Below are 144179 nucleotides of genomic sequence, written 5' to 3' on the forward strand. Positions count from 1 at the left end.
CATTCCTGATGTCTATGTGTGAATTCTACGTGCATGAGATTCCTGGACATATTCTGACCTTGTTATCACTTCTTTTCGAGGGAGAAGCAGCATCATGATCCAATTGATGAGTTTGGGAGCAAAATCTGTGCATACACAGCTCAGTACCCTTTTCAAGTGTTTTCTAATTTGAGAGCAAACTTCCCCCTAGTGAGACAAGAGGGACAAGTTCTATTCTGTTTTCTCATGTCATAAGTTCAACAGGCGCAGACCCCTAACGTGAACGCTTGGGTTGCTCCAAGGCTGCCTGTGAGTTAACGGGTACATAAGCCTAACTCAGGGGCTCTATAGTAGCAAACTCACCCGTTTGTCACTGTTCGGCAACGTTCTCCAACATGAGCTTGATAATAATAAAGGTGATATTTTGGCCTCTGTCTATTGACTTATCTCTTTTATATTTCAATTGGTTCAGAAGTTGGATGGGGGAGACAGATACTATTTATTGAATCTTTGAATTCCAGTAATTTGTTTCTTAATGATGTGTTTTTTAAAATAATATAAAATAGTTTAATTTTTGTTAAGTCAAAGTTATTGCTGCTTTCCTTTATTCCTTACATTGCTTTTATTCTTAGAAAATCTATCCCCATGCTAAGATCATTTAGATTTATCTATATTTTCATCCAGCTCTTATGTACTTTGGCTTTTTGTTATTTAAATCTATTTGAAATTACCTTATGAACATGATGTAAAGTGAAGATTTCTTTTCCAAATAATTAAGAAAACACCTTGGCACACCTTTTCTAAATAATCCTTATTATGCACAAAATTGTAATAACCTTCTCATTTACTACCGAATATATACATGTGGCTTCACCGACAGCACCGTCAGGATCCAGGACCTGCAGGACCAGGGAATGGTCAGGGCCCTGCTGGGTCACCCTAATGGAACCAAGACCATCGTTGTCAAAGACCAGAACATCCAGACCTGACAGTCTGGATTCCTGCCAACGGTGCTGAGACCCAAGGACAGCCGGGGAGCCCCAGGAATACCAATTTATGTCTCAGATAATGAGCCTGTGCCCCCGCCTCCAAGAGGACCGTGTACTGGTGGGCACAGCCAATAGCCAGCAGTAGCTGCAGCACATCTGTGGGAGCCCGAAGTACACGGTGGGGTGTAAGGATAGCACCATCCTCTGTCTCAACTTCTCTTCCCTCCGCCAGGGGTGGGTGAGTGTTGGGATGGACCACCTCGTTAGCATCTACTGCATGCCCATGGTGACCAAGGTGTCCCAGGCGCCCGAGACCTCCTCCATCGTGTGCTGACAGCTGCCTGATGGTTACTGGGGTCCAGGGGCTGTTCCTGATGTACCAGATCACGTACTGAGGGGCTTGCCCCTGTTGTCCCGACTCCGGGTCCTTTTCTTTGGTCTTTATTTTCCCCCAGGGATGGGGGGCAGGTGGTAGTGGTGACGTGTGGTGTGGGGATGCTGAGTTTCTTTGGCATTACAAGACTGGACCAGTGATCTTTGCCACATGCAGTAAAGCAACTGAGGGAAACAATAACCCCCCCCACCACATATAGATGTTACATATATATGCATATATACATGTATCTGTGTGTTTACATACATATTACATATACACACAATCATGTCTCTGGACTGTCAATTATATACCACTGATTCTTTTGCCAAAGTTCTATTTTTCAATTACGATAGCTTCATTTTTTTTTTTTTAATCGGGTAAGGGAGGTTCTACCTTGCACAATCCATCGTATGAATACATGTTATAATAAAATACCATTTTTGGCTATCAAGTTTTGCAAGCAAACGTTAATTAATTTTCTGCAATAAACTTTTATTATTTTGTAAGTGTGATCTCTACACATTGTTCATGCCTCTGAGTCAGGCACGGACTGGACTGTGGCTTGGGCTCCCAGCTGGCCTGCCGCACGACCGAGAATGGTCTCCACCAGTCACAAATTACATCTGTTTGTGCCTCTATTTGTTAGACAATCTGGCACCAGGAACAGCTGAGAGGAAAGATTTGAAAACAGCTTGCTTGACTGATGTGTCTAGAGTTATCTCTAAATCCAAATAAAATGTTAAGTGCCATCAAGAAATCATAAATCAGGCATGTCTCTCTTTGAGCCATGAGAAGATCTTGCTAAAGCTTTTATGACACCCATTTGTGAGAGACTGGCTTGCATTCAAAGACAGAATTTAGATCTGCTTGTTCTACACAATTAATTAGGTCACATTTTTAACCTGATTGAGCTGTGAGGTGTAGCACAAGGCCTAGCATTTAAGTCACGGTGATGAAAACTATTGGAACTAGGATTGTCAGCCAGGTAAGAGGAATATAGCACCTACTAAGAATGCAGAAGGTGGTTGGTACCAAAGAATATGTTGGGAGAGCAGCTATGATCCAGGAGATGTGTCTGTGGGTAGTGAGACATCGATCAGGATGGGCATGAACAATACAGGGTAGCTGAGCAAAAAACCAGTAGGACATCACCTTGGGGGAGATCCCAGTACTGCACTTCGTGGGTTATAACAAGAAGTTTTCAAGGGAACCCTCCTACACTGTTGTCCGGAATATAAATTGGTGCAGCCACTATGGAAAACAGTAAGGAGGTTCCTCAAAAAACTAAAAATAGAGTCATCATATGATCCAGCAATCCTACTCCTGGGCAAATATCCAGACAAAACTATAATTCGAAAAGATACATGTGCCCCTATGTTCATAGCAGCACTACTTACAATAGTTGAGACGTGGAAACAACCTGGATGTCCATCAACGGATGAATGGATAAAGAAGATGGAATATTCCTCAGCCATAGTATACAATGGAATACTACTCAGCCACAAAAAAGAACTGACATAGTGCCATTTGCAGTTACATGGATGGACCTAGAGATTATCATACTAAGTGAAGTAAGTCAGAAAGAGAAAGACAAATACCGTATGATATCACTTATATGTGGAATCTAAAATATGACACAAATGAACTTATCTACGAAACAAACAGAATCACAGATGTAAAGAACAGACTTGCAGTTGCCAAGGTGGGGGCAGGGAGGGGAGGGATAGATTGGGAGTTTGGGACTAGCAGAGGCAAAGTATTATATATAGAATGGATAAACAACAAGGTCCTACTGTATAGCACAGGGAATTATATTCAGTATGCTGTAATAAACCATAATACATAAGAATATGAAAAAGAATATAAATATATAACTGAATCACCTCACTGTACACCAGAAACTAACACAACATCATAAATCAACTATACTTCAATAAAAAAAAGAAAGTTCTCACATTTTTATATTTGTGAAAACCCTAAAGGCCACGTGAAGGTGCAAATGGACCTCTTCTTCAGGCAAAGCTTTTTTAAAAAAAAAAAAATTTCCTAACTGTTATATTAGATGCCATCAGTTAACACCAGCTCGGCCTAATTTAGGCAGAAAAGTCATTACTGGAAGAATATTGTGAAGCTCACAGAATCAATGGAAAGCCTAGTGAATCGAACTTGAAAAATGGGTAAAAACCAAGGAAAGTTAGGCAGGAGGCACTACATCAAGGCCATGCCCCAGGAACAGTTGGGCTCTGGTGACGTCTTGGCACCAGCACCTCTACCCTCTACCATGGCTGCCCTGCGCCATGTCAGTGAATGAATTCTCACGTGACTTTGGCTTTTGCTGACTCACTTAAGACTGGAAGTAGTGGTCAGGAACATCTGATTGGCTGATCCTGGTCATGTGCCCACCCAGGTTTGGAGGCAAGTGGGGGAGAATCTGGAAACTTGGGCTTCTTTATGTAAGCCTGGGCCTTGACTCCTTAGCAAGACTGTTGAGAGTGGACGGGGGAGGGAGTCTGGGTGTTGGGTAGCGAAACAAAACAAAACAAAAAAACCCCACAAACACACATATATCAGCAATGGATTTCTATACCTGAAATTTCAACATTTTGAATATTTGTTACTTATAAAAATCTGTTTCTGTTTTCTGCAATAATTTGTTTTTAAAAGTCTAATGCTTAAGGTCTGTTTTCTTCCCACTTTTTGTGAAAGGAATATTTTTTCTTTACTCTTTCTTTTGATAGGGTCCTGGTATATCTCCCCAGTAATAGGGTGCTTACAGCGCCCCCTGGATTTCCCTAAACGTCACTTGGGACTTCATAAGGAAGGCTGGTCTCCAGCTCCTTGATCCAGTAGCCCAAACTGAGTGCAGAGGGACCTAGGGCAGTGGGCAGCCTTGGCAGGTACGTCTCATTTCTGAAGTAAATCTCATCTGTCTCTCTCAAAACTTACATGCCAGATACCACATCTTTTCTGGCGCAGCGTAAGCCATGGAGACCTGATGTAAATATGCCACCTACAGAAGACTGTTCCCCACCTCCACCTACCCCCATTTTAGCACTCTGAACAGTTGGCGGCCTGGGCTTAGGCAAAAGTTTTCAAATATCACCTTTGCCAGCAGCCGGTGGCTTGACAAAGCCATCCAGGGCTCAGACCTCTCAGGTTAACTACTCTCAAATCTGCCTGGATTCCCCCAAAGCACTTATACCAGTGAATCTGGCGAGGAGCAGCTGCCTAAGACCCTCGAGGAGGACGGTCTTCTTATGATCTGATGGTTCATTTACAACTCAAGCCCTAGACCATATAAACGAATGTATATTTATGGCATTCAGAATTTCTTCTTAATTTTTGAAAGCCTCTAATTTCTAAGGCAAGAGTTTGCAAGTCAATCCTGATTAACCTCCTTTAAGCAGATCCCATGTGCCCTGTAATTAAAAGAAATTCTAGCATTTGGATGGTACCCTTCCCTGGTTTCCTATATGAATGTAGCCGTTTCTCCATTTCTTGGCTGATTTCACTAGCCACTGGGAAGAGAAATATTAAACACCTGTTGTCAAGTAGCTACCTTCCCACAGACGGCAACGAGATCTGTGTTTGTTCTTTTTATATTTTATTTCACCTCTTCCTTTGAGTTCCTGTCTCATTGCTTTCTCTTGGCATTCATAAAAAGGTATGAGGCAAAAATGAATTAGGCGAGAAAAGAAGTAGCACATTTCTCTCATACCCCACACATCGTGGACAGGTGGTTTCCCTTGAGCTCTATGTCTCTCCCTGCTCTCACGTTTACCGAGTTAACAACTGCTCAGCTCAAATGCTCTCCTCTCTGTGGCAGTCATCTCAGACCGGCCTCACCATTGTGGGACCCACATCAGCACCCACAGTGCCCCCCCACCACAGGGCTCTAAACATGCCTCTCTCACACCTATTGTACTCTCCCATCATTGTCCATGCACTCACAGCATCTCCCTAGCCAGACTGTGAACTCCCTGATAGAGTTACCTGTCACTGGATCCCCAAGGTCAAGTGGAGTTTGTGAAATGAATCAACAGTTTTGGGAAAGAGGTAGAAAAGACAAGACGAAAAGTTTTCTTAGAACCTCTAGATTGTTCCTAAATTGGTAGCATCTAAGATCTCTCACACTTTGTTCAACCAATTTGGGAGGACAAATGTGAAGAGCTAGATTATGGGGCTGATAACCATTTCTGTTTATTCTGCTAAAAGCATAGTGCGTGTGTTAGAGGCTAACATTGTAAATAATTACTAACAGCAAATAAAGTATATAAACATAGCTTTGGATAATAGTTTCTATATAATTCCCACTTCTTTACAATAAATGCCCTATTCTGCATTTATTATTAGAAAAACGAATTGTCCACTGTGGAAGAGCTACCCAGCAGCCTCAAAGCTCCTAAACAATATACAATCTCGTCATTTATGGCTCTCAGCTGCACACTGCCTGGAAGATGCTTTAGACGTGAGCCAACTTTTGACGTCTAACAAATGCCCAGTAAAAGACACTTCGAATTCCAGTTGGACTGAACTTGCCCTTGCTCCAGAGGGCACATAAATGAATAAATACATCGTGCACACACATATGCACGCACGCAATCCTCGGAGCAGCTGTGTTATATTATAAGTTGGAGGCCTTTTGTTAGTTCAGATGTTTCAGGTCTGTAAAAGCACTCTGGAGAAGAAATAAATATTATGAGTAAGTCTCGTTTCCAGGCTTATAGTGGAGAAACACTTACTAGCACGGTTTACTACAGCTTTATACTCAAACAATCTCGTAAAAGAATACCAGCATTACTCACTCAGCACATGACTGCTAAGACAAGATGGTGTTTGTTTTATTCCCTAAATATTCAAAACATGATTTCATTCAGACCATTTCCCAGATGGATTTTCTTTTCAGTAAAACTAATCAGGATAATCATGGATCATGGACCCGCTTTCTTCTTTTTTTTCTTAAAGCATTCATCTTTCTTTTACTTTACCAAATACTGAATATTAATAAAACGTCACAATGAGAGAGACAAGATATACACATTTGAATTGTCAAAGGAGAGGCAGGAAGCTGGGCAGGAACTCAACGTGGACTCTAGATCATTCCATTTGAGGTTTTGGGCTTTTGCTGTGAAGGCTCAGGGTCTGAGGCTGACAAATTAGGCAACAAGGGGAGAATGGACTGAAGACTGATATAAATGTGAATTTATTAATTTACAAGGAGAAAGGACTCTCATAATAACCAAAATACTATAAGTCTGCCTATCAGTGCACTCTCTTATCATCATTAAACTCTATGTGAAGCCAAATTATAACATGATTGTTTAGTGAACATAAAGTCAGAACAAAGGGACAGGGAGAAGTTGATTTTTAATGGCACTGAGAGCCTGATATGTCCATAGCCCTATGAGGTCTTGTTAAGGGGATTAGAAACACTTGGCCACGCTCTTCCCAAAGCCCGGTACATGCTTCCCCCATTCTTCACTAACTTTTACTAACTTTTACTAACTTTTACTAATCCATCTAATCTTAGCTTAATTATCACTTTCTTAGAGAGACCTTTTCTGGTCTTCTTATCTATGAAAGGGTCCCCACTGTACACTCCAGAGCACTCTGTAATTTTTCTTTATAGCACTTACCTCGATTTGCACTTATATACTTATTTGTGGCTTCAAGTCCTGTCTACCTGCAGACTATAAGTTCCAGGAGAGTGGGCATCATGTTTATTTTGAGTCCCACCAGGTTTTCAGTACCAACCACAGTGCCTGGCACCTCTGCAAGCATTCAGTACATATTTGTTAAATGAATGTTCATCCAGAAGCTGCCTGGAGTGGTGGCTAAGAGCACAGGTGCTGGATTCAGGCTCCCCAGATTGAAATTCTGGCTCTGCCTCTTAATGACTATGGGAGCCTGAGCAAATTACAGAATAAGATCCCTTATCTTACGATAAGGGAGGACACTGATAGTGCCTGCCTCATAGCATTCTAATGAGGATTAAATAAGATAATAGATGTAAAATACTTGAAACACTAACTGGCACAGTAAGCACTCAAAAAGAGTTAGCTCTTAATAGTTTCTTTCAGAGCATAATTCTAAGAAAAATCGAAAGCCTGATTGCTAAAACTCAATTTCCCTGGGAATTATTAGGATGCGTACCATCAATACTAATCTCTGAAGATATTTATGTCCCCATGGTTTAGCAGACCATCTTTTTGATTAAAAAATCCTTTATTATTAAATATGTGGATATATTGAAACAAGTCACACTCAAGCCCTCCCAGCCTGGAATTCTCTTTATCTTATGATGTTTTGTGTCTATGTACTAATCCACTGTGCACGGGCGACAGAGCTTAACTCTAATGGCAGCTGTATTATCCTCATTTCTGAGTTTTTGGGAGGGCCACCTCTGTAACAATGAATTACGGACAATATTCAAGGCGGATATTTTATAAAATTTAGTAAGGAAAGAAGAAGAACATAATAAATACACAAAATTCTGTAAGAACAGAGGTAATCATTATTGTATTCATTTGTTTTAAACGCTTTACTGACAAACACTATGGGGCATGCACCATATTTGTAATAAATTAGCATTGCAGTTTTTGCCCTCCTGCTGCCCCCCCCATGGGTTTCACTTGGGTGCTTATGGGTAAGCACCTGGACACGAGGAGAAAAGTTACATAACCTCAAGCTGTCAATCAACTTGTCAGTCAAATGACACAGGACACAGGGAGGGGCCACCACTCTTAAAAAAAAAAAAAAAAAAAAAAACCCAACCCTACCCCACTGCAGGGCTGCTTCTCGTTTCCAAACAGCCCGCTCTCATCCTTTCTCGGGACTGTACTTTTGCTCTGCTTAATAAAACTCTTGCTGCTTAAAAATGCTCTATGCCTCTCAACTGAATTCTTTCCCTCAAGAGTGCAAGAACTGAGGAAATGGCCGATCCACCAGTGACAGACAGATAAGAAATAGGTCCATATACATATAGTCAACTATAATTTTTGAGAAAGGAGACATGAAAACACAATGAGGGAAGGATAGTTTCTTCAATAAATGGTGTTGGGAAAACTGGATATTCCCATGCAAAAGAATGAAATTAGACATCTGTCTTACAACATACACAAAACTCAACCCGAAGTGGAGTAAAACTTAAATGAATGACCTGAAACGGTAAAACTCTCAGAGGAAAACATGGGAGAAAATCTCCTTGACATCCATCTTGACAATGATTTTTTAGATTTGACACCAAAAGTAAAGGCAATAAAAGCAAAAATAAATAAGTGGGACTACATCAAACTAAAAAGCTTCTGCACAGCAAAGGAAACCCACAACAAAATGAGAAGGCAACCTACTGAATGGGAGAAAATATTTGCAAATCATATATCTGATAAGGGGTTAATATCCAAAATATATCAAGAACTCATACAACTCAGTAAAAACAAACAAATGGGGCTTCCCTGGTGGCGCAGTGGTTAAGAATCTGCCTGCCAACGTAGGGGACATGGGTTCGAGCCCTGGTCTGGGAAGATCCCACATGCCGCGGAGCAACTAAGCCCGTGCACCACAACTACTGAGCCCGCGTGCCACAACTACTGAAGCCCATGCGCCTAGAGCCCATGCTCCGCAACAAGAGAAGCCACTGCAATGAGAAGCCCATGCACCCCAACAAAGAGTAGCCCCCACTCACCGCAACTAGAGAAAGCCCGCGCACGGCAACAAAGACCCAACGCAGCCAAAGATAAATAAAATAAATTAAAAACAACAACAATAACAAATTGAAAAATTGGAGGAGGAACTGAGTAGACACTTTTCCAAAGAAGACATACAAATGGCTAACAGGTACATAAAAATGTGCTCAACATCACTAGTCATCTGGGAAATGCAAATCAAAACCACAATGAGATACCATCTCACACCTATTAAAATGGCAATCAGCCAAAACCAAGCAATAGCAAGTTCTGACAAGGATGTGGAGAAAACAGAACCATTTTTCACTGTTGGTAAGAATATAAATTGGTGCAGCCACTGTGGAGGTTCCTCAAAAAATGCAAAATAGAACTACCTTATGATCCAGCAGTCCCACCTCTGGGTATTTATACAAAAGAAATGAAATCGTAATCTCAGAGAGATATCTGTGCTCCCATGTTCATCGCAGCATTACTCAAAATAGTCAACATAAGGAAACAATTCAAATATCCATCAACGGATGAATCGATAAAGAAAATGTGGTATACACATACAGTGGAACATTATTCAGCCTTAAAGAAGAAGGAATCCTTGCCAGCATTTGGTGCTGTCAGTGTCCAGGACTTTGGACATTTTAATAGGTGTGTAGTGGCATCTCACTGCTGTTTTAATTTGCATTTCTCTGAAAACATATGATGCAAAACAGATTTTTCATATGCTTAATTTGCCATCTGTGTATCCTCTTTGCTAGGTGTCTGTTAGGGTCTTTGGCCCACTTTTGGATTGGGTTGTTTTCTTATCATTGAGTTTTAGGAGCTCTTTGTGTATTTTGGGTAGCAGTCCTTCGTCAGATGTGTCCTTTGCAAATATTTTCTAACACTTTGTGGCTTGTCTTCTCATTATCTTGACATTGTCTTTTTTTTTAGGTAGTGAAGTTAGAGGAAGATTTCTTATTTATAGTATTCTCCGATTAATCTATTTTATACCATGCTAATTGTAAAATAATTTGCACTCATTTTTTGAAATATGTGAACATTAATGTTCATCATTTATACATTTCATTATACCTGGAATATAGAATTAGTAAACTAGAAAAGAGAACTGGTACAATGCCTGTTCATCCTATTTGGAGAATAAAGCTGGGGAAAGGAATTAACAATTATGAATGCTAGTTTATTATGAGCTAGATATTGCCCTTGTTCACAAAATACATCATCCCCTTTTAACTTCATCACTCTATGAGAAAGTTTTATTACCATTTTTTTAAGACTATTTTTTAGAGCAGTTTGTGGTTTACATCAAACTTGAGAAGAAGGGGGCCTCCCTGGTGGCGCAGTGGTTGAGAGTCCGCCTGCCGATACAGGGGAGGCAGGTTTGTGCCCCGGTCCGGGAAGATCCCACATGCCGCGGAGCAGCTGGGCCCGTGAGCCGTGGCCGCTGAGCCTGCGCGTCCGGAGCCTGTGCTCCGCAACGGGAGAGGCCATAACAGTGAGAGGCCCGCATACCGCAAAAAAAAAAAAAAAGAAAAAGAAAAATTGAGAAGAAGGTAAAGAGATTTTCCAAATACCTTCTGTCCCTACATGTGCATAACTTCCCCCATTATCAACATCACTCACCAGAATGATACATTCTTTAACAAGGATGAATCGATATTGACAAATCATAATCACCCAAAGTCTGCAGTTTACCTTAGGGTTCACTCTTGGTGCTGTGGACCAAGGATTTGCACAAATGTATAATGACATGTATCCATCATTATAATATAATACATAATAATTTCACTGCCCTAAAAAACATTGTCTTTTGCAGAGCAGGCTTTAATTTTAATAAATTCCAGCTTGTCAATTAAAAAAAAAAAAAAAGAAGAAGGAAATACAGCCATTTTTGACAACCTGGATGAACCTGGAGGACATTCCGGTAAGCAAAGTAAGTGAGACAGAGAAAGACAAACACTGTATTTGTGGGGGTGGAAAAAGTGGGGAGAGGTTGGTAAAACAGTATAAACTTTTAGTTATAAGATGAGTAAGCTCTGAGGATCTAATGACAGCATGATGACCATAGTTAACAATGTTGTATTGCATACTTAAAATGTACTAACAGAGTAAGTCTTACGCTTTCTCATCGGAAAAAAAAAAAGGTAACTGTGAAGTGATGGATATGTTAATTACCTTGGTAGTAGAAATCATTTCACAATGTATACACATATCAAATCATCACACTATACACTCTAAATATACTACAATTTGTCAATTATATCTCAATAAAACTGGAAAAAACCTACAATTTTTCTACTTGAATTATCAATTACAAAGAGGTGTGTTAAAATCTTCCACAATGGTTGAAATGGTTCTATAATAGTTGTGGATTTGCCAATTTCTCATAGTAATTCTATAATTTTTATTATAAATTAAATTATAATTATATTTCTATAATTTTATATAAATTATAATTCTATAATTTTTTGCTATATATATTCTTTATATATATTTTAGGTGCATGAAGCTACATATATGATAGTGGGTGAAGAATAGACATCAAGGAAACACAATGTACAAATATAAAGCATCTTTCCTGTTCCCCTCTCACATATGTGCTCATGGGAGTCCTTAGTAATCAATCATGGCACTCCATTCTGATCCTACAGTTGTTCCAGGATATGTTTAACATAGTGCTCCGTGCAATCATCTTCATCACCCTTCAAAGTAATTCCTTTTGCCTTCCCCTTCCTTACCATCTTATTGTCCTCAAGAATTTAATACACTAAAAAGATGAGATCTCAGGTAAATGGGATAAATAAGAGATTACTTTTTAATAAATGGAGATTATTATTTATTATTTAATCAATTATTAAATTTAATTTAATAAATGGAGATTTAATAAATGGATTAGTTAATAAAGAGATTATTTAATAATTGATACTTTAAAAAATAATGTCATATTTCTACTTTCCATGATGCTAAGGAAAATTCTGGATTAATTGAAAATTTTAATATAAAGATAATAAACTCTTAGTTGGTCTAGAAAAGAATGTAGGTTGTTATTATCTTTTCTTGGAATCCAGAGAGCTTTTATGAACATAAAAGCAGGGCCTGGGTAGTGGGCACAAAGAAAAAGTCTGATAGATTAAGTTTTATAAAAATTAAAAACATTTTTTTCAGTCATAAAAGGCAAACTGAATAAATGAGGAATAGATCGACAATACATATAATACTTTAAGTTCTTAATATATACAGATCTTATAAACTAAATAAGAAAAAGACAAACATCTTAGAGGAAAAATAGACTAAGAACAAGCTCACACAATTTACAATAGAAGAAGTATTAACAGCCAATACACATACTGCAAAAGGTTACATTTCACACATAAAACAACACAAGATACCTATTTTACCCATCAAATTATCATAGAGAGAAAGCCAAAGATTATATGATTTCACTTACATGTGGAATCTAAAAAACAAATGAACAAACATAACAAAACGGAAACAGAGTCATAGATACAGAGAACAAACAGATGGTTGCCAGAGGGGAGGGGAGTTGGGGGATGAGAAAAATAGGTGAGGGAGATTAAGAGGTACAAACTTCCAGTTACAAAATACATGAGTCATGGGTATGAAATGTACAGTGTGGGGGATACAGTCAACAATAATGTAATATCTTTGTACGGTGACAGATGCTAACTAGAATTAGCTTCATGATCATCTTACAATGTATAGAAATAGTGAATCACTTTGTTGTGCACCAGGAACTAATGTAGTGTTGTAGGTCAATTATTCTTCAAAAACAAACAAGCAAACAAAAAAAACTTATAGAAAAGAAGACCAGATTTGTGCTTACCAGAGGCAGGGGTGGGGGAGAGGGAATTGGATCAAGGTGGTCAAAAGGTACAAACTTCCAGTTATAACATAAATAAGTACTAGGGATGAAATGTACAGCATGATTAATATAATTAACACTGCTGTATGTTCTATACAAATATTGTTAAGACAGTAAATCTTAAGAGTTCTCATTATAAGGAAAAAAAATTGTTTTCCTTTCATTTTGTATGAGATGATGAATGTTCACTAAACTTATTGTGATAATCATTTCATAGTGTACATAAGTCAAATCATTATGCTGTACACCTTAAACTTACACAGTGCTGTATGTAAACTATATCTCAACAAAACTGGAAGAAAAAAATTATCATAGATAGTTCAAAAATGATATCATGATAGAGTGAAAATTGGTGACACTGGTAAAAATATCTGGAAGGAAATTTGGAAACATATATCAAGGGCTTCATAAATATTCACGTACTTAGACTCAGTAATTCCGTTCCTATATTTATCTAAAGGTCAGAGGATCACAAGAACAAGAATGGATGAGATGCTGATATTTTACTTCTACGGTTAGGAATTGGAAATAACTAAAATGCGTGAACGATTGCACAGATGGTATTAATAGTATATCTGTATGTTAGAATAAAATCCGTAATAATCAATGTTGGTAGAAATGTACACAAAACAATGTGCAGTGTTCTTCAAACTTTAACATATATTCTATGTGTAATATGAAAGAAGTTGAGAAATAAATGTACAAACATGGCAATAATGTTTGTTTGCTAAGTCTGGGCACTACTATTAAATGACTGACTACTGTTTTTATTGTTCTTAATGTTTTATGATTGTTTTCTTTTTCTTATTTATTTACTTATTTTTTACTATGAATGGCTAAAGACAGAAAAAGATTTTTAAAAAGAAGAAGTCAGCCAACAAAGAGTGCCTAAAAATCACATCAGACTATTGCAGTCTTTGAATATTTCCTAATCCAGAGAAGTACAACTAACAACGGTTTTATTAGACCACTGACAAAGAAACATCTCAAAAATATTACTTCACTCGCAAAGTTAGAAAATCACAGAAAATGTCTCCTTGAGTATGTACTGTAATAATTTCTAAAGCCCTATGTAAACCGCTACTCAAAATCTCCAGAACTTTCCCTAGTCTGCACAGTTCAGTCTGGCCCTTGCCCTGGGCTAACCAAAAGCAACCTATCCTCTGGCCCATAGGCCACACACATCCAGGCTTTGCAAAAGGGCCAGAGGTATGGCTGGTCTGCCCACCCTAATCCTGGTGATTACCAGGACATTACAAAATAAGACTTATCTGTGGGTTTATATTTTTATTAAATTAAATCTCCTGAGGGTGTCAGGGTTATGCAAAAACCGTATTTACTAATCCTTGCAACAGCTCAAAGAGACCACTGCAAAAATCAGACTGTGAATACACCAACCACGTCATACTGATTCAGTGTGCAGCGTAATCTTCTGAGCGTTATTTGGTGCTGCTAAGCTGCTGAGGGGCTAAATGAAGCCTTCTCTGTCCCTGAGATGGTATGTCTTTCAAAACTGGAAAATTCTTTCCAGGCCATTTGGACATTAGTACACACTTCCTGAGCCCTTATTAATCCAGCACGTCACTATAAGGGTACTGTGCTGTTTATAGAAAATGCTAGAAGATGTATCTAGCACCTTGTCCAATTTGTTTAAGATGACTGAATTCAACCATATAAAGAAGCACTGTCATAGTCTGTGTGTGCAACTAGCAACTATTGCTAGGCAAAGAGAAGGGAGTGCTGACTATATTCATTTTCTCATTGTTTAGTCACCTGGCAAAAATGAAAGCTAGCAATTTCGGCAAGCAAATGCCAAAGCTACTTTCAGTATGGTGTCAACAGTTCAAATATATTAGGCTTTCTTTTTTGGAAATCAGGATTTCATAAATCAAATTAAATCAAACTGAAATTTAATAAACACAGAGATCTAAGAATTCAGCATGTGAATTGCTGTCTGCGATTTTCTTCCGTGCTCATGTTAGCCCTTAACCGTGCATGTTTGAAATATTCCTGACAAGGTCACCACCAACCACCATGTGGCGAAATCAGATGGACACTTCCCACCCCTAAACTCCCTCACCCATCAGCAGCATTTGACAGAATTAACCACTCCCTCCTGCTAGGAGCTTCCTTCTTCCCACAAGAATGCACACACCTGATTTTCCAACTTGTCTGGCAATTGTTTCTCACTCTCTTCTGCCTTATTAACTTACTCTTTTCAGTACAGCCTCTAAAAGTTGGTATTCCTAAGAGCTCAGTCCTGGGGTCTCAAATCTGCTCCAGCTACACTTTTCCATGACGATCTCTGCTGTCTTATGATTAAACAACATCAACATGCTGAAAACTCCTGAATTTACATGGAAGCCCAAACTTTTCTTCTGAACTTCAGCCCTAAATCTAACCTGTTTAGCAGACATTTTTATTTGTGTGTCACACAGACTTCTCAAACTTCACATCGAAAACCAAAATCATGGTTAAGAACATTTTCCTTCTAAAGCTGTTTTTTTTCCCTTTCTAAAAAAAATCCTGTCTTCAGTATCTTAGTAAATGACACCCCATCCATCCAGGTATTCAATCTAAAACCCTGAACATCATTTTTATTCCTCCTTACATCACCAAGTCCTGTTATTCTAATATCCCAGTGAAGGAGCAGTCTTTTTATAACCTAATATCAGAGGTGACATACCATTGCTTCTGCTGTGTTTTATTCATTAGAAGTGAGTCATTAAATCCAGACCACACTCAAGGAAAGGGGATTACAAAAGGGCACTCCCTGTTTGGGGGCTATCTAAGAGGCTGTCAAAACACTCCCCCACTGTTCAGGCAGTGCTCCCAGCCCTGCCAAGAGCTTCTCTCCTTACATTGCCACATGGCCTAGTGGAAGCAGTTGTCGATGTTTCTTTTGGATTCCAGTGCCTGGCATGAGGCCTCGCAATGACCTGTTGAACTGAATTGAATTATACGTCTCTAAGGCATGGTCAGAATATGTAAACAGTGCTGATGGTTGGAACCAAATTGAGAAATAAAGCTTTTAAAATGGGATGTTTCCTTTGGAGGTGGTCTAGTTCAGTGTTCTCCAATCTTTTCCACAGTCCCCTGAAAATAGATCTAATGTTTTTGAGGAATATGTGGTAGGAATCTGGAACACACCAGTTATGATGATGAGGAAGAAGGAAGGAGACAGGTGGTGAGAAACAGGGATGACTCTGTCATCCTTGTAAGGGGCTTAAATGATGGTTTATGGTCTTCTCTGTGCCCCTCTGTCTCAGGAAACTCTGGATGAAGTTTAAGATTGAGGAAAGCAGAAGAGATGACAATACAGAGGGGCAGCTTACAGGGCACTCAGGTACTAGTTTTGTTATAAGAGGAACTGAAGGAGGACATTTGCTTACCACTACCCTCAGGTTCCCAAATGATAAAGGCCAGAGAACGCCCAAATCAAATTCACTCTTTTCCTGTACACAGGATATGCGCAGAATTCCTGCCTGCCATCTTTTTCCCTAATGATCTGGGTAAATACAGTAACATAGATTATCTTTCTTCTCTACCAAAAGCATAGACTTCAAGCATACAGCCCTATGACTCCAGTCCTGTTTTCTCTCCAGTGTTGAGTATGCCTTCAAACCATCATTTCCCCAAGCTGCAAAATGCAATCCTGCATGACCTAACACTCCAAAGGCTCCTCTGGAGGAAAGGAAAAAAATACAACCTATGAAAGCCAAGGAAATCCCTTTTTTTTTTTTTTTTTTTTTTTTTTGCGCTACGCGGGCCTCTCACTGTTGTGGCCTCTCCCGTTGCGGAGCACAGACTCCGGACGCGCAGGTCCAGCGGCCATGGCTCACGGGCCCAGCCGCTCCGCGGCACGTGGGATCCTCCCGGACCGGGGCACAAACCCGTGTCCCCTGCATCGGCAGGCAGACTCTCAACCACTGCGCCACCAGGGAAGCCCAAGGAAATCCCTTTTAATGCTTCACTCCCGTGTCAAAAGAATCCACCGCCAAGGCCTAAAATTCCTAGGGAGAAAGGAGGATATTGTTTCATTTATTCCTCTCTCATCATAAAATAGGTACCAGGGGTACAATACGTCAGGAACTCTGCTGGGCACAGGAATCACAAAGATAAAAGATAAAAAAACCAGCCTTCGATAAGCTCACATTCAAGAGCAGGTAAGAATCTATTGTACAGTGTGTTGTGGTATAGAGAGGGGGGAGCACAGGGTCGGAGCACTGATGAGAACAAAGAAGAGGGCATCCTACCTTGGTCGAGTCATCAAACGAGACTTCTTAGGGAGGTAAGAACCAGGTAGAATCTTGAAGGACAAGCCGTGACTGGCTAGAAAAAAAAAAAAAAAAAAAAGCAGAAGAGTTACATTTCAGCAGAAAGGAAGCCATGTTAAAAGGCAGAGAGGGGCTTCCCTGGTGGCGCAGTGGTTGAGAATCTGCCTGCTAATGCAAGGGACACGGGTTCGAGCCCTGGTCTGGGAGGATCCCACATGCCGCGGAGCAACTGGGCCCGTGAGCCACAACTACTGAGCCTGCACGTCTGGAGCCTGTGTTCCGCAACGAGAGGCCGCGATAGTGAGAGGTCTGCGTACCGAGATGAAGAGTGGCCCCCTCTCGCCACAACTAGAGAAAGCCCGCGCACAGAAACGAAGACCCAACACAGCAAAAAAATAATAAATAAAATAAATTAATAAAAAGAGGCTCTTCAAAAAAAAAAAGGCAGAGAGGCCAGAAAGAATGTGGTGATTTCAAGGCACTACAGTTACTCCTCAAAGAGTGTGAGGGAGGATGAGAGAAGAGGGGAACAGAGGTTTGCCATGCTAGGGAGTGTGGAGTTTACCCCCCAAAACAGTGGGAAGCCATAAAATATTCTGGGCAGGAGAACAAAGTGGCCACATTTGTATATCAGAAGGAACTCTGACATTGTTGGAGAGAAATGATTGGCAGACCCATTAGGGGGCTGCTGTAGTGAACAGACAATAAATTAAAGAGGGCTTAAAGTTAGGCAGTGAGAGCACTGAGAAAGGGACAAACTAGAAAGGACTTCAGAATGTAAATCTGATAAGATTCACATTCAATTTAAGGTTAAGGGGAAAAAAAGGGTGTCAGGGATGATTCACAGCTTAATGGCTTGAGAAGCTGAGTAGAAGATGGTGATATTGACTGAAACAAGAGATAAAGGAATTCCCACATTTCAGGGAAGATGATGAGTTTAGTATTGGACATACTGATGCTGTAGGGACTTAGGACCAATTTCCTCTGTTACTAGGATCTTGGATTCATTTAAATGAAGACAGATCTTTTGGTCGGTAGAAATTTAGACTCCAGGTCTTGAGAGCTTTGGGAAAAGGTTTTGTATCAGATTTAATCAGCTCTGAAATCATAACACCTTCCCAAGCTGTCTCCCACAACTCCCCAAAGTAACTTCCCACTACCAGGGATGGGGGCATACAGGGGACAAACAACAGAGACTGTCTTACTTAAAGATACAGACAGCTGTACAGGACTATCTCTTGGTCTGTTATTAACTTACTGTAAGGAAACTTTAACATTGAAAATCACGTTTTATAGGTAATTTAGAGCCACATCAACTTGAAAAAGTTATTAATTTACGTTCAACTCTTATTTATTAACACATTCCATATGCCAGTCACTAAAGTACTTGCCTTTATAGAACTCATCAATAAGAGGAAACATGTATTCTCCAACTTTCCCACTGGCACCTTCATTTATGAGTTTGGAACTAGATCTAGTTTCTGGAGATATGTGGGTTTCCAGAACTATTTTAGCTCAGATGAGAACAGTAGAAAGCCATTATGGAGATATGGTCTGTAAATGACATTTTCGTCTTAAAGAGCCCCTTGCAGTGATGAGGAGAAAAAGCAAAGTTTGAAGGTTTTCTGTCCTCTCTGATCTCACTGTTAATTCTAGTTGAATATTAAATGGTTTTAAGATTAAAAATATTATATCTCAACTGTCAAGTTTCAGTTGCTGTGGGGCAGCCAGGTAGGTGATCACCTATGCAGGTGTCTCCAAAAAAGAGATTTAATTCAAAGATACAGGTGTAGGAGTCATACATGTATAGAGGTTGTCTAATGCTGTAAAATGGCTAAAACCACTCTTAGAATATGTGTGCAAAAGAGGAATGCCAAGGACTTAATGTTGGGAAAAAAATTTTAATTCTACATGGGAAAGAAACGGTTTTATGAGGGTGACAACAAAAAATAACAAGAAAGAGCACTATGCAGAAAACCCACGTGAAAAAGAACTTCGAGTAAAAACAACTGGCCAATATTGTCATATGCTGAGGAAAATTCAAGTAAGATACATACTGAGATATCTATTAGCTTAGGAAGTCTTTTTTTTCCTTTTTGATATTTGCCTTTTGGCAATATGTTTTCCAAGGTAGATGTGAAAACTTTATGTAGTCAAATGTATTCATCCTTATAGGACTTGTAGGTTTTGTATCATATGACTTTTCCCACAAGAATATACACACACATTTTTTTCATGCGTTCTTCTACTACTTTTAATTGTTTTAGAATTTTACTTTGGTGTAATATATGAGGAACATACATAATTTTTTACTTTGGTATAATCTATGAGGTATATATATATAATTAATTTTTTAGATGGCTACCCAGTTGATAGAAGTTATCTTTTCCCACTGGTTTAAAATGTCATCTATCATTTATTCAATTTCCATTATCTATTTATAGCCTAGTACTACACTATTTTAATTATTATAGCTTTTACAATGTGTTTCAACATTTGCTAGGCAAATTACCCCTTGTTAGTCTATTTTTTCAACAACTTTCCTTGATCATTTTTGCTTATTTAGTTTCCACATACACATCCTAAAAATCAGTTCTCCTGGGCTTCCCTGGTGGCGCAGTGGTTGAGAGTCCGCCTGCCGATGCAGGGGACACGGGCTCGTGCCCCGTCCGGGAGAAACCCGCATGCCCCGGAGCGGCTGGGCCCGTGAGCCATGGCCGCTGGGCCTGCGCGTCCGGAGCCTGTGCTCCGCAGCGGGAGAGGCCACAGCAGTGAGAGGCCCGCGTACCGCAAAAAAAAAAAAAAAAAAAAAAAAATCAGTTCTCCTACTTCCAAAAATACTACCGGAATTTCATTGGGTTTACCTTAAATGTAGAGACCACACATTATCTTGGGGGGCAATAGTTCTGCTAAAACTGTGCCTTTTTCTTTTTTTTTTTTTTTTTTTTGCGGTGCGCAGGCCTCTCACTGCTGTGGCCTCTCCTGTTGTGGAGCACAGGCTCCGGACGCGCAGGCCCAGCGGCCATGGCTCACGGACCCAGCCGCTCCGCGGCATGTGGGATTTTCCCGGACCGGGGCACGAACCCGTGTCCCCTGCATCGGCAGGCGGACTCTCAACCACTGCGCGACCAGGGAAGCCCCTGTGCCTTGCTCTTTTTCATCTTCACAAATTGCCGTTAGGAGTAAATGAAACACTATTACAAATAGTTCTCCTTTAGCGTCTAGATCTCTAGCTCTAAGCAAGATTACCTGAACTAAGGATACATACATAGGACTGAAGTAAAGCTGAGGTCCTGGTGGAGGGGGAAATACACGCTTCTATACACTAAGACGAAAACAAACCCCCAAAACCTCTCCATCATTTGTAAACTTGCCTGACAAATTAGGTGTTAATGTCACCAAACCAGGTTCACTCACCGGAGGTGCAGCAAGCCAGACCCTGAGATGCCAAAGTTTGCAGCAGAGAAAGGGTTTATTCACGAGGCAGCCAAACGAGGAAATGGGTGAACGACTCTCAAATCCGCGTTGGCAAGGCTGAAGGGCTCGGGATATTTATGGGATAAAGCTGGGGCGTGGGGAAAGTGGGGAAAGGTGATTGGAGATAATAAACAGCTGAGGCACTCCTAGTTCTGCACAGGCGCAGCTAAGCTACCGGCTTCTTCACGGGCCGCACCTCCAGAAGAGTGGCGCCGGCACGTTCTGAGGGTGGAGCTCCTGGCCCTCTGACGTCAAAAGGTCACAGAGCGGACACCCGCGCATGCCCAGTTGGAGGGTCAGTGGTCCCAACCAGTCTTTTCAGGCTTAAGCGCAAACGAGACACAGCTGACTCCAAGTTTCCAGAAAAACAACTTGGGCAAACATCTCGTTGTTTAGGCTACGTGACCCTTGGAAGAAATGTGAGTTTTTGTAAAAAACCAAATTAAAGCAAGCTTGATCCAGTGAAGGCAGGTCACAGTTTAGTATTTATTAATGGCTAACTAACTGATAATTGCCCTTGGTTTCACTCATACACCAAGATAGGTAGATGCACAAGAAATTCATAGTCAATATTGATGACAGTAGGCTAAGTAGTTAAAATCCAATAATTAAGTCTCCTATTCACAATCCTGTGAGTGGCAAAAGCAATGGGTGAACACAAATGATAGTAATTCGGTGGAGAAACTCCAGGTTTCTAGGGCCAGTAATTCCTGATGCTACCATCTCCAGCTGTTACAGATAAGTCATTACCTCCTGCATCTCCATAGAAAACGGGACTACTTTGCAGGATGAGATTAAGTTTGAAGGCAGTAAGTACTGAGGTTTTGGTGTTTGTTTGTTCGTTGGTTTGGTTTGGTTTGGTTTGAATAGGCACCAGGAAGTAGAAGGGAAGCAGTGACTTGGAGGAAAGCCCTGCATGGACCGTCTGGTCTCCTAGAAGTTCAGGAATATTTAAGTTTTGCCTGCTGAGGAAGTTAGTTTTGGTCCCAGAGGGGAGGAGGCATGTACTTACCTGCCTCCCAAGTTTATTGGCTAAGTCCCACCAAAAACCTGACTGATCTCATCTGTAGTCATGTATACATCTTGGGTCACCTTCTAAGCCAGCCTGCTTACTATGACCGTTCACACCAATTCGTAAAGAACCCCAGATGACTCACCTCCATACGGCAGGACATGTCCAATGTGATCTTGGGACAGCATTTGCCATCCCCATCCTTCTTCCAGAGTCACTGTATAACCATGTTTGCTGTTTCCCTGATTTCTCAGTTTGTATTCATCAGAGAAGATAAAATCACCACTTACCTTGACTAGTTCAACCTCTACACTTGTTTGGCCATTAAAACAGCCACCTGTCATATGAAGCGTATACTGTATCCACATTGTAGATGCAGTGGTTTGGGGGCTGGGATGGGCGGGAATCATATTTAGAAGCCAGACAGACCTGTATTAGAATTCTGCCTCCATTTACTAGTTACAAAACTTTTGACACATTTTCAACCTTTCGAAGCTTTAATTTTCTTTTCTTCAAAATAGACATTTATTGTTGCAATCAACAACAAATGACTGGTTTATTTAGGAGAAAGGGAACTTGGGGGAAGGATATTGGGTAGCTTATGGAATCCTGGGGAACACTGAAGAGCCAGGCAGGAACCTAAGGCAGTCAGGTGGCAAGCATTTGGGCCACGATCTCAGCAGAGGAACAGCCTGGTCAGGATGACACAGCTCTGCAGCTGAACGCTGGGCACTGGCACTGCCATCGCTAGACACTGGATACTGCTAAGACACTGCCATGGCCGCATGCTGCCCTTGGCACCACTGCCACTGAACACTTGATGCCACCACCACTGGCGTGAATTCTAACCACCTCTTTCTTTGTGACACTTGCTCCAGATTCACAGTCCCAGCAAAGGCGTCTGATGGTCTGAGCTTAGGTCACTTACCATACATACCCAGCTAGCAGGTTCACAAGAGTAAGTATTCGCTTTTCTTAGCTTTTGTAGGGACAGCATAGACTTTCCTCCTACCAAAACTCGCACAAACATAGGAAGAATTTCAAATACTGAATTAAAACAAAACAAAACAAAACAACTTCACTATAGAGTATAATGCCTTCCTTGCAAAGATGTTTTTATGACTAGTTCTTGGTCATAAAAGGACATCTGTAGTTGTCATAATTTTTCAATATTTATAATAAAACTTTTATTAAAACATGAATACTATCATTGTATTGACTCTTAAACTATTTTTTTTAAAAAGACTTTATATTTTTAGAGAAGTTTTAGGTTTACAACAAAATTGAGAAGGAGGTACAGAGATTTCCCATACACCCCCTGCCCCACACATGCATACCTGTCTCATTATCAACATCACTCACCAGAATGATATGTTTTTTAGCAAGGATGCTTACATTGACACATCATAATGATCCAAAGTTCATAGTTTACCTTAGGGTTCAATCTTGGTGTCATACATTATATGGGTTTGGACAGATGTATAATGACATATATCCATCATGATTATATCATACAGAGTATTTTCATTGCCCTAAAATTCCTCTGTGCTCTGCCTACTTATCTTTTCCCTTCTTTCCCTGCCCCTCAAAACCACTGATCTTTTTACCATCTCTATAGCTGTGCCTTTTCTAGAATGTCACATAGTTGGATCATACAGTATGTAGCCTTTTCAGATTGACTTCTTTCTCTTAGTAATATGCATTTATGTTTCCTCCATGACTTTTCATGGCTTGACAGCTCACTTCTTTTTAGCACTGAATAATATTCCATCGTTTGGATGTACCACAGTTTATTTATCCACTCACCTACTGAAGAACAACTTGGTTGCTTCCAAGTTTTGACAATTATGAATAGAGCTGCTATAAACATCTGTGTGCAAATTTTTGTGTGGACATAAGTTTTCAACTCCTTTGGGTAAATACCAAGGAGTGCAATTGCTGGATCAGATGGTAATCTGTTATGAGTATGTTAAGTTTTGTAAGAAATCACAAACTGTCTTCTGAAATGGCTGTACCATTTAGCATTCCCATCAACAATGGATGTGACTTCCTGTTGCTCCACATCCTCCCGAGCATTTGGTGTTGTCAGTGCTCCAGATTTTGGCCATTCTCATAGGCGTGTAGTGGACAATTTTTTTAATTACTTGAAAATCCCACCGGCAGCAACTTTAAGGGGCTGAACAGCCTATGGCAGAAGATTGAGGCAAGGTTGACGAAACCTGAAGAGTAATGGCAGCTCCAAACATTCCTCTAGCAGGTGGCTGATGAAATTGGCATTCCCAGTAGGCAGGGTGGAGGACTTCTTCCCTCAGTGCTATTTAAGCCAGATGTAGGAACTTTAGAGTCTTTGAACTGTAACCATATTAGAATTTTGCATTGGATTTTCAGACTGATCTCTTGATGCTGCCAGAGGGGTTCGATGAACCAGGAAGGAGTGGTAAATTCAGGGATATGAACAGGTTAGAGGCCTCAGAGAATACTTTTGTTCCATAGTCTAGAAAAGCCAGAGAAGTAGACCCATAGTCTGGAAAAGCCCCTGTAACCCATTGTAGTAATGAAGATATATTTCAAAGGGGCAAATAGTGGTTGATATAGAAGCAGTGTAATCAATCTTTGGGAACAAGTAGAGAGGTGGGTGAAGTATGACATAATGGTTGAATGATTCAAAAAGAAATTGTTACAGTGAATGGGAATACTGGCATGCCTCTCTTATCTGTTATCTCATTTGTGCTCCAGGTAAAGCTGGAATTCCTAAAGAGGCCTCCCGGGGTGTCCTTCCATTTGTTCTCCAGACCAATTTCTCCCCTGCTCTGTGGCTGTGGAAACTGACTTTTTTTTTTTTGCGGGACGCAGGCCTCTCACCGTTGTGGCCTCTCCCGTTGAGGAGCACAGGCTCCGGACCCGCAGGCTCAGCGGCCATGGCTCACGGGCCCAGCCGCTCCGCGGCATGTGGGATCCTCCCGGACCAGGGCACGAACCCGCGTCCCCTGCATCGGCAGGCGGACTCTCAACCACTGCACCACCAGGGAAGCCCTGGAAACTGACTTCTTTGAATTCTACCAATGGGCTTTCTTGCCCTCTTGTTTCCTGTTGGGTTTGGCTAATGGTGAGAATCTGCAGAAATCAAAGGCACTCTCACGAGCTGGCGGAATCCCTCAACCAAAGGTCTTCGCTCCTATTAGGAAGCTCTCTCTCAACACAGTCATCTCTGCCTCTAGGTTCCAGTAAATGTTTTTCTGCCCTTTAAACCCTTAGGCCTAGAAATTGCAAAGGGCGACTGTTAGTGGTTTACAGTTTCCACTCTAATTCTTGTAGTTTCCCAATACCTTACACCTTTGTACATCTTCCTTTATTCTGTTTGATTCGGCCATCTATTTTGTTTGGGGATCCAAACAGCATCCTGAGATATATAAGGTATACATTTACCTGTTGGAAATTCCTGCTAGCATACAATACTCCATTTTCTATATTCACTCAATTTTTCCAGTTGGAAATCTGTCTTTATGAACAAATCCTTCTGATTCACCTTTACGTACTTGTCCTAAATCTATCCTTTTCTCTCCATCTACACTGTTACAACCTCATTGCCCCTCGTGTGAATGGCAACAGCTACAGAGCTGGTCTCCACTCTGAGAAATGAGCTTAACTACACATAAGCAAAATGGCCCCTGGTCATGGGCTGTGTTCCCAATATGAACTCCTAAACTGGTTTAAACCTACCCCCATCCCTGAATCCACCCTTTTCATTGCTTGCTCCCATTGTCCATTTCCTGCCTTCTTTGTCCTGCCAGTTTCATCACTGGTTTATTGACTGTCTCTAACACAATACATCCACTTTGCTTCCTATCATTACACTTCATTCTCTCTTCTGGAATGCTGCTTCCTTGGGTTAATATATCACTGACAAATACCCTTTCCTTCCCCCATCCCCCAAGTAAACCTAACAATTCAACATCTGTTAGGTGGAAAGCTGAGAATTGGTAGAGAAAAAAAATTACACCAGGGTATATGAGAATCAGTATGACTCTATACTGAACAATCTCAGCAGTGTGTTCTCTTCTTCTCCAGAGTAACTGTTTTAAATCTTCTCCGACCTCATCTTCTACTTGATAGAGATGATAGAAGTCATCAGATGAGGGCTCAGTAAACTCTTTGCCATTCCTGCCCAAAATTTCCCTACTTATCCCTTCCTCATCATCTTCTATTACAAGATTCTATCCACCTGGTTTCCTTGAGACCGTGAATTGTCTATTATCTCTTTTCTCTCCTGTGTCTTTAACCTCTTTCTTTCTACAGGATCCTTCACAGCACACCTTCAAAATAAATGAAAAATCAATTCTGTCTTCATCCAGCCTCTCCCTCCAGCTGCTTAACTTTCTCTATCCCTTCACAGTCACTCTTCTTGAGGGACTCATATTTCCCTACTGTCTCCATTTTCACACCTCTTATTCACTCTTCCATCTCTCTATACCACTCTGATTTCTCACCTCATTCTCCACTGTTCCCTGAGACTGCCCTTTATCAACGTCATTAATTACTTCTATGTTGCTAAATTCAATGGAAACCTTTCCGTTCCTTCTTACTCGACCTCTCAGTAGCATTCAGAACAGTCCTGGAAAGTAGGCTCTCCTTCTGGAAACGCTCTCTTCCCTTCCCTTCCCTTTTGTGACACTCTATCAGTTTTTTTCTATCTCACTAGCTGTTCCTTATCAATCTCCTTCTCTAGCTCTTTATCTTTTACTAAATTTTAAAGGGTGGGATGTTTCATGGCTCAGTTCTAGGGCTTCCTGTCCTACACTCTCCCCTTAGCATAGCTGATTCACTTTTATATCTTTATTTGTGATCTACATTCCCATGAGTTATTCCTGCTCTTAGAATGAAGTTCTTATTGAAATATACAAGATCCTGAATGACCTCCTCTACCTGCCTCTGTAGGTTTTACCCTTTCTGTACTCCAAACACACTGACCCTTTTTCTTCCCATCACATCACATCCTTCATGTTCTGGGTCATTTCCACATTCTTCTCCCACTACCTGTTATGGTCCACTCCCAGATGTCCCTAGTTTATTTGTCTGGCTTTTACTTATCCTGCAGGGTTTAAGCCTCACTAGCATCTTCTCAGAGAAGCATTTCTTGAGCCCTCAGACTAGGTCAGGCTCAGTTCTTATATAAATTCACAGTACAATGTATCTCTCCAGATTATAATTTAGTTAATTATTAATGTTATTGTATAATATTCACTCTATCACCAGACATTGTTTCTTTTTTTTTTTTTTTTTTTTTTTGCAGTACGTGGGCCTCTCACTGTTGTGGCCTCTCCCGTTGCGGAGCACAGGCTCCAGACACGCAGGCCCAGCAGCCATGGCTCACGGGCCCAGCCACTCCGCGGCATGTGGGATCCTCCCGGACCGGGGCACGAACCCATGTCCCCTGCATTGGCAGGCGGACTCTCAACCACTGCGCCACCAGGGAAGCCCCCAGACATTGTTTCTTGCTCCATTGATTCCTGCTGAATGTTCAGCAGACAGTAGGTAGTTAATATAATTCATTCATTCATTGAATAAACATTTTAAGAGTCCCTCCCAGTTTTAGAAGGTATATGTTCCCAGAATACTGATGCATCTCTAATTGCCATCCTAATATTTAATCAGACATTAAATCCATTTGTAAAATTAGAACTCCAGAATATCCCTTTGACTTCCCAGGAATTTTCTGGAGAGGGCAATCCATGTGGCATTTCTGAACCACTGTCTGCTGACCAGTGAAGCAGAGAACCAGGTCATTGCCCTCTGTGATAATTAGAAGGGGCTCCTTGCCAAGCCTCAGCAGATGTATGAGAGCAGGGTGCAGACCAACAGCACTAACTGGGGGATGTGCTGACTCCAGCAGGAATGGGGCCGGTCTCACCAGCAGCTGTATGGTTGAATTCTGGCATCAAGTTCGAGATATGGCTCAGCATGGTGCTACTTGCTCTCGTGGCCAGCTCTTGAGATGAAGAAGCAGAGATACCAGAGGTGGCAGGACAAGCTTACCTGGTGACTGAGTGCATCTTACTGAAGGGAAGACTGGCCATGAGCCCCATTTACTCTCCACATGCCCAAGAAAGAAGCCAAATAACTGGCTGGCACCCAGTCTCCACTCTCTGTGTCTGAATGAGCCTGCTTTATAAGGAATGGGTTTGGTTGTATTATAGGATGGAAGGCCATTTTCTATCCAGGTTCCAAGAAACTGCTGCAAGGACCATAATTGGCTGACAACCTCCAGCTGCTACACTTTGGGAGCTGCTGTAGTGTCCATGCCTAAGCCACACTCTCCAGGGGCTTCTCTTAGCCAACAATTGATTTCTTTTATTTATTTATTTCAATTGAAGTATAATTGATTTACAATGTTGTGTTAGTTTCAGATATACAGAAAAGTGATTCAGTTATACATACATACATGTATATATATATATTTCAGATTCTTTTTCCTTATAGGCTATTACAAAATATTGAGTATATTTCCCTGTGCTATACAGTAGGTCCTTGTTGTTTATCCATTGTATATATAATAGTTTGCATCTGTTAATCCCAAACTCCTATATTTATTCCTCCCCCACTTCCCCTTTGGTAACCATAAGTTTGTTTTCTGTGTCTGTTGGTCTATTTCTGTTTTGCATGTAAGTTCGTTTGTATCATTTTTTAAATGTGGTTTATTTATACAATAGAATATTACTCAGCCATCAAAAAGAATGAAATAATGCCATTTGCAGCAACATGGATGGACCTAGAGATTATCATACTAAGTGAAGCCAGACAAAGACAAATATCGTAGGATATCGCTTATATGTGGAATCTAAAAAAAAATGATACAAATGAACTTATATGCAAAACAGAAATAGAGTGATTCATTTTAAACCAGCCCTCAGCCACACATTCTGGCTTTCCCTCAACAGACTTTTGTCTCCCCTTAGCTTCGCACAGTACTGTTGTCACCTTCAGGCTCAGGTTGTGGTGGAATTTGAAGTAGGGGATAATTTCCTGGGGTCACTGGTCTAGAGGGTACAATTCCTGTTGGATTCAAAATGGGCACCATCGGTGCTTGTTCTATAGTTTAGGGGAAAGGGGAAGAGGATGGAGAGTGCTCACTCCCAAATCCTCCTCCTGGACATTTGAATAGAGGCCCCTTGAATCACTCACCTTGGACTTCCCTTTATTAACAGCTGGTGGTGATCCTGAGCTTAACTTTAGCTCATAAATCTATAGTCACCCAAATCTCTGGAACCCTGTGCTTTCCCTAGTGCTGCTTATGGAAACCACAGCCACTCTGTTCATCCTGCTGATTCCTAAATTTCACATAAAAAAAAAAGTGCTCATCCTGCTAATGTCAAAGTTTCCCACGAAGTACATAGCATTTGCAGGATATTCTCAGAGCAGAAACCACACCAAATTTATATTTCTTCTATTAAAATTACATCAGGATTATTTTGATTGCAATTTAAGGAATCAAATTCACATTAGCCAAGCAAAAAAAATAAAAAGGAATTTATTAATTTCAAAAACAAGGAAATCCGATGGATCGTTCTGGCTTTGCACACTATTTCTTGTTAATGAAGCATGAAGCCTCCAACAACCTTGGCTTTCCTGGTCCTCACAGGCGGTGATCTAAGAAAGAGGAGCTTATTTTGTATTAGGTCCAGTAAAATACCATGGAGACCTTGAGCCATAAACCAGCTTGAGCCCTAAGCCCATTCTGAAGCAATCACTATGGCTAGGTAGTAGAGCTATTCTACACAGAAAATATTTGCAAAATATACAATGGACCAATGATATAAATTATTTACAACCAGAATAGTTTTTAAAACTCCTATAAATTAATAAGAAAAAGAAAAATGACCTATGAGGAAAATAGACAAAAGCCACAGAAGAGGAAAATGAATAACAAACACATGAAAAATTCTCATTACCAACAGTAAGAGTGGAATACATGTAAATTAAAACAACGACATACCCTTTTTATTCTACTTAAATGTAAAAATTCAAAGGTAAGTGTCGATGAGAGTATGGGGAAATGGATTCTCTCATACATTGTTGGGGCATGGTTAAATATACCATCATACATCCACGATTTAGAAATCTGTGTAGCCAATAGAAATAATGAGGTAGTGCTGTACATTAACATGGAAAAGTCTCCAAGACACATTGTTCCAGTGGGAAAAGGCAATTCGCAGAGGAGAACATTTTGGAAGAATCTGCTGCAATTGACAGTCCATGGCTGCTGACTCTGTGGACTCATGAAGCCAAAGAATGAGGGAGACACCAACGCAAGCAGAAAAAAATCTTAAAACCAGGTGGTAAGTGCAATGATAGAGAAGCCCAGAGGAGGTAAACCTAATGCAACTTTGGGAAGATGTGGGAGTTTTGGTCCAGGATGGCTCCCAGGAGGAGATGATGATTAAGCTGAGATAGGTATTAACTGGGTGGAGAGGAGGGGAAAGCATTCCAAGATGGGAGAACAGTAGGAACAATTCATGGAGGCAGGAAGGCTGTATACAGGGAACCAGGTTGCTAAATACTAAACTAGAGGCATGGATTGTAGCAGATGGGGCTAAACAGGTAGGCAGAGTCCAGCGAGCCTTCCTACGTCATATTAGATTTGAATATTTTATTCTATGTGATGAAGAGCCACTGAAGACTTTTGAGTAGGGCAGGCGATCTGAAAAGAGATTAGAGGACAGTAGGACACAAGGCAGAAAGAACAGACAGGAGGTTACCACTGTCATTCCAAGAAGATGAATGTCTCTGAAAGGAAGGTTGGGATAGGGTGAGACTAGCTCAAAGGAGGGGAGGAAATCGAGGAATATCGAGTTGGTGCAATCTGTAGGAATTGTCAACGGGATGGATGTGGGAGGGGGAAGTGAGAAATGGGGAGGAGTCATGATTAGATATGCCCAGGGCTCTGGGGTGAGTGCGGGAGGGATGGTGAGCTGACTCAGAAGACCAGGAAAACTATACCTCGGGGAATCCAGTGATGGTTGCAAAAGGCATCTGGTATTGTCCTTCTACCACTGTCTTAAAAGGGATTCTAAAGGGATTTTCTTTCCCTTGTTCCTCCAGCCCTACACTTGCATTGCTGGCCTAAGTGGATACTCACCAGCTGGCTGTGTCCATCATTACAGCCAAGTCTGAGAATTCCTGATTATACTTAGAGTCAGTGGAGCTGCTGACACAAACAGTCATTAGCAGACAACCCTTTTGGAACAAACTATGCTTTAAAATGTAAACTGGGGGGGGGGGGCATTTTCCTTGTGTTGTCCAGAAAGAACCTTCTGCTGCCTGAGCCTGGATTAATCATGAGAGAGCTTGTCAACATTCCACTGGTACATATTCTTACTTTGGTTGCCTTCAGCGGGACTGAGAAACTTCCAAAAGGTTGGTTTGAGCAATCTTGTCTACTCTTGCCTTATTATCATAGTTCTGAGGTGCATGCGTGTGTTCCGATCATGACTGATTCATATTATGGCACACTTGGGTTTTACTTCGTGAAGTAGGGGTGGGAGAGGGAGGAAACTGTATAAATAAGCAATTGATTGATGGTCTCTATTCTACTGCTATCCCTCCTCTGCTTAAGTTCTGCAATAAAAAAATTCAGCCATTCAGTGCATGTGGAGCCCTCACTTATAGGGGAAACATTAGCAGGTAGACTGCAAGTTATCGAGGTCAGTTTGTTTATGTGTATGTCAAACTTCAGGGTGGTCTAAATGGATGATGAAAACCTTTTAACATCAGGTTTGCCGGGAATATAATCAACCGCACTCCCAGACATCCACAGTGTTTGCTTCTGAACAAAAATCATTCCATTTTCAGTTTCAGCTTTGCAAAACTCTTAATCAATATTTTAGTTCCTCCCACATTGGAATTAGAGAAAGACACACACAAGTGCCTATAAGATAAAAGCCTGAAGAACAATGGGTTCTCAATAACTTAGAGGCTGGAGCCATGATTTGGTTTGGCAAGAGACTGTGAAAGGTTTTTTTCAGAGCCTTTGGAATGTACCGGAAATAACACCACCTCAGGGGAAAGGAAAGCAACTTAAGAAACTGACAAACACCTGTTGCAGTAGCAAGAATGTCCACAGTTTCTGGCCAGCGTATTATGAAACTGAGACTAGGGTATTTCAAATCAGGAAGAAAGATAGGAAAATAGGTGACTTGTGAAGTGACTGGGGGCTTCATTGAAATCTTTTTACAAAGACACGAGAAAGCAGATTGAATGATATTACAGAGTTTTCAAATTAAATGTATTACAGTAGAGGAAAAAAGGTTCTGTGATTTATGACACACCCAAATGAATTATTTTCCCTTCATATTACTTTACCAAAGAACTGAACAGGTTTGTATTGTATAGATAAGTGAAGGTAATAAAATATATTGTATGTAGATGGGAAACATAGATTAGATTTTGTGGTTCATTAGAATTTCTGGAACCACAAGGTCAAAATTCACATGCTAACAAGATACAGCTTTCTTCACAGTCGGATTTCATAGACTTATGTTGTTTTGTTGCTTTCTTTTTCTATTTTACGTGAGTAGAACAGTATCTTCAAATGTATTTAAATATCTAATTGTCAACTAATACTTTAACGTAGCTCCAGATAAAAGAGAATCTAGATCTTTCCAAATATCTAATAATAGCCAGAAAGACTTAACATTGGCTTCAGATTATTTTAATACTTCCTGATCATACAACGGATGTCCGGAAAGGCAGCACCTGGATGTTTGGACTTATGGATTGTTATAAATTTATTTGTGCTATTCTAAACCATGAAGTGACATAAAAATGACATGGTTAAATGCTAAAATTTACTGGAATCCAGTCTTACAAGGAGCAGGACAATTGATTTTCTGGTTCAAATTAGAATCTCGTGCATGAAGAAAAACCAAACCCAACCTCCTAATTTATATTCTCGAAAGAGAAGATTTGTAGCTTCCAAACTTTACAGGTGAAGCACACTGTTTATTTTGAAAACTTCAAAAATGGTGGCATAAATGTAACAAAGCCAAAACCCTGACTTCTAAATAAAATAGCCAGATTGTTACCCCAACCTTGTTTATTTGTTCATAATTTATTTACTGCTTTAATTAGACTGTAAAATCAAAAAAAATATTTTTGCCTAGCCAACTCAAAGAGAGTATTTGAGTATTATTGAAAAATCTAAATTAATATGGGTTTAACATCAGCCTTAGCCAAAACACCAGGCCTGGAAGAGCAAACATTCATTAACTACACTTACCAGTTCTGAGAATAAGCATTATTATGAAAACACAATCCTTAAAAATTTTAAATGTTGAAGTACATGGAATATATCAGTACAAAAAAACACATTAATATGTGATTATTTTAATACTATTGAAAGTAATGAAATCGTTCTACACAAAATATCTCTAGTTGTTTTCTCTATTCTTGGCAGAAGGCAATAATGGGAAGAGGCTTTTTAGATGGTATACCTTTTTCCTAAGTCCTTTATCATGAATGAATCAAGGCGTCTGCAGCATAATATACCACAAAATAAACTGACACAATTAAAATACTGCAAGAGTATTCCATGGGTTCTTTTCTAACCATCGGCATAGGATTTCCTCAATAAAATTAATAACCAACTTTGTAGAATTAATAGTGTATTGTTATAGTTTTAATTTAATCGATATTCCTAATATTCAAAGACAAAGGGAAAAGTCACTATCTTTCTGAATCATTTCAACTAGTAATACTTTCAATCATGAGCTCAGTATCAAACCATAAGGAGGAAAATTTTATAAACTATCATGTATGAAAACAGTCAACATTTCATTGAACGTTCGCCTTAACCACATTCTTCAATAATATTTAATGTTTTATCAGGGAGTACTAAGTGTATAGTAGGATTTTCTGTAGGAGTATAGTAGTTCATGTAAGCAGCCCTGAATTTGTTAACATGCTATGCACAAAGGACTCCCGTCCGAATTCCAGTTTTAAAATTACCCCATAACTACCATACCTAGAAGTTGTTGAATCTCAAGTGATTTAACTTGAGGTATATTTTAGTAACTTCTTCTTCTAAATCATATGTCTACAGGCATAGAATTCACAAATTCGACATATGACTAAGTCAGATCAGGCACAGCTGTCATTGAAATCCAGGACACCAAGTCCTGGATGAATGTTTTATACTAACGTATATTGAAAGAGTAACTCATTCCACGTTTGCGGAAACACAGTTGCTTTAAATATTATTGACCATAAAGAACAGAAAAAGAGCAGAAATGGCAAGATTTCTACCATATTTTGAAAGGTGAAGTAGGCAACTTCTCAGTGAAATAGGACGTGAGATTATTGGGGGAAAGTGACAAGTAAGGGATGACTAGAGGACCTGAAGGAAATGGTCCCATTCGGGAAGATGAGAGAAGTGGATCCGATAATATAGAAGGACCATATGTCCATGCTGAGGACCCACTGGGACTGGAGACTGCACGCCCATCATGGTCCTGATCTGCACTGTTGTTTCACTTTATCCAACAATACTTTATGAACATATGAGCAGTGAAGACAGCTGGTTGGATTAGTTCAAGATTGGTACTTTCCAGGGTCAGTGAAGCTAAAGGACTAGAGAGTAAGGGAGCTGAGATTATCTGGCAACATACCATGTCGTCTAGGTCAGATAATGAAGAAAGTGAAACAAGGATATTGCAGGCTTGGAAGAGAATGTTACGATCGAGTTCCTTTTCTAGTCCCCAGTGCCTTTCTGTGTGTCTTTAGGGAAAGCATGTGGTCACTGTAAGCCTCGGTTTTCTCCTAAAATGAAGGACCTACCAGTGCTCAACTTACAATGTTATGTACTATGCTGAGGATTGTCAGTGATTGGTGGTGTGACAACTTCTGGGGAACAAGCACATTTTAGATGAGTCCCTATGAAATCATCCCTTAATCCCAAAGGAATGCCCCCCAGGAGAGGTCATTTCAGAAATTCTAACAGGCTGACCCAGAATTCCTACCTGCCTGTCCCCAGTGTCATTCCTGAAGGCAAGGACCAACAGTGTGTTCTGTGATAAAGAATTAATGATACGGTATTAATAAGTGAGATTACTATAATTATTGAGATGATCAACGAACCTTACAAGTTCCAAAGACATCATAATAAAAAATAACTTACGGGGCTTCCCTGGTGGCACAGTGGTTGAGAGTCCGCCTGCCGATGCAGGGGACGCGGGTTCGTGCCCCGGTCCGGGAGGATACCACATGCCGCGGAGTGGCTGGGCCCGTGAGCCATGGCCGCTGAGCCTGTGCGTCTGGAGCCTGTGCTCCGCAACGGGAGAGGCCACAGCAGGGAGAGGCCCATGTACCGCAAAAAAAAACCAAAACTTATGTTTGATTACATCACCAGCAGAATAAATGTGTCAGTTTCTAAGATATGCCAAATGATGAGCAATACTGAACATCCTCTTTCTTTGGGGGATTTGAAAAATTTCCGACACCAAAGTGTTTTGTCGTACCGAAAAAACAATACTGTATTCATGATGTTAGAAAAGCATGAATATGTTCCAAGTCTGAGCCCTAATTTTACTAGAACAGAAAGGAGCAAATACACCTGACTTCTTTGTTTATTCAGTCATTTAGTTATGTCAGTCAGCAGCTGGTCAATCAGAAGTTGGTATGTCAATGGCCATGTGCTAGAGCCCATAAAAGGGTAATATCATATCCTTCTCAGCAGCTAGTATTCAAGTTAAGTTACTCTTTGGGTACAGAAAAGCATTGTGTTTATTTTCATGTATTTGTTGTTCATGTGGTCCTTGGATTGAGGGAAGAAATAGTGTCCTAGTTTAAACAGGCCCTGGCTGAGATGAAAGCTGGATAGTAAAATGAAAGCAAACAGGAGACGGTCTGCTGAGTCAACAAATGTCATTAAATACAACTATGTGATTGTGCCAGTAAAAATCTGAAAGCAGATTTGTTTGGATAATTTTGGAATATGGGCAAAGTGGACTTAGACTATAATCTGCCTATAGGTATTGATATTGATAACGTCAATCATGTTTTTCCCCTTTCTGTAACTAGTACCACACTGAAGACATGGTATAGCTTAGAGTTAAAAGATAGGTACTTTAAATCAAACTTAACTTTGAAGTTCAGTTCTATCACTTCCTGCTTTTGTTTTGTTTAGACAAGTTGTTGAACAATTCGTCGCCTTCATTCCTCATCTGCCAATGGGAATTATAAAAGTATCTGCCTTCACGTTTGTTGTGATACATAAATGAGATCATGAATGAAAAGTATAATGCATGGCTGATAGCAGGTGTTTAATCAGTTTCAGATGCTAAAATGATTAAAAACAGAATCAAATCTCACATAAAACTGTCATGCCACTGAACATTAAGGGAAGCTGTTCTTAGTAAGAGCTCATGTATTTCTCCATGTCTAAGTTTATCAAGGCATTCTAAGATTTACTTCTTTGATCTTAACTGATCTCAACAGAGTTTGTGTTGCCTCGTTGGAAAGATAATATTATGTCTGTTAACTCTGTCACTTCTGCATCTCATGTTGAATGAGAAGAAACTAATGAATAAAGTTTGGAGTTTGGGGTAAAAATAATTCACAGCCATTAAGAATGATACTGAAAACACAAAATATACAAAAGTTTAAAAGAGAAAAACACCCACACTTCCAGGACTGTTAACATATTGATATATTTTCTTCCATTTTTTTCTACATATCCTAAAAAAAGATATCATAATAAGATTGTTTATGCAATTCTGCTCCCTGCCACTAAAGCGTGAGCATATTTTATATCATCAATATCTTCAAAATACCATTTGCAGTGGCTGTGTAAATAGTATCCTGTTTAGGTAACAGCTGCTAATATATGTTGAACATTTGCCCCTCTGAGGAAAACAAGGCCCTGATATGTTACATTTGTTGACTGCTGTAGTATAAATGCTCCAGTCACAGCCAATTTCCAGGTACCAACAAACACTGAGTTGGGAGGAGATGTATAGTGGCACACCTACAATTTCTATAGACATTAGATGTAAATAACCACAAGAACATAGATAATAGTAAAATATAGAAAAATAATTAGAAAGTGATAAATGTTGAGTACTATTACTTTGTTTTTAACACAATTTATCTAATCAAATTTATATAATTTAGTTTTTAATAATGGCTCTATTCCATTATCTTGTTAAATTTCTGAAAAATTAACACTTGACTCTTGCAAGCCAGTACAAGCCAGCTCCAGTAGACCACAGCTAGAAGACAAAGCTGTGTGCCTAACTCTTCTTCCACTTTCATACAATTAGTACAATTTAGTACAATTAATCTATTTTTGTGCAGTGAAATTCATCTATATGCCTTTCCATTTGGGGATTATTTCCTTGGGATAGACTCCTAGAAGTATTATTGGTAATTTGCAGGTAATACAGAAACCAGGAGAACAACTTAATAGTTCAGGTTTCTGTCTCTAAATTATAGAATCAAATAACACAGAGTGTTCCATATGGACCAAGGACAATGTTAAATGCATTATGTATATTCACTTACATAATCCTCATGACAAGCCTATGCGGTGGTTTTATTATCTCCGTCTACAGCTGAAGATGCCAAGGCAACTAGTTAAAGTTGAGTGGGAAGTAAGTGATGGAGCAGGGATTTGAATTCAAGTCCTGTGCTAGAACCTCTTACCGTCTAGTTCCTCAACAGGCTTTCTTTTTAAACAGTGAAAGCTTTCAATACTATCAGTTAATCTTTGGGCCCATCATTACCTGCATCCCATGACCTTACTATAATATTTTTTGTTTTTTAATCTCTCAATATCTATGTGATTATGCAATTGATTGCTTATTTCATTCATTAGTTGTTTAGAAAAATCTGCTTTCTTTCTTAAGAGACTGATTTTCTCAAACTTTGTTATCAATTACAAATTTGCTTCCACTGCATTGGAAAATTAACATTTCTGTGGCCTTCTGATTTATGTCCTATAATTCTTTATTACAAAGATAATATATATTAATTTTATATATTTTTAAATATTATATAGTATTTTCCTGTAATACTTTGCTGTAAAGTATGGCAAAACAAAAATACAAAATTACACATAATGCTCACAATAGGAGGTAAATGATTATAACATTTTGCTACTCATTCATTTTTCCACTCGTGTGTGTGTGTGTGTGTGTGTGTGTGTGTGTGTGTGTAATTTTCTTTAAAATTTAGTAGCCTATTACTTCATTGTAATATCTTCTGGTAATATTAATTTTAGTTTGGGCTTTGTTTGAGTCTATATTTTTAAATAATTAAGCTTCATGATTGTTGTATCTTCCTGATGGATTGTTCCTTTTATCATTAAGTAGTATTTCTCTTCATTCTTTAAAGGCTTACTTATCACCTTATATTCCATTTTTTCTTATATTAGTACTACTTTATTGCTTTATCACTTTGTTTTGAGTAGTGTTTACTTCGTATATATTTTCCATTCTCTTTATATCCAATGTTTCTGTTTTAATTTATTTAGGCATGTCTTTTGTGTTTTTTAATCCTGTATGATAGTGTCTGTCTTTCCATAGATCAGTTTATACCATGGGTGTTTATTGTGATTTCTGATATATTTGGCCATGTTTCTTCCACATTAATTTGTGTCTTCTGTTAACTATACCTTTCCTTGGCTTATTTATCCTCCTTTTCTGCTTCTTCATCTTTTTTTTTTAATTGATACAGTTCTAGTCTCTTTTTTCTTCTGCTAGTCTGGAAGTTTTGGTTTTTAATCTATTATTTTAGTAGTAAGCATTAATGAAATTTTAACAATATGTCTCTAACCATATATTTTCTCCCCATGTTTAGAGTTATTCAGTGTTTCTGTCATCTTCCTGCTTACAGTAAAGAACTTAGAATGTTTTAACAATCTGCTGAACTTCTTCCCTAAACTTTCATCTTATAACTGTTTGCCTAGAATTCTAGTTCCACTCTTTTTTTAAACACAAAAATTATTGAGTTTAAAAAATATATATTCCACAGTGTCTAAAATTCTGCTGAACTTCTTCCCTAAACTTTCATCTTATAACTGTTTGCCTAGAATTCTAGTTCCACTCTTTTTTTAAACACAAAAATTATTGAGTTTAAAAAATATATATTCCACAGTGTCTAAAATTGCAATTATATTTTACCACCATCTATGCTAACTACACTTTCTCATCACTGGCCCCTTTCTTTTGGGTACAAGTTATTTCTTATGGAGTTTATATACTTTTAGTAACTGTTTCAGAGAAGGTCTCAGTGGTAAATACTCTCAGTATTTGTCTGTTTATTTACTTTGTCTTCATTTTTAAAAAAAAATGATTATCTAAGCTGGCTATAGAATTCCAGGCTAACAGTTATTTTTTTCTCAGCCTTTTAAAAATACTGGTCCATTGCCTTTTGGTATCAATTGTTGCCAAATAATATCAGGTTAGCCTAACTGGCATTCTTCTTAAGGTGATTGATCTTTTATTTCTAGTAAGATTTAAGATTTTCTTTATCTTAAATTTTCTACAGTTTTAATCCAGTGTATCTAAGGATGAATTTATTTTTCTTTATCTGGCTTGATGCTTAGTGGAAACTTTCAACATGAATATTTCTGTTTTTTTTTCACTTTTGAAAAATGATCAGTGATTTATTCCTTTACACATTACTTATATGCCATTTCTTCTATTTTATTTTTTTTGGAACTTCTGTTAGAAGTTTATTAGTGCCTGTCTGTCTTTATGTCTCTTAACTATTCTTTAATACTTTTAATTTCTTTATTTCTTTGTACAGCATTCTGTATATATTAATGGTCATTTTAGTGCAAAGTTGGGAAAAGGGGGGCCTTGCTGCCTAGATATAAAATATAAAAGACGTCATTTCACCTAAAAATTCTGCCCTCTTCTTTCACCTACTCTCTCTCAACCTTTTAAAAAATGTATGCCTTTTATAAAGGCCTCAGTAATAGAGTTTGGTTCATTAGTCAGTGTGCTAGCCCTCCAGATAGAGAGAGGTCTGAGACATGGTCCCTGACCCAAAGCTTAAGGTTTTTCTAACTGAGTGTGGGACAAAGACATAAACAAATCATTCTAATAGCATCTGTGTGGCAAGTGCTATGAGTGACATATATAGGATGACCCAAGGTTAAAGAAAAGGGCATTTGATTCTATCTAGGAAGTCAGGGAGATTGGGAGGAGATGATGCTTAAACTGGACCTTAAGAAAAGAATAACACTTACGAAAGAGATACAGGCTAAGTGGACACTCCCAACCACCATTTCCCTTACTCTCAGCCAATGAGTTTGCCTCTGAGTTTACTGAAAAAATAAGTTTCATTTAGATACTGGATGCATTTTCTTTTTATTTTTTATTTTTGCAGTACGCGGGCCTCTCACTGTTTTGACCTCTCCCGTTGCGGAGCACAGGCTCCGGATGCGCAGGCTCAGCGGCCATGGCTCACGGGCCTAGCCGCTCCGTGGCATGTGGGATCTTCCCAGACCGGGGCACGAACCCGTGTCCCCTGCATCGGCAGGAGGACTCTCAACCACTGCGCCACCAGGGAAGCCCAGGATGCATTTTTTAATGGCCAATGTGCCAGTTTTTTCTTCTTGTTTTATGGGGCTGTCACCCCCTACCCTGCATCTAAAATATTGCTCACACTACTTACTTGGCTTTCCTAGGCACCTTGCATTTTAACTAAAATGACCATATAATTTACTGTCCAAACTCAGGTATTTTTGGAGTATGGGGGTACTATTAACAATTATGCCAGGATAGCAGGCATAACTGATTATTATAGCTGATCATTTTATGTATCTATCCTACCTTATCATCTAGATTGTGGACTCTTAACCAGGCAGAGATGTGCTTTACACATCTTTTTGCTTCTAGTCAACCCAGTGACTGCTCCATGAAAAATCGTAAATAAACCTTTGATAAATAATAATAACAAAGCAGTGATGATGATAATTATTTTAAATCAGATTATGCAATGGGGTAGATTTTCAGACTCACCCAAATACAGGTGCCGGCACTTTCTCACACCATCAAACCCTTGAGGTGACCAGGACCTCACCCCTTTGTTTTGGTGGGATTCACAGATTTGTAAATTGAAGTGGGGTGCATCCCTTTACCAACACATTCTCATCCTTCTTAACTTCTCTTTCCTCCCCAATTCTTCTAAGCCAGGTGACCCTCATTTAATGGAGCTGGGAAGAGAGAGGGACCATGTTTATGGCCTCTCTTCCTTTTGTCTTTCTTTTTGTAACACACATACACACAAACACACACCAAGCAAAAACAAACAAACAAACAAAACCCCCAGCTTTATTGAGATATAATTCACATACCAGTCTCTTTGGTTAAAGTATACAGTTCACAGAGCTGTGCATTCATCATCATAATCAATTTTAGAACGTTCTTATTACACCTATTTGAAATCCTGCATTCCTTAGCCATAGATTACTCCCTAATCCCTCCATCCTCTTCCCAATTCCTAGACAATCACTCATGTATTTTCTGTTTCTACAGATAATGACTATTCTGGATATTTTATATAAATGAAATTGTACAGTATGTCGTTCTTGTGACTGGCTTCTTTCACTTAGTTTATTGTTTCCAAGTTTCATCCATGTTGTAGCATGTATCAATACTTTGTTTCTTCTTATTGTCAAATAATATTTCGTTGAATGGATATACCACATTTTGTTTATCCATTAATCTGTTGGCAGACACTTGGGTTGCTCCACCTTTTGGCTACTATGAGTAATGTTGCTTTGAACGTGGGTGTACAAATATCTATCTGAGTCTCTGCTTTCAGTTCTTTTGGGCATATAGCCAGAAGTGGAATTGCTGGATCATATATTAATTCTATGCTTATTTGAGGAACCACCATCCTGTTTTCCACAGTGGCTGTGCCATTCTACATTCCCACCAACAATGCACAAAAGTTCTAATTTTTCCACATCCTTGCCAGTATTTGTTGTTATATTTCTTTTTTATTATAACCATTCTAGTGTGTGTAAACTAGTATCTCACTGAGGTTTTGATTTGCATTTCCTTAGTTAATGAGGTTGAGCATCTTTTTCCATGCTTGTTGTCCATCTGTATACATTCTTTGGAGACAGGTCAGTTCAGATCCTTTGCTCATTTGTTGTTTGGGTTGTCTTTTTATTATCGAGTCTTTTTCTAATCTACTCATAATGCAGATGTGAATTCTTTATAAATCTGATGAATCTTCATCTTCAAAGCCTCTCATTTACAGGAGCCCCCTTCTAAGACCTCCGGTGGTTTCTAGCAATGTGTTCATATAAACATATGTTTTAACAAAATTTGGGGAAAATTGTTTCTAAACAGGAATTGTTAAGATTGCTTTCTCTTTTCACTTTGACTTCCCTTCAGTGACACTTCCCTTCAAGTTTATTGGTGTTAGGGAGGCAACAGACATTTTGTATTAATAGTTTTATATATTTTTTCATAAAAAGAACACCTAAATTATATAACTTTGGACTTCACAAAACCTGAATCTGCCTCTACCCATATATAATAAATCTAAGTCCGACTCTCCTAAGAGCCTTCTCTTTTGATTCTCAAATGCCTACTTTAGAAGTAGCAACAAAATCCTCTGCACAAAATTTTTCCTTCCTTTTGGCAAATTTCTACCATGGGGAAATTTCATTCTCATTCAGGTATGTGGTGGCCTCTGACTACTTACAGAAGAGTTAGTAAACAGTACTGTAGAATGCTCTCGTTTGATTTCTCCTCTCCTTTCAGCCCCTGTCATCACCACTCCTCTTGAAACAGTGGATGCCTTAGTTGAAGAAGTGGCTACTTTCATGTGTGCAGTGGAATCCTATCCTCAGCCTGAAATTTCCTGGACCAGAAATAAAATTCTCATTAAGTAAGTATTCTGCCTTTTTCCAGCAAGAATGCCCAAGGTTGCCATGTGATTTATCTTTGTCATAAATGTAATCACAGCTCTGGCAGTACTAAAGTTCACCTTCTAGAATACATAAAATGCAAATTTCCTCATTTTATAAATGTAAGATCTGAACTTCAGTGAGGTTAAGAGAATTGCCCAACATAAAGTGATTTAACTGATATGGGGAAGTTAGGGTTATTTCATGGATCCCAGGTTAGGACCTAGAAGAAGTTTCACAGTAATTAGGAAACACCATGATATCCTAATTCTGGGGGTACATGTTCCAGGACACTCTGGGGAATTAATAGGGACCAGCCTCATTTCCTATACTTCTAATATCCCAATCAAGTGATGCATGTGGTCTAGGAATCTGACCTTTAGGTGACCATGACTTTTTCTTTTGAAAGTCAGAAAGGACTCTTGATGTATATAGTGAGGTACCCTCTCAAACAGATAAAATTTCTACTTGGCACATAAAGGTTAGGCTATCCTTTCCCCATTACAATAGCTATCTGATCAAAAATACTCTAAAAATCTGTAACAAATATAACCACTGGCTTTCTAGCAGGCCACATAGCTTGCATTAGGACTAGAGCATTTAAATGCTCCACAAACTAGAACTTTTACTCCACATCCATGAACTTGGATGGGGAAAAATTACATCTTTGTTTTCACTAAGCTCCAATTGAAATTTATCATTTCCTTCTATTATATATGTTGTAATGTGGGAAACTACCCTGGGCTGCAGAAGCCTTCAAGTATTCTACCAGGCAAGCTATCCCAGAAGTCCTGGAATAGGAAGGCTCACAGACCAAATTAAGATGCTTGAAATACAGTTTATTAAATCAATTTAAAATACATAGATAGAGAAAGGAATGGAAACTACCAGAGGGTTTCTATAGGTGTGCACTCTGTTCACGATGTTTCTGTTTGGCTGAAGGCTTCCCTAAGCCGTGTGGCTGACAGGGTCTTGGTGCTCTGGCCTGTTGTGCCGAGCTCAGGACATTGGACCACCAGAGACCCCCAGGCCCCATGTAATATCAATTGGCGAGAAGTCTCCCAGAGATCTCTGTCTCAATGCTAAGACCCAGCTCCACCCAATGGCCAGCAAGCTCCAGTCTGGATACCCCATGCCAAACAACTAGCAAGACAGGAACAAAAGCACACCCATTATCAGGGAGGCTGCCTAAAATCACGCTAAGTTAACAACACCCCAAAACACACCAACGGACGCAGCCCTGCCCACCAGAAAGACAAGATCGAGCCCCATCCACCAGAACACAGGCACAAGTCCTCTCCACCAGGAAGCCTACACAAGCCACTGAACCAACCTTACCAACTGGGGGCAGACACCAAAATCAACGGGAGCTATGAACCTGCAGCCTGTGAAAAGGAAACCCCAAACACAGTAAGTTAAGCAAAATGAGAAGACAGAGAAATATGCAGCAGATGAAGGAGCAAGGTAAAAACCCACCAGACCAAACAAATGAAGGGAAAACAGGCTGTCTACCTGAAAAAGAATTCAGAGTAGTGATAGTAAAGATGACCCCAAATCTTGGAAATAGAATGGAGAAAATACAAGAAACGTTTAACAAGGACCTAGAAGAACTAAAGAGCAAACAAACAGTGATGAACAACACAATAAATGAAATTTAAAATTCTCTAGAAGGAATCAATAGCAGAATAACTGAGGCAGAAGAACGGATAAGTGACCCAGAAGATAAAATAGTGGAAATAACTACTGCAGAGCAAAATAAAGAAAAAAAGAATAAAAAGAACTGAGGACAGTCTCAGAGACCTCTGGGACAACATTAAATGCACCAACACTCAAATGATAGGGTCCCAGAAGAAGAAGAGAAAAAGAAAGGGTCTGAGAAAATATTTTAAGAGATTATAGTTGAAAACTTCCCTAACATGGGAAAGGAAATAGTCCATCAAGTCCAGGAAGCACAGAGAGTCCCATACAGGATAAATCCAAGGAGAAACACACCAAGACATATTAATCAAACTATCAAAAATTAAATACAAAGAAAAAATATTAAAAGCAGCAAGGGAAAAGCAACAAATAACATAAAGGGAATACGCATAACGTTAACAGCTGACCTTTCAGCAGAAACTCTGCAAGCCAGAAGGGAGTGGCAGGACATATTTAAAGTGATGAAAGGGAAAAACCTACAACCAAGATTACTCTACCCAGCAAGGATCTCATTCAGATTCAACGGAGAAGTTAAAACCTTTACAGACAAGCAAAAGCTAAGAGAATTCAGCACCAGCAAACCAGCTTTACAACACATGCTAAAGGAACTTCTCTAGGCAGGAAACACCAGAGAAGGAAAAGGTGAAGGTGATATACTGCATATCACCAGTGTGTGGTTGTTTTCAAGGTGACAAAGTTGTCAGTCTAGAGGTGGCAGAATTATGAACTTGTCTTTCCATCTCTTCCTACCATAAATAATGCTCTTCTTTGTTCCATATTTTAAATTTATTCCATCTATCTTTAGTAGGTTGCAATTTTATTTACTACCTATATTCAACACAATTTATCAATTCTGCCTATATTTCATAAGTCAGTAGCTTACTTTTTATCTCTACTTACAAGTCATTTTACCAATATCTCATAAGTTATTAGCTTTACAATTTATATGCTTAATACTGTTTATGAGTTTTATCCATCTTATGTCTTTGTCTTCTATAGTAAAATTGACTATTCCTAAACAATACAGGAAAACCTCATTTAATATACATCATGAATAACAGTGGTAATAAAGTACCTGTGACACTATTACAGTAGAAGTTATAAATAGTTTTATATTACATTACAACATGATGTAATATATTATTGTTGCTTATATACTGAGATATTATTTATATTCTTCTCTACTTTGAAATTATAATAGTTGTTAGATAGCATTCAGTATTCAAAAGTCAATATTCAGGGCTTCCCAGGTGGCGCAGTGGTTGAGAGTCCGCTTGCCGATGCAGGGGACACGGGTTCGTGCCCCAGTCCGGGAAGATCCCACATGCCGCGGAGCGGCTGGGCCCGTGAGCTATGGCTGCTGAGCCTGCACGTCCGGAGCCTCTGCTCCGCAATGGGAGGGGCCACAGCAGTGAGAGGCCCGCGTACCGCAAAAAAAAAAAAAAAAAAGTCAATATTCAAAGACTACTCTCCCCATCATCGTCTTTTAATTTGTCCAAGAAGGAAGTTTGTTGCCTACATTGTCAAATAGCTTTGAAAAATATTGCCCTATAATCCTCTCATGTGTTTATCTCCCAATATTGTAAGTAGATGAAGAATTAGACAACCAATGAGTTTTTCTCAAATCATGCAAAGAAAATCAACATTATAAGTCTGGTTCAGGAAACCATAAATATTCTAACTTGGCTTATAATACTATGAATAAAATTACTTTTAATAAATTTAAATCTTCCCTTTATTGTATGGCAAAAAATATGTTACAAATAAATAAGAAATAAATGGAGCAACAGGTTCAGATAGTTGTTAGTCAAAGGATATGTGAAATAGGAAGAAATTATGTTTTGAAAATACAATTGAGTGCTTCTTAAGGAATAATGAATAACTTTACACAGGAGATACTTGACAAGCACTACCTCAGCCAGGTGATAAAGGTCAATATCAATAGTGAGAAATTATATTGATAGTAGTACCCTTATTATGATGTGATGAAATGGCACTCTACCTGTGGTCTTCCTCCCAAAAGCTATAAACCCAATTTAATCATGATAAAAGCATATGACAAATTCCAATAGAGGAGCATCCTACAAAATATTTGACCAGTACTCTTCAAAACTGTCAAGTCATCAAAAGCAAGGAAAGTCATAGAAAATGTCAAAGCTAGAAGGAGCCTAAGGAAATGAGACAAATAAATTAAATGTAGTATCCTGGAAGAGATTATGCAACAGAAAAAGACATTAGGTAAAAACAAAACAAATCTGAATAAACTATGACTTTAGTTAATAATGTATCGATGGTGACTCATTACTTGTAACAAATGTACCATACTTACCTAAGATGTGGGAAACTGGATGTAGGGGGTATATGTAAATTCTCTATACTACCTTTCCAATTTTTCTATAAATCTAAAACAGTTCTGAAAAATTTCTCTTTGACATAAATCATAGCAATATGTTTTTGAATCTGTCTCCTAAGGCAAAAGAAATAAAAGCAAACATAAACAAATAGGACCTAATTAAACTTGAAAGCTTTTGCACAGCAAGGGAAAACACCAATGAAACAAAAAGACAACCTACAGAATGGGAGAAAATATTTGCGAATTATGTGACCAGTAAGGGGTTAATATCCAAAATATATAAATAGCTCATACAACTCAGTATCAAAAAAAACCCAAACAACCCAATCAAAAAATGGGCAAAAGGCCTGAATAGACATCCTTCCAAAGAAGACATACAGATGGCCAACAGGCACATAAAAAGATGCTCAACATCACTAATTATTAGAGAAAAACAACAATAAGATATCACCCCACACCAGTCAGCTATCATAAGTCTACAAATAACAAATGTTGGAGAGGATGTGCAGAAAATGAAACCCTTGTACACTACTGGTGGGAATGTAAGTGGTGTGGCCTCTATGTAAAACAGTATGGAGGCTCCTCAAAAAGCTAAAAATAAAGTATTATATGATCCAGCAATTCCACTCTGGGCTATATATCCAGAAAAAATGACAACACTAATTTGAAAAGATATATGCACCCCAAATTCATAGCAGTACTATTTACAATAGCCAAGATATGGAAGCAACCCATGTGTCCATAACAGATGAATGGGTAAAGAAGATGTGGTATATATTTAGAATGGAATCTTAGCCATAAAAAAGAATGAAATTCGGCCATTTGCAGCAGCATGTATGGACTTAGAGAATATTATGCTTAGTGAAATAAGTCAGATGGGGAACAACAAATACTGTATGATACCACCTACATATGGAATCTAAAAATTAATACAAATGAATGTATATGCAAAACAGAAACAGATTCACATAGAAAACAAACTAGTGGTTACCAAAGGGGAGAGGGATGGGGGAGGGGCCAATTAGGCATATGGGATTAAGAGATACATACTACTATGTAGAAAATAGATGAGCAACAAGGATATATTGTATAGCACAGGGAATCATAGCCATTATCTTGTAATAACTTTTAATGGAGTATAATCTGTAAAAATACTGAATCACTATGCTATGTACACCTGAAACTAATATAATATTGTAAATCAAGTACACTTCAATAAAAAAGAAGAACAATTTATATTTTGAAAATTATAAATACTTGTGTCCCTCACAATCTAAAAGCAATTTATATACTTGAATTAAGCAGCAGTGATACAACAGATTATAAATCTTGGAAGTTTATATTTCACAGAGTGGCTGGATTCTTGGTCCACAAGCACATCTGTAAGATATTCCAATATTCATATTTTCCATGAAAACTTATACATAGCAAAAAACAAAGCAAAAATTACATGAGAGTGAATATCATGGCTATCCTCAGTTATTTAATGTGATTTAATGAACTACCCAGTGATTATATTATCCTTAGTCACATTAGACCAAAAATTACTACATCCCTTTTTTCCTCTTTAAGATCAGTGTGTGATGGGAGCCACCCATTGAATTAGAAAAATCAAAAATCCATTCCCTTTACAGTTTTTGTTTTCATGTCATGTTAGTTTTTCCCATTTCTACTGTAACAAATTACCGCACACTTCGTGGCTTGAAACAACACAAATTTATTATCTCCCAGTTTCGGAGTTCAGAAGTCTGAAATAGGGCTCTTTGGGCAAAAATCCAGGTGTTGACGGGGCTGTATGCTTTCTGGAGGCTCCAGAGGAAAGTCTGATTTCTTGCCTTCCCTAGCTTCTCGAAGCTGTCTGCGCTCCTTGGCCCCTTCCTGCATTTTCAGAGCCAGCAGCTGTGTCACTCCATACTCTGCCTCCACCGTCACAGCTCATCCTCTGATCCTCCTGCTTCCCTCTTCCATCTTTTAAGGACCCTAATGATTACATTGGGTCCCTCTGGATAATCCAGGATACTCTATTTTAAGATCCTTGACATCTGCAAAATCCCTTTTGCCATATAAGTTAACATATTCACAGGTTCTGGGGATTCAGACATGGATCTTTGCTAGGGGTGGGGTGCCTCATATACAGATTTAGCGTAAAGGATATTTGGTCATAAAACTCACTTTTAGGTTGACGCTTCCTCTCAAATTTCTTTTTTTTGGTCCTAATTCCCTTCTCAACATTCACGTTGCATGTCATTTAGTGAGATAATATATGTAAAACCTGTATTTTTACAGTTTGAACCTTTTTTGCTTCCTTATGTATCCCAAGGAACTAGAACTGTGCCTGGCACTTGTGAGGCACTCAACAAACATTTGATTCATGAATGAACAAATTGTTAAGTGGTAGTTACTTCTATAAATATTTAACTCTTTCTCTTTTTTTTCCATTTTTTAAAATTGAGGTATAGTTGATTTACAATGTATTAGTTTCAGGTGTACAGCAAAGAGATTCGGTTCATATATACATACACACACACACACACACACATACACACACATGCTCTTTTTCAGATTCTTTTCCCTTATAGGTTATTACAAGATATTGAATATATTTCCCTGTGCTATACAGCAGGTCCTTGCTGTTTATCTGTTTTATATACAGTAGTGTGTATCTGTTTATCCCTTTCTGCTAGTCGCACTTATATGTGTGTGTGTGTTTTCATTATCTAGCTGCTACTTCCCAGTAAATATGGGGTAGAACTCAGATCTTGGGTAATGATATACACTTTCCTAAATAAATTTTATGTTTGGTCTCATCAATAGACATCACCTTTTGAAGTTATTTTTGAAGGACTCAGCACTGCTTTGATTATTGGAGACTAGGAAAGATTAGAATATAATGTTAGCTTTCAATTCCCAAATAAGTTTATTCTATTACTCAGAACTCAATCGAATTTCTTCATACCTTTAGTCTACTTCCTCCATTGGTTAAGTCATCTGTTTGATCATTTAATCATAGCCAAAAAATCACAGATGGGGCCCTAACCTGCCATAATCCTCTGCGACCCACAGGCTCTTTGACACCCGGTACAGCATTCGGGAGAACGGTCAGCTCTTCACCATCCTGAGCGTGGAAGACAGCGATGACGGCATTTACTGCTGCATCGCCAACAATGGCGTGGGAGGAGCTGCCGAGAGCTGTGGAGCTCTGCAAGTGAAGATGAGTGAGTAGGAAAGAGAATCACCCATTGATTTCAAAGCTGACTTGGTACATTTTGAAGCAGGCAGTAAATAGAGCCTCCCGCATACCTGTATGTTCAGGCAGCCAGACAAGTTCAAGTTCAAATCACAACCTTGAGACAGTCCCACACCTCTTATTCCTGCCACCAACCACCCTCCTACAGGCAAGCCTCATTGTTCTCTACCGTCTCCCATTTTCATGCCTTTATATGTCTCTTTATTTGCGCCACCCTGACATCTTTCACCAGGAACTTCCCTTTAGAATCTTTACCCCATACCTTCAAAACAGTTTCATTACAACCAAACACCCTTTTAATCTAAAACCTCTTTGCAGACACTTCTTCTACCCTTTTGCCTTGTTTCAAACTTGATTTTCTTGAGCGACTTTTCAAACTTGAGTGACTTTTCTGCTTAAAGGGAGGCTATTTCTTCCCCACTTCATGTCAACAAGGCTAGCATGTACTGATGTTTCATTGTGGCTTTTAAGCCATTATATTTTGTATTCCTGTGCAAAACCTTTCCTCTCATGAGGGCTTTTGCCATTTTGACATTCTCTCTAACTCTATTCATCACGTCAGCTACCCACTTCTAGGTCCTCTCCCATATTTCTCAAAGATTTTTTTTTTTTTTTTTTTTTTTTTTTTTTGCGGTACGCGGGCCTCTCACTGCTGTGGCCTCTCCCGTTGTGGAGCACAGGCTCCGGACACGCAGGCTCAGCAGCCATGGCTCACGGGCCCAGCCGCTCTGCGGCATGTGGGATCCTCCCGGACCGGGGCACGAACCCGTGTCCCCTGCATCGGCAGGTGGACTCTCAACCACTGCCCCACCAGGGAAGCCCTCTCAAAGATTTTGATTCCAGATTTATTAAATTTCTATCCATTCCTACTCCTGCCATTATCCTAAGCGATTTCAACAGCCATGATTCAGAGCCACTGTCCACTTCATCCTATAGCTCCTTGACCTTCACAAGTCCAGTGATGTTTGCCTTAACTCTTTATCAGTCTACCCAATCTATGACCTTGTCACCCCCAGGAAATGGACTGTATTTCAAATCTTAAACCCAGTAGGTCACATCCTGAACATGGACATTTCTATTTCCAGCTCTGTCCGATGAGGAAAATTGTTTCCCACACTCATGATTTGCCTCCAAACAGAAGGCACAAACTTCATCTGTCTCTTTCTCAGCTAAGAACAGAGTCTAGCTCTCTCACACCCTTCCTCCTATTCCATACCGTCACCATCATGGTCATGTTTTCCTGCCCTTAACTCCATTGAGGGGGGTCTCTGTTCCATCGACCCCCAATGGGCACTTCATTCAATTCTCTCTTCACTTAGTTCTCTCTCCTACCTAGTGTGGCACACGCAGCCCTTACCAGCATCCTCAAATCTCATGACCCCCTGTGCTATAGCACCTGTTGCTTGCAAACTCTCAACCTTGTAATGAAGTAACCTTTATTTTCTCCTCTCTGACATCACAGTACTGATGGGAAAAATCACAGAAACATGCATATTGGCACCATACAAAGCACGGTAGAATCCAGTTCCACCCGGAACGTTTATTATGAGTTTTTGTTGTTGATTTTATCACTATTTCTTACATCTTTTATCTTTTGGTTTTATCGTTATTGTTTTGCTGGAGGAAGTGGTTTGCTGCTTCTTTTCAGTGTGAGCACGTGAGATGTCTTTTCTGAATGTTTGTGTGGCTGAAAGTCTTTATTTTGCACTCCAAATTTTTCTCCTCATATTTCCTACGTATCTATCTTGATATTCTACTTTCTAGGAGATTTATTTGGCTTTTCCTTCTGTATCATGAATTTGGTCTTCAGTATGACTATTCTGCTACTCTGACCTTATATTCTGTACTTTGATCTTAAAAACCCGTATTTTTAATTTCTAGGTATTATTTTTTCCCTGACTGCTCCTTTTCTTCATAGCCAACTGTATGTGTATGATGCAACATTCACTCATCTAAGGATACTATTAATGCATTTTTTAAAAGCATTTTCTTCTTTCACCTGCTTTATTTCTGTTTTCTTCAGGCTAAGTTTTGATTTTATTTTGATTCTCTTTCTTCATGTTCATGGTTGTTCTCACATGTCTGTTAATCTTTTATGTTTGATCACACCTATAAATGCTGTCTGATGTAGTGGGGCTAGTGGGACATCGTGGGAAAGCTGACCTGGGGGTTCTGAGGGTAAATAGGTTGGGATGTACCCACAAGCAGGCTTTCTTTCAGCATGTGGGGCAGTAAGAACACCAAGTAAGGAAGTTGGGATGTTCTCTTTTGCTGAAGAATGAAGGTGTGATTCCAAAGACAGAGTACATTTAAGTACTTCACTACTTTGTGGTACTACTTTTCCTTTGAATACTGCGCATATTTTTCTGGCACTAAATGTTCTTGATTTGGGTTCTATCCTAAATCCTCTTTTTTTCTTTTCTCCTCTTCTTTTCTCCACTCCCTCCTTAGGAAAGCTCACCCATTCAGGTGGGTATACACTGGTGTGGCCATCCCAACTGTTAAAATTTTGGAATGCTTCCACACTGCTTGCTAAAGAGCTGTTTCCTGAGACCCTCAAGGTCCCCACCCCCATCGCTACTCCAACTACCCTCAGACCTCCTTCGGGAGTTCCCTCCCCCAGATTCCTTATGGTCCAACAACTAAGGGTTCAGTCTTGGCATAGCAGGACACTTCCAGCATCCCACTTCAACAAGATGACCAGTTCTGATTAGTCAGTGCTCATGGCTCCACCTGAATCATGCTCCCTTAGGGTAGGGAATCCATGACTCCACGTCAATACTCAGTTCATTCCTAATTTTCTTTATATTCAATTGCCCGCAAAGGTTCTCCTGACCTCTCACCAACAGATGACAAAGACATCTATTTCATGGAGAAGACAGGAGTTATTTGCTTTAAGCAAAGGTTTTCTGCCTAAGACATTATCTCTGACTCAGGTTTGCCATAGGGATCAGTTCAGGGAGCCCAATGGAAGGAATGAATAATACTCTCTTTGATTATATCACAGTTGTATCAAACCCTAAGCTAAGCTTTTGCCAATAGCTGTATGACAACTCAACTCACAATTGAGGCGCCTAGTCATTATCTAAACGTAGGTATTCACTGTCATTGATGAGAATGAGCATTGTATGCTTTAGATCGCAGACAAAGTGACAACGCTGATATTTTCCTATAACATGTTTAAAGCCTGTCTTGTATCTTTGCCACACTGCAGGATCATACCACCTCTAAGTGGCAAAAATGGCTAGATTAAAAATCAATAGACTATGCAGTCTTTGCAAATATCACTTATAACCACCACCAAACCATGTCCCTCCAACACACACACACACACACACACACACACACACACACACACACACACACACAATTGAAGTAGAAGGGCAAAAATCCTTATTTCCTGCTCTTCTATGTCAAAGTAACAAATTGATTATGGCACATGACCTGAAAGAAATAAAATGCATCTATTTCTCAGTAGTGTCTCCTGCAAAGACAGTCTTTCTGTTTTGTATCTGTAACATAAGATTCCTTAGGAAATAAATGTAGTTTTCATTATTTTATGAATGTTTCAAATAGTAAAATAACTGGCATCCTGAACTTGTCAATACTTCTATGCAATAGATTTAATAATGTCTTCCTCTGAAAGCTCAATATTGGAGAATAAAAATTAACTGACATAAACTATTTCTTCTGAAAAAATTAATTTAGGAGTGTTTCACAGAACAGTATACACAAGTTGGCTTTGCAGAGTAGAGTTACTCTGAATTGTATTACAGAATTTCTCTGATTACAAGTATAGTAACATTTGATTTATTTTCTAGAGGATAAGTGTATCTAATTTTTAATCATCAAACTTAATAGTCAAATTAAGATGGAAACCAAAGGGAAAGTAGGTCATAACTCAGAATTATCCAAATAAAACTTATATCAAAACTTTACTTTCATATGTTTTCATGTCTGTTGCTATGAATTACATAATGTTGAATTGTTATCAGTTTATTTTAATCAACTTTTTATTAACTATTTTTAAAGTGCAGAATACTATGATAATTATAAACTCCTAATATGTTTTATGAACTGAGTTTTCAAATAAGATAAAACAGAGATAACCTAAATTTTCAAAAATGATTTCTGTTTGATAGCCACTAAAAACATGTCTTAGCATTTGGCGAATTCTGTATTATAATAAGCCTAAGAATATTTTTAATGTATATTTATAATTAAACATAAACTTAGAAACTCTAAGTTTAATAAAGCCATATTGCTTTTTAATTTTTAACCTTCATTTCCCTTTAGAACCTAAAATAACTCGTCCTCCCATAAACATAAAAATAATAGAAGGATTAAAGGCAGTTCTACCATGTACTACAATGGGCAATCCCAAACCATCAGTGTCGTGGATCAAGGGGGACAGTGCTCTCAGGGTAAGTGATTGTTATGTTAAAACATGTATATACAACACATTTTCAAATACAACAATCCTTTGCAAACTCAGTCGCACACTTATAAACTTAGTATAAACTTTTTTCCATGTACAACATTTAACCAAACTTTAATATTTCTGTCCCCATAAATGCAAATTGTAAGGCATTCCAGTTGGGGCTGAGTAAGGGAGAAAAGAGATAGGAACCAGTAGTGTTAAGGATGATAAAGGAGGCAAAGCAGAGCAAAGCTACAGTCTTTTTTGTTGGTTCGTATTTGAATCATTTATTTTTCAACATTGAATCTTTGAGACTCAAGAGATTTAAAAAATGGAACTAAGCTCCAAGCTTTAGACCTGACAAATAGTTTCTGGGAGGAGAGAGAGAAATAAGGTTTGGAAGAAAAGGAATGAGAACATTCTGGAGTGAAGTTAGAGCATCAAGACTCAAGACTGGTGAACAAACCACCTTGACAACAACCTCAATCACATACAGTAGTTAAACTTGAAATGCATTATTCACATGCTTATTTTGTACTGCTTTGTATCTTATACCTACATTTATTGATAAATTACTATACTGCATCACCATCGTCTCTTTCCATCCTTGTATAACCTACTAACTGTGAACTCAGTGAGGTCAAAGACATTATGTTTTTCATATTACTGTACTCAGAGTATTCCATGGGGAATACATAGGTGTTGATATATGTCAATTAATTGAAATAAAACATAATATCAATTAGCTTTGTTATATTTAAAATAAAACAAATAATTTTCATTTTTTATGGTAATCTATATAATTCTCTGGCTTTCCTTTTGTTATAAATATTTTCTACAGTAAAAGCAGGGGGTGGCTCTATATATACTACTGAATTTAGAGTCCCCAGAGAGAAGATAGATGTAACATTTTAACTATAAAGACCAATTTTTATATTATCTGCAGAATTTTCCAACTTTTCAAAGGACATATATTCCCCTAAGAATACCATATAGGCAGTAAGCATGGCTGTTAAAAGCAATGCTTTTAATCAAACAGACCTGGATGTGACTTTTTTAGATATCAAATAAACTCCTAAAATAAGGCTTGTTGATGTAGGACATCCAATAAGCCTTGGGGTCCTCATATAATGAAAGAAAATAAAAATAACTATATCTTATGGCATTGTTATTAAAATTAATTTTGGTAATCTTATACTATCTCATTTATTATTGTATGTTACCCATAATACATGCCAAATAAATGTTAAAATAATATTTTTGATAAGAATGATAGTGATGACTAGATGAAATATAGCAAATGTGTCCTTGACAGACCTATGGCCATTTTTAATTCATGTCCCTATCCCTGGCAGGAAAACTCCCGCACTGCGGTTCTTGAATCCGGGAGTTTAAGGATTCATAATGTGCAAAAGGAAGATGCAGGACATTATCGATGTGTGGCAAAAAACAGCCTCGGGACGGCATATTCCAAGTTGGCGAAGCTGGAAGTTGAGGGTAAGGAGCTGCGTTCCTTCCCATAACAGTGCTAGCGGAGGGCCTCACGCTCTACTGTGAAGGCTGTATTTCAGCTTGCAAAACAGAGAGGCAGTAGGTAGTTCATTTCCCTCATTTATTGCAGATATTAGACCGTTAGGTCAACACTCAAAAAATTGAAAAGAGAAAAAAAGAAGTTCCTTTGTATAACAGGTCATATTCCATCTATGGCCCATCAATTAATCAAAACCGACTAAAGTCACTATAATACTAAAACAATAGGATACCATTTTAGAACGTCTTCTTGGCTTGGACAATTCTCCCTTGTTTATAAATTTGAAGATATTCATTTTATCTTTTTTCAGCATAAAAGACGTGTCTTAAAAATGTATCAAAAAGAAAAGAAAAAAAGTAACTTCTTTCCAATTGTATTGTCACAAAGGGTTGAGAAAAATATAATACCGGCTCAAAATGTATAACCCCAAATTGTCCTACTTCTATGAGTTATATTGTCAAAATATTTTCCGATTTTTAAAGTGTTCCCTTAAAGTCAATTAATCCAACAACTGGTTGTGAAATATCTTCACTGAGAAATCAGAATCCAGATCGAGCTAGGGATTCTATCCACTTGGTCCTCAGCTCCTTCTTGACCTAAAATTATAACATATTTTGCTTAAAAATAGAAACTACCAGCATGCCTATATGAGGTGAGTAAACTGAGTGCAAAACTCTTCCCAGCTCCTCCTGTTACAGGCCTTAGAATTAACCTCTCTGGCTCTCAGTTTTCTTATCTGCAAAGTGGGGTTTGTTGTGAGGATTCAATGAGATAAGTTACTGGTAGTATTTAGCAGAGTATCTGACCCTTTGTAAAACTCAGTAAATGTTGACTATAAGAATTATCACTTCCGGGCCTCCCTGGTGGCGCAGTGGTTGAGAGTCCGCCTGCCGATGCAGGGGATACGGGTTCGTGCCCCGGTCTGGGAGGATCCCATATGCCGCGGAGCGGCTGGGCCCGTGAGCCATGGCTGCTGAGCCTGCGCGTCCGGAGCCTGTGCTCCGCAGCGGGAGAGGCCACAGCAGTGAGAGGCCCGCATACCACAAAAAAAAAAAAAAAAAAAAAAAAAAAGAATTATCACTTCCTTTTCTGCTTTTCTGTTATCTGATTGATAAAGTGATTATCACACACTGGCACATATTATAGTTCAGCTGGGGAAGACTTCACAGTTTCCCCATAGCTTACTTTGATGTCACCCTTCTCTTAGGCCAAAATCGACCCTTTCCTACATTTCTTCCTTCTCAATCATACAGTTTTCTATTAGCTCCTTTAAGACTATCTTTTATTTCCTAGCTAGACCTCCTTCTCACAGCTTTAATGATCTCATTTCAATTAACTGTTCATGGAAAGGAATGAGGTTGGAGGGAATAGTGGTTGTCAGATGTAAAAAGAATATATTTTTAGCACAGCTGCTAGAATTGAAAATCTTTTAAATGATCAATGCTATTTAAAGCTCAGAATGCAACAACCACCTGATGTAACTTATTGAGTGAAAATTAAATAAACATACAAACACACGCAGTCCCACTTTCAGACACAGTGAATGTCTGCCTAGATCCAGTGTTTCCTTGAACTCCAGTTCAAGGAATTCTGGCTTGAATTCTGGCTTGAATGTGGAGGGATACAGAACCAATGGCTTGAATTCTGGCTAGAATGTGGAGGGATACAGAACCAATGGCTTGAATTCTGGCTTGAATGTGGAGGGATACAGAACCAATGGCTTGAATGTGGAGGGATACAGAACCAATGTTATCCATTTGTGTACAATATCATAAATATTTCCCTCTTCAAGGTATAAAATATGAGCCCACTGAATTATAACATCAAATACTGATTGTTTAGGTTACTGTCTTCAAAGATATTGAAACCATTTGGTTTAGCTTTGGCCTAGAGAAAATTATCACAGATCTCATTAGTTGGAGTTCAATTACACAGTTTGGTCTTGCCTTGCCATTTAGTTTTGTATCATGCCTGTCAGTAAAACTGAACACTCTCCTTTCTTCCAAACACTGAAACCATCATGTTCATTGTGTTAGTAATTAATATATGCTAGAGATTTTATTAAACTTGCTAGTACTGAGAGCTCATAATATCACTTAAAGTTACTCTACCAGTAGGTAAGATGCTCATTTTAGCATGCATGTCTATTTCTACTCCATTCTAATCCTTATTAGTCAATATACACGAAAATATGTGACATACTTAGCACAGCTGCTGGTATATAATATGCATTTAGTAAATGGTATCAACTATAATTATTACTATTAGAAGATAAATTTTGCAGAAAATCTGCTTTGGCTATTGAAGCTCTGAAAAATTGGCTTCCACCTAAAGGAATAGTGGAGGCATGTCCACAAGATATAATGCAAACATGACCTATTTTAAAGGAAGGGCCAATTCAACCAACAACTCAGAGCAGGTGAAAAAGCAACTAAGAAGTCACTGGAAGAATCTCAATGTGCCTTCAAATGCCTGCTGTCTTGGCAATGGTGAGGGCTAAAGATGAAACTGGCCATGGTCAGTTAGGACAGATGAGCATTTGCTATGTATTATATCGGTAACTCTGCAAATTAGTTTGAGCAAATCAGAATGAGAGCCCTGTAAGTGCTATTTGATGTGGGGCTACATTGAGGGCAAATAGGTATGTCGGGGAAAGATATGGTTTGTCTGCCATTGTGAGCTTCTAATGAGGTGAAGCATGCCAGGTTATGGATTTAGTACAGTGTGTTTGCTAAATCTTAGCAGCCATAACAAACATGAAAGAAACACCCTTGGACACAGAAGTAAAGCTAGCTCCCTTTCTAGATTGCCATCTTCAGGCCGCCAGGTCTCTGGAATGGCAATGTAAAGATATTCTACCCTGATGCCCTGCCTTAAAAGATTCAAACAGTGGCATGCAAAATTACTGATGGAACCATCTAACTCAACCATGACCAAATATGGATGTTTTTTGAAAAGGATGAGCAATTCGGGATGGCTAACATTTTAAAATCCTAAATGCTTTACAAGTATTATTTTATTTTAATTTTCACTAACAGTCACTGAGGAAGGGCCTATAATTGTACCATTTTAGGAAACTGAGGAACACAGGGGATAACTAATTCACTCACGGCTGCACAGATAGAGGCACCTAAGAAATGGGGTAACACTAAATACTGTGTGTTCTATTAAAAAATGAGAGAATCATGTGTGACATTGTCAAGAGTAATGTCAGAATGGGGATGGGGAAGAAGCCAGAATTCTGTGAATGAAGGAGAACAGGAACTGAAAAAAAGAGAGACAGTGTATGTAGACAATTTTTTCTGATAAATTTGGCAGAGAAAAGGGATGAGTCAAAAAAGTTAGCAGTAGTTGGAGGCATCTTTGGCACATAGGAAGTGTGGTTTTGCATGATTTCTCTTTTTAAAAGATTGAAATGTTTAAGAGAAAAACATGGACAGTGTTAAAATATTAACGAGAAGGAACCCAGAGAGAAGGAAATTTGAATATACAGGAGAGAGGTGGAATGTTCAAGGGACTGTGGTGCTTGGGAAGGCAAAAGAGATGTATTCAGCAATAAACTTTATATAGGGGGTGACCGCATGTCCCAGTTTTCCCAGGACAGTTCTGGTTTACACCTGTTGTCCTGGAATAATTATTAATAGAGTCCTTCTTTTACTTTCAAAAATATCCCAGCTTCAGTGGTCAATTATATGATTACTTAGACAGGAAGAAGAAACTTCCTTCCTTGTAATAGGAAGAAGGAGAAAAGAGGTGTATGCCAGTATAAATGAGTTCATTAGTTGGGCAGATGGAATTTGAGAAAGCTCTGTCCTGATGGGCTCTATTTCCTCTAGGAAGTAGGAAGTAAGGTTATCTTCTGTAAAGGGGGGCAGAGGGATGAGGAGAGTGGAAAGGTTTTAAAATAGCTGTGGGGAATGGGGGACATGACTCACAGGGAAACTAGGCTTGCTGGGCAACATTCAGATTTTAGAAGAGAACAGGACTATGAATACAGAGAGGCATCAATTTGCTTCATTACAGGTTTTCCCGCAGGGTTGCTCAGCAGTACAGGTATAAGTTGGAATAAGTAGAAAGCCAAATCCAAAGGCAAGATATAAGCATTGGAGTTTTGCCAGGAAAGAAAAGAGGGCAAAGGATTTGTGAATATTGTAAGAGAATGCTTGAAATGATGACTAATGGAATCTTTATGTACTAAATACACAAACCTGAGATTAAACACTTAGAACTCCAGCAACACGGCCCACAAGATAATATGAAAATCTTCCTACTACAAACAGCCAGAAATGCCGGGTTAGTTGTATAACTCATAAGGAAAAAATGTAAATATTCAGAAGTCAGGAATGAATAGAAATTGGAAAAGCAGAGCAGTACGATCATGAGCTGGTTGGGCATTGTCCTCCACGTAATGAGACAAGTGCCCATTTCTATAATGTAGAAGATTGGTTTTAAGACTCTTAAAGGGAAAAAGTCAAGGTCTTGGGTCCCTGTGAAGTGGAAGTTAGTGCTGATACCCATGTATAAAGCTGAGAACCACTGAAGTGAAAAGATAGGCCAGAAAAATGCTACCCTTTGGCATAGAAAGACAACACAGAGGCTTGTCTTTCTCTTCATAAGAAGAAAAAACAAGTGTTCTTATGAATGAATAGCCAACACTCAGGACTGTATCTCAATTAGATTTGGTTTTGAATTCATGCTGCCCACACAGCCAGTCTGGGAATCCCCAGTTAGAGAAATTAACATAAAAATTAATCCCAGGTCTTCCAAAAAAGACATAGAGATGGCCAACAGGCACATGAAAAGATGCTCAATATTGCTAATTAATAGAGAAATGCAAATCAAAACCAAAATGAGGTATCACTTCATACTGGTCAGAATGTCTATTATCAGAAAGTCTACAAATAATAAATTAGAGAGGGTGTGAAGAAAAGGGAACCCTCCTACACTGTTGGTGGGAATGTAAATTGATACAGCCACTATGGAAGACAGTATGAAGGTTCCTTAAAAAACTAAAAATAGAGCTACCATATGATCCAGCAATCGCATTTCTGGGCATATATCCAGAAAAAATGAAAACTCTAATTCAAAAAGATGTGTGCACCCCAATCCAGCACTATTTACAATAGCCAAGGCATGGAAACAACCCAAGTGCCCATAAACAAATGACTGGCTTAAGAAGATGTGGTATATATAAAATGGAACATTACCCGGCTATAAAAAAAGTGAAATATTGTCATTTGCAGCAACATGCGTAGGCCTAGATGATATTATACTTAGTGAAGTAAATCATTCAGAGAAAGACAAATATGTGGAAAGACATATGTGGAATCTAAAAAATAATACAAATCAATCTACATACACAACAGAAACAGATTCACAGACACAGAAAGCAAACTTATGCTTACCAAAAAGGAGAGGGAGGGACAAATTAGGAATATGGGATTAACAGATACAAAAAAAATACATAAAATAGATAAGCAACAAGGATTCACTGTATAGCACAGGGAATTATATTCAATATCTTGTAATAACCTGTAATGAAATATAATCTGAAAAAAAACTGAATCACTTTGCTGTACACCTGAAACTAATACAATATTGTAAATAAACCATACTTTAAAAGAAAAAGTTTAAAAATTAGTCCCTGGTCAAAAATTTAACAACAAAAAAGCTGAAAAAAGAAACACCTTACACAGGTTACATAGGGTTTTCATAGGTAAAGCCACACTGAGGATGAGTTCACAATACAAAATTATCGCATCCACAGGAAACAACCCGCCTTGAGTGAGAATTAGCTGACACAATATACAAAGTGATTTAAACCCCAGGAAATTCGATTAACAACACAATATAATAGATATTCTAAAATAAATATGTTTAAACTAAAGACACAAAAGGAGGAACAACAAAAAAGTAAAATACATTAGGAAGAAGAGAGACAGTTCTGATAAAGAATTAAATATAATTTTAACAAATGAAAAATATAATGGTTAAAATTAAAATTCAGTGGTTGAATAATGGTATATTAGAGATAAAGAGATTATTCACACATTAGAAGTCGGCTCTTCAGAATTAAGAATTCAGTGCAGAGAGATGGGAAAGATGAAATTGAATTTAAGAAATAATTAAGGGGCTTCCCTGGTGGCGCAGTGGTTGAGAATCTGCCTGCCAATGCAGGGGACACGGGTTCGAGCCCTGGTCTGGGAAGATCCCACATGCCGCGGAGCAACTAGCCCCGTGAGCCACAAATACTGAGCCTGCGCGTCTGGAGCCTGTGCTCCGCAATGAGAGGCCGCGATAGTGAGAGGCCCGTGCACCGCGATGAGGAGTGGCCCCCACTTGCCGCAACTAGAGAAAGCCCTCACACAGAAACGAAGAGCCAACACAGCCATAAATAAATGAATAAATAAATAAATAAATACAATTAAAAAAAAAAAAAAAAAAGAAATAATTAAGGATAAAAAAAGAAATAACTAAGGATGTAAATTATAGAAAGAGAGAATAGAGAAATATAAGAGAAGCTATACTCAAAAGCATGATGCCTGAGAACTTGCCAAAACTGATGAAAACTTAAATCTTCAAATACAAGATGTACACCAAGTCCCAATAGTAAAAATAAAGAGCAGATATAGAAATACTTGCACACCCAGACACATTATAATGAACCAAACACATAATGAACCAAAGACAAAAAGGTGATGTTAATTATTAAAGAAAAGACAGATTACTTACAAAGAACATCAATTAGAATAACAACAATAGACAGGGTGTGGGAAACCAGCAATTGCAATTATTCTTATAATTTGGTGTAGCCTAGTGGATATGTTTTTCGTTTTTTGTTTTTAATAACCATCAAACTTTAAAATGTGAATCGATTTGTCTCAATAATTTAACTTCTAAAAATTTTTCTAAGGGAATTATTTACAGAAGTATATACTCAAGATTATCACAAAGTTGTTTATAATAGTAAATTTTTAAAAATAATTTAAATTTGCATCAATAGGAGACTGACATAATATGTGATGAAATTCCATGTGACCATTAAAAAGGATGAGATCAATCTATATGTATTAATTTCTAAGACTTTCCACCATATATGTGACTTGGGTCTGTTTCCTGTCTCTGAATCTCATTTTCCTCATCTCTAAAACAGGGGTAAAAATAGGACCTACCTTTTAGGTTTTTGCAATGATTACATGAATTAATACTGGCACACAGTAAGCATGATATATTTGCTGCTTTTATTAGTAGTAATTTAATTAATACTTACATAGTGCTTACCATGTGCAAGGCAATATCCTATTTCTTTAGAAGTATTAACCCATTAGAAATATTAATGTGTTCATAAGTGGAAAAGTAAGTTAAAGAACACTATGTTATATATTATACACTGGAGTATAAATGCCAAATTGTTAATAGTCATCATCTCTGCATATAGAATTACATGGGGGGGTTGGTAACCTTCCATCATATACTTTATATAGCTTTCTAATTTCTGAACTTTTATAAAGAGACCTTTATAATGAGGAAGAATTAATGCTTGTATTTATGCTTTGGAAAAAGTGACTTCTTCCAAATATTATACTATTTTAATCAAGTGACATCAACCTTTCTGTTCATTGGTTTTACATATTATTTTTGTAGCTCTGTTGCTCCATTCTGCTCTAGAACAAGCTCAGGGATGGGAAAAGTTTTGTCAAAGGCAATCGATCTCTGTGTTGATTAGATATTCACAACTCTTGCCTATTGGCTGAAGAATGTTCAGGGTGGGATCATGATAAACAGAACACAGAAGCTGCCATTTCCTTAGGGAGGGAATTAACCCGTAAAGACAGTGAGTTGAGGAAGTAAGGGAGCCACTTAGATGGAGTGGGAAGTGAAAAGGTTCAGAGAGTGGCAGCTACTGGTGAACTCTCCTCGTTTGACTCTTCTTTCTTGATTATGGGCAGAAACCTGGAATATATGATTCTGTAGTAGCTTGGAGGATCCAAACTAAAATTCCATATGGGTTCTGATTTCTCAATGAATATTTTCTACACTTGGTTAGGTGTTATTGACTCATAAAGTAAAATAACAGTAAGTTCACATAGAAAAGTGAAGCACTCCTGGGTGAGAACTATATAGCTATACTGATTTGCCATTGGCAGGGAAATCTCTGGTTTCCCAAATTCCATAGTCACCTGGAATGCAGAAAAGAGCTGTCAGTCTCACAAATATGGAGGCTCTCCCTCTGGAAATGTTAACCCCTCTCTCGGGTACCTCTGTGACAGTAGGCTTTAGGATAGGCCTCATGGCAGGATAAATGAGGGCCAGAGAAATCTGTATGTCATATTTCATAGAAAATTTCATTTTCTAAATGTTCATTTTTAAATATTTTACCATATTTGGAGTGAATCTCACAGTCATTGGTTTCTTACAACAAGCATTGGCTAATTTTTTGTTTCTTTATTATACATTTTAATATATCTGAAATTGAGATTTGTCTTACCCAGCTTAAAGGCAATCATACCTTGTTTGTGGCTTCTGCCCCCTAGCTAAGATGGTTCCTTAGCTGCCTCCAGATATGAGAATGAATATACAATTATAAAACAAAGATAAATCAATCATATTGGCTCAGAAAGATTTCCTTATATTTAACTAGAAATGTTCCTTCTGTTTGAGATCATTTCTTTTAATTAGTTCCTCACAGAGGTAAAAACATCATTTTCAGCAGCATAATTCTATGTAGCCTCCCCTCCCCCTGCCAGCCCTGAACAATGAGACTTGCTGCATTCGTTTTGTTTGGTTGAAAAGAAACAAGGTGACTTCTCAGGGACCTATGGAAGGAATTCTCTTCTAAGTCAAGGGACAGCGTTGTCTCTTTCTCCAATCTATTTCATGTTCTACCTTAGGCATGTGCGCATCCAAAGAATGATCCCTACTGTTTCTCCTATGTGTCTTTAACTGAAACAGTTTTCTCCTGAGTACTCAGTACTCCAGAGCACTCAGTGGCAGGGCGATACCACCATGGAGTGTCATGATCTGAGTGGTAGAGCTGAAGTTTTCAAGGAGAGGCTGCCATCAGGGGAGGCTTTGAATGACCTCTGAAGTACCAGATTCTTATTTTACTTTTCCAATTTTGACGAGAGGGATATTCTCCCTTAAAAAATGTTTCATAACCACTACACCACAGAAATTAAACACTTCTAATACGATAATGTAATTATTCTTTTTGTAGCCAGAAAGAACATTGTTCTGAGTTTTTTAATCATTGGAAAGGATCCATTAAAAAAAAAAACTACAAATAACTAATTTTCTTATATTTCTCTTATATTCTTACATATTTCCCTTATACTTCCCTTATATCCTTTGCCTTAATTATTAATGAAATGATTTATTTATTTGGAGCGAGGGCGGATCTTATACATTCTGTGAATATCACATTCAGACGAATCCTGCTTTGTGTATAGAAACTGGTTGAGTGTAGAATACTTGAGACCCAAATTAAAATAGATGGATGTTGGAATGGATTGGGCTCCCTGCTAATTGCATTTTCTATTGTTGCCTTGTTTCTTCTTGGAGCTTTAAGCCATTAAGGAAAAGATTAGGCAGAAGAGAGGCTAGAACCAAGGGTTTTCAGTCAGTGATCACCAGTGGGAAGAGGTGGCTTGGCATCAGTATAAAGCTGCAAGTGAGAGCCCTAGAAGCAGACCAAGAAGAGAACAGGACCCTTCTACATAGAGGGTTACAGTAGGCTCCTCTAATGTTTAAACAACTCCTTATTTGCAGGGGGCCTCAAAAATAGACCCATGTCTCCACACTTGGGAGAGGCATTTTGGGGAGTGAGGAGGAGGGAAGATGAGCCATTTGGCAAACTTAATTGGCTCCAGAGCAAGAGTTTCCCAGCACTGAACAGGGCACTTTATTGCTGTCAGTCCCTTTCTCTGCAACCTGAAAAGCTTCACCATGTATCCTTAGGGATGACCTGGTCTATTGGAGGCTTTTGTTGTTGTTGTTGAAGATTTTTGGCAAACATACACAGTATATAAGTAGAACTCTAAAAGCCCAAAACAAATACACACATAGGATGTCCCAGAGGCAAATGGCAAGAGATCTAACTCTAAGAGATCAGAACTGTTTTCAAAAATGTTAGACTTCTGGCTGTCTTCTTTCCTAGAGATCAGACTTCCTTACTGCATCTAGAAATGTTTACATACATTTGATTTGCTTTTTCCTTTGTTTATGCTGCAGCTCTTAATATGACAAATGCCACAGAGAGAGGTATTTAAACCCCCAACGTGTGCTGTGCTCTCAGTGATTGCAGTCTTAATAAAATTTGCAGTGGCCCTGTTCCCGGCATCAATTCTACCTGCCTGATGCCACTAACAGCTTTGATTTGCTGTCATGAGTACACTGTGTATTTAAAAACCAAAGAAAAGAAACAGGCATAAATCTTCGATAACTCGGGGGGCTATCATGGGGAAAATTAAATCTGCATGATTAATAGGGTGCATGCTCTAAAAGAAGGGTTTGACCCATTGATTTCAACTTTAGGGGAGATTATGCTGCATTCTCATCTAGAAAGTTCTGTAGTGCTTTTGAGAAACAATGGTAAAGTGGTCCTTTAGTTGAAGAGTTGTCAGTAAAGTTCTCTAAGGACAAAAAATAGTTATATAATGATTATGCACTGAACATATAATACTTCAAGGATCTCTAGTTAGGCCCTCTTGAATCGCTTTTAAGAAAAGAAAATGTGCTTCAAAGATTTGTCTTCAATTATTTAAGATAATCAAATTGATACAATGTTGACATTATATCATTTGAAATGAAAAGTTATTGGGACCTAAAATATGCATCCTCTAGTTGGAGTAAGCTTTTATTTTCATTGTTTAGGTATTAAAATGAGATGTACAAGTTCAAACGTACATTCACCAAAAAAATGAAAAATTCTTTCTCTTTAATGCATTAATTCATCCAACAAAGTTTCCTTGAGCAATACACCAGGTGCTGTATGAGACCATACATACAAGACCATGTCGTCACTGGGCTTAATTTCAAAATGTAGCTATTTTGAATCATGCAAAGGTATCACAGAAAGCTGTCAGGACTCTATGGCAATATGGAATTCAAATAATACATTCACCTGTTTCCTTCAGAGATCCAATATGTGACTTTCAATTTTTAATTAGTATATTTATTTCCACCAATGATAAACTATACAAGGCATGATTTTTGGAAGGAACTTAACGTACTGGCTAATAACATGGGCTCCAGATTTTTGAGAAAACTGCCTGGGCTCCAGAGACTAGAGTCAACTGCTTAAGTTCAAACCATGGCTCCACCACTTACTACTTATGTTAACTTCAGGTGGGTTACTTCGTTTCTTAGTGCCTCAGTTTCCCTACCTGTAAAATAAGGTGAATAATACTTCCTATCTCATAAGTTGAAAAAGGATAAACCTCAATACCATGTTTAAAGCTCTTAGAAGAGTGCTTGGAACAGAGGAATCACTCAAATAATAGTTATCAATATTAGTTCTAGAACTGAAGTAACTTCAGTACAATGAAAGCAACGACTTAAGCAACTGGAAAGACGTTTACAGCTCTTTACTCCATGTGTCGTCTTTATCCTTGAGGTAGAAGCAATAAAGTTCAATGCAAAAACTAAATTTTTATTTAGAATAGAGTTGATGTTTTATTAACTTTGGTTCTATCAGAAGAGTAACCATCGGCTTTAAAATCTGAAATGAGCCCTAGAAGTTATAGCTCAATCCCTTAGTCTTCAGATAAGGAAACTTGAGACCAGAAAAATGATTACTTTGCCTAAGTTATCCAAGAGCTTGGATGTCTTAACCCCTAGACCAGGACATCTTTCATTACCCAATTCTTGAGTCTTTTCTTCTTCTATGTTTATGTTACATAGATCAGTACTCTGCCACTTACTAATTACGTGAGATTGGATAATTTACTTAACCTCTGCAAGTCTATTTCCCCTTTGTGAAATGGGGGCAGTATGACTTGGAACATAGAGTTCTTAAAAGGGGCTGAGATAGCATATATACAGTGTCTACATGGTAGCTCTTCGATAAATACTGGCTGTTGTTGGTATTGTTGTCTGTTTTTTACATTGTTATGAAGCTGGATGACTTCTATCCAGAGAATATTGCTGGTTCGACTTCTCAAATTTCATAAATAGAATGTCAACATTACCAACTGCTTTTCTTGCTTCCAAAGAACATAAATCGACCCTCAATCAGCAATGCTTTGTCCCTACATTCTTGGTACTTGTTAGAGATTATAACTTTGGTTTGGCCCCATTGCGACAAGTGATATAAGGATGCTTATCTAAGGAGCTGTATGAAGATGTGCCTTTACTGGCAAACTAGAAATGGGCTGTTTAGAATCAAACTGTCCCCCACAAAAAAGTATAAAAACAGGAAAGTCGAGGCAACCTTAGTGCATACCCCAAGCTTACATCATATTTTATTCACTACAGAAATAGCTGTTTGCCAAAAATCTTGTTGAAAATATTGATCATTCCATCACTCACCGCTCTGCAAAACATCTTAAATGAGAAATTGCTTTAAAAATTTAGTGCCTGGGAAGAAAACAATGGTCTCTCTTGAGACCATTTTGCACTCCTTCCTGTAGCGAGAACTATGTACTTTATTTTCTTTTATTTTTTGCTCTAGCTTGCATGTATCTCAGAATTCAGTTTGAAGCTTAGTCATAGTATCCATTACACTAAACCAACAAGAGGTCTCCTTTTCTTAAAACTAATGTGTTGTTATTTCATTTAATTTACTGTCACATCATTGATTAGACTCACTTCAAAATTCTCTATGAAAGGAGATGGAAATAACAAAGCTGATGGACTAATGGAACTCTTCCTCCAAGGTAGTGGTTTCCAAGCATCAGTGCACATCAGATCTTATTTAAAGGCATAGCTCTAGTTTGCATTCCCCAGGGACTCAGATCTGATGCGTCTCTGTTAAGGCCTTTTAACAATTTCCCAAATGATCCTTACATAGGTAGTCTATGAACTACACTTTGCGAAACATTGATTTAAGGATTTCTACCTGGAATGTCTTTATTCCAGATGAAGCTTAAAAATTTAAGAAGAAACTTAGCTTATTCACCATTAGTATTAGGATAGCTTCAAATTTATTCATTTGTTGAGTGCCTACTATATTCCATGTAGTGAGATAAATCCAAGGTTACAGAGATAAATAAGACATGGTTCATTTCTTGAAAAGTTTTCATATTTAGTGAGGAAGGTGAACATGCAAGCAAGTAATTAGAGTAATTAAAGTTCAATGTATTTGCAATGATAGAAGTTTGGGCAGGATACATACACAGGACAGGGGAGACAGTGAAAGGTCAGGGAAAGCTTCAGAGAGGTGAGGTCCCACAGGGCTTTCTTTGGTGGATGAATGGCAGCTCATGGTACAGATCATATCTTAGTGAGGGAGGGGAAAAGGCAGACTTATCATGCTAGCCAGGCACACTGACCCCTAACCAGGGAGTCAAAGATGGACTAAAGAGCTTGGGATAGTATCTATTGGAGGCGCTATGAAGACCAGAAGGAGCTGCAATTTGACTCACAAGTTATTTGAGTTTATAGTCTATGCTATCTTTCTTGGACATCATTTAAAAATGAGTGCATATCTACCATCTCATCAGCATGGGACCCTACAGTTTGGAGGCCTATGTATGGTCCTATTGGAACATACAGAATCCCATCTCAAAGGCTACTGAAATGTTCCCAAGCCAAGCCACTTTAGACAACCGGGATATTACAGTGTCACTTAAGATTAAGATTGTGACTCCTGTTTCTTTTCCCAGCTAAAATTTCTGGTCAGCTAAAAAATAAATAAGTAATTTGAAAATGCTGGTTCTTACTAAACTTCAGCTTCTTTGACTACTGTCAGAGCTCAGGTATCTTCCTTTTCATGCAATTAGGTCAAAATGTCATTTAAAAGTAAACGAAGATTTTGATAAATATACTGTAGTTATATACAGTGTTAACATTGGAGGAAACCGAGTGAAGAGTACCTGGGAACTTTCGTATGCTTCCTTTACATCTTCTGTAAATCTAAAATTAGTCCCAAATAAAAACCTTTTGAAAGGGCAAACTAATAACGACTTCCGTCCTCATCATCAAGCTGTTTAGCATCTCCTCCCATTAAAACCAGAAGATAATTTTTTTAAGAATGAAAGAAGTGAATCAGAACCGAAATTCAACTTTTGACTTACAGTTAAACTTGTAATGTACTTTCAGAACCATTTTTAACAAAAATATTCCTAATAGTTGCTCTAGCTACGAGGACTGAAATCAAAACAAGTTAACTTTGTGTGGCTGTTGTCTGATTTCCTTGGTAAACATGTCTTACTCACAGTCATTATTCACCATCCATATTTACAAGCTAGGAAAATGTTATTATCTCAAAGGCCACAGAAATGTTCCCAATCCAAGCCACTTTAGAGAATTGAAATGTCACAGAGGCAGGCCAGCCTGACTTGGAGGAGAGAGTCACAGTGTGTGAGGGTACCATGTATGTTTTTCTAAAGGAACTTGCGCTCCCATCCCTTCAGAGATGGAGCCACAGTGGATAAACCTCTTTATGCATTGCTCTGCTTCAAAGGGGACAGAAATGTAAACAGTGGCAGCACACCAGGATCGGGTTTCTTTGCTTTAGCCACCAAGAAGTCAGGAAAGGAAAACCAGGTATTTACTTAGGTTTATCATTACTATTGTCAGGTTTTCTTTTAATGATTGGAAAACAAAAGAAGAATCTGTTCAGAAACAAAGTACCACAGAGCCTCCCTGTGATTTCTTTTCAACCACCCCTGAGCCATTTTTTTAAAGTATAAAATTAATAATTAAAATGACCTTTTTTGTTCTTTGTGATGGTTGTCTACTAACAGGCATCTCTGACTCAATAATTCTTAAAATACAATGCTATATGAGACAAATGTAGCCTATTTAAGAATGGATTCAAATAATCTAATATTGATTAGCATCTATGTTTTAATAATAGGGCCTGAAGAATGGATTTCTCCTTCTAGAGTGATTCTTCTCCGATAATTGAGGAATGGATTTAAGCACAGGCTTTTAACACCTACAAAGAGGCTATTCAACATGATCAATATCTGGGATGCAGCCAGCTAAGGCAGACTGAAATTTAAAGACAAGATAAAATAAAATAACCTTCTACCTCTGAAGTCAGTTGGAAGAACAGCTTTCATCAGTCAGGAAGATACCATAGAGATAGAAATAGCAAGCAAGCAAGCAAGAAAGAGCTAGAAGACATGGCTTCAAAATTAGCCCTCAGTACCTTCTAGCTGTGTCTTAGTTGCTGTATTAACTTGTTTGTACAAATCATTTCACTTAATCTTCTTCATAATTCTGAGTTGGGAGTCAATACCTACATTTTCTGCATGAAGAAGCTGAAGTTCAAAGAAGTTGAGCAATATCACAGATCAAACAGCTAATAAGCAGTAGAGTGAGGACTCAAACCCAGATCCACTTGCCTGGTTTGTTTTAAGGGTATTATATATAACTGTAAGGAAACAATTCTAGTAATATGATTTTGATTTCCCAATTTCTGAGTATGTCCTTAGAAAAAGCCCTAGAATGGTATTCTTAGAGTACCAGAGATTTCCTTAAGATATTGCCTAAGAAGAAAATTATAAATGATGCCACCCTACAAAGAGCAAAGAATGTGCTATTTCAGCCTCCATTGAGACTTCAACTCTAGATAGCCAAATTCCTATTATCTTCTTGGCTTTCCTCACTCTTAACAGTCAAAAGAATGGAACCGTCTCACAGGTCTGCCTGTTCTCTCTTCTGGTTTCATTTCTTTCTTTCTACAAGATCTACATGACCAGTATTATTTAACTAAATATATTCCTTTTATTTCCACCAGAGAACCTTGATGGCGTTCCCTCCTTCTATATAACAATACATTTCCCCCCCAAACTTCTTCTTCCAACAACTAATACGGTGAACTGAGTAGGAAAAAGTTAATTGACCTTGGAATCAAATCATATTTACTCACTCTCACACACACACACATATTCAAAATTGGGGAGATAGACCTTAATAAAAGCAAATATAGAAATGAGTATTGGGTATTCAGGACTTTCAGTGGAACCAATGACCTGTTTTATTATATGAATGCAAATAAAAACTTATGCAAATTTAGATTCATAGAGGTAGAGTATTTAGAAAGAGTCTCGCTCTTCTTTGAATTTGTGAGACTCTAGGTGTATGTTAGTTTTAGTTCCTGGTACCACAAGATAAGAGGATAAATTACGAAAAGAGGGAAAGATAAGAGGTGGTTCAAAAGTGAGCAGTCAGGATGGTAAACTGGGGCTAGCAAGCTTGGAAAAATGAAAATATTTGATGGATTTTTTTTTTTTCATTTTTGTCCAGTGGATAGAAGTAGGAACTAGGTCTTGGCAGGGGGTTGATTATAAGGAGACTGATTTTAGTTTGATTTAGAATATATATGCATATATTTTTAAAACATAGTTGTTTAAAATGGGTTGATATGATAATGCTGAGTTCCTCATAAACCAAAGTATTCAAGAAAATGATGGATATCCTCTTTAACTTGGATGTTGATTTTATCTCAGATTATTCCAATATGAGAAGTCTCAGATTCTCTGTTCTAAATGTCCTACTGAACAATCCCAAGAAAGCAGAGGTGGAAAATGAATCACTATCCAACTCTTTTTTAAAGAATTTCCTTTCTCTACAAGAGACTGTGCTGGACTTTAGGGGGAAAAAAGACGGCAAAAGCAAAGTATGCTATGCTGCTCCCTCCTCCACGCCCTACTCCCCACCCCCCAAAGAAGATTACAAATCACATTGGAAGACAAGACTGATGCAGTACACATAAGGCAATTAAATGAAAAATTAACAATTAAGTGAGAATAAAGACCATGAAACAGAATATGTAAAAATTGATAAGAGGTAAAGCAATCAGTTTAGGAGACAAGAGGGATCGTGGTAGGCTAGGCAAGCAGGATACACGGAAAAACTAGGACTACAGTTTGACCTTGAAATAACAATCTCATACACTGAATGCTTGTACTCAACCTTAAATAGTTTGCAGGTATTCTTGCATATTTGTCTCTAATGTAAAGTAACCTCAATTGTGTGCGCATGTGTGTGAATGTGAATATTAATACCTAAGCATATGTAAATATGTATCTATAAAGATGTATATTTGCATTTGTGTGTAGAAAAAAACTTTTGAGAGTCTATATACGAAAGTATAATTTCTGGTGGAACTTCCAGACCTCTTCCTAGGAAAACGGCAAATCTTAGACATTCTTTCATCTTCCGAGTTGGTTCTACATATCTGGAGTGGATGAAATGGGTGCATTAGTTCAAGACTGCTTCCAATTCCAAACAAATCAAGTAAAATGAACAATAATAACAATAGTAACAACAAGGTGAAAGATGGCAAAGGAAAATCAGCATTGCCCTCAGAGTCTACTTTAAAATACAGCCCAGTAAAAGATCACGGTGTAAAATTAAAAGGAGACTGAGGATTTACCTGTACTTGCTCTAGAATCCTAGCGAGAGTAGTGTAAGAGATGAGTAAATAAAGTTCTCAAAACTTACTAAGGCCCTTCAACTTTAGTGGAACAAAATTTTGGAGATATAGCAGCCAGATAATAAAGACACTTAATATTCCCAGAGAAGTCTCTTGCCCATCTCAGGCACTCATAAATAGTTATTTGGCTGGTGAAAAAAAAAAGGGGGGGGTTTCTAAGCTTAGAAATAAGCACAATTGTGCTGACGAACTAGAAAGATATGTGCAGCCCAAAGGCATTCAAATATAATTTTTCAGGTCCAATCTGGTCCAACTATGGACCTTTATTTATTTCTTCTGATTAAGGTCTGTGTGGCAAACAGGGAATCTCTGCAGTTTTCAAGTGTCCAGATGACCAGTTTTTAGCTTGGAAAAAAACTCATTTTTAGCCAACATGACCTTGATACTTAAAAGAATAAAATAAGAATGTGCCACGGACTTGATTGGTGGAGGTAGGGAAAGTTCAGAGTAAAATCTAACTGGGAAATTATAAGTTCACTTAAATTTAAGAGTATTGGGTATTAATTACCAAAATGAGGGCTTCTCACTGTGATGTTAGGTTAGAACAGAAGATTTGGTGTCTGAAAGTTGGAGTGGCATTTCTGGTCTGCATCTGCAGCACATCTGTGAGTCTCAGATTCCTTGTCTGGAACATGGGCTGAATAATATCAGTCATGTACAATCACAGAGATATGGTGAGGGTTAAGTGAGATAATGTACAATGTGTGTGAAAGTCTCCATAATCTGTAAAGAATTATACCAATGTATTCTTATCATTAAAAGTAGTTAACAATAGCATTGCCATTTTATACTAAAAACAAATATTGTACTTGGCTTATCATTAATTCAAAGAAAGGTCTATTCTAACTATACTCCAATAAAATTAAAATATTTTTTAAAAAACAAAGAAAGGTCTAAATTGACATGAAAAATAAATCTTCATGATAGAAAAGTAGAGCCTCATGTGGGCTCTACATCTGATATGGTTGTATTAAACATTTTGGAACAATTAATTTGGTGGCTGTCTCTTTTCTAGGATTTTTAAAATTCTAAAAATTCTCAATTCCGTATACCCAATTTAGATATTTTTATATTTTTCTTTGTAGCTTGCTTTACTGGTTTTTTCCTGAAAGAGAATGACTTGCTCCTCTCTGCTCTCTGCGCAGCCTCTGGGAATTGATACAGAGGAGAGAGTCTCTGTTGGTTGTAGGCTCTGTTCTGCAGACACCCCCTAATCCTCTGTTTACCACAACATGGGTCTATTACCATAGAAATGATAGCTGAGATCCCAGATTCAACATCACTGACTTCACAGCAGGGCCTCGTAAGTGGAGAAGCCACGCTGACAAGGAGAAGCACAATCACTACTACTATTATCAGAAGAGTAGACAGTCTGTGGCCTTGAAAGAAAGGGTAATTGTCAACATCGCAATAAAAATGCATGAATGAGCTGTGTTGTTGGGATATGCTGTAGTTCATTTTCTGTGTAATACTGCCTAAAAGTAATGATTTGAAATTTTATGTCATCTAATAGTTTGCTTTTAAAAGGTCAGCAGTTTCACTTGGTTGCATTTGTCTCTCATTGAGACAAGAAACAAGCAGATTCTTTACAGAATTCATCTTTACAGCGCTGTTTCAGTGCTCAAAGATTTCCCTTTTCATGATGCGTTGTTTTTGTTTGTGTTTGTTTGTTTGTCTTGTTTCTATTAATAGAAGAGAGTGAACCTGAGCAAGATACTAAAGGTATTTTTTTTGCTTTCTGCACTGCTTCTTTTTAAATGTATGGTTCGATTCAACTGTTTATTTCTCTGACCTTGTAAACAACTCTGAGTGCCATGATTTTGTAAGGAAATAACAAACGATGTAGGGGGAATATTAATTCAGCATTTAACAGTGTTATTAGATGGGCTGCCTTATTACATAGTATAGTTATTGAGAATTTACTTTTATTAAGAAAAGTTTGAATCAACAGAAATGTTTAAACTTTGTACCCCAAACTCTGAAAATGCAAACAAAATGAAATGACGTAAATCAGCATGAGAATATAAATCTCACACAGATTGGAATAGAAAGATCCTCTGACCAAAAGTCTTGGGGGGACAGGAGGTGAGGGTGTTACAATGTTCGGAGACTTGTAAAAATGTCAAGGTGCCAGCTTAGGTTTTTACTGTCATTACTTGAAGTGGACAAGTATTATGCAACTGCTCCAAACCAAACCAAATCAATCAAACTGTTCTAATCTAACTTTTGTACATTTTGGATGAAATTCACAAGTTCTCATATAATACAGTTTGGGTCTAGGAATAAACCCTAGGGTGGTATTCTTTGAAATACCACCTCCTTATCTTAGTATTTCAAATAAGGTATCCGAGATGTTTTCCTATTTCTAAATATCAGGCTGCTTATAACTAAATTTAGATAAAATGATTTCACCTGCTCCTGTGTGGTTTTGGGGGGTTTTGTTTGTTTGTTTTTTAGTTTTTGTTTTGCTTGTTTTCAATTCACTCCTGTCAGTGCTGGTTTGAATCAAGTAGCCTCAAAGACCTCTTTAAAAGAAGCTAGAAAATTAGAAAGAAGGAAAAGAACGAAAGAAAAAATTCATGCAAACTTATTGTGTCCTTTGAAATAATTGCTCAAAAATAGAATTTATAAGGGACTTGAGTATTCTTCTGATCCTACTCGCTTACCAAGAAAAGAGAGGCAATTCATCTCAAGCCAAACTGCTTATTAATTTCAGGATTTAACTTGGGTCCCCCACCTGTTAGGCTTTCCATTACCCCACCAGGGAAATTTCAGAGTGTATAATGGCCCTACTTCCTTAGTACAAATTCAGATTACCCCTTAAAATGGCAACCAATAATAAACTTTATTATATATCTGAAAGTGCTTTAAAAAATGGAATGAGAAAGATGTGGCGGGGTGGGGGGAAGAAGGGAGGGAAGGAAGGAAAAGAAAAGAAACAGAGAGAGAAGGGAAATGGGAATACAATACGGTTATATTATACAGAACTTTGGAATCACTGGCTGCTTAAGCCCAATTTTGAATACAGGATTCTCAACCTGCAGTTAGTTTTGTAAACTTACCCCAGAGAAAGTAAAGCCCAAAACTCAGGACTAGATACCATGAGAGAAAACCCAGGGATAAATAGATTGCCTGTGTCTATTTTACATGTTGCAAATGAACAATAACGTGCTTGCCCATAGGAAAGCAAGTCAGAAACAGCTCACAGTGAATTGGAGAATGATGGGTAAAACCATTTGTAGAAAGAAGAGTTGGATAATTTTTCTCTTTAAAAATCCACATCAAAATAATTGTAAACATTTTCCAAATTACTCAGTAATGCCATGCCCCTTCTATTAAACAGCTTGTTTATGCAACAAAAACACTTTTATATTGTCTTTCATGCAAATAAAAGGTAAAATAGGGATATTCAAGGGACATTTATTTGATATGAAACCTATCACATTACTTTTAAAATGGATGACTTAGAACGAATTTTCAGTTTGTGGCTACCGCTAAAACAATGGGAGTTTATTATTGAACTATGTTTAAGTTTATTATTACAGGTATACTGTTATCCATGGAGCAGTCTTGCACTTATTTTTAATGGCAACTGGCTTTATTGTTTTTAATGTTTGATAAATGTGGTGAAATTTCCTTCTCCATCCCTTCACCTTTTATGCTTGGAACTGGTAACAAATACTGATGGGTATAAAAATATTAGCTTTATTGCTGATAAAGCTGAATTGAAAAATAAAGCTTTCTCTTCCTTCATCCAAGAATTAGAGTCAAGTGATCTACTGATTCCTCCCCACACCTCCACCTTTCACCTGGAGTCATAGGATGGAGAAGTCCTGACCTGGAGAACTTACCTACTGCATATTAACCCATACCCTTCTTGTTTGCTGGGTAGCTGGCAGAAAGATGGCCCAGAGAGGATTGAGATACTCATCATATACACAAGCACTTTTCTCCAATGTCACCAATCAGAGGAGTCACTAATTCACTCATTCAACAAATAGCTATTGAGTGCCTACCATGTATCATGCAGGGTTCTGGATCAATTGATCAATGAACCGACCAATGATCTGTCTATCAATCAATCAGCTTGTGTTAATGAACAAAGCAAGCTTTGCCCTTCTGATGCTTACATTCCAGGAGAAGAGACAGCAAAAAACAAACAAATCAATACTTATGACATGGTGTGAGGGGGATGTGTCGAGAAAGCATTATGAGAAGACATCTGAGTCAAAACCTAAAAGACATTTGCAACCTTCTTTGAGGGAGGGAAACTGGCAGGAAAGGTGTAAGCTATCTTTCAATACTGAAAAAAGAGTCAAGTTTCTATTTTATCTTTTGGCAAGAATGTGGAAGGGCAGGAGAGACCAGCTTCCCTTTATTTCCTGGCCTTTATTTTTTTTCTCTTAACCCATCAGACTTAACAATGAAACCAGGGCTTCCCTGGTGGCGCAGTGGTTGAGAGTCCGCCTGCCGATGCAGGGGACATGGGTTCGTGCCCCGGTCCGGGAAGATCCCACATGCCGTGGAGCAGCTGGGCCCGTGAGCCATGGCCGCTGAGACTGCACGTCCGGAGCCTGTGCTCCGCAATGGGAGAGGCCACAACAGTGAGAGGCCCACGTACCGCAAAAAAACAAAAAACAAAACAAAACAAACAAACAAACAAAAACAACAATGAAACCCATGATCAGCCAAGGGTATATCTGCCCCCTTGGAGCAGGAGACCAGCAGGTTGTCAGCACAACCCTACATTCATGAAGCCACCTGCAATGCCAATGGTGCTCCTTTCTGTACCCTCCTGTGCCCCACTGGACCCCCCAGAAGGTTCTGATATGGGACAGAACGGCACATTAATTAAATTAACTCCAAGGCTACGTTGACCTTTAGAACGATGATGGACTCTGTTTTAGTTATCATCGCACATAATTCTTAACTGTGTTGTGCAATATGGATCATCAGAGGTTTTGCAATGAGCCCAAATGATATTCCAAATAATGTAACGCCAGCCAAAAGAAGAGAAAAATCTACAAATTACAAAATAAATAAATAAATAAACCCTCCCTTATTATTAAATTTCCAGGAAGAATTTAAAGTCCCCAAATGAAAATTCTTGCCTTTGTAAATTAAAGCAGAAAAAAACAATCTAGATTTCATAGTTTTCCAGTTTCTTATGCTTCTCATCTTCAGCCAGAAGGCTCTCATTCAGTTTTAAGGGCACACTGACTATTGTCATCTTCAGCAGCTGCTTGTCTACACTTTTCCAGCATTCATGGAATTGAATTAAACCCGCTCTCAATCTTTCAAGAATCCTGCTTTTTCCCCCAGATTCTCGAAGGTAGTGGGACCCATAAAATGATCATTGCAGTAGACTCAAACTCAAAAAATTCTGGACACACAAGTATAGCCCCAAGCCCCTACAAGAGTTATTTCAGCCAAATGATGAATATGGACTCAATTATGTTGTGCAATCTAGGTCTCCATTATTGTTGCCAGAAAACATCAGAAGGAAAAGAATCCCTGGGTGTACCCTCGCTCGGATGCCAGTCACTCTGTGCTAGTTGTCAAGGGTCCACAATCTGTGAACTTAGACTAAGTTGGGAGAAATCTCCTATCAGGTGTTCAGATGGGGTACCATGTTTGTCGCTCTGGAAGAAATGTACACTGCCTCCTAGCTGGCTTGTCTTCTTGAGAAATTTAGACTTTCCAATGGGGACAGCCTCTGCCTTCTAGTCTTCATTGACACTTCCTTCCGACCCATCCAGCATTTTGCAACTTTTAAATTTTCCATTTCACCTTGGAGCCTTGTTTTTCTGGAACTCCAACAGAGGTGCAGCCTTCACCCCTATTTTAAGAAGGCAGTTTTAGCTCTCACCGCCAGGCTCTCAGGTCTGGCTCCATAATTTGTGGACCAGGTGCAAGTGACAGTGGGGGCCCCTAGTTCAAAAATCACTTATAATTTCAAGACACAGGCAGCAGAAAAATAAACGAAGCATGGGGTCCTCTAAGCATGGTGCCCTGGGGGACTATACAGGTCACTCACTCTTGGAGCCGACCCTGCTGACCATCATAATGACTGCTATTCCTCTCGCTATGGAATTTTTCAGGTTATAACTATTGCCTGCTAGGGAAAATTTTCCCTGAGTCCCACATTTTGTTTCAATTTGGAATCATCCCCCACAGAGCTCTGATCTAAAACTGTTGTGGTTATTTCTGAACTCTTAGGACTGGCACCTCTGACAAATGTTTTTCCTCAGAACCTTACCCTTCTTCAGGTTTTAGGTTTTCTAGTACCTTATGCTATTTCAATGGCAAAAGAGGTATGTGTCCCATTGCATGTTTCTCTGGAGCCGTAGAGTAGGCTCTACTGCAATTTTTAAACTTTTTAATGTTAAAACTTTTCAACCTTACAAAAAAGTAGATACAGTAATAGATTAATAGTAAACTCCCATGTTCCCATCACCCAACAGCAACAATGATCAATAGTCTACCATTTTTGTTTTATCTAACCCAGTACCATTTTATTGCTGCTGGTTTATTTTAAAGCAAATCCCAGACATGAATTCAATCAGTCCGTATGTACTTTAAGGCTTTTTAACGCAGTCACATTACCATTTTCATTACCCCATCCATCCCAGTTAGCACTAATTTCTTAATACCATTTACTACCAGGACAGTGCAATTTTTATTTGATTGTCTCAAAAAACTTCTTTTTACATCTGATTTGTTGCATAAGAATCCAAATGAGAATTCACACATTACATTTAGGGCTATGCCTCTTAAGTCTTTCTCAATCTACAATAGTTCCCTCTTTTTCTTTTTTCCCCCCATGTTATTTATTTGGTGAGGAAACAAAATAACTTGCCCTGTTCAATGGTCTATATTTGGGATATGATTGAATTGTATCCTTATAATGTTGTTTAACATGTTCCTCGATCCTCTATTCTTTTGTATATTGGTCATTTGACCCCAGGACTTACTTAAAATCAGGCTCAATTTTGTGTTTATTTGGAGCAGGGGGGAAAATTCAGCTTCCTTTTAAACATTAAATCCACTTTTTTTTTTTTCTTTAACACTTTTGCCTTGAAGTTGGCACCTTCCTTCCTTTTTCTTTCTCCTGGCTTTAGAGTCCAACATGTGTATTTCTAGCATGCTCTTCTAGATTCCACCTCTTAGAGTCCTCAATATCAAAGATAGAAAGGTGAGTTCAGTGATGTTGAGCATTCTTTCATGTGTTTGTTGGCAATCTGTATATCTTTAGAGAAATGTCTGTTTAGGTCAGAAATGCAAATGAAAACCACAATGAGGTATCACCTCACACTAGTCAGAATGGCCATCATCAAAAAATCTACAAACAATAAATGCTGGAGAGGGTGTGGAGAAAAGGGAACCCTCTTGCACTGTTGGTGGGAATGTAAATTGATACAGCCACTATGGAGAACAGTATGGAGGTTCCTTAAAAAACTAAAAATAGAACTACCATATGACCCAGCAATCCCACTACTGGGCATATACCCTGAGAAAACCATAATTCAAAAAGAGTCATGCACCCCAATGTTCATTGCAGCACTATTTACAATAGCCAGGACATGGAAGCAACTTAAGTGTCCATCGACAGATGAATGGATAAAGAACATGTGGCACATATATACAGTGGAATATTACTCAGCCATAAACGGAAATGAAATTGAGTTATTTGTAGTGAGGTGGATGGACCTAGAGTCTGTCATACAGAATGAACTAAGTCAGGAAGAGAAAAACAAATAACCGTATGCTAACACATATATATGGAATCTAAAAAAACAAATGATTCTGATGAACCTAGGGGCAGGACAGCAATAAAGACACAGATGTAGAAAATGGACTTGAGGACAGGGAGAGGGGAAAGGGTAAGCTGGGACAAAGTGAGAGAGTAGCATCGACATATATACACCACCAAATGTAAAATAGATAGCTAGTGGGAAGCAGCTGCATAGAACAGGGAGATCAGCTCAGTGCTTTGTGACCACCTAGAGGGGTGGGATAGGGAGCGAGGGAGGGAGGCTCAAGACGGAGGGGATATGGGGATATATGTATACGTATAACTGATTCACTTTGTTATAAAGCAGAAACTAACACAACAGTGTAAAGCAATTATACTCCAATAAAGATGTTAAAAAAAAGAAGATGATCAATAGATTATGGGTGTTTGATTCTTGTGGTTAAGGACAAAATTTATATTTTCCTCAAATTTATTATGTTCTAAAATATGATCAGAAAATACAAGGTCCAATTGCCATCTCTCTCTAAAAAAAAAAAGAAAGGTGAGTTCATCTGAACCTGCAAATCTGGAATCAGAACTTGCAAAAAGCATACAACTGTCAAACAAATCATATCTGCCTATATCCCCTTGAATTATGTAACCTTTTTAAAAAGGTATTCAAAAATCAGACTAACTTCTAATACAGCTGAATTTGATCTAGGCTTGGCCTGTACATCTCCTATCTAGTATATACTATCTCTTCTGTACTTTCCTTTCGAATACAGACTCCACAAATTTCACAGTTTTAGAAGAACTAAGCATCAAAGCCTTGTGTTAATTGGAATTTCATAGTCTAATATTATGTTCTGTCTTTAAGTCCCAGAAAACAAAAGGCAAGAGCAAAAAAAAAAAAAAAAAATCATGTTTGCAGTAAATGGGCAATTAAAAGGATTCCATAATGGTCTAAAGAACACTGGATTTGAAGTCAGAGGAGTTGAACTCAGGTTTCTCACCCATCAGTTTTATTACTTTGGGGAAGAAACTTAGATTACCTGGGATTTGGTTTCTACATCTATTTAATAAGAGGAGAAATCTAGTTGATCTCTGAAGTCTCTTCCAAGATTAGTGATTCTGTGATTCTAAGTACCCTTCAATTTATTGTACATTCTAAACCTCATCTCCACTCTTCAATTAAAGGTAAAATTTCTTTTCACACCAAAAGAACTTCCTCTTATCTAGTTAGTGGGGATTCAGCCTCAGAAAAGAATATAAATTACCCATTCTCCTGCCCACTTTTGTCTAAAATATTCCTTTTCTTTTTGACCCTGTATGCTCATCTCACTCTCTGAAAAGTTTGAAAGATTTTATCTGTCCTCCCACTATGATACAGTTGAAGATGTAAAGCATTAATTAATTATTTCATTAATTCAATTAAATATTATTACTTTGGTAGGCACTCTCCTAGGTACTGAACAAAACAGGCAAGGGTTTTTGTTGCTGAGGACTCACGGTCTACTGCGGGGAGACAGACAATAGACAAAAAAATAAATAACTTCAGATAGGGGCAAGGTCTATAAAGACAGTGAAACAGGATGATGAAAAAGCAAATGGGGGGAAGGTTAGACTTTACGTTGGGTGGTCGAGGAGGCCCCTTCTGAGAAAGTGTCACTTAAACAGAGACTTAGATGATACAAGGAAACCACCACATGAAGATCTATGGGATGCGTGCTGTAGGCTGAAGGATGGCATGGACATCTCTTAAGTTGGGAACAAGCTTGGTGTATTCTGGAGTGGTGAGAAGCATAGGGTCATAGCATAAATGGCTTAGAAGCCAGGGCACAGCATTTGATATTACCCTTAAGACAGAGGGAACATGGAAGATCCTTCACAGGAGAACATGATCTGATTTGCATTTCTTAAAGACCACTCCAGCTTGACTATTCCCTGTAGGAGAGTCACTCACCACTTCTGTTTTCCTAACAGTTTTTGCCAGAATCCTGCGGCCTCCTGAATCCCACAATGTCACCTTTGGCTCCTTTGTGACCCTGCGCTGTACAGCAACAGGCATCCCTGTCCCCACCATCACCTGGATTGAAAATGGAAACGCTGTGAGTGCCAACTGTATGGAAACTTGTCTGGGGAAGACGCACTGGTGGTGAATCTCAGGGCAGACCACTTATTTGTAGAGTTACCTTGACCTGTGTCATTGGTCCCACCTGCATCTCCATTTTTCAAAGCCTTCCAATATTTTCATCCTAGAAGTCACTGACTTAGAGACTGAACTCCATAGGTTTACTCCTTTCCTTGTATCATGGGGATAGTAGAAAGTCAAATTCATTCTTTATGCTTTTGTGTAAAAGGGAAGTGGTATTAATTCCTTCCCACACAAAACTCATCAATTTAATAATTAGTTCACTGTTGGAGCCTACTTTGATGAAAAGTAATCCAGAATTAGAACCCATGTCTGTTAGTGCAACAGAATTTTCTTTTCATTTCTAATACTGGTAATAATAACTAACATATAGTATGTGGTTGCTATGACCAGGCCCTGTTCTAAGCACTTTACATAAAAACATTCATTTATTCATTCTACAAATATTATTGAGCATCTCCTGGGCATCAGGCATTATTCTAGACATTGTGGATACAGGCACAACCAAAACAGGTAAAGTTTCCTGCCCTCAAGTTGCTTACATTGTGAAGGGGAAAAACAATAAAATAAGCAGATGGGAGAATCTATAGTCTATGTGCATAGTGTCAAATGCCATGGAGAAAAATAAAGCAGGAGAATGAGAAAATACAATCTCAGGAGAAAGATTCCATTTTCAATAAAGTGGTCAGAAAGGCTTATTAAGATGGAGATATTTGAGCAAAGATCTGAAAGAGCTGAAGGAGGAGGCTATGTAGATAACGTGGGGATGATAACCAGGCAAAGTCACTGAGATAAAGGTGCACCTGGTATGTCAGAGGAACAGCAAGTAGGTCAGTGTGGCTAGAGGTGAGTGAGCAAAGAGGAAAGAGATAAGGGGTGTGCATAGGGGTTGTAGATCCTATAGGCTTATATAGGTCAATTGATACATTTTGGCTTTATTTGAGTGAGATGGGATGCCATTGTAGGTCTGTTTCTGTCGTCTGTTTTCCTGCTGACTCTTTCATTGTGTTTTGTTTCCTTGTGTGCCTAGTTATCTTTGACTACCTGCTGTTCATTGTTTTGAGAAAAAAAAAATGTCAGAGATTAATTTGAGGTCTAGACAAAGGTTCTTTTCTCCAGAGAATTTTTGTTTGTTTCTGCTAGGGACCAGGGGCTACTACTAATCTTAGACTGCCTTAAACTTGTTATAGTAAAGTAACTTGTAGTCTTGTTCTTCTTTAGCTCTCGAATTAAATTTTAGGTGCCATTTAAAATTCACATCTTATTTGGCAGTATGTTTTGTGGCTTTTCTGTGAAGCTGTAGGAGTTGTCTTAAGCCTCTCAAAGTAGTGTAAAGAGATGCCCTAAGAAAACTGGGTAACTGACAATATGACTTTATTAATTTGTCTTAAACTCTGTGAAAACAGTTAATACAGAAAATGGAAAGACATAGGCTTTTAAAAAATTCAGTGTTTTCAAAAGGCTCCTATGAGTTTAGAACTGGAACATATATGATTATTCTCTGTTGGAGTTGAGGAGTAATAAAAAAAGCCAATGGTTAGAGTTAGTTTTGGTCTTATTGAGACTCCAACTTCATCTTTCAAGATGTGATTCACAAAAATCAGAAAGCAAAATGGACTCTTCGTCAGAGATTCTAAAACAGGAATAAAATAAACGAATGGTAACTTTCTTCCAGGAAGAAAGCAAAAGGACATTTGCAGTTCTCATGGTCAGAGAGAGTGTTATTCTTACAGCCAAGTTTTGTTCTTGGTGCTACTATCCAAGTCCAAATAGAAATCGAGACGACTGCCCCGTGCTGATGCAAATAACAGGAACTGGAGGCAACTGCAGGCATTTAATGTTGGACAAGTAGCCAACCAGAAAAGTCTATTGAGGAGAACAGGGAAGGGCCACAGACCTGGTATCATTCTGGGTGGGCGGGATTAAGACAAATGCAGAGTTGGGAGCTATTTGACACAGAATAAAACAGAATTTGAACTGTGGCTTTTCACTAACTATAAGCCAGTTAACTAACTTCATAACACACTACCAAGTACAACGAGTACTTTAAAAGATGTGAATGCTCCTTTTCTCCCCCTCCATGAACATGCCAATAAACTAAAACCCTGAATGATTACAGCCAAAGAACAAGAGAAAAGCAAGAAACTTACCCCAAAGCCATCAAGAATTCTTTTGCTTTCTTCCTATGGAAATATCATTCATTTTTCATGAAAATTTGTAGTCTTAGATGAACTCAGAGTGAGCAGTAATATCACTTTTGTTTTACAACGTTGGAAATAATAGTTTGGTGTGGCTACAGCAGAGTTTACTTTTCTAAAAGAAAATACCCTTACATTTTGATAACCAGATTTATTTAAAGTTATACCCATCTCTCTATTTATTATTTTGGCATTTCAAATAAAAAATATAGAAATATTGCACATCTCTCTTGCTTTGTCCAATCAATATAGTTCCTAAAATATGTTAAAAGTTGAATCATTTTAACTTATTAGAAGAATTTTATAAAATAAATAGCCAAATCATCTGTGTTGAAGATTGTGGTTTTTGAATTTCCTTAAAGGGAGGCTCACCTATATATTATACGTATTTTAAAAAATTTATATGTTTATTTATTTTTGGCTGCATTGGGTCTTCGTTGCTGCGCACTGGCTTTCTCTAGTTGTGGCGAGCAGGGGCTACTCTTCGTTGTGGTGCGCGGGCTGCTCATTGCAATGGCTTCTCTTGTTGCAGAGCACGGGCTCTAGGTGCACAGGCTCCAGTAGTTGTGGCACAAGGGCTCAGTAGTTGTGGCTTGTGGGCTCTAGAGCACAGGATCAGTAGTTGTGGCACACGGGCTTAGTAGCTCCACGGCACGTGGGATCTTCCCAGACCAGGGCTTGAGCCCATGTCCCCTGCATTGGCAGGCAGATTCCCAACCACTGCACCACCAGGGATGTCCCTATACATTTTTTTTTTTTTTTGCGGTACACGGGCCTCTCACTGTTGTGGCCTCTCCCGTTGTGGAGCACAGGCTCCGGATACGCAGGCTCAGCGGCCATGGCTCACAGGCCCAGCCGCTCTGCGGCATGTAGGATCTTCCCGGACCGGGGCACGAACCTGTGTCCCCTGCATTGGCAGGCAGACTCTCAACCACTGCGCCACCAGGGAAGCCCCCTATACATATTTTTAAGAGGCAGTTTTTTGGTTTAAAGGACACGAGCTTTGGAAACATCTCTCACTAACTGGGTAAACCAAGATAATTACATATATCAAGTGGAATATATTAAGTTGAATATTTCAGCAGCTAGATCAAAAGAGGTCAATATTCATAGCTATGTTGATCAAAAACAGCATGGGAAATTTTCTCAATTGTTCCTTTTTCTATGATGCATAGACAGACATTATTACAACTCCCTAAATATGGACCATATTGGGCCACATCCTAAAGGTCCCTGAGATAATCCTAGCCAGCATAGACAGACATTATTACAACTCCCTAAACATGGACCATATTGGGCCACATCCTAAAGGTCCCTGAGACAATCCTAGCCAGCTGGGACTATTTGCAAGACAAGGTCATAGAAGCCAGAATGCCATTGAGAGGTTTCTCTATGTTGAGGTCAAATCATGATGAAGTTGTGGGATTATCCATAACTCGGGATAGATTCTCTCCAAACAGCATTATTAATATATTAACGATATGTAAAAAATATTCCACCTATATTGCCTCGCTCAGAAGGCTTTTACATACGTTAAATCAGGTGTGAACTAATATGCCTCTTTAATAGAGTTCCTGTTCGATGGCCTCATTTGAGGTCACTGTCTCAACACCACACACAGAGCAGAGAGCTGTTTATCCAGCTCTTTCAGATCAGTATGCCTGGGTGACTTGGAGAAATACCATATTTACTGTAATACCAGATAGAGTCACCTCAATTAAGTCCTCAGCTTCGCCTCAGCATACCTTGGTCAAAGCTCCCAGGAATAACCTGAACTCATCATTTTGAGCTTTTAAACCTGAAGAGCAAAACGATCAAAACGCAGGGCAAAGGGCTGTTTTGAATTTTAGGTCATCAAAAATACGAAACTGTTGGTCAGGCTGCTCCATGAAGAAAGAAAAACAAATTCAAACGATGACTAACAAGGCCTGCTGTGCGTGAGTCACAAACTGAATCAAGCCAGGCCTCTGGAAACAGGAGGAAAAGCTCTTAGGAATCACATCATAATCAGGCAATGAGCCTCAGAACTTGCTGGTCTACTCGCTGAACTATGTCAGCACCTGGATGACGTCCAGGAGAAGAGAGGTCAGGCGGTTTAAAACTCACTTCTCTTTCCTCCCAAGAATGTTTTCAGTGACCTTGAGGAGTGACTTTCTTAGGTGTGAACATGAAAATTGCGGGAGTTTAGTCAGCATTTGGGGGATTACTCGTTTCTGAGTTGTCTCCCAGGCACTGACGGTACAGACCTACTTCTTGAAAGCGGGAACGATCTTTGCAAAGGAGGAAGATAATTGTTCTACGGATTTCACATATATAAATTGGAAAGGGATTATATTTATAAACAAAATATCCTGAGAGCATAAGGCATACTGACTGACAGAGGTTTGAGGTCTTTAGCTTTTTACTCATTGTTGCTTTGTATTAAAATTCAGGGAGAGTCCAAAATTGTATTTCACCAACAAGCACCTAGTATATAGCACAGGGAACTCTAATCAATATTCTGTAATAATATGGGAAAAGAATCTGAAAAAGAATGAATATATGTATATGTATAACTGAATCACTTTGCTATACACCTGAAACTAACAGAACATTGTAAATCAACTATACTCCAATAAATTATTTTTAAATTATATTTCAAATTGTTCAATCCTTTCCATCTAATTTGGACACTCAACTCCATAAGAACTTGCACCTCTGATAAAAATATGATAATGATGAATTCGGTTTGAATTCCCAACTGCATGTATGTCTCTTAAAGATATTTTTCTCTCTGCCTTGTCAATTTCTCATAGAGTCCAGGCTGCTTATCTGGGGAAAATGCCACAATACTTGATCTGACCTGGGACGTTTCCCCAGTTAAGGTAAATTGATGCTCACATAAACCAGTGTTTCTCATAAGGAGACTAATAGCGCAGGTAAAGAATAAAAAGACAAAGAAGCTAAGTGAACAAACTTTCACTGCCTAGTTGCTACAGAGAGTGCTGGGTTTTGGGGCCAGCCAGCCACCTGGCAGCAGAAGGATGGAAAGTTGGTCTCACCTCAGGGCTTCCCTCCCCCTTGCTGGTCTAACTGTGAAATCTTCTCTCATGTGAAACAGTAAAATAACTGGCTCCAAGTTTTTCATTCTCTTCTAGACAGAAAGATCTCTTTCAAGGCCACCATGGTACTCATCCCTACTCCTCCAAGATAAGGTCAAGGTGAAACCATCAGCTAATTCCTTGACTGTCATTCCGTTCACACTTCCCTCAAACCAGCATTTTCCCCTCATATAAGCAATGATAATTAAACAATAATTATTAAAAAGATGGTAGAATGCTTAAGAAAACAGTGAAGAAAGAATCACCAGTTTAAGAAGTGCCACCACTTTAACAATGACATTTAAGTCAGACGTTTGTTTTGTTCATGGTTGATTTGAGGTTGTTATTACTCTTCTTGTTTTCTAATAACTCTATGCTGTTTTCTAGGACTAGGGAAGGCACTAAAGCATAATGATTAAAAGCACAGGCTTTGGGGTCAGACAAACTAGGGTGTAAATTGGAACTCTGCAACCCAATAGAATATGCTAGACAGCTGTCTTTCTCACAGAGTTGAATGCTGACAGCTAATAAGCATTTACATAAATTAACCTGTCAATTATGTGCTAATATGGCATTGATAGCCTGGCTCTTTGAGGACATTTGACTTTCTGATTTAAGTAATGAGGCAGAAACAGAATTGGCTTTACAACCATTTTTTCCTGATAACCATCCACTATTTGATGTGCATTTATGGGGAACTGAACAGGAATTATGAAAATAAGCCCAAAACTCTATAACCTCTCATAATTGACTCTATCTTCAAGACAGAGAGACATATCTTGGAGGATCCACACAGTATATCCTTTCCTACTTTGCATTAGTTATCTATTGTTGTATCACAGACATCCCAAAGCCTAATGGCTTAAAACAATAACCATTTGTTAATGCTCACAAGTCTGTGGGTCAACCGGATGGTTTTGCTGATTTGGGCTAGGATTGCCTGCTCTTGCTGATCTAGCTCCTGTGATTGGCAGGTTGACTGGGAGCTGATTGGTCTAGAATGGCCTTACTCATATATCTGGGTGATATTATTGGCTCCCAGCGGGATCAGTGAGGATAACTGGGCTATATGTGCCTCATCCTCCAGCAGGCTAGCTTTGGCTTGTTCACAGGAGGTCTAAGAGCAACAAGAAAGCAAGCCACAATGTGCAAGAACTTTGCAAGTCTCTGTGTCTTTCTAAAACATGTCACAAGCCAATCAAGATACAAAGCATGGAGAAAGATGCCACCTCTTGAGGGAAGAGCAACAAAGTCACATTGCAAGGTCATGGGCATACGGAGAGAAAAGTTGTTGGCAATTTTTGCAATCTACCACATGCCTTTTGATCGTAATCCTTATCCTTCTTTTTTCCAGGCAAATGATACAGCATATTAGAAATCCTTGACCTAATTCTATCTTCTTTTTCCCCCTGACTCCACCAGGTTTCTTCTGGGTCCATTCAAGAAAGTGTGAAAGACCGAGTAATTGACTCAAGACTGCAGCTGTTTATCACCAAGCCAGGACTCTACACATGCATAGCTACTAATAAGCATGGAGAGAAATTCAGTACTGCAAAGGCTGCAGCCACCGTCAGTATAGCAGGTAGGATGGATTTTCACAATTGCATTGCTCCAGGAGAGGAGAGAGTTGGCACTATTCCACAATATCTTTCACTGGGGGAAATCTTTTTTTTTTTAAATCTCTTACTCCAGTCCTGTTTGGGATATTTCTTCCTCCATAGGGACACTCCAGAGGTTGACCTAGATAATTGATTTTGGCTGATGTGTTGCTTCAAAAACTAGATCCACAAATACCTGCCCAAGTGATGGGTAACAGCTTCCAGTTCATTTCTTTTTCTTTCATTTTCTTTTCTCTCTTTCTTCTTCTTTCATTCTTCCCTTCCTCCCTCCCTCCCTCCTTCCTTCCCTCCTTTCATCCTTCATTCCTTTCTTCCTCCCTCCCTCCCATTCTTTTTCATTCCTTTCCCTCCCCTCTTTTTTCCCTTCCTCTTCTTTGTTTCTTGGGGTTAATCAAACTTTCCAAGGCTCTAAAGAGGAAGTTGGCAGATATTTAACATGGTTGTGCCAGTTTCTGCATGGCTACATTTTGAGGGCATTTTTACTTATGAATATGTGATCTACTTTATGGTCTTTCCCCTTCCTGTTTCATGCAAGTGATAGCAGGACCTACAGGTATTTTCAAGGAAAAGGGCTGACACATGGATTTCTAGGATACTTGTGTTGAGTTATAAAGGTTTATTTTTAAAACTTAAATGTTCCAAAGGCTTCTGAGAACATCTGTGGAATTCCTAGAGATGGAAATAATCCCTGTATCAGGAAATGCCTGGCATGATAATATTCATAGCATGTCTACTGTCCAAGGGTCAGCAGAGAGATGCTTGGCCTCACATGTAAGGCAAGCACTGGTAGAACTTGTGCCCAGGGCCAGCTCCCCAGAGCCTACTATTTCTTATTACAGTGCCACTTCCTAGATCTTCCCTGAAGGGGAAATTTCCAGTAATGTTTGTGATTTTTTAGCATGAGGTGAATAAAGACACAGAGAGATACAAAGGGAGCATTGGACAAGGCTGGCCCTCTGAGGCATGCCCATGAAGGAAAGAGGTTTCAAAACCAAGGATCCCTTCTGCCTTCTCCAAAGATATATCTGCCTACAGTATCTTGAGACACCATATCAGTTATTTGAGAATTTCCACTAATGGGAAGTCATTTTCCCAGAGAAGGGTGAGATTCTTAAAAGTAAATTCAACTCAGTTTAACAAATAAAATGATTATTATTCACATAGCACTTTGTTGTTTACGAAGCACTCTTACATGCATTTATTAAATACACTGGGCTCAGTCCATTGCATTAGGTAAAGGATGCAAACTTAATTAATGAATGGGATCATTAGCAATGGAGTCCCAGTTTTCTAGGGACTCTCAATCTAAAAAGGAAGTCCATTGGTCACAGACATTATGGCACAGACTATGTTCTACACAGAAGCACAAAGTACAACAGCAGACACAAGACAGAGAGTTTAAGGGAATCCTTGGAAAAGAGATACCATTTGAGTTAGAGATGACAAGGTTGAAATGAGTTCAGAAAATAGCAAGTCATGATGGAGACTGAGAATGAGGTGGAGGATGGGAAGAAAGGTTTGAAATGTGAGCTCTAGATGGGTTATGAAGAGCCTGAGTAGGTTGACTATTCTTCAATCAATGGGAAGTCATTTAATTTTTTAGAGAAGGCAAGTGATATGATCAGATATATTCTTTATCAAATCGACAGATGTCGGGTGTCAAAACATGGGGAGGCATGGCATGCAGTTAGGAGGCCATTCCAGGAGTCTGGAAAAGTCATGAAGTTCTGAACAACAACAGCAACAATTGGTAAAGAGAGAACAGGGGAGATGTGTGAAACCTATCAGGAGAGAAACGATAAGATTTGAAAGTGTTTGAATGCGGTAGAAGGAGTTCAGATGTGTCTGAGATTTTGAGGAAAGTGTCTAGGACAAATAATAACAGATAAAAGAACATGAGAAGGTTCAAGAGATAATAAAACAATTAAAATTTTGATGCTTTTTTAATTACTTGGAATGATTCTCACTATCTTATGTTTTATTTGATATTTGATCAAGACCCAGTGTTAAATACATAAATATATATTTATATAACCTATATCTATATATTTACAACGTGTGTGTATGTATGTTTGTGTGTGCAGAGAGAAGGAGAAACATTTATGTATGAATTCTCAAATCTAAGAAAATAGACTGATCTAATCTAGCTTAGATTAGAATCACCTCCACTGGTTAGAAGAGAAAAATTAATGTTGCTAATCTGAAGAGAGTCTCATTTCAGGTAATTATCCAGCCATTCAAAGATCAATTTCCTGCCACGTTTCTTCCTCCCCTTTCTCCTGTATCTCTTCCCTACATGGAAAGAGAGAAGGAGTCTTGGATTTATGCAGTGGTGTCCTCTGGACCCGCCCTGGTATTTGGTAAAGTCTACAGCTAGAGAACTAGTGATCTCATCTCTTGGCTTGGTTGGGACCCAGAGGACCTCCCTGTCTGGCTCAGCCCCACTGAGGCTCTTCCTGTAGCAGCACAACCCTCTACATCTCAGTCAAATCCTTCATCAAGCCCCTCTCTAGATTCTACTCTGCAACGTCTGCACGTAGGTCACCCTGGCTCTCCCTACAATACCAGATATACTAAAAATCCAAGTCAGCTCCTTCCTTATTCCTCATGCATCCTGAAGCAACTTCTGGATCACTTTCATGTTACACAAAATCCAAAAAAGATTCATACCTACCAACTCAGTTCTGCTGTCTACCCAACCATGTCATGCTACCATTTTTACACTAATATGGCCAGCCTATGTCAGGGTAAGAGGTCCCTAAAAGGTTCTCTGCTTTTAGAGTCCCAAATAAGAAGTAGGAAAAACTCCCTCTGCTTTGGCTTTTTCCTTAATTTATCAATATACCTCTCTTCTAGGATTTTGGTCCAGAGAAAGGAATCTATAAAATGTGTATCTGAATTCTTAATTCCCTTACCTTCCACCTTTCTGCAACATACCAAGCTGAAGGGACTGGTCAGGGACTCCCCCTTTAGTGCGGTAACCTTCAGAGCCCACCCATCATAAGTACAAAGACAGGTGTGAAGGCAGTGCTATGATCAATAAAAAGAAGAACCTGATAAAATGGGTTTGTCTCCCCCCACAGAGACAGATCCATCACATGACATGATCTCCAAGATGCTGAAAGGACTATAGAGCAGAATTACCACCATAGTGTACACGGCAACATCACCCCTTTCATCGCAGTCCTAGTCCAAATGAGAACCTGATCCAACACTGTTAATAAACAGAATATACCAACAGAGGAAGCTGTAATCCTAAAGAAAATGATGGTATCTTCTGGTGGTAAAAAGAGCCTTAAAGTGTGGACAGGCAGCATAGAAAGGTAATGTCCCAGAATGCAGGGAGAAGTCATTAATGTTGAGAATAGACCAGAGTGAGAATGAGGGCAAATAGCAATGGCAGCCTCGAGGAAAATAGCAGGAGAATTTGCATGGGGAAAGGAATGGTGGGAGCAATGCGTGAGTTGGCACATAGCAGCAGAGAAGCCTGGAAACTTGCCGCAGCAGAGGTGAATGCAGATAGGGAGAAGCGACCCCAGTAGGGGCAATGGTCATGTAGACTGAAACCAGTAATGACTTGACTTTAGCCAATGGGCCTGTAGGTAATGTATTTGAATAATAAATGTGAATCCATCTGCACATAGAAAAAAAATTACTAAAATGAGTAGAGGGACTCCCTCACGTAGCTAATTCATAAAAAGCTGCAAGGCCCTTTTGTTCATCTCCTGATCTGTTTTTCCTGTTGGATCCCATTTACTATGAGACTTGAAGCTCCCCTACTTTTCCTAAAATTTCCTCAGGCAGATTTAATGAGGGTGTCTCATGAGTGCATTGGAATAAGACCTCTGAACCCCAGGAGACACCTGCCATTTTTCTTCCTCTCCTTAACCCGTTCTTTTCAGTCAAAGCTGCTAGATGCCTCATAAAAGTCTCCCTGCCATCACTGAGGAAACTGTTGTACTTTCCAACTCTGGGGTGCTCCCTGAACCAATATTCCATGGAAGTGAGGCCACGCTGGTGAAAAAGGGATTCATGGAACCACTTTAATTCAGAATCATTTCAAAGCACGGTCTTATGCTTTCCAGATCTCTCAGAGCTTGGTTGTGACATTCGCTCTCTCCACTTCTGCTTTAGGCATCTCTCTCCATTGGCCTCTGATGGGGCTGGCCAGAGGTCCAGAGCCTGGTGCCTCCCCTGGACATTTTGGCAATGCTTCCTTACCCCAAATTCTCCTTTCTCTCATTTCAGCCATCCCCATCCTCCCCTAGTGTTCTGTAGTCAACAGTCCCCTTTGTCACATTCTCTGTGTTTCACTTTGAAGATTTCACTCCATCTGTTTATTTACTCAACCCAGCAGGAAAACTGGAAATAGAAAAATCTGGTCTAGTGCTTAGGATTATGTCTAATGATATTGCTAGTGTCTGAAAGACAACAACAAAAAAAATAAAGATCAGCCTTCATTTTCCCAAAACTCTTCCATGTGTATGCCCAGATTCATATGTATTATTTGAGAAATGTGATATACTTCTTTCTGACTCATTTACATTTGCTGTTAGTCATCAAAAGGAGCCAGAAAAACTTTTGGAACCTCTCCCTATGAACCAGGAAGTTCCATTTCCCCTCTAGTCGCAACCTCAAAAGGCTCAAGTTGCAATTTAAACTCAGCAGGATGCTGGGTTATTGGCAAGATGCCTTCTCTTTGTCATCAGCCTTGTGACAGAGACCAGCAAGACACCTCATGATCCCTGTAATGAGCATAGTCCTGGAAGAGCCAAAGGTCATCAAAATAGACACAGGTATTAAATCTACCAAACATTTAAAGAAGAATTAACACCAATCCTTATTACCCTGATACCAATGCCAGGTAAGGGCACTACAAGAAAACTAAAGGCCAATTTCCCTGATGAACATAAGTGCAAAAATTCTCAACAAAATTCTAGCAAACCAAATTCAACAGCACATTTAAAGGATCACACACCATGATCAAGTGGGATTTATCTCTGAGATGCAAGGATGGCTCAACATACACAAATCAATTAGTGTCATACACCACATTAATAGAATGAAGGATAAAAATTACATGATCCTCTCAATAGATGCAGGAAAAGCATTTGACAAAATTCAACATACATTCATAATAAAAACTCTCAGCAAATTGGATATAAGGAAGATACCTCACAATAAGGGCCACATATGACAAACCCACAGCCAACATCATTCTCAATGGCAAGAGGTTAAACACTTTTCCTCTAAGATCAGGCAAATGACAAGAGTGCCCATTCTCACCATTTCTATTCAACATAGTACTGGAAGTCCTAGCCCAAGCAATCAGGCAAAAGAAATAAAAGGTATCCAAAGAAAAAAAAAGAAAAAAAGAAATAAAAGGTATCCAAATTGGAAAGGAAGAAGTAAAATTCTCCTTGTTTGCAGATGATACAATCTTATATATAGAAAATTCTAAAGACTCCACCCACATCTGTTCGAACTAATCAACGAATTAAGTTCCACATACAAAATCGACATACAGAAATCAGTTTTTTAAAAATACACTAACAACAAAACATCTGAAAAAGAAGAAAACTATCCCATTTACAATAGCACCAAAAACAACAAAATACTTAGGAATAGGTTTAACCTAGGAAGAGAAAGATCTGTATGCTGAAAATTACAAGACATTGATAAGAGAAATTGAAGACACAGATAAATGGAAGATATCCTGTGTTCATGGATCAGAAGAATTAATATTGTTAAAATGTCGACAGCACCCAAAGCTATCTGTGGATTTTATATACTCCTATTAAAATTCCTATGGCATTTTTCACAGAGATAGAACAAACAATTCAAAACTTTGTATGGAAGCACAAAAGAGTCCCGATAGCCATGCAACCCTAAGAAAGAAGAACAAAGCTAGAGGCATCACACGTCCTGATTTCAAGCTATAGTAATCAAATCAGTATGGGACTGGCATAAAAACAGATGCCTAGACAAATGGAACTGAATCAAGAGCCCAGAAGTAAACCCACACATATATGGTCAGTTAATTTCTGACAAGGGAGCCAAGAAGATACAACAGGGAAAAAACAGTCTTTTCCATAAATGGTGTTGGGAAAACTGGATAACCACATGCAAAAGAATGAAACTGGACCTCTATCTTACAACATTCACAAAAATTAACCTGAAATGAATTAAAGACTTAAACACATAACCTGAAACCATAAAACTCCTAGAAGAAAAAATAGACAGTAAGTTCCTTGACATCAGTCTTGGTGATGATTTTTTTGGATATGATACCAAAAGCATAAGCAACAAAAGTAAAAATAAACAAGTGGGACTGCGTCAAACGAAAAAGCTTCTGTACAGCAAATGAAACCATCAACAAAACTAAAAAGCAACTTATAGAATGGGAGAAAATATTTGCTAATTATATATAAGGGGTTAATATCTAAAATATATAAAGAACACACACAACAGCAAAAAAAACAATCTAATTTAAAAATGGACAAAGTATATGAATAGACATTTTTCCAAAGAGGACATACAGATGGGAAACAGGTATATGAAAAGGTGTTGAACATCACTATTCATCAGGGAAGTGCAAATCAAGACCACAATGAACTATCACTTCATACCTACTAAGATGGTTATCATCAAAAAAATAAGAGTTAGCAAGTATTGGCGAGAAAGGAACCCTGACCCACTGTTGGTGGAATTGTAAATTGGTTCAGCCACTATAGAAAAAAGTATGGAGTTTCTGCAAAAAATTAAAAATAGAACTACCATATGATCCAGCAAACCCACTTCTGGATATATATCCAAAGGAAATGAAAACAGGAGATCAAAGAGGTATCTGCACTTTCATGTTCATTGCAGCATTATTCACAGTAGCCAAGATACAGAAACAACTTAAGTGTCTGTCAACAGAAAAATAGATAAAGAAGATGTGGTATATACATATAATGGAATATTATTCAGCCATGACAAAGAAAGAGATTTGGTCATTTGAGACAACATGGATGAAACTTGAGGGCATTGTGCTAAGTGAAATAAGTCAGACAGAAAAAGACAAATACTGTATGATATCACTTATATGTGGAATCTGAAAAAGTCTAACTCATAGAAACAGAGTACAGTAGTGGATACCAGGGGCAGTGGGGTGGGGGAAAAGGGGAGACATTGGTCAAATGGTACAAACTTCTAGTTATAAGATGAATAAGTTCTGGAAATCTCATGTACATCATTGGTGATTATAGTTAATACTGTATTATATACTTGAAAGTTGCTAAGAGAGTTGCATTATGTAACTGTAGCAAATCAACACCTTGTCCACCTTAAACTTACACAATGTTGAATGTCACTTATATCTTAATAAAGCTAGGAAAAATAGACACAGGGATCCAGTAGAGGAAAATCCATGTTTGTATTTCCCATTCTCAATGGCATTAATAGGTCCTTCACGAAATACTGAAGTCCAGAGTTCTTTTCTGCTTATTCAGTCTGAGGGTACAGGAATGAGTCTGTGGTCACATCCCTCCTCTAACATAAGCCACTCCTCATTCTACCAACACCCCCACTGTCTGCAATGCCCCTTCTCTGGATTGACCTCAGAGTCTGGGGATTCTGGTCACTAAATTTAAAGCTCAAATGAAAATATGTAGCATAGCCAAAGCTGGGCAGTAGGGAGAAATCCAATATGTTAGTATTGGAGTTCCCCACCCTCCCAAACTTGACCACGTATTTTTATTTTTTTAATTTTTATTGAAATATCATTGATTTACACTCTTGTATTAGCTACCAGTGTACAGCAAAGTGATTCAGTTATATATATTCTTTCTCATATTCTTTTCCCTTATAGGTTATTACAAGATATTGAGTATAGTTCCCTGTGCTCTACAGTAGGTCCCTGTTGGTCATCTATTTTATATACAGTCGTGTGTATATTTTAATCCCAAACTCCTACATTATCGCTCCCCCCCTTTCCCCTTTGGTAATCATAAGTTTGTTTTCTATGTCTGTATGTCTATTTCTGTTTTGTAAGTAAGTTCATTGGCATCATAGTTTAGATTCCACCTGCAAGTGATATATGATATTTGTCTTTGTCTGACTTACTTCACTTAGTATGATAATCTCTAGGTCCATCCATGTTGCAGCAAAATGGCATTATTTCATTTTTTTAATGGCTAAGTAATATTCCATTGTGTATATATACCACATCTTTATTCATTCATCTCATATTTTTATTTTCTATATTTTGTGTTTCACATTATTACAGAAAAAAATTAAAACTTTGGACTCTTATTTTGTAATTGATATAGCTGATTGAACGTACTACCATGTTTCACACTCTCTCTCATGTCTCATAGTCACACTCCCGTGTCTCCCCAGTTGTGAGACGTGGGGTGATGTAGCAGGAGCACACGACTCCCTCTATCACCCAGTGTTTCAGCCACGATAGGTAGAAGTGTTCTTACCAACAAAACAGGCCCCGTCCCTTGGCATTTCATGGTGGCTTCATCTGGTTTCCAATGGATTAAAGGTGTTTGTTTTTGTTTTTAATAAAAGGGAAAGGAATAAATGACTAACAGCCAGTAGCCACACTAAATTACTACCAGCTGTTCTGCAGCTAGGCTCAAGAGGTAAGCATTCTTTCTACAATCAGGCAGCTTTTTTATATTAGATTGGCTGCATGTTTTAGAAGAGAGACAACATTTTATTGGCTTTTCCAGATAATGGAAAAGATACTACAAATATTGATGGCTGTTGGAAGTTTTTGAAATTTTTAAAAATCTAGTTTTGAGATAAAAGCACTTGTTTATAATCGGAGGCTCTTGGACCCCTTCCCTGCTCCCCACTCTCACCCCCGCAAAAATGAAAATGTGACTGGAGAAGTTTCTGTACGAAACACATGGAAGCCTAGTGAATCATCCTTTGATTCTCTTAATATTCTTGAAAAGACTGAGCACCCTTAAATGACCTTCATTTTTTTTTTTCCCTCACTTGTCCTTGAAATAGAAGCCTAACTAAGCTTAGTATCTCTTCCCAAGTCCTATGGCTGGGTTCTCTTTGGCTCTGGTTGATCTCCATGGTATTGAATCCTCTCTTTTGCATCTTAAATTGGGGGCTCTTTCATATACATAACCTTGGCCTTTTCATGTTTCAACAGGTTTCCCTGCTCAGCTGCTATTAGATTCTGCCTTTACCCATTCCAAATTATATACCTTTTTCTCTGTAAGAATTTCCTCCTGTCTCTTCCATCTGTTCTCTCCAGAAAATGTGGGGCCCCTTGTTAAAAAATTATTAAGTGTTTCAAGATGATAACAGCAGAACACTAAATTAAGCATGGGGCCCTTCTGAGTGTGGGATGCTGTGTGACCACGTGAAGCCAGTGGGTCTGTAAGAATCACAGCTCCACCACCCTCTTCCTGTTCAACCTCCACTTCTTGCTTTCTTGATGCAAAGTCCTTGGGTGGCCAACAGAGGGAAATTCTGACCTATGATACTGCCTGGGCTAATGAGGCCATGGTTGACTCAGCTTGAAAGGAAGAATTCAGTTCCTGGAGACATTTAATATTTTCTTACTCTCCTTCTCCAAATCTGCCTGTTAATGCAGGACCTGGCCTCCTAGCAGAAGCAGGGAACTTTTCAGAAACTTAGAGATTAGAAGAATGAAAATTATCTGTTACAAACCTTGAGATGAAAATGTACTAACTTTTGTTTCTTTTCCCCTTTAATTTGATTTCCTGTGGAACCTTCCTTTCCTGTTACTAGAATGGAGGTAAGATATTATTGTTATACCAATGTTTTGTTTCGCTTTGTTTGACATGCCATTTATTGAGTATTTATTATTCGTTGAGTACTGTAATCTTTCAGAAAACTTTCTAATTTCTAATCCTTTTAATACTCTCACAAAATGATGATGAAGGTGAAGATAGGCAACATCTGTTGAATACTTACTATGTATCAGGCACTGTGCTAAGAGCTTTACATGCATTTAAAAAATTTATCCTCAGGACATGAAATAGGTGCTAGTATTACCCCTATTGTACAGAAAAGAAACAAAGAGACATATTTTGAACTGGAGAGTATACATGACTTACACAGTTAGTATATGATAGGCTTGGAAAAGAGACACAGAACTGACTCCCAAACCCTCCCTCATAGCTTTATCCTGCAGATAAGAAAGTAACACCATGTAATATAACACTGTGAAACTTACAGCATTTTATTTGCATAAAATTGCCTTTCATAAAAACTCTATGATGTGTAAAATTTCATCTAATTTTACAAATGATGAAACTGAGATTTAGAATGGTTAATTACTAATAATAATAGCAGTTAAGTTTTGCAGGACATTTTTGAGTATCACTGTTCTCATATTAATGTTTCAGCAACTTTATGGGGCAAAAACTATCATCCCTCTTTCTTTATATGAGGAACCTGAGGCACAAGAGTTGTCCAGACCACATAGCTAACTACAAAGCCTCAATCTGAGCTCAGACAGACAGACTCAGGAACACAGATTCATACCTATGATGCTAACCCAGGTAGCACAACAACTGAGCAGGACCTGCAACTCAAGCCATTGAATCTAATTCTATGAAATGAAATAATTCATTGCATAAGAAAATTTAGTTTGTTCTCAATCTTTTTCCCAATTCATATAGCTTTGATGCATTTGTTTACCTAATAAATAGGTATTGAGAAAGAGTCCTGACCTGAAGGATTCTACAGAGAAGCTGAATATCCACTGAAGGGATATACAACATAAACACGGGAAAAGGTAAATTAAAATGCAGGCCAACCACAGAAGAGATGCCATCTTTCATTCATACACCTCTTTCATTCAGCACACCTGTCTTCTCTGTGCATCTTTAAAATACTCACTCTATTCCTGGCACTATATTGGAAAGTGGTAAAACAAAACAAATTGTACATATTCCCTGCACCCAAGGAATTTACATTTTACTAGGGGACCGACACACACACACACACACACACACACATTAGTTACAAGGCAACATAATAATGGAATCATGCACAAATTCTAAGGGCTCAAGAACAGAAATAAATCATTCACATGCAACTAAATGCAAATGAAAATAATTTAAACTGATTATAGTCAAATAAATGCTAACTAATGAAAATTCCATACCATTTTTCACTTGTGATAACACAAGCACTTTTGGTTTTCTGCAAAGGGCTAGATAGCAAGTATATGGCTTTGTGGGCCATATGGTCTCTGTTGCAACTGCTCAGCTCTGCTACTGCAACACAAAAGGAGCCATAGACAATTTGTAAATGGATGAACCTGGCTCTGTTCCAATAAAATTTTACTTCTGGCCACCAAAATTTGAATTTCATATAATTTTCACTTCTCCTTTTGATTTTTTTCAACCATCTAAAAATGTAAACACCATCCTTAGCTCACAGGTGGTATAAAAATAGGCAGTAGGCCAAATTTGACTTGTGGGTTCTATTTGCTGATCCCTGTCATAGAGAATGAATCATATACAAAGACACTAGGCATGAAAGGATAAAAAGAATTCCAGTTTTCTTTGGAAGTTTAGAGTGGCGTAGGGCCCTGGCCATCACATTTGTTGGGAAAGTACAATGGGAGCCTGGCAGTTGCTGTATAAGGAAGAAGATGTGTCGCTATCAAAGAAGAGGTCCCGTTCTCACATGTGCCAGCCCTAGGGAGGGCAGGAAAAGAAGGTGTGGAGTTTCCGCTGGGGTAGTGGGGTTGTCCCAACCAACCATGCCATGGCTGGTCATCTGGATGTGCCCTTGGACAACATATTGTATTATGTGTTCAAAGGGAAGAGATGTTGCCCTCCTAGAAACTGGAAGATCACATTTTAAAACAGTGGACCCTTGAACAATTCAGGGGTTAGGGGCACCAACCAGCATGCCCTATAACCTTAGAGTTGGCTCTCTGTCTATGTGATTCCTCCATATCCACGTTCTGCATCCTTGGATTCAACCAATTATGGATGGGATCGTGTAGGACTGTAGTATTTATTGAAAAAAAACTGTGCATAAGTGGACCCATACAATTCAAACCCATGTTGTTCAAGGGTCAGCTGTACTCTACTGAATGTGATTCATACATGTTAAAGCAGAGAGAAAATAAAAGCAAAAGGTGTAGTGAGAATCCTTTAAATAATCCATCTGACCAAGGAGAGTTGTCTGCTATAAAATAAGTTAGAAGGGGGACTTGGGATCAAATATCAGTTGTTGCCTCCAAAAAGAGAAACTGTTCAGAAAGAGAGGTCAGCCAGGTTTAGTCTGTCAGGAGACAAGAGAGGGACTGGCTCCATGTGCAATATTAACTAGAATTTTTGGAGGTAGTCCAGCAGATCATTCCAAAACAACCAGCATTCTGTGAACAGATTCCTGTGACCTCTGCCCCACTGTTCAAATGAGCAACAGGACCAGCTGCCTCTGCTGTTGCTCCATCCACAGTCCCAAGATCTGCATGTGGAGAAATACGACTTCAGTTGGACAGAAAGGGCAGTCATCACTTGCAAAAGACAGAAGACACCAATGGAAATTTTTTGCATTCATCTTGTTCCCTGGGTTTTGCCGTGACCTCCTTAAATTTTTTAAGTGATAGGGTTAGAAGGATGAGGGAAAAAATGGCCCCATTGGCCTCCATATCTTGCCTCTGAAATTTGACCACTGCAAAAACTTTGAGGTTTATAAGTCAGCAAAACAGGGGAGGAAATTGTTCCAACTCTGACTGAAACTGTGACTGGGCAGTCTCTTTATGTATGTATTATGTATGTGTGTGTATAATATATATATATATATATATATATATATATATATATATATGTATATAGTAAAAGGGAAACTAAAATACAGGCCACCCGCAGAAGACATGCCATCTTTCATTCGCACACTGTTCAGCACATGTGTCCTCCCTGTGTGTTTTTAAACCACTCACTCTATTCCTGTATATATATATTTGGTACTATATATCCCTTACCTTGTGGGGCTAATCCAAGCAAAGATATACTACCAAAGCTAAGTCTTTAATGCTTCCAGAACATCACAGAGACAGAGAAAATGAATAAGAACCATATATTTTGTATCTGTTTTTTCCCAGCATGCAAAGGGTTTTCACAGGCTAGTTATCTTCAAGCTGGTAGGAAGACAAATCAAAATTAAAACCAAGATCTCATTTCTATTCAAAACCTATTCTGCTTTTTCTTTTTATTTTTTTCTTTTGCATTATATAGCTAATGTTCAAAAATCACTGAGGACTCCGTACTATTAATTCACATTGAGGTTGTTCTAAAGATTTTTCCAGGGGTTTTTAAAAGAGAAGCAGCAGAAACTCAGAAAAAAAGAATTGTTTTTTTTGTTTGTTTTTTTTAAGAATGGGTTCTTAATTGATTATTAATAATCCTTATCTCTGAGGCTATTTTCATTTTTTCTTTTGTGTAATTTTTCTTAGTTTCCAATGTTTTCTTTTAAATGTTTTTTGCGTATGTAATTAAAGAAAAAATCATGAATTTTTTAAATTAAAAATATTCATGGAAAAATAAAGAAGTGTCATTCAATAGTTAACACATGACCGTGCAACATGGATGAATAATTCTCAGCTCAGAGACTCTAGGAGAAATATTCAACTTTTACATGATATAGTTTTTTATAAATGTATGTATTTATTATTTATATTTGGCTGTGTTGGGTCTTCATTGCTGCGCGGGCTTTCTCTAGTTGCGGCGAGTGGGGGTTACTCTTCGTTGCGGTGCGCGGGCTTCTCATTGCCGCGGCTTCTCTCATTGCAGAGCATGGGCTCTAGGCACACGGGCTTCAGTAGTTGTGGCACACGGGCTCAGTAGTTGTGGCTCACGGGTTCTAGAGCACAGTCTCAGTAATTGTGGTGCATGGGCTTAGTTGCTCTGCGGCATGTGGGATCTTCCCGGACCAGGGCTTGAATCCCTGTCCCCTGCACTGGCAGGTGGATTCTTAACCACTGCGCCACCAGGGAAGTCCCTATAGTTTTTTTCTAAGTGAAAAGAGTCACACCTGCTCTTATCCATCCTCTCTTTTTATGGAAGGATTATCAATATGTGTGACCATTTTGTAAGCCAGTTTGGGGTATTTCTAATTGTTAGGTATTATTATTCAGTTTCTTAAAGCACAGTATATCCTTGCTTCTCTAGAACTTTCTTAGTGTCAGCATACCCTGAATTCCCTCAGAGGTTGAGTCATGAGCTATTTATCTGGGTGTTTTCTCAACCCTATAGGGCCCAAGTTTTCATGGGAGTTTTGCGTTTTCTTATTCAAGGCATTCATTTAAAAAATCCCCAATGAATTACAGGTAATGCAATAAAATTCATGTTGACTAATTAGTAGAATGCTAGTATGAATTAGAGAATGATTCTATGTTACAAAACATCATTTTAAAATATAGTATTTCATGGAAGTTCATTGTTTTACCTGAATGAGTTGTATCTCATTTAATAGATTTGCTTCAAAGACCAGTCAATGATGTTTCTAATCAACTTTTCAAATTCAAATGGGGTCTGTTAGCAACTTAAACAATCCCCACAAATTCCAATTTGTTTAATTTTCTTTCCTTGAAATCCTTTATATAAAGATAATGAAATGCTAAATTCCAACAGATGTACAAATCTAAATGAGAGTGCAACTTGAATTTGCTGTCAGTGTTAATAAGATATCTGATGGAAGGCATAAGGATATATTGAGACCACTACAGTGCCTGCACATAGTAAGTGCTCAATAAATATCTGTCAGGTGAGTATAGGAGCTATTATAATTCCCAGCATTGCATTAAGGAAGCAGTGGATATGTGGAGGGAGTACCAGCTGCGTTTTCCATTTTTCTTATTGTCCTCTTCAATTGTTATAGCAGATAAGCTTTTAATCTTACTGCTGTGCTAACACTTATATTACCCATGAACACACAATAACCTGGATTCAGGATAATTACTTACATCACTTTACAGATTAGGACATTGTCAGAGACCAGATGACTCTCCCCAAGACATGTGGTGAGAAAATAGCAAAAGTGAAGATGCTACTTAGCTCCTCTGAGAGCCATAGCCAATGCTTTCTCCTCCCTGTGTGGCTTTCTTCTTATTCTTTAATGGAATGCCGGGAAGATGTGTGAGTGAGAGGATCTGATTTTGGAAGATGTGCCACAGAATTCAAATCCTTAACTATCATAACGTTTAAATAAACTATGTTCATCAAGCTGCAAGCTCTGTGGATCAGAGCAATTACTACGTTCAGTCACGTATTAATCATGATGATGAATATATTTTTTAGATGTATTTACTTGCTATGTACGCTTATATGTAACAAATGTGGAGTCAAATTTTATTTATGATGGAAACAATAAAAATTCTCCCATCCATTCTGGCCTTGAGCGTTTCCAAAGCTTTCCACATCCATTATCACATTCGATCCTCTTCATAGCCCTCCGGAGTAGCTAGAGGTAATATAATTGCTGCTGGAAATGAAGACAATATTCAGATGGAACGTTTCAACCAATTTGCTGGTGCAATCTTCTATTTCTGTGATGCAGATGTGGAAATGGAAAACAAACAAAAAGGCAGATGGAATGCTAAGAAATAGCATGTGATCAGGAATGTTTTTCACTGCTTCTTTCAGTAAACCACAGAAAGATAACAAAGGCTACTGCGCCGAGTACAGAGGGGAGGTATGTAATGCTGTCCTGGCAAAAGATGCTCTTGTTTTCTTCAACAACTCCTACATAGACCCTGAGGAGGCCCAAGAACTACTGGTCCACACTGCCTGGAATGAACTGAAAGCAGTGAGCCCATTCTGCCGGCCGGCTGCTGAAGCTTTGCTGTGTAACCACATCTTCCAAGAATGTAACCCTGGGGTGGCACCTACTCCTATACCCATTTGCAGGTAAAATTTACAAAATAAATAAATGGCGAAATTCTGTTTGTCTGTCTGCCAACAGGAAAAGTTTTCAAAAGAGGAAGTTGTTAGGTGTAACAGTAAAGGCAAAAGCTGGCTTTTGTCCAAAATATAAGGTAATTAATTGGACAAAATTCCTACCATGTGAATCACTGGTGATACCCTATTATACAAGGGCTCTAAGTTAGAAAATGTCATAAAAGGTATAATGTTCTATTGCATTTGTTATTGTTCACATTATTATCATATTCATAAACATCCCTGCTTTCTAGGAAATAAAAAACAAAATCCCAAACTAATATGGACCTCATTAGTAAGCCAAGATAGAGAAAATAAAGACTACATATCAAGCATTTCAGCATTATTTGCCAATAAATATGAGATCTTGGTGAGCATGTCAGACTATTAAAATACATTCCACCCAATATTCTAATTTAAGTACTGACACTCTTGTGTCATGGTGGGTGGAAGGAGTAGAAACAGTTATAAAACAGATATTTCTTTAAAACCCCCTACTCTTTAAACACTGAAATTTATAAACCCACTTTCAATAGAATTATCTTTGCCTTTATTTACTTCTTGTGTAGAAAAGACAGGAATCAATGTAGCTTTTGAGCTAAATGGAACAAAGTTCAAATACTGTTTTGTACTGCTTTCTAGATGCACTGACATATGACCTCAGCTAAACTTCAGCTTCCTCGTCTGCAATAGAGCTGAGAGGATTAAAGGATAAATTGTACCCAGGGTATATATTAGAAACTGGATGGATACTGTTTGCTTTTCAAGAAAACACACGAAGGCTACCAATACAGCACATTTCCAACTGTTTTGGTAAAACCAGGAACTATTTAAATATTGAAATAGTTTTAAGGCATTCTATTCAGTATAAAAGGACTACAGAGATCATTAAAATAGAGTGCTCCATTCTTCAACTTACTGCAAATTTTGAGGGTTTGGAGACATTTTAAGACTAATACAGGGACTTCCCTGGCGGTCCAGTGGTTAAGACTTCACCTTCCAGTGCTGGGGGTGTGGGTTCGATCCCTGGTCAGGGAGCTAAGATCCCGCATGCCTCGTGGCCAAAAAACCAAAACATAAAACACAAGCAACACTGTAACAAATTCAATAAAAACTTTTAAAATGGTCCACATCAAAAAAAATCTAAAAAAAAATTACTTAAGACATATAATTTGTTGTTTCTTCACTTAAGGTTATATTTTCATCAGACCTGACATCCAAGTATCTTTTGAGGAACAATGAGAATTAAAATTGAATTGTATCTTCATATGCTAGCACAAAATACATTTATTGAGTAATTTCCCGACATTTATGCCCTAGATCAGTTTACATGCATAGGCCACAGATGTTCTTTCTCAAGATTGAAAATAATTTAACTTTTTTGTTTTTTTAGAAAAAAATCCCATTCACTGAGATTTCAAATTTATTAGAATAGCATAGTTAATTAACTCTTAAATCTGTGAGCCATTTGTAGTGTACTTAAATTTTTTTCTTAATTCCAGCTGTTATTTAAACAAGTATTTTTAAATATTTATTTATTTATTTATTTATTTATTTATTTTTGGCTGCACTGGGTCTTCGTTGCTGCCCACAGGCTTTCTCTAGTTGTGGTGAGCGGGGGCTACTCTTCGTTGTGGTGCGTGGGCTTCTCATTGTGGTGTCTTCTCTTGTTGTGGAGCATGGGCTCTAGGCATGCAGGCTTCAGTAGTTGTGGCATGCGGGCTCAGTAGTCGTGGTGCATGGGCTTAGTTGCTCCGCAGCATGTGGGATCTTGCTCGACCAGGGCTCAAACCTGTGTCCCCTGCGTTAGCAGACAGATTCTTCACCACTGTGCCACCAGGGAAGTCCCTGAGTATTTTTTTTAATCTGAAAATTGTTTCTACTTTTGTAATCCTTGTAAACAATTTATTCACATTGGGGTTGAAAAATATAGTCTAGAAATTTTCACATTTTTATACTTCATTAAGGTTTTATTTTCTCTTATATATAATCAATAATTGTTTAAAAAATTAGACATTTAAAAAGACTTGGGAATAGATTTCTTTTCATTATTTTCTTTCCTATAAGTAATATAAAAAGAATGGATAATATGATTTCATCATCAGACTTGTGTCCTTTTTATTTTAAGAATTTTTCTTATAGTATATCTCTGAGTATTTTTCTATTTTTTTATGTGCTCTAGTTTCTTGTTGGGAAACATTGTTATTTGTACTTTGAATTTCTTGCTTGCTTCTCCCTCTCAGTTATCTCCTTACTCACTATTTTCATCTTTCTTTCTGCATTCAGTTAGAACTTCTAAAGTTTTCCCCTATTATTTGTTCAATATCTTGCTGTGCCATTTCTTTCTCAATGAAGATTTCACTTGTTTCAGTGAAACAAAGTTGTTTTCACTTCTTTGTGGTCTTTATTTACTTCAGTCACTACCATGTTTAACTTAACCTAGTTTTCACTCTATTTTCCATTTCATCTTGATTTTTTTTTCCCCCGTGAAAAACTCTTCTGTAGAGGCCACGCTTCAGTGCATGTCAATGAAAACAAAACAATTTTTTAAATTCTCTAACGTGTCTTTCCATGTATAATAAAAAATAATTTTCCCAAGTATTTGCTTTCTTCACATAATGTGGGCTAAAAAGTTCTTTCATATGTCCCATATTGCTTTTGCACAGTTTAACTGTAACATCTGAATGCAGAAAGATTTGCTTATATGACCCAAGGATGGGACCAGTCATAAGAAGAAGTAAGCCAAGCAATGTTTCTCCAGTTCTTCAGAGTCTCAGAAGCCTGAAAGCCCCACTGTTCCCTCTTCCTTTGCAGACATATTAAGAATCTACATTCCATTGCTGTACTCATGACTCCCATTATATCCCATCACATTAGTATGTACAGCCCTTTCATTCTGCACATGCTCAGTTGGTCCATATTGGCAAGTGGTTGCCTGGGAAAGCAGGAGTGTAGGCATGAGTAGTAAAAATATAAAATAAAATATACATGTATATATAACTACACATACACACGAATGTACACACTCACACAAAATTTCCTCCTCTTTTATACTTCATATATTGAATGAATGACATTATTATTATTATCCTTAATTTCTTTAATTATCTTAAATTTCCTCTTATTATGAATCCCAAATATCTTAATTTGGAACTAACTTGATTTTTCCTATGTAGTCTATCCTATTTCCTATAAGATAAGCTTGAACAAATATTAATCCACAAAATTCTGATTAGTCCAACTAGTCTACCTAATCTTTCTTCAGCCTTTTCACTCAGTACAACATAGAGATGAACATTACAGCTTCATATTCACACAGACCTTACTCTAGCTTTCTCAGATGAAAGCACACACAGCAATGGGATAGGACTCAGCTTCTCCAAGGGTAGGGCTGGGTAAGGACTCCCAAGCCCTCCTATAACCTTTCAGGAAGGTGATACTATTCTGTTTTAGGGAACAAAGCACACAGAGACACGGACTGTGTTCCTCAGGCCCTGCCCATTAGCTCTGAGATTACAGAAAAACCTCCCAGGCTGGAAACTGCTTGACAATGATCTTTTAAAGCTCTGCGTACCTTGTTTCTGTACCTTTGTAGTTACTTTAATATGAAGTTAAGAGAAAACATATCTGGGATTCCTAATCCATTACCTTTTGAACTTGAACGTTCTTTTCCCCAGTAGCATTAGTGATATTTTAAAAACAAAACAAGACAGCATATCATCTCATGGGATAATATACTATATATTTCATAACTTCTCACATTATTTACAATAAAAGGATCTTTACAAAAACACTTTTGCCAGAACAAACAGTGTACTATGATGATGTTTTGAAAATATGGGATTTAGGCTCCACCACCAATTTGGCTTCAACGTGCTATGATTCATCAAATTTTGTTCTCCCTAAATTATTTTAGAGAATACTGCCTGGCAGTAAAGGAGCTCTTCTGTGCAAAAGAATGGCTAGCAGTGGAAGAAAAGACCCACAGGGGACTCTACAGATCTGGGATACATCTGCTCTCCATGCCGGACTGCAACAAACTCCCCAGCATGCACTGGGACCCCATGGCCTGTACCAGACTGCCATATTTAGGTAACAGAGTTCTCTCGAGACTTTGGAGGTTCAGAGAAATTTACTATTTTGAGGAAACTAAGGTGTGAATTTAAATCTCCTAATATTTCTAGGCATTTCCAATATTTTTTGAGTTCTGCCTTCCTTCCATATCTAATAACAGAATCCTATTGCTATCCTAATTGCACCGGTTAGCATAAGGATTTACTCCATTTGTTCTAAAAGAAATTAAAGAGCACTTTTCGCTGCTGCTTGAGATCTTACTTTACTTCATAAGCAGATCTTATGAGAGCTCATAACATTTTATTGAATGTGCAGAGAAATGGCTAAGAAACAGTTCATATTTTGTCAGAGGAGTGGAATAAAGGCATAAAGTCCTCTTTCTTACCCAAGGAAGCAGATTTTTCAGCATGCAAAAATAAGCCATATGTTTGCAAATGCTGATCTCACAAAACAAAGCTGAATGGCTGCATGTTGCTTTAATGAACTTCATCTGTAAGGAACTATGTGGTGAGCCCTAACAGCTGTTTTAATTTCAAAGATGCAATCCTTTCACATTCGAATGCGAAGAATGTTTTCCCATTGTATATTAAAAAGCTGAAAGAGAACTTGCATTTCTTAGCACTCTCTCACAGAACACAGGAGCTATCTGGATGTTCACTTAAAACAAATTTTTATCCTTTCCCCTTCAGATTATAAAAAAGAAAACCTAACAAGTAAGTAATTTTGTTTGTGCCCTTGAAACGTTATGTGTATGTAACTGGATTCATGCATGCGTATTTACACCCATATTTCATGATGTCCAGAATGGGATGTGCGGTCCCTCTCAAAGTCTTTTCACTATACTCACCCAGGGTAGAATATGAAGGAAGATCATCAGAGAGCCCAGTTTATAGCCTCTAATTAGGCCATGGAGAGCACCATATTTAGTGAATGATGCAAATCCCATCTCCTACGTCAAGGTTACTAAGTTGCTTTATCCCTTCTATGGCTATAAAATAAGCCAATTTAAAATATCACCTTTTGATTTTGCATTCATGATTTTTGTATCATCCAATAGTATAAAGTTTACAGGGTCAAATCAAATGGTTTTAAAAGGGTCCTCTCAAAATCTCTAGGAAAGAATTCAAGAAGGTTGCTTGAAAAGGGGTGTCCTAGAAACTAATGTGTATCAGGTGGTACATTAAGCCTACCAGAATGCAGAAATCTTCAGAATGAAATTAGAAATTTTTTTCATGTCGACTAACTTCCTCTGATTTTCATGTTCAAGGCTCAAATCATATTCATTTCTTGGGCTAGATATTCCAGGCCTAATTGTTTCTGCACTTGGCTAAATGCCAGGACTTGATTTTACCAGCTTACTTAAAGGACTAAGACTTAAAATATTGAAAGAAAGAATGCTGCTGGTCACAACTGAATCACTCAGAGCTAGGAAACAAGAACAGCTTTGGAAAACCCTAAAAATCTATTATTCTGGAAGCCTGTCAAATTGTCATTCCCAACTTGAAAGAATGAAAAAGAAATGTTTCAATTCTTTGTCACAGAAGCAACCAAAGTTAACTTTGATTGGACTTTTAATTGATGACTGTGATGTTTGTTATCCTTTGATTGTTTACTCATTCATCCATTCAAGCATTCATTGAGGGTTTACTGTATGAAAGGTGCTGACCTTCCATCCTAGATTAGACAGAAATAAGACACACAAAAGCATCCAGATTTCTGCCTTCTACACTGATTATAAGAAATTGCGAGCAGCACAGATTAGCTAAATCATTTTATGAAATCTTTGCTATATGTAAGAAGATGAACTCCAGATGTCATAAACTGATCATTTCATCTGACCATATGGTGAGGAATGTCTAAAAATATGTTCTCTAAGTTAAATACAATTATCAAAGAAATTGGCTTTAGCTCTTCAGGTAGGTTGATCGTTGAACAGAGAAGTCATCCTTATTAGGTAGACTGTCTCATATTCTGTGGGAGTGTGTAAAGCCCTCACATATTTCTTGGAGAGTCTCTTGAATTCTGAGTAAACTCTAAAGGATATTACCAGTTCACTTTGAAGGGTGATGGAAGATTTTTTTGAATCATTAGTTTATCTTTTGGATATTTCCCTCTTGCTTCCCTTCTCCCTGTCTTTTAATGATTGCTCCTACTTTCATATTAGCATTAAGTTTAGCTCTCCAATTTAAGCCCCCCTCCCCACTCATCTTGGATTGATTTTTTTTTTTTTTTTTTTTTTTTTTTTTTTGCGGTATGCGGGCCTCTCGCTGTTGTGGCCTCTCCCGTTGCGGAGCACAGGCTCCGGACGCGCAGGCTCAGCGGCCATGGCTCACAGGCCCAGCCGCTCCGCGGCATGTGGGATCCTCCCAGACCGGGGCACGAACCCGTGTCCCCTGCATCGGCAGGCAGACTCTCAACCACTGCGCCACCAGGGAAGCCCTTGGATTGATTTTTTAAATCTTCGAGTGACTCAGTCCACAGAAACTCAGAGCAGCTTTCAAACCATCACAGCAGAGCCTGGGAAGTCTGTTACATCCACCACTGCTGTGATGCTTGATGAGAAATGCTGTCATGGGTCCTGCACGAATGTTTTACTGCTGTGCTAATATTCTCCTAGTTCCAGGTGCCTGCTTGAGTCACAGGGGTAACCAAACTTGGTCTCCACAGGCTTCAAAACCACTTGCTTAGCCACTGGTGCTCAGGGCATAATCACTGCTTCCATGCCTAGACTAAGAAGTCATATGTAGGCATCCCTTATAATCTCTGCTTTTACATGTCCTATTTCAAATGGCTTCAGGCATCCCTGCAATGAAAGTTTTCCTTTGACTCTGTGATGTGTTATAATAATATAGTTCCTTCTATGAAATCTTTTACTATACTGCAGTCAATTTCTGATATTTCATTTAGGATCTTTTAAATCTATGCTCTATAATCTGCACTTTTCTTTTGTGCTAACACTGTCAGGTTGTGATATTAGTATTATAATAACTTGCTAGAACAATCTGAAAGATTTTTCTCTTACTGGAATATATTATAAAACTGTGAAAATTGTATCTCTTCCAATACTGAAAGAATGTAACCATAATTCTATAATGACTTAAATTTCTTGGTTATGGCTAGTTTCAGACATTCTAATTCTTCAAATTTGGTAATTAATGGGCTCCTACCATTTTCCTTAAGATTTTAAAAATGTAACTCCATAGTTACATATTATTTCATTTTTATTGACCTTTGAGTCTATTGTTAAAATGACTTTATCATTCCTAATTTTGTATATTTGTGCCTTTCTTTTCATTTTAAAATTAAAATGTCCCTGATTAGACTACTTTGTAAATATTTATCAGAAAAACTATTGACCTATTTTTAAATTCTATCATTTGTGTTATGTGTATTCTAACTTATTAATTTCTGCTTGTACGTGGCTGTTACTATATCACCTGTTTCCCTCTGTTTTCTGTCTATTTTGTTTCTTTTCCAAAATCTTGAATTAAACATCTAGTTCATTCACTTCATTCTTTTTATCTAATGGAAGAAGATAATGCTATGAGTTTATCACTGAACACATCTTTGGCCAAATCTCATCAACACTGCTAGGAAGTTATTTTGTCATCTGTAACTATGGCTACTTTCTACTCTTTGATTGAAAGGTTATTAAAGTGTTTCTTTTTTTAATGTCTTATTGATTTTATTTAATCTATTATTAATTGCATTTTGATCAAAGAATAGATCTGCATAATTTCTTCTTTTGAAATTTACTGAGATTCATCTTTGTGACCTGACAAAAAAGACCGTGTCTGTCAGTATCCCACAAATATTTGAAAATAAGGTTTATTCTGTCTTTTTAGGGTACAAAGTTCATTCTTCACTATTAAGACATGCTTGTTGATTATGTATTAAAATATTCTGTATCCATGTTTTTGTCTTTACTCAGTCAACTAAAAGGATTTAAAATATAATTCATAATGTTGTTTTAATAGATATACAGGGCCTCCCTGGTGGCGCAGTGGTTGAGAGTCCGCCTGCCGATGCAGGGGATACGGGTTCGTGCCCCGGTCTGGGAGGATCCCATATGCCGCGGAGCGGCTGGGCCCGTGAGCCATGGCTGCTGAGCCTGTGCGTCCGGAGCCTGTGCTCCGCAGCGGGAGAGGCCACAGCAGTGAGAGGCCCGCGTACCACAAAAAAAAAAAAAAAAAAAAAAAAAAAAAAAAAAAATAGATATACAATGGACGTTGCACCCTACAGAGGGACATTAGTATGACATCTTTTGGTTTCCAGTGGTAATACAGATTTTAACTTATTTGTATATTGCATTGACCTTTTTAATAGGAATTTGACAGGAGTTCAATTGTTAGATGAACTAACTTTCTCATTTCTGTCCTACTATTTCCATTTTCCATGTTCTTCCATTTAATTCTGTTTGTAAATCAACAATACATATGTATAAAACCTCAGCTTTAGACAATCCTGACTTCAATTTCATAAAAATATTTTATTTAATAACTTAACAATGTTCATGATTGTTGTCAGGTCATAAAAACTATGATGAGTGTAAAGACACTAGCCCAGGATTTGCATTTGTCTTGGAAAAAGTATTTCCTTTCCCTGAGTCTCATCTTTAAAATTCTATGATTCTGTAAGCTGGATTTACTTACAACTAGACTTCACTGGATCCTCACAATTGAGCTTTATAGATATATAACCAGGGAGAACCTGATACATTAAAACATAATCTTAAATTTAGTTTCCTGATTGCCTGAATACGAAAGTTGCTGCTTAAAAGTTTAAGAATGAGTGAAAATCTGTTGTTGACTTACAGCATTCCCACCAATGACGTCCTCAAAGCCGAGTGTGGACATTCCAAACGTGCCTTCCTCTTCCCTGTCCTCCTTCTCTGTCTCACCTACACACTCCATGACTGTAATAATCTCCATCATGTCCAGCTTTGCCATATTCGTGCTTCTTACCATAACCACTCTTTATTGCTGCCGAAGACGAAAACAATGGAAAAATAAGAAAAGGTGAGATTCTAGTTTAAGTGAATCACGTGTAGTAACATTTTAAAAACCTTTATGTATTTGGTATTAAAGCTGGAGATGGGAGGAGGGGTATATATAACACTGCCACTTCCTTTATGACAGCCATTGCCTTGCTTTAACAGTAAGCAGCCCCACCATGATCTTTAAAAATGTCAATGACATGTTGCATAGGATCACATGTCCTAAGGTTAGTTTTTCACAGCAGATGGAATCTAAACCACAGTTTGGAAGAATATGGCCATTCCTGCTCGCTCTCAGCCCCCTCAGCCCCACTGCCACTACTAGATTGGATAGTGACACGATTCCTGAAAAAAAGAATGTACCTTTAGGCTCCAAACCAAATTCTTCGCTGCTCTAAAATGGAAGGATCTTTGGTGAACTTAGCATAATTTGTTTCCTCCTAAACACCATGTCTCTTTAGAACCTAAGTCTGAGTACAAACCTCTCACCTGGTCCTCAGCTCACTATTGATCTTACCTGTCTTACCTGCAGAGAATCAGCGGCTGTAACCCTCACTACTCTTCCTTCTGAGCTCTTGCTAGACAGACTTCATCCCAACCCCATGTACCAGAGGATGCCACTTCTTTTGAATCCCAAATTGCTCAGCCTGGAGTATCCCAGGAATAACATTGAATATGTGAGAGATATTGGAGAGGGAGCATTTGGAAGGGTCTTTCAAGCAAGGTAAAGTTGCCCACGTTAAAAAAAAAACTACCAACTGAAATACGTTGTGTCTGAAAAGTTACCAGACATTAACTTGATTCTATATAATATGTATAATAGTTATTATCAAATTAGTTCATTCTTCACATCATTCACCTTATTTTTATTGAGTACTGTACTTTGAATCTTGATACTTTTCCCCCTCTGCTGGAAAATAGGGCTGTGTATATGGAGAGAGTCTTTATAAAGTGTTCCGCTGATAAGCAATTAGCAAAGTTTAATCATATTTTCTTTTCAGAAGAGAATTTCGTTGTACACTTTAAATAATCATTTCTCACATTGCTTTTAGTAAATACTTCTAAAATCTCTTCCATTTTCAATTGCTATAGTCTCCACTTAATGTTTACTTTGAAATAGTGTTTCAGTTTAAGAACTCAAAGCCTGACATGTATGGATATTAAGTAGATGTTCACAGAATGGCAAGATAGAAAAAGGAAAAAAAAATTACACAAAAATGTCAGCCAACAATGAGCTCAAAAAAACAAGTATGTATTAGGGCCAATGCTAGCCCAGTTAATGTCTTTGTGTGAGTTGGAATAAAATATCCTCTCTGCATGGATGTAGCTCCACAGACACACAGCTGGGCCACAGAGTGTGGACTTGGTTTTAATCACCAATTGTTACTTTGGCCTGTTGCTCTTGGGCGGGATACAACCTTACTTCTACTCATAGTGGCCCTGGTATGGAGGTTACATGATTAATGAAAATCTCACACAAATACTTATTGGGAATCAAAAAATATGCGAGGAACACTTTTAGGCTCTTTGGGGATATAAAGATGAATAAGTCATGGTCCCTGCCTTCCAGGAATTTATATTCTGGCCAGAGATTAAGGGGTTAGGATGGTAATGATAATCCCACTGGATTTGGGCACTTTTGGTTTTCTGTTATTAATAAATAATGCATTTTTCAAACAATCTATGTTGTAAATACCCCAGTGATTTTTATTCATTGGAGTCAAGGAGCTTTAAGTGTGACCTGCCATTGGCATCTTACTTTGGTTCTGTGGCTCTGGGAAAGGCTGCATGAGTGTGGGGATGTGTATACATGGGTAGTTATCATGTGACTCTGTGTAATCTTCCTGATCTTTGATTTCTTGCTAAATAAATGTATCTCTCAGGGCTCCAGGCTTACTTCCCTATGAACCTTTCACAATGGTGGCAGTGAAGATGCTCAAAGAAGAAGCCTCAGCAGATATGCAAGCAGACTTTCAGAGGGAGGCAGCCCTCATGGCAGAATTTGATAATCCTAACATTGTGAAACTCTTAGGTATGAAAATATAAGTGAAGTAATGTATTGCATCAGAAAACAGAGGCTTGCCAAGTTTTTTCTCCTTCATACTTCACTTAGGTTTTTTCTTTCATTCCTTGATCAGAGAGATGTCTCTGTTCCTCCCCATAGAATATATTCTGTATTAGGGAGTAGACTATTTCATTAAATCACCTAAATTCAAAAAACTGAAGTTTTAAAAAACTTCTCAGAGAAATATTTTGTCATTTCATTAATTCTTTTACCAATTTTGTATTTAATTTTTTAATTTTTAATTTAATTTATATAGTACATATAAATATACAGATTGCTAAAGTCCCTGGAATTAAAAACTAACATCAAAATAAACAAGCCAAGGTAATCGTATTCTCATTTCTTTTCCTTTTTGAACAGACTTCTAACTTTTGCCTGAAAAAAAAATAGTTAATGATCTATTTTTATGCTGATATGAAATTGTGACCATCTGATCTAATATTTCAAGTTGTCCATTTCCCTCTCAAATACAGCAAGATTTTAAAATTCACAAATGTCTTCCTGGCACTAAATCTAAGACTCTTTATGTTAACATTTTGTTTCTTTCTGGAATGAACATTGTACATTTACCTAAATGTTTTACTGCAGTCACCTGAATACTTCATCTAAGATCTTGGATTGTTTCTGTGCTCCTTTCCAAATTTCATACAACAGCTTCCTTATCATCCTTCTTCAGAAAGGAAGCAGAAACACAGAGCAATTGCATTACATACTCAAAGCAAACATCCACTCATAAATTCATTCACCCAATATTTACGGAGTACTTGCTCGCCAGACACACGGTAGGTGTGTGGAATTTAAAGAAGACTTAAGATATAATCTCTAGTTGAAAGGGCTAAAATGTTGGGAAGAAACCTCAGCTAAATGGATGATTATAACAGGCAGGTAGATAGGATGCAGGATTAAGGATAAAGAGTGAAGGAAGGAAAATCTGATCCTGGAAGGGTCAGGAGCTGAAGCACCCCATGAGGAGTGATAAATCAGTTGAATCTTAAAAGATAAATAGGAGATGTTCACACAAAGAAAGGGGGTCAGAATTCGACTATGAAAAACCAAGCCACCACATTTTCTGATCTGGTCATTTGTTTTCGGACAATTTTTTCCCACGTGTCACTTCAGAAACGCAACCTCTAACAGGAGGCCTTGTTTTGGTTCTAGGCGTGTGTGCAGTGGGGAAGCCGATGTGCCTGCTCTTTGAATACATGGCCTACGGGGACCTCAATGAGTTCCTCCGCAGCATGTCCCCTCACCCCGGACGCAGCCTCAGTCCCAGCGACCTGCCCCGCGGGGCGCAGGCCTCCAGCCCCGGCCCGCCGCCCCTTTCCTGTGCCGAACAGCTGTGCATCGCCAGGCAGGTGGCCGCCGGCATGGCCTACCTCTCCGAACGCAAGTTTGTCCACCGGGATTTGGCCACCAGGAACTGCCTTGTGGGTGAGAACATGGTGGTGAAAATCGCCGACTTTGGCCTCTCTAGAAACATCTACTCAGCTGACTACTACAAAGCCAACGAAAACGACGCTATCCCCATCCGCTGGATGCCCCCAGAGTCCATCTTCTATAACCGCTATACCACGGAGTCTGATGTGTGGGCCTACGGGGTGCTCCTGTGGGAGATCTTCTCCTACGGCCTGCAGCCCTACTACGGGATGGCCCACGAGGAGGTCATCTGCTACGTGCGGGACGGCAACATCCTCTCCTGCCCAGAGAACTGCCCCCTGGAACTGTACAATCTGATGCGTCTCTGTTGGAGCGAGCTGCCAGCAGACAGGCCCAGTTTCACCAGCATCCACCGAATCCTGGAACGCATGTGCGAGCGGGCGGAGGGGAGTGTGGGTGTCTGAGGTCGAAGATGGGCAGGTAGAACTCTCCAGTCTCCTCTCGGACTCTAGGAGCCTGCGGAGTCCACCACCAGAGGCCCAAGGAGACCCAGATAGGAAATAATAGTAGCAGGCATGGGTACCATGCTGTTTGTTTCTCAGAAAAAAAAAAAAAAAAAAAGGGCGGAACTCCTGGGGTGGGTGGAAAGTGGATGATGGGAAAGGCAGGGGAGGAAAAATGTCAGATAATTGGAGATAACTACTCTTCCTCATGGGGAAAGTTTGTATTATATACTGTACAGGAAAGAATGTCATCCTGTTCAGTTCCTGAATTAGCTGGCAGCAGAGTAAGACTCTGCTGTATTAAATTTTGATACAAAATGCAGCTGAGAGCTCCATTTTTAATAGAGTTCATTCCCGCCCATTAGGAAAGTAGTGCATCTTCCTGTAAGAAGTTTAGCTCAAGCACAGAAAACTACAAAGAAGGGAAAACCATTTATCATCTCCTCACCCAAAGACGGGTGTTGGTTTTTTATTCAATATTTCTTTAGTTTAACGCACACTTTTATATTTGTTTGTATTCTACAGAGTTGTGGCTTACTTTATTGATAGAAGGTTTCCAAGGAATAAAATGATAAATCAGCAAGGCTATATTCTTATTGTGATAAGAAATAAGTTCCCTTTTTCTGTCTTTGGGTTTCTTCTTTAGAAGTTTTTCCTTTGTGTGCACTTGTCATGAATTTAATCTGCTTATTTTATTCCTACATTTTCTTTTCCGAAAAAACTCTTCTGTGGCTAATTAATTTACCTTTTTCTTTGAAAGTTTTTTTGGTACTTTTTCTTTGCTCATCTTTATTTCTTCCTTTTTTCAGAACTCGGTTCTTTTTTGGTTATTTAGCTATTTTTTCTTTTTATTTCCTCCATACAACAAACACCCTGGCAGAAATAATAACTTTCTAAATAACATTGTAGACTATTATGTATATACCTTTTGCAAAGTATTACCATTTTCTTCTGCACTTGCTTTTGAAGCCACACATTTTAAAGTTGTCATCCATTAATTTTATTGCTACAGTCTATTAAATCTCTTTATAAAGCATAGCTTATAATATGGGATTTTACAAGATGCTCTTGTGGCTCTGAGTTATTTCAAACCTGATGTTTGTGCATTCTGACATTTTTTTCCTTCTAGAAACCAATTTGATAGGCAGTAGAATTAATGTAGGGCTGCTTATCAACTTTCTGCATGACTATTCACCTATCTTGTTACATCTTATGATTCTTACAAAGAAAAAAAACCCTCTGGAAGTCAGATTCTTGGTGCACAAGATTTCTCAGTGGTGCCCACACAATATAGCTTTATCTGAGGCCAACATGGATGATATGAGTCTCTCCTGATATAGTATGAACCCAAATTCTCCTAAAAAGCAAATAAACAGGGAAGAGAAAATAGCAGTCTACCCTATATCAGCTTACTTTCATTCAACCTAACTGGTAGTTAGGGCAAGAGAGAAATGGTCTGAATTCTTGAAAGTAGATTTTCAACTGCTTCTGGAAGGCTCTACCTAAAATCTCCAAATGCACCTGCATGCAAAAACTTTTTCATCTTTGCTGGAAAACCTGCCATTTTCTTGTTCATAGTCATTCCAGGCAACCAAGACAAAAACACAGACTTGTCCCTCTCCTTCACCCATGAAAACTCTATCAGTTTACTTTCTAAAATTCTCCTGGACACACTACCTCCCCTTCAGTCTGGCTGCCCATTACTCACACTCTATCACTGCCTGTTGTCTCATCTTTCTACCATTACAAGGCAGAGAAGACTCCATGGGCTACAACAATACGTGCTTACTAACAATTCTGATTTACAAATAAGGAAGCCAGAAGTTAGCACTGAGACCTTGAGAGGTGCCTTAGGTTAAAGTCATGATGGTAAGTCCAAAGTTAAGACAGTCATCCAAAGGGCTAGATGAGGAATAAGGTTGCAGCATGAGTCAAGCAGCCAAGTGGCCAGCAAAGCAGAAAACTTGGAGAGGGCCACCATCAAGTCTGGAAGTTTCCCATAGTTATCCATGGCATGACACATGTGTGTGTCATATATGCTCTGCAAACGTCAAAGACATCTTCAGTTTTCCTCAGCTGACAGAGTTTTATTATAAAAGAAAGACATGGAAGTCAGGCTAATCAGAAAAACTACTCCATAGAAAAGCAGGGTCAGGACAGTTAGAGTTACTTGGAGGACCTGCCATGGGGTTAGTGCTGCTGGGAACGTGTTGCCCCTCAGAACGGTTTCCATTGCCCTGTTCTACTGTCTGCTGCTTTGAGCTGTGCTGTTTCCCTCGCCATTGCTGGATAACTGCCCTTACTTTCCTGTCTCTTCTGCATGCCTTCCACAGCCTCATAGATTCTCTGTGTGTCTTTTAGGCTCTGCTATTTAAGATTTCAAAGCAAAAAAGTCAGAGAGACATAGGTAACTACAGTCAGTAAATGAGTACGTGAGCAAGAAAGGAACTGTTGTATAGACCATCCAATTTTACTAAATATTTAAAGGAACTGAAGGCTAAAATAACAACTAGAAATCCATTATAGTAACAATAGTAATAAGAGTAATACCATGAGCTAGCATTTACTGAATTCTTACTCTAAGGCCTATATATATATATATATTTTTTTTAAGCTGGTAGGAATATTTAATTGGCATTTTGATAAATTGGCAGAGTCTGCTGGCTGTGGACTAGTGTAAGAGTGAAAAAATCCTGAAGGGTACAGATTTAAGGAAACCCCATAACTTTTGTGAGGTTTACCTCCAAGAACTTGACCAGGTATCATGTAACAAAGTCCTACATTCCATGGGAATTTGACAGTCTTGTCTCAGCTAGTGGAAGAAAATTACTGCTTAGTCCAGATTCTTCCAGCTTTTATGTCTCACCTGAGGAGAAACATTTCAGTTAAAAGGGGTGAGGACTTCAAGGACATAGATTGGGGATGATATAGCTAGGGAAGCAAGTAAGTGGCAGTGGGGAGAAAGCTATATACAGGAGAAACACTTCTGAAGGTTAAAGGCTCTGATGAAAAGAAAAAGTAAACATGTAAGAACAGATGGATAATATAAGCAGAGATATTGAAAGTCTAAAAAAAAGAAATGCTAGAAATAAAAATACTGTAACGAAAATGAAAGATATTTTTCATGGACTCATCAGTAGAATGGACATAGCTGAGAAAAGAATCAGGGAGCTTGAAGATACGTCAGTGGAAATGCCCACAACTGAAATGTAACAAGAAAAAAAAAGAGCCCTGAATATCCAACAACTGTGGGACAATTTCAAAAGGTATAACATGCACAATTGGAATGCCAGAAGGAAAAGAATAAGACTAGAACAAAAGAAATATTTGAAGTAATATTTGCAAAGAATATTTCAAAATTTGATGTTTACAAAACCACAAATGCAGGAAGTTCATGCGGAACAAACACCAAAATTTCTGTACCTAGGCATATCATATTAAACTGAAGAATACTGAAGACAAACATAAAATTTTGAAAGTAGCCTGAAGGGGGCCAGGAGGGAATGAGACAACCTACGAGTATAAGAATTACATCGAACTTCTCTATAATGCACACAAGTGAGAGAGTTGTATATTTTTAAATTGAAGTAAATATATTAACTTAAAACATACAATATCCCTGTGATGTCAGTACTATCATTATGCCCATTTTTTAGGTGAGGAAACAGGCACAGAGAGATTGTGTAACTGGCCTTAAGCACACAGAGCAGCAGAGCCTAGGTTGTGACCAAAAGACGGTGAACTCTCAATCATCATGCTGAGGTGCTTCCGATGATTACAGAGGGAACAACTGAAACACAATGACTCTGTGGAGGTGAGTTATAATTTGCATGTAGCTTCAAAGCATACACCATACCCCTTATACTCCTGATTTCCTATCCCAGTCTTTTCATTGAATAGCAAAAAAGTATATTTTAGCATTGTTAATTTAATCAAAAAATCCAATTGATGGCATGTGTATTTTTTTTTGTTAGCTCTAAATGCATTTTCAAGTTTTGTCAAGATCACTGTCCTATTTCCTTAGTGGTCATCCCAAGGTTCTGTGCCTCAGGGACATAGGCCCAGTATTTACCAGTATTGTTTTCCTTTTTAAATACAGATTTTTTTTTTTCCCATTGTAAAATCATTGTATAAATTCAAAAAGATCAGGAGAGAGACTCACAGGGTCATTGTTACCAAGTGTCAGGACAGGCACCAGTGAAGCACCCACAAGTGATGTTAAATGGTTGAATATCAAACAAGACAAGAGTTCCAGGGCACCAAAAGAACACATTCCCTGGTATCGTGATAGAGCAGAAAAGGAGCACTCCTTCCACTTTGCAGGATATTATAAACCTGTTCTATATCATTAACTATTTTTCTAAAAGTTCAATTTCTGAATAATATTCCATTTTATGGATATACCATAATTTAATTAATTTCTTATTTTTAAAATATTTGAGTTTTTTAAGTGAAACATTTGAGTTTTTTCCAGTTTTCACTATTACAAACAATATTATTGGTCATCCTCATTTGCACAAGCCCATAAGTATCTCCTATGGAAATTCTGAAAAAGGGAACATCCAAGCCAAATGGCATGAACAAAATTAAGGCTTTTGTTTGTCATATTCTCTAGGAACACTGTTCCCATCTCTGTGCTGTACAACGGATCTCATAGCCCTAAACTTTTGCTGTCATACATAGAGAATTAATTCTCTATTTTTTACAAGGCTTTTTTCTACTTGGTTATAGAAAAAGATGATCTCATTTTGATTTTATTTTTAAATTACTAGTGAGGTTGAATTTTTCTTGTTCCCGGGTCATTTATAGTTCTTGTTTGGGGAATAATCTATAACTCATTTTTCTATTGCACAGTTCATTTTCTAATTGATTTGTAAGTCATTTTATTTAATAAATAGTAAACTTTTGTCATGTTGCACTAAAGAGAAAATACATATATACTTTTATTTTAAAATAGCATTTGCTTTATCATTGCAAAAGCAATATTAGTTTATTTTTTTGAAGAGAAAAAATAATAAGCAACAATATACAAATAATAAAGAAAATGAAAAAACACCAACCAGTGGTAACTAACATTAACTCATGATAAATATTGTTCCAGTCTTTTTCATGTAGGTAGGTAGGTAAATAGGTAGATGAGAGATAGAGCTATAGAGAAAAACAGATAGATAACCCTTTAAAATGAAAACAAGATCATACTGTTTTATTGTTTAAAGCTTTGTTTTTAATCACTGAGTGTATCAAACATCTTCAATATCAACAAGTATTCATGTGCAACATCAGTTTTGATGATTGAATAATATTCTATTATATGAACTTACCATTTACTTAACTATTATTCCACTGTTGGACATTTGGTTTATTTCTCTTTTTTTGTTATAAAATACAGTATTTTGATAATCCTGTTGCTAAATTTTGTGAGCATCTATATCGAGTGATTTCTTAATGTATAATTCCTAGAAATATCGATAGAATTTCTAGATCAAAGGGTATATATACATTTTTTTTTTTTTTTTTTTTTTTTTTGCGGTATGTGGGCCTCTCACTGTTGTGGCCTCTCCCATCGCGGAGCATGGCTCTGGATGCACAGGCTCAGCGGCCATGGCTCACGGGCCTAGCCGCTCCATGGCATGTGGGATCTTCCCAGACCGGGGCACGAACCCGTATCCCCTGCATCAGCAGGCAGACTCTCAACCACTGCGCCACCAGGGAAGCCCGATGATTGAATAATATTCTATTATATGAACTTACAATTTACTTAACTATTATTCCACTGGTGGACATTTGGTTTATTTCTATTTTTTTGTTATAAAATACAGTATTTTGATAATCCTGTTGCTAAATTTTGTGAGCATCTGTCTCGAGTGATTTCTTAATGTATAATTCCTAGAAATATCGATAGAATTTCTAGATCAAAGGGTATATATACTTTTAATGCTTTTAATACATTGACAAATTACTTCCTGAATTATTTTGTCAATATATAATCTTCCAGCTAGATGAGAGCCTTTTTCTTTCAACCTCACCAATACTGAGCATGAGCATTTTAATAATTGCCAACATAACAGTTTAAGTTTTTATTTTGTAGCTTATGCTTACATTTCTTTAAATAAGATAAGGCTGAACAATTTTTCAATGTTTTGAGGACAGTTGATTTACTCTGTGATTTGCCTCCTATTGTTATTTTTCTATTGGGTATATCTCTTTCTTATTGCTTTATAAAAATGCTTTATATATTGAGTTAAAGTTTGTCATACATGTTTCAACCACTTTTTTTTTTTTTTTTTTTTTTTTGTTGTTGTGGTACGCGGGCCTCTCACTGTTGTGGCCTCTCCCGCTGCGGAGCACAGGCCCCGGACGCACAGGCTCAGCAGCCATGGCCCACGGGCCCAGCCGCTCCGCGGCATATGGGATCCTCCCAGACCGGGGCACGAACCCGTATCCCCTGCATCGGCAGGCGGACTCTCAACCACTGCGCCACCAGGGAGGCCCTCAACCACTTTTGTAATGCTAAAAATGTATACTTCTATTTGTCTTTTACTATCAGATTTTATTAATCAGGAAAGAATGTTGAATTTTGAGTCTACTGAGATGATTATGGCTTTTTCCTTAATCTGTCAACATGTAGAAATGTAAGAATTGATTTCCTAATGTTGAAATGTTGTTATGTTCTGAGAATAAATGCTCTTTGGGGGTCATATCAGTCTTTTAATTTACTACCAAATCTGTTTTATTAACATTTATTTGCATCAATATTTATAAATTCATGAAATTAAAAGTTTATCATTTTCGTCTCTGTTAGAGTTTGGTATCAGTATTATGATAGTTTCCAAAACTTAGGAGTTTCTTCCTTTGGATCTTGGTTAGTTTTTAAAAAATAACTGTTACTTATTAATAAAAACAATACATAGACATGATCTTTTAAACACTCATAAGAAGTGTACAAATAAAAAATAAAAAGTCCCCTCTTCCAAATCATCTCTAGTTCCAGCCTAAGTACAAACCACTTTACCCATTTCTAGTTTCAGTTCTGCTGGCAATGACCAATGCAATTCTAACAAATATACTTAATCTCTTTCTGAATTGATCAATTAAAAAAGGTGTGTAATATCTCCCTTCACAAAAGATGCAGGTTAGAGCACTTTTACTCAAACCCCTCTCGATTTTAAGTTATTTTAGTTAACTTCTTATTATCAATCATGTTATTTATCCATATAATTTTAAAAAATACACTTAAACATCAGTGTATTAAAAATACAGTTAAACATCAGTCTCCCAAGGCAACAGACATGAAAGCAAAAATAAACAAATGGGACCTAATCGAACTTACAAGCTTTTGTACAGCAAAGGAAACCATAAACAAAACAAAAAGACAACCTACAGATGGGGAGAAAATGCGACTGACAAGGGCTTAATTTCCAAAATATACAAACAGCTCATACAACTCCATAACAAAAAGAACAAACAACCCAATCGAAAAATGGGCAGAAGACCTAAATAGACATTTTTCCAAAGAAGACATACAGATGGCCAACAGGCACATGAAAAGATGTTCAACATCAATAATTATTAGAGAAATGCAAATCAAAACTACAATGAGGTACCACCTCACACTGGTCAGAACGGCAATCATTAAAAAGTCTACAATGAACAAATGTTAGAGAGGGTGTGGAGAAAAGGGAACCCTCCTACACTGTTGGTGGAAATGTAAATTGGTACAGCCACTATGGAAAACAGTACGGAGGTTCCTTTAAAAAACTAAAAATAGAGTTGCCATATAATCTAGCAATCCCACTCCTGGTCGTATATCCTGAGAAAACTATAATTCAGAAAGATACATGCACCCCAATGTTCATTGCAGCACTATTTACAATAGCAAGACATGGAAAAAACCTAAATGTCCATCGACAGATGGGTGGATAAAGAAGATGTGGTATATATGTGTGTGTATATATATATATATATATATATATATATATATATATATATATAATGGAATACTATTCAGCCATAAAAAAGAATGAAATAATGCCATTTGTAGCAACATGGATGGACTTAGAGATTATCATACTAAGTGCAGTAAGTCAGCCAGAGAAAGACAAATACCATATGATATCACCTATATGTTGAATCTAAAATATGACACAAATGAACATATCTACAAAACGGAACCAGACTCATAGACATAGAGAACAGACCTGTTGTTGCCAAGGAGGAGGGAGGTGGGGGAGGGATGGACTAGGAGTTTGGGGTTAGCAGATGCAAACTAATATACAGAGAATGGGTAAAAAACAAGGTCCTACTGTATAGCACAGGGAACTATATTCAATATCCTATGATAAACCACACGAATATGAGAATGTATATATATATATGTAAAACTGAATCACTTTGCCGTACAGTAGGAATTAACACAATATTGTAAATCAACTATACTTCAATAAAATAAACATTTAAAAAATACACTTAAACAAAGGCTATCCATTGATTCTGGACTATGTTAGATACAACTGAAGCTCACACACTTCCTTCTATCACTTTTTCTGTTTCCCCCTATGTTCTATCACCTGTTTCTATGCTGTACAGCTTTTTCTATACTGTCCAGCTGTTTCTATGCTGTCAGGATCTATAATGTTTGCATTTTTTTCTGCAACAAATTAAGATTTGAGTGTTGACTCTAGGTTGATTCTAAGCTTGAAAAAAAAAAACAATGCCTACAACAGTGTGATTATGTAATACTCATGCATTGCCACACCAATTATTTAATTATTTTAACTTGATAATCTATTTCAATATCCATTAATTCTTTTTATTTCCTCTATTTTATGGATGAAGTGTCATTTAAAATATCACAGAATTTTATGTTCTCTTCTGTTCTTAACATTCTTTTTTTTCTTCCTCTTTCTTCTGCCTCCTCCTCATGCTTTTGTTTTTCAGAAATGTCTGGTGATGGTTGATTTAACATACATCATTGCAAATGAAGAGTTGTTTTGATTCATATAGGTGGCAGGAGTAGTTCCTGCCACCTATATAGTTGTAGTTCCTCTGCAATTTTGTTGGAATGTTTATGCAACACGGCCTCTCTTTAACGGGATGGCTCCCCGTGGGCTCTGCATATGTGCTTTGTGGGGAGGACTTAGGCAGGCTGAGTTAGAAATCCCACAGTTGCCAAAGTGATCAAAAGACTCTACTCTGAGGACATAACGCTTTGGCATATTTCACTCCTGGAGAGAGCTTTTATTCCTTCGCCCCTTCCATCCCCAGTGAGAGTCTAAGCTTCTCCCCCTATTCTCCTCTTCCTCCCTACCTAGATTCAACACACACAACAAGTACCCTTCCCAGGCAAATCTTCCAGTCTATTCAGAGAGCATTTCGTGGGGCTCCAGCTGGTGGGAAAGCCTCTCAGTCCACCTATTCTATATATAAGCCTCACGTTGCTCGCCCTGATTGACAGCCCAGAGCCCATCCCTGCCCTCTGCATCTGCTGACTCAGAGCCTGGAGTCTTTATTCATGCGAGATCATTTCCCACCTCCCTTGAGAGCTGGCTCCTGTGTGCTGCAGGCTGTAGTTTACTGTTTGCTGTGTTATTCATGCATAAGAACATTAGATACCTTCTGCTTTCCAAATATTTGTCAACATGATGGCACTTAGATTGGTTTCGACATGTACATAGATTTATTCTTATTCACATACATTTACTGTCACATCAATGAAATCTTGGGAGGAAAGGAAAGGAAGGGGTTCAGCCAGCCTACCATTTTGACTGAGAAGCCTCTCTGGAATAGTTGGTAGTTTAGGAATTATCTGCTCCCTCCTCCTCAATCTTCTTTGTTGATTCTTTCTTTCCTCCCTCCTTCTCCTAGCCTCTTAAGATTGGAACATGCCACAGCTCAATCCTTGGGCTTCATCTCTCTTTTATGTATGGTCTCCCTTAGTGATTGCATCCGGTCATCTCAATCATGGCTGTAAATACCAGCTAGATGCCAACATTTTTATCTTTAGCTCAAACCTCTCTCCCCAGTTTCATACTCGTATTTCTAAGGACCTATTATAGACGAGAGCTTCAAATTGTCCCCCCCAGAGCCAGGCTCTCTGCTCTATTTCTATGCTTGATCTACAGTCAAAGCTGAAAAGTGCTTCACAGCTTGGTATTGCCTCTCATGTCAGGGAGGAGTCTTAGAGCCTCTCCAAAATGAGAGGACACTTGGTGTCCGGGTGCTGCACTTTTTCTCAAGAGGGCAGATTGTGTCCATTTTAATAGCTTCCAATACCCTCTCCCATTTCTATTACAGCTGGCAGAAATTCACCAGTTTCTTGCCCGGAGCTGTTACCCATTCCTGTTTTGCAACACTGATACGCATGTTTCCTTTTAAACATGGTCTACGTGCCACTTTAGGAGAAGTGGGGAGGGGAGAACTTGATGCTGTGCTCATTTCACCACTTTAACCAAAATCTTCCTTATTGTGGGGAGGATTTACCCTGTCCTTGTGGATTCAAATCGTCACAGAACATGTATTTCAGGTCACCATTCTTTTACTTGTTTTAGATCTACTTAAGTAGCATAGACACCAAGATATATGCACGTATAGACCTTTACTTGGGCCCTGATCACCATGGAAACGACAGCACCACTCACTCAGTGGCTTTTGGTCCTGTGAGTCATCACATCATCATGATGTAGTGGGAAATTACAACAGCAGGGAAGACTCATAGGCGTGACGGTCTGATTTTTAAAAAAGTCTTTGCCACTCAGCCATAAAAAAAGAGTGAATGCCATTTGCACCAACATGGATGGTCCTAGAGATTATCATATTTAGTGAAGTAAGTCAGACATAGAAAGACAAATACATGATGTTGCTTATATGTGGAATCTAAAAAAAAAAATGATACAAATGAACTTATTTACAAAACAGAAATAGATCCACATAGAAAACAAATTTATGGTTACCAAAGGGGAAAGATGGGGAGGGATAAATTAGGAGTTTGGGATTAACATATACACACTACTATATATAAAATAGATAGCAAACAAGGACCCACTGTATAGCACAGGAAGCTATACTCAATATTTTGTAATAATCTACAAGAGAAAAGAATCTGAATATGTATATATATATGTGTGTGTGTGTGTGTGTGTGTGTAACTGATTCACGTTACTATACACCTGAAACTAACACAACATTGTAAATCAACTATACTTCAATAAAAAATAATTTAATAATAAGATTAAAAATTATAAAAAGTTTAAAAAAAGTTTTTAAAGTCTTTGCCAGTGCATTTCTTACAAACAAAGATATATGTGTGACTAGATGTTCACCTTGCCTTCTAAAAGATTATGTCATCTGAGTATAAAGCAAAATAAAAGTGGAGAAATAATTACGACTTCTCAACCTTTACATGTCTTCCTTACTGGATCCCTCTTAATTGAAAACTTCTAAGAGATCCAAAAGGGTTACTTATTCTTATAAGCTTCGTCATCATACCCGTAATTATGCAAGTAGCTGTCATTCCTCTCCTTTCAAACCACAGCCTCTGGAAAGTAAATGTCACATTTAGAATTGTGCCCCTAAGAAGAGAAGCCACCTGTACTATCTAAAGTTATGTCAGAGAGATGCTAACCACAAAACACACCAGACTGAGATATACACACTGTCATTTTCTGGGTGTGCTCTTAACTATTTAGAGCTGTGAATAAAATTAGAAGTGTTGACATGACACTGCTTTCTGAACTTCTTTTTTAGCCATGTTAGCACTATAGTGGTTTGCATGATGCTCTTTCTTATTTCAGTTGATGCTTTACTCAAGGAAGGACTAAACATATGATTTACTGTCAACATCACTTTTGCTATCTTGGTTTTTAAATTATTGGGATGTATTATATTTAAGGATCTTAGGGAAGTCTATCAGGTATCATGTATTCATTTATTTTATCTTCATTCATTTAAGTCAGCTTTCTCAGGAGAGAATAATGATCCTAGGATCACTGTCCACATCACTCTGCTCAGGTCACTTTGCTTATGATAACCTGAAAAAAGAACCACTGATTTCAGCCTATCCCTCAAACTATTTTCAGCAGTGACAGGCAATGAGGGATAAAGTAACTGAGGAAGAGAGACAGGCCTACAGAGGGGTGACACTGAGTGAGCAAAGAACCACAGGTAAATTCAATGTCTAAGAAGGTAAAAAAGACCAGGAAATGCCTGAGGAGTCATAATTTTTAAGTTTTAATAATAAGCGTGTAATTTTAGGGAAAACTTCTTTATCTCAGTTTCTATGGCTGACAAATCCAGTTTCCAATTATGAGATCAGTTTTGCAAAGCTTGATGAAATCAGTTTTTAATTTTCAAACACAAGATAATTTTGGAAGGAAGCATGCCTCTACTCATCCAATTTTAAAAAAAATTTGAAGAAAATTCAATTTTTCCTCTCAAAGACCTCTTTTCTTATTGCAGTACATGTGAATTTGTCTAGCACTTGCCCAGAATTTATCATGACTAGGTAAATCATTATATCTACAGCACAATCAAAATGATGACTTCAAGATACCACAGCTCTGAAGGAAAAACCATTAATCCTTTAACACGAATCTTTTACACTTAGATTCTCCACTTTAGAAATCTACACTTAGATTTTTTTCCCTTAAGATTGCCTTGTATTATTTAGTAGCCTGCCAGTTTTCCATTAACAATAAACTTCGAACATATTTTTATATTTTAAATATGAACAATTACTTTAAGGGCTGTATAATAAACCATTATATACATGTTGCCTAATTGTATCTAGACAGACAGCAGATAAAGCAGTGAAAGACATGGACTCAAGCACTGACTCACATCCCAGCAATTGACTTAATCCCTCTATGCCTCAATTTTCCTCATTTATAAAATAAGAATAACAAGACCTAGTTCATAGGATAATGGAAGAATTAAATGGGTTAATATGTGGACAATACTTAGGAAAGTGTCTGATACATAGCAAATACTACCAAGAGTTTTGTTAATATAACTGTGTCTAATTTTTACTATTATATAGGTAGCTGCCATGAACCATAGCTAAATCTATAGCTGCCATGAACTATAGGTAACTCATTGCACATATCTTTTTATTATTTCCTAAGAATACAATAGAACTGAAGTAATTGGGTCAAACTCAATACACATTTCTAGGAATGTTAAGGTATGTTGTGAAATTACCCTCCAGAAATCCTGCAACAATTTATACAACCAACAGCAACATGTGAAAGTAACCATTTCTTATACTGGCTACCTTAGAATGTCATCAAATTTTAATATTTATCCATTTTCATAAGAGAAACCTTTTATCTCCTAGCTTTTTTTTTTTTTTTTTTTTTTTTTTTTTGCGGTACGCGGGTCTCTCACTGTTGTGGCCTCTCCCCTTGCGGAGCACAGGCTCCGGACACGCAGGCTCAGCGGCCATGGCTCACGGGCTCAGCCGCTCCGCGGCACGTGGGATCCTCCTGGACCGGGGCACGAACCCACGTCCCCTGCATCGGCAGGCGGACTCTCAACCACTGCGCCACCATGGAAGCCCTATCTCCTAGCTTTAATATGATTTTTTTTTAAAATTCCTGGAGACATTGTGGATTTTCTTCACATATTTTTATCAACTTGCTTTTGGTCATTTTGTGAATTGTCAAGGACATGTTACTGTTTCTTTCGTACTGATTGTCCTTCATCTGTTTAGTTCTAGTTTTTTGGAAGCCTTATTAGAATGCATGACTCAGAACTGCTCTTTATATTCATTATCTTTACTCTCATATTAATTTCATATCATTTTCCTCTGGGATAGGATAAATGTCTCAATCTGATTTTCTAATTCATTATCTCTCTTATCTAAGGATCCAATCTGCTTTTAACTGTTTCCATTGCATTATTTGTTATTTTTATTGAATGATTTTTAATAATAATGTATTCACGTGAGTCAGACTCTAGAGGTTATAAAAACCTATACAGCAGACTTCTGCTTCCGGAAAGATGGAGGAGATGTACTTTTCCCTATCCCGCCCACTAAATACAACTAAAAACCTTGAACATCACATATGAAATAAACATAAGACTATGAAAACATAAGTCTTTTGAAACATAAGACTATGAAAGGTGGAGAGAAGTAGGCAGATTGGCTCAGAAGAAGGAATGACACAGTGGTGAGTTCCCTAGGTTTTCCTGTGGCCTCAAATATCTCAGATTTGGAGCTGAAGAAGCTGGAAACCCAGAAACACCAATGGACATACACCCCTAAATGCTCTAACTGAAGCCTGTTCTCTTTAGCCAGGAAAAAGGACAGCCTATTAAGACAGAAAACTTCCAAACAATAACTGCTCTATTCCAGCCAAACACCACAGAAAAATCAGAGTTCATTCCCATCCAGGCCAGCAAAGGTTGAACAGGGGCCTAGACTTCCACCCTCACCCATCCATAATGAGGGGCTCAAACCCTGCAGGCGTGGCCTCAGAAAAGTCTGAGTGAAGTCAGGAGCTGAGACTTTCATCCCTGCTGGGTTCTAAATGTGTGTAGAGGAAGCATTTAAAGCAAGTATATTATGAACAGGGAGGCTAGAAGGATGGAAAAGGAAGCAAAGTTTCCACACTTTGTTTAAACTGGTAGAATGTCAACACCAATCGACTATGATGGGTTACATACAAACACATAATGGAATATCTGGAGCAACAGCTAACAAAACTATACAAACAGATATACTTTACAACACTACTGGTAAATCAAAATGGAATTCTAACAAATGTTCAAGTAACCCACAGGAAGTGGGGAAAAGGAAAACAGAAAGAAAAAAATGGAGAGCACAAACAGAAAGCAACAAATAAATTGGCAGACTTAAGCCCTAGCATATTAATAATTATATTAAGTGAAATTATTGTGGGATCTTCAATGTTTGGATGGGCTCCCTGTTCAAGATGGAAGATGGGGCACATGTGTTTGCCTCCCCATGTGGGGTCTCAGTGGACTATAGGTTTTGATACATTTCTGGAAGATAGAAAGCAGATGGAGTCATGCTGACAGAAAACAGAACACAGGAAACAAAAGAAGGATGCAGTAGAAGCGGAGACCATTCTTCTTGACTAAACCCTTGAGACTGTTTCCCTAGATCTACTAACTAAAGTATTATCACCTGGCAAAAGGGGGGGATTCAGGCCCTACGTATGGTGATCATTCTGTTGGCAGTGCCTGGGCGCTATCATTGAGTATTTTGACCACCACACCTAATAACAAATCTTCAATCATTCCTTCCTCCAACCCATCCATTAATTTTTTATTATTTATTCGACCAAGAGTTACTGATTAGCTACTAAATGCTAGGCACTGTTTTAAGTGCTGGGGAAACAGGAGTGAACACAATGCACATGAACTTGGAGGTGGTAGTTTCCATCCTAGTGGAAAACAAACAATACACATGAAAACAAAGATAAAAGATCATTTTAAACAGCAGTGAGTTCTATGAAGGCAGAGACTTTGCACAAAGTAGTCTATTTCCTTCCACCTGCTCACTACAAATAAATGTATTAACGATTGAACTGCTACAGCATTCCAAGGGCTGTCTATACGACACCTACCCCAAGTGATGGGGCCCTCATTGCCATCAGCGAGTGATGCAACTCTAGATTCCCATTCTTAGAGTGTGCTTCCTGGTACCACTCCTAAGTCACTGTTTTAGGTCAGGTTCCCTAAGGGTCACGCCAAAGATGAGGATTCCTATGCCAGTGATTTACTGAGGAAGTGTTCTCAAGGAAAAACCCTTAGGGAGGGAGGGAAACAGAATTGGGCAGCAAAGAAGCTGGGCAAAGGGGTAGTTTCAGCTGAAGTGTGATTCAGCTTGGCCTCACTGGGAGCTCTGGAGCATGAATCATACCCCAGAGGTTGTCTACCCAGTGGCAAAGGCAACTGTACTATTTATTATGCCTGTGCTTTGGTCAGCCTTGGGCTAGAATCTGCCCCAGGGCAGGCAGGGGAGTGGTGGCAGGTAACCTGTCAGGCATCACCACTTGAGACACATGCTCCGGTCATTGGAGGGGAGTCCTCTAGAGAAACATGTTGGTGTAACAGCTGAGCACGGGTTTTAGAGCCTAGGAAGCGAAATTTGTGTGGAGTTTTAAAGCCTCTGCTACACGATTGTGGTCCTCTGACATTCTGAGAATTCTGCTGCATGAAGTTCTTTTCCATGTGCTTCCCAGACAGTCTTCTCTCATAGACCATTAATCCAGATTCACCTACTTCTACCTTGCAAAACAACCCTCAGAGTTTCTGACTTATAAATGACACCCTTTCTGGCTTGCATTGCTAATACAGTGCATAAATCCTCTCACTGGACTTTTTTTGATTGACTCTGTTGAAATTTGGAAGAGGAGAAAGCGTTAAAAAATGATACAAATGAACTTATATACAAAACAGAAATAGACCCACAGACCTAGAAAACAAACCTATGGTTACCAAATGGGAAAGGGGAGGGCAGGTAAATTAGGCATTTGGGATTAACAAATACACACCCTGTATATAAAATACATAACCAACAAGGACCCACTGTATAGCACAGGGAAATATACTCAATATTTTGTAATAACCTATAAGGGAAAAGAAGGAAAAAATAGATATGTATAACTGAATCACTTTGCCATACACCCGAAACTAACACAACATTGTAAATCAACTATACTTCAGTTAAAAAAAAAAGATTAAATGGTGGGCTGAAATCACTGTCTTGAATTCAAAGTCTGAGTTTCTTGACTTCCTGAACTTTCAGTTTGGAAATATTCTTATTATCAGGTTTATTTTTATGCATGTAACCTTGTTAAGGAATCATGACACATTATAGTCTTTTATGTTGAACACCTCCTTGCATACTGCTAGTAGATATGACATAAATCCTGGTAACAGAATCAGTCTTTTAGGTTGGTCTAGGATCCAGCCTTCCTTTCTTGTTGAAGCAGCAGCTGAACTTCAAGGGAAAGAAGGAACACTCCAAATTCAACCTTAGCTGGTTACCAAATGAATGAGATGGAAACTGCCTACCCCATACTAACAGCACATATTTAGCCCATTAGTTGGTCTTCTTCCCTACGAGAAAGCTTCCACTGATTACTAGTCTTGGGAGATGAGCATTCTCCCAGGCTTTTGGAGTCCTCAAAGTGTCACAAATGCTGAGAAGAAACAGGGAAAGAGGAAGGAGAAGAAACAAGGAGACAATCTTCTGTCCTCTTTACTATTTACAAACCATCAGATGTCCCTGATTTCTGTCCTGGATGCAATCTGGGTTCTCAGCATTTTAAGAAGAAATTGAGAAATTTTTCTGTAGCTATGATAAAAAAAATATTTCTGGAGGTCTATGATGCTATGTGCTGGAAATGCAAAAGGGGAAGTATACCAGTTCAAGTTTAGTAAACCATAACTCTTCCTGTTGTCAAGGATTTCACAGCTTTGCTCACACTTGGGAAAGTTCTCAGAGCAGATTTGACAATATTTCACAAATACCACAAAAGAACTTGCTCAGCAAGGAACATTCCAAGCTTGGCACTGAACAATGTAATCTATCAAACGGCACCAGCAAGTCTCACTTGATATGAATAATCCACAGGACAGACCAGTACCAACCTTAGACCTAGGCAAGAGGGGGCCCTGACTTTAGGCCCACAATTAACAGGGTCTCACTCCGGCCCTTCTCTGGCCATAACCCTCCTCATAGGGTAAGGGGTCCAAGTTGCCAAGGAGACATGCCTACCTAGAGCCTATATTCCTCCTTTTAAACCATGTTCCAGGTATCAGAGACCCTAGAATTTTAGCACTGTCACAACCCTTTTTCTCAGTCCCTCTACTCTAGACTGAATAGTTCCAGTGTGCACACCAAGGGGCAGGTGTTCTGAGAATATTGAACACAAATGTGTGTATGAGGTCCTTCATGTGGTGGGAAAACCCCAGGGTGGGAAAAGAAAAGGAGGAAGATGGTCTAGGCCCCAGCTCTTCCCACACAATCACATTCCAGCAGAGAACTCTGAAGAGTCGTAGAATTCTAATTTTGTGTGTGTGTTTACATGTGTATAATAGTGTTAATATAGAACACTAAGATTAGTATTATTAGTATATTATATATATATTCCAAACATCATAGAGTCAGTCCAGGAACTCTGTGCCTACAGCCCAATGTTCTTAGTTGCTTTAAGCAACCATTCACCCTGGGGCTCCTGCCATCTCACCAGGACACCTACAGAGTGCGTCTCCACCACCACCAGAAACCAGAGACGTTGGCCCCCTTCTCAGCCTTGGAGAATCTCCTCCCTTCTCTTGCTGCTTTCTTATACCTAATCTCTCCAATTGTTTTAGGCTTACCCAAGTGCCAAGAAGAAAGACTGTGCTCAAGCAACTCAGGCTTTAGGCACTGCAAAAACATCTGGGGCAAAGGAAACACAGGCCTTAGAACTAGGTACAAATTCCAGAGGGAAAAGCCACCTCAAATATCTCTAAGTTTTCCAGCAGTAAAAAGAAAATACAAAGTAATACCTCAACAAACAGTCACGTAGGATATTTGAATTGTTATGTATCTTCCATCATTTTAAAAAACACTATAAAAAATCTCTTGTATATGTGCCTATATTCTTGGCATGGATTTCAAATAGCAGAAACACAAGATATCATTCAAGGGGCCCTACTTAGTTAAACAAAGAGAGAATGAGGTCCTTAATTTCATGGTTGAAGGGGAAAGGAGAACCTTTTCGTCATTAACAGAGTTTGCTTTCCCAAGAAGATACCTTAACATACCTGTAGGCAAGACGAACTACCATTCTGAAAGCCAGTGGCAGTGGTTCCCTGGAGGAAACTCAACTCCTTATGCCTGACAGTCAAAGTTCGGAGAAGTTATCAGGATGGATTGTGATGGTCTGACCAAGTTCTGCCATCAAGAAAGAATAGCAGGACTTCCCTGGTGGCTCAGTGGTTAAGAATCTGCCTGCCAATGCAGGGTACATGGGTTCGAGCCCTGGTCCGGGAAGATCCCACATGCCACAGAGCAACTAAGTCCGTGCGCCACAACTACTGAGGCTGTGCTCTAGAGCCTCTGAGCCACAACTACTGAGCCTGTGTGCCTAGAGTCCATGCTCTGCAACAAGAGAAGCCACCGCATTAAGCCCACGCACTGCATCGCAGAGTAGCTCTGCCCCCAGCTCGCCACAACTAGAGAAAGCTCGCGCACAGCAATGAAGACCCAGCACAGCCAAAAATAAATAAATAGATAAATAAACGAATAAATTTATTTATTAAAAAAAAAAAAGAAAGAATAGCAAAGCCCTCCTAGGACACTCACCAGGAAGGAAGGGACGTTTGGGATGGTACTGGACCTCCTCACAGGCTTATGAAATTTGGTAGGGGAGGCTGGTTCTATACAGCGTGAGGCTGAAGAGGGAAGCAGTTCTGCATCAGTGACTCACACAAAGGTTTGCTAATCCAAACTCTTGCCCAGGCACAGAGATGGGTTTGGACTAGCAGAGACATCCCTGCCCCAGTGGGCAAGCAGGACAGATCTCCAGCAGCTGCAACTGCAGCAGAACTGATCCATCCTTCCGGGCCCCGTCTCCTCTGGAGTGTTAAGGCAGAGCTGGTCACTTCTGCCTGTTGTCCTTGACCACTGAGGATGTAGGAGAGAACTCCAGAGGAAGAATTTGGGGTTGTCTGAATTAATAATTGGAAAAATAAGAAATGGGAATATATTTGTATCCCAAGCTGGAGAAACAGGTCATGAAAAGCACACACTATCAGAATCACAGATTTATTCACACCACAGTGCAAAGAAAATATAGAAAATGTAGACGCTTTGCTGTTTCCTTGAGTATTCCCACCTGCTGCATAGAGGGGAAACCAATGGTTTAGTTTACCATAGTAAACTTGGTCCAATAACATTATTTAGATAGTCCTTTAGGAATGTAGGCACCTCATATGAAATTCTTTAGCTCTTGAAACCAAGCGGGGGGACTTCCCTGGTGGTCCAGTGGTAAAGAATCCGCCTTACAATGCAGGGGACATGGGTTCGATGCCTGGTCAGGCCACTAAGATCCCACGTGCCGTGGGGCCACTAAGCCCACGTGCTGCAACTACTGAGCTCGCATGCCTCAAGGAGACAGCCTGCGTGCCACAAACTATAGAGCCCACGTGCTCTGGAACCCACGCGCCACAACTACAGAGCCATGCACAACAAGAGAAAACACGCACGCCACAACCAGAGAGAAGCCCGCCTGCTGCAACGAAAGATCCCACATGCCTCAACAAAGATCCTGCATGCCGCAACTAAGACTTGACACAGCCTAAAATAAATAAGTAATAAATAAACCTTTAAAAAAAAAGAAAAAGAAAGAAACCAAGCAGGACCCTGTGGAGCTCCTGGGCATAGAAGCCTTTCTGTGTCCCCCATTTCTTGCTCGTAGGGTTGAGGGTTCAGCTTCTATGACCCTCCCTGAGTTCTAAAGGGCAGGTTCTAATCAGTTGCTAATCAGGGAAGAGAGGGGATGCAGAAACAAGGGAGGAACAATAGTGCAGCCTTGGGACAGGGTTCTCGTTCTGCCTCAATGAATACACATAACAATATCTTTGAGCTTCTCTGCAGAACTAAAACCCCAACAAATGGAAGATGTTAACTACCTGATGAAGCATTCCTCATTCCAGAGACAAGGTCACAGTTTGATAACCACACAGAACCACAGAAGCTCATCAGGAGACCATCTGAAGCCAGATTAAAGGAATGCAGGCCTTGTACACACCCGGATCCTTATCAGCAAACCTGCCCTTGAACCACTGCTCTAAAATTCCTCACCAAATCCCCCCAGGTTGGGACACACAATTTTGAGGGCATTAGCCTGCTGTGTCCCCCTTTGCCTGGCAAAGCAATAAAGCTGTTCTTTTCTACTTCACCCAAAATTCTGTCTCTAAGATTCAATTCAGCACCGGTGCACAGAGGCCGATGCCATCACTGTTAGATGAGTTTACCCATCCTCCGTCCCTCTTCAGGATGGTATTGGAGCAAACGGCAAAGGGATCTCCTCACCTTATGAAAGCAAGAAAAAGGGGGTCCAGGATTGCATGCAGTGGCCCTGGATACTTGCTGGTCCCCCCAAAAGAAAGCCTGTCTGTGTGTCTACTGCACTGGTGACCACTGAGTTATGCACAACTGGTTACATACTAGTGTATACAACCAGAGACCATGGTCCAAGCCATTTGACAACCCCCCCAAAGACTCTACCTCATACCCACTGTAGACCAAAAAAAAAAGTTCAATTGAAATAAAATAGTTTAATTGGAGATAGTACAAATGAACAAATGGTGCTGGGAGAAACTTACGGTACAAGAGTGTCCTCAGAGTATTACAGTGACAATGCTCATGGAAAACCTAACTGGTTTAATATATGTTCTTTTCTTCCATCAGTATGGACTAGTTCATTGAAATTAACAGATTCCAAAACAAGCCTAAACATGTTCTGCTTGCGTTCTAGGGATTATAATTATATGCCTTTCATGATTCAATGGTCAAACAAAATTCCAGCCAGCAATAAGTTTTCCAGTGTTCTGGAAAAAGGGCATACTATTTTGCATGTGTTTAGAACCATTGACAATGACATTGTACATATATATATATATATATATACATACATACATATATATATATATATATATATAGTCAAGATTTTCTTTTCATTTCTTCAAGCCAGGGCAAAGTGAGAAGCCTCCCACCAAAACTTCAAGGCAAAGGGATGAAAGAATTGCTCACCCTCCCTAAATCTTAAACCTCCAAGATGGGCACAACTAAACCGGAGCTTTGTGCTGTTGGACAGCCCCTGGCTGCAGACCAGCCCTGCAGGATGGGCAATCTGCCTGAAGCACTTGTAAGCCTGGAATCTCTTTAGCAGAACACTTGGCTTGAGAACAGTTTATCTCCAGGAAATGTCTTTGGTGGGGGGGTGGGGGGGGTGGGGGGGACTGAAGGGTCTACTTTACTTGACATTTTTTTTTTTTCAGCAGAGAGATTTCAAAACAATCCCCATTCATGTCTAAATGGGTCTTTCCCAGCTAGATTAAAGACGCTTCTAAGGGCTGTAGAACAGTTTTAAGGGAAAGACTATTCAGTTAAAGTTAAACCTGCAATTGCTAGGGGCCATTTGCTCCTGCAATAGCTAGCACCAAAAGGAAACTGAGAGTGTATTTTATGAGTATGTGCCTTTTGAAAAGAAATCTTTAAATTTAACATCCGTTGTTGTTGTAAGGAGAAATTGAACAATAAGGTGCTATAAGTGATAGGAAATGGACACTGTGAATACAGTCAGCCCTCCATATCTGTGGGTTTCACATTTGCAGATACATAGGGCTGACTGGACTGGCCATTTTACATATGGGACTTGAGCATCCTCGGATTTTGGTATCCGTGGGGGTCCTGGAACCAATCCCCCGTGGATAATGAGGGGTGACTGTATAAATCGATTTACTTAAATTCCTCCACTTGAAAATTTAACGTTTGGCTATCTTAATTTGGGAGGGGTTTATTGTGGGATTTTCAAGGTTTCCATGACCTTCCAGTTCAAGACAGAAGAGGAAACACATGGGTTTGTCTCACCATCCTGGGCCTGGGTGGACTACAGATTTGATCAATGTCTGGAAGATGGAAAGCAGATGGGGTCATGCTGACCAATAACAGAGCACAGGAAACAAGATAAAGAGGCAGTGAAGGCAGAAATCATTCTTCTCTGCTAAAACTTTGAGAGGCTTCTCGCGAGGCAGAGGCAGGTGTAGAGAGTAGAAGGGGGAAAGAAAACTAGAAATGTCTCCTCTCAGCCATTCACTCCTTTCCCAGGCCCCTGACCAAGCAGAGTGATGCGTGGCAGCAGCATTTAATCCCCAACAAAAGCTAGAGGCTCTTCTCTAAAATATCCATATCTAAATATGGATAGAATCAAGGTTGCTCGTGTGGATACTGGCACCTCAGAGTAAAATGATCCTTATTTTGGTATTGCCTGCTTGGTCATCACTTTTATTCCCTAAATTAAAGCCTGCCAAGTATACCAAGCCCTCCCATTCAGGGGAGAGGCCTTTTGGAGGAAAAATCGATAGGAAAAGCTCACATCTGTGGCTGATGTTAATCAACCCAGTCCTCCACAAAAGGGAACTGAGATCCAGACATCAGCAAATATCTAAGACAAACCACAGGATCAGTGAGAGACCAAGAGGAGCAAATTGCCAAAAAATAATATTGACCCTTGAGGAAAAAGCAATTTTTCACAGAACTAAGAAAATCTAAGAAAAAAAATATTCTAATTCATTTTCTCCGAAAAGTTTGAGAAGTTACTGAGATAGTGTATCCACAACTACAAGAACAGGTTGCTATAGAAAAGGAGAGAAAAAACAATGTGTTTTTAAAAAACATTTTAGCTAAAAGAGACAAGTTAACAGAAGATTATGTAGTTGACTGATTTCATTAATGATCCCATTTCTTCAGCCCTCACTTTATCCACATCGTTTGCTGCTTAACATCACGGGTAACTTCCCTATTTGTCTCTGGGTTTGTCCAGGTGAATTCTTTTAACCAAGGATGTTAGCAAATGACACAGGAAGAATCCAGAAACATGTGTTCCCTTTCTTCCACTTATGCCATTGCCATAGAAATGCCTAAGCTAGGATTCTGGATGTGTGTGAGAGATGCATGGAGCAGGGCTTCAGCTGGCAGCCTGCCTACTCTTGGTCACACTATCGAGCCCAACAGACATCAGAAGAGTTGCCCATTCAAGTATCAGCTAACACTCCCCCTCAGAAAGGCTTTCCCTGACCCCTCCACCTAACGAATCCCTCCTTGGCAATTGTCTCATTACTGTTATACTGACCACATAGCACCCATCATTACTAAATGACCTTGTTTCTATCTCTGTGTTCATGTTGACTGTTTGTTCTCTCTACTTGAATGAAAACACCACCCTATCAAGGACCCTGTCCATCTTCCTCACTAATGTTTCTCTAGCATCTACAACAATGTCTTGCATTTAGCAGGTCATCAGTAAGGATTTCTTAAATAAATGAATTTTAAAATGAATGAATGGGTTGGCAGAAGGAAAAACTAAAAAGAAGATGGGTTATTAGCAGTGATAGTCAGAATATTTACCAACTGATATGGCCCAGATTAGACAAAATAGAAAGGTCACCATCCATAGGAGGCCTGGAGGTCACCCTCTTACCAAATGAGTAACACTTTACTTAGTTGATCTAGGGAAGATCCAGAGGATCCCTGAAGTACAGTATTCCCTGCCCCCCCCCCCCACCACCTCTGCATCCCGTGGTTTCACTTTCCTTGGTTTCAATTACCCCCCAGTCAACCATGGTCTGAAAATATTAAATGGAAAATTCCAGAAATAAACAATTCATGACTTTTAAATTTTGAGACGTTCCGAGTGATGAAATCACACCGCTCTGCTCTGTCTGCCCAGGACATGATTCATCCCTTTGTCCAGCAAATCTCGCCTATTAGCTGTCTTGGTTATCAGATCAACTGTCTTGGCAGAGCTTGTGTTCAAGTAACCCTTATTTTCCTTAACAATGGCCCCAAAGCATAAGAGTAATGATGCTGGCAATTCAAATATGCCAAAGAGAAGCTGGAAAGTACTTCCATTAAGTAAAAAGACAAAAGTTCTCAACTTGATAAGGAAAGAAAAAAATCGTATGCTGAAGTTGCTAAAATGTACAGTAAGAACAAATCTTCCATCTGCGAAACGGCAGAGAAGAAAAACAAAGTCTGTGCTCCTTTTGCTGTCGCACCCCAAACTGCAAAAGTTACGGCCACGGTGCATGATAAGTATTTAGTTAAGATGGAAAGGCATTCAATGTGTACAATAGGATATTTTGAGAGAGAGAGACCTCATTCACATATCTTTTATTACAGTATATTGTTATAATTGTTCTATTTTATTATTAGTTATTGTTAATCTCTTACTGTGCCTAATTTACGAATTA

At 38.5% G+C, this 144179-nt stretch overlaps 1 protein-coding gene across 6 annotated transcripts; it reads left to right on the top strand.

Moving 5' to 3' along the window:
* Positions 1 to 31001: 31001 nt before the first annotated feature.
* On the top strand, positions 31002 to 119147 carry MUSK (muscle associated receptor tyrosine kinase; the record flags this gene model as incomplete). Of its 6 annotated transcripts, XM_079706239.1 has the most annotated exons (15): positions 31002 to 31080; positions 42447 to 42573; positions 49707 to 49858; positions 54187 to 54314; positions 55666 to 55807; positions 75142 to 75171; positions 83168 to 83292; positions 90037 to 90196; positions 105853 to 106141; positions 110088 to 110263; positions 110935 to 110958; positions 115062 to 115263; positions 115774 to 115965; positions 117125 to 117273; positions 118465 to 119147. In XM_079706239.1, 15 exons carry the CDS (start codon positions 31002 to 31004, stop codon positions 119145 to 119147), a joined length of 2658 nt encoding a protein of 885 aa, XP_079562365.1. The 6 variants fall into 6 exon arrangements, with proteins under 6 accessions (XP_079562365.1, XP_079562369.1, XP_079562366.1 ...); XM_079706243.1 differs by lacking the exons at positions 105853 to 106141; positions 110935 to 110958 and adding an exon at positions 99999 to 100005; XM_079706240.1 differs by lacking the exon at positions 110935 to 110958.
* Positions 119148 to 144179: the final 25032 nt, after the last annotated feature.

The sequence above is a fragment of the Hyperoodon ampullatus genome (assembly GCF_949752795.1).
Source record: "Hyperoodon ampullatus genome assembly, chromosome: 6".
In the NCBI taxonomy this organism is placed as follows: Eukaryota; Metazoa; Chordata; class Mammalia; order Artiodactyla; family Ziphiidae; genus Hyperoodon; species Hyperoodon ampullatus.